General features: G+C 35.7%; 2 protein-coding genes and 1 long non-coding RNA gene across 4 annotated transcripts; 2 read left to right on the top strand and 1 right to left on the bottom strand.

Moving 5' to 3' along the window:
* The first annotated feature begins 17,991 nt into the window (after positions 1–17,991).
* Positions 17,992–24,756, top strand: LOC128987772 (uncharacterized). The gene is made up of 4 exons (XR_008490280.1): positions 17,992–18,514; positions 19,547–19,606; positions 20,321–20,479; positions 24,624–24,756. It is a non-coding gene; the product is annotated as an uncharacterized LOC128987772 (long non-coding RNA).
* Positions 24,757–37,935: 13,179 nt separating this feature from the next.
* On the top strand, positions 37,936–69,111 carry LOC128987771 (molybdopterin synthase catalytic subunit-like). The gene is made up of 8 exons (XM_054408791.1): positions 37,936–38,185; positions 45,339–45,439; positions 48,501–48,613; positions 54,413–54,510; positions 62,069–62,225; positions 64,002–64,075; positions 65,496–65,585; positions 68,978–69,111. The coding sequence occupies exons 1-8, from the start codon at positions 38,063–38,065 to the stop codon at positions 69,035–69,037; spliced, it is 816 nt and encodes a 271-aa protein (XP_054264766.1). The 5' UTR covers positions 37,936–38,062; the 3' UTR covers positions 69,038–69,111.
* Positions 69,112–72,817: 3,706 nt separating this feature from the next.
* Positions 72,818–139,659, bottom strand: LOC128985441 (AP-2 complex subunit alpha-like). Of its 2 annotated transcripts, none has more exons than XM_054404918.1 (20): positions 139,544–139,659; positions 137,429–137,504; positions 117,426–117,637; positions 116,293–116,381; positions 115,666–115,770; positions 115,232–115,463; positions 113,801–113,909; positions 113,403–113,553; positions 112,188–112,356; positions 111,640–111,777; positions 110,825–111,007; positions 109,939–110,070; positions 109,068–109,265; positions 83,075–83,239; positions 81,634–81,788; positions 80,225–80,354; positions 78,363–78,501; positions 77,749–77,893; positions 76,320–76,524; positions 72,818–73,306 (listed from the first exon to the last, which is right to left on the bottom strand). In XM_054404918.1, exons 2-20 carry the CDS (start codon positions 137,490–137,492, stop codon positions 73,229–73,231), a joined length of 2,799 nt encoding a protein of 932 aa, XP_054260893.1. In that variant the 5' UTR covers positions 137,493–137,504; positions 139,544–139,659; the 3' UTR covers positions 72,818–73,228. The 2 variants fall into 2 exon arrangements, with proteins under 2 accessions (XP_054260893.1, XP_054260894.1); XM_054404919.1 differs by having other exon boundaries at positions 137,429–137,500; positions 139,544–139,632.
* Positions 139,660–144,179: the final 4,520 nt, after the last annotated feature.

Genomic DNA, 144,179 nt, shown 5'->3' with positions numbered 1-144,179 from the left:
GCATTGAAATCAGCGTGGAAATCTAGTTCATAATGATGTGTCACACTATAATTACATTTAAAAATATTTATATCCAATATGGCAGATCCAATATGGCTGATCCAAGATGGTGGCCCAAAAAGCGTCCCCTATTGAAATTAAGTACGGACCATCCAAAAAAATATCGGTTGTGGTTCCAAGTCAATATCTCGAAAAATGTGCAAAAAACATGTGATATCTTTTTTTTGCAAAATTTGTCCAATATTGGGATAAGCCGCCATTTTTTCCTTAATATAGGGGTTTCCGGTGGACTGATTTTTTGCAACTTTTGGTATGTCACTCTGCACACCACAACAATAAAAATAAAACCATAAAATGTTTACTTGCAAATTTTTATACGATCCCTGTGTACGTTATTTTTAGTTTGCTTATGGACTATTACATTAATTTATAACAAATATTTTTATTTGAAATATTTTATTATTTCTACGGGGTTTATTTTTTGTTGTAGGTACATGTATTTGGTATCATTTTAAAGGTAATTTCAGGAGGAACATTTAATGTATTGACGACTTTTCACCAATATTGACTGGAAAGTCAGAATTTCAATAAAAAGCAAAAAACTACTGGATTTGGCCGCCATTTTGGAAAAATGGTGGTGTTCCACCAAAGATATTTTTGGAGACTTTTGATATGTTATTCACAATACTTTTCACTATCGAACAACAATGGTTTCATCTGTGTTCTAATTATTTCTAGGTTTTGCTATTTATTTTCTTATTTTAAGGCGCCTATAAGCTGGAAAACTTCAATTTACTGCAGACTTTTCAGAGAGGTTACTTTGATTTATTCATTCAACACAGAAACCTTGCCTAAAATGGTATACCTATCTTGAATTATTTGCAGTGGCCTATATTACGGACCGTGGCCCACTGGGTTGGTAACAAAATTGAAAATAACACGACATTTTGGCTGTAAACAATAGCATAAAGAGTAAGTACTATTTAAGCAGCTACTGTCGTGACGTAAAGGTCATATTCCTTTTAATTTAGATCACATCATCCTTTATAAGATACGTTGATTAACAATGCATGTAAACGTCGATATTAACGTAACAGCCAATTTACAGTACTTATTTTTATTTTTGGAAATGTTAAATTGCTATGTTATTTGCATTATTTCTTGCCAATGAAGCTGCGCAACCATTTAAACAAGGAGGTCCCTAAAAGTTCAAGAATAAATGCCATCTCCACTTCAAGTACATTCCACTACACCTAACATTCTGTAGAGAGATTATATTGACAACTTTATGAAAATGATAAGGCTGAGACAGCTAACTGCCATCCCCCATGTCACGCAATTCCAGCTTTAACAGTAACCCCACAACCAATTTTTCAAAACTATGCTGGAGGGTTATTTGTTGAACAGAAGTACGATAAGAACTGACGCGTTGTGACGAAGGAAAACTCCCTTTGAAGTTTCAGGCATTTGACATGTCTCACATATCTAAGTTTTCGACCAATCGTAAACTAACTTTTTTTACTTCATTAGTACTATCAATCCTTATTGCCTTTATTATTCACTTTATTCCAAAAACACAAATCGCAATAGCGGACACCAACTTACACGGTCAAACTCAAGTGGTAGACTGACTGACTAGTTTACCAAAGCGTCAAATTCGACTAAACAAATTTTATATTTTGGATAGGAAATAAGAATAATACTGTGACAGAAGTTAGTGCTCAAAAGTCTATAAATTTCCTGGGAAACGGAAGCTATATGCGTTCCCACGCATGATGCCTTTTAATGCTAGTGGGACGATTTTTGCAGATGACTCTTATATAATAATTATATTGAAACTGAATTTACACTACACATAGGTTGTAAACTTAAAGGAATTTTTCAAAATATGCTATTTTACTAACTTCAATGCATTTTTCAAAGCGGTTTTTTACAATTGTAACTATATATTTGCATAGATTTTAATTGTTGTTTCAAACTTCAAATTCTCTTGCAAATTGATTGGCCCTCAAGGTCCTGCGATCTTACACCGTTATATTTTTCTGTTTGGGGGATCATTAAAAATAAAGTTTTTGCCGAACAACCCCTAGATAATGTCGACATTAATTTTGCAAGAAGACTCAATATTTTAAACTAGTGTCCCTGTTGCTCGAATTCGAGCAAATGCTAAGTATTAAAGGCGTTATTTTAAAACGAATAACAGTCATAATTTCTGACGAATGTAAAAAAGATTCGACTCAAAGATTTTGGAAATACTCATGATGTAGCTACATAACATATCGATATAATCTCTGTAAATATCTTATCATTTGTCAAAAGCTAATCTTTTTTTAGTGTTTTCTACAAATAGCCTTACTCATAGCCTCATTAGATTGCCATAATGTATAAATTCTAAAAAAAATTCTATTTTTTCTCCTTGGTGGTGTTATAAATGACTTTCCTATATTTCCATAGTTTAAATCAGCTCTTTCAATGCTTACTAAGAAATGCAGCACAGTGTTAATTCAGTTTTCTTTTGAAGACATCAATTTATCCAGGCTCTCTCGCTTTTTTCTATTGTAATATTGACGCCAACCCAAATTCAAATAGTAAACATTTCATTTCAACCAAGTCAGTAAATGTTTGTAGCAAACTGTTAAATTAGCAAACTTATTGACTGTTTACAATTAACATTATGTTCTTCTTCTCACTTTTAATTTCTGACAACAGCACAGCTGGAGGCTCATAACAATTTTTGTTTCCCATGTTAATCTATGGAGAAATACGAAACTTTAAAGGGCCCCAGGGCCTCACTCTCTAATTAATTCCCTAAAATGAAAGTCTCCTGCACAACTTCACGTTACGCTCTTTCCAATGAGACCAAAAACATGTCAATCGGTTCAGTAGTTTCGGAGGAGTAATCGTCACAAAAGTCCTGCTTGCGTATTAAATAAGTACTAGTGTACATGTTGCTCGAATTCGAGCAATTGTAAAGTATTAATCAACATTTCAACAAAAACACACCTATCTTCCCTGTAGCAGCAAACCTAAGTACTCATATTAAAATTAACTTAATGTTATTTTAATAGGAAAAATGACCATTTTAAGGGAATATTTAATCTTTGTATTAATTAAGCCAGGTAAATGGAAATTCGCTTAGTCTGAAGGTTTGCTGCAGATAGATATGGATTTGCTTATGTTAAATTTATTATTTTAAAAGCAACCATCACTTAATTTGAAGACTATAATTAGATAATAAATAATAATTAGTTGATTTGGAATTAGGAATCACATCCCTATTTCACAGTAGATATTCTATAATGACCGAGTGGTTTTATTAAAGTAAGTATATTTAACTACTAGCTGGTGCCCGTTCTACGTACGGGAATCTTGTGAGTAAGTAGAAATTTCTTAAATTCAGAACAGGAGTTGGTTTCCATATTTAGTGTGCACTTTTCCAGATATACTGGAAAAACTATTACTGTATAGGAATACATAATAACCTTCGCAAATACAATATCTGACAGTTTCAAGCCAAAACGAATGCTTCGCAATTCGAATTCGGGCAAAACGAATGTTGCCCAATCTTGTTAGTCCATATTTTATATCTAATGAAGGAAGCAAAGGAATTGCTTTATAGATCTACTAGCAACAGTCTGTTCTCAATCCAATGTTGTGTGTTGTGTTTGTGATGTAGAAGTGATTATTAAGTTGTTTAAATATAGACCCTGTAGTTTTGTACAAGTTAATGACAGAACCCCAGTTATTTAAACAACACATACAATTTACAGTTGGAATTGGGTCAACCCTCTTAAAAATGTCATTACATAATATAATGATGTAATTTATATTACAAATAAAGAGTAAAGAACTCATTTATATACTAACTAGCAACAGTACCCGTTGTGGTTAAACACAACGGTCTCTAGTAAAATAATGGTTATGAAATCCATACACCACTTTACTCACTAATATTAATGGTACAGTTTAAGCACATAACATTAGAATCACATACTAAACCTAATGAACACACTTTAATTACAAATGCAAATTGTTAACAACAACATTTATAAAGAAAAATTAATTAGATAACAATAAGCTGTTGAATTATTAACACACTAGCAGAGTACCCGTCCTTCGTACGGGGTTGGAATACAAGTATAAAATGCTTATTGCAGTTATACTCAAGCTTTGCGTTTGCAATAAGGGAGGACACAGTTTGATAAAATTTGCTTTTTTAAATTTACAGTATTCTATAGTATTACACATCTACCATAGCCATAATGTTCTACCACTTCACCTAAACAATAGAGAAAAATAAATTATCAACAATTCGCAAAATATCACAAATTATTCATGAAATGAAAAACATAAACATAACTGTAAACGATCCTACTTTGACAGTTATCATTGCGAATCACAGTTTTTTTGCTGCTTAGTTAAAATTAGCTGTTTTCATAAATGCAAAGAAAAATATAGTGCTGCACCCTGTTGGTAAATCTTATAACTTTTTAATGCTTTTCCGTATCATAGAACCAACTTTTTTAATTGAAACAGCTGACTAAATTCTTTAATTCCCTTTAAATATGAACGAGGTGTTAGTCCGTCCTACGTACGGGAATTCAGTAGTCAGCTAAAACCGTGTACAATTCAGATCAGCTAGTTTACACATATAAAGACATGGTTTCTTGCAGTTTTAATGTGAAAAATCATATTGTAAACAAATGTTGTGTGACCAAATATGTTTTTATTCCATCATAGGCCTATACGATATGCATTTTAAATTCGATAATTTTACAATAAAACAGCAATTCTGTAATTTTTACGATGTGAAAAGCGTTGAAGTGAGATTTGCAGCTGATTCGCACAGACGCACACTGATTATAAGTAGCCTACAGTAGAGAGAGTAATAGTCAATTGAGAAGTGTATAGACCTAGTCAACGATACCACCTTCCATAGCATACCTGCCTCTTCCATAATTATTATCACCACAATACAACTACTATACACAATGTCCAGTAGGTCTGAATAGAAACGACCTAAAATAAAACGATAATATCCAATAAAATTCACAGTACACATAATTTAACTTTGGTGTCCTAACATCAAAACTAATCGTCACACCTATCCTTTATATCAATTTCACTGCATTAATTGCTAAATAAATAAGCGTAAACAAAGAAAAGTAAAAACAATAAAAGTTTGTTTTGAAACAGTTGTTTGGTTCAAATAACATTCATTTGAAAAAAAGAACTGGTCACATGTAGCAGGAATATAAAAAGTAAACACGCTAGTAAAGCTAATGACGTAATTGTCAATGTTTGTTATCCGTACTGTAATTGTACTGTTATCAGTTCTATCCTTGATAATTACCCACCCTCATTGAATAAATATACATTGTAATTTCCCATATTAGTTAATTTAAACTACAATATATTCATAATTGAAATAAAAGTGATATTTTCACGTTTGTACGTAACCACAACTGAACACGATTTCATAAAAGGATGGTTTGTCTAATTGCAGTATCCTAGGTCAATGTTGACGTTGTGTTCAATCTATGTCATCCATCTGTTTATCTTTGTATAAAACCCGGCTGAGGTTGTGGTGGTAATTTAAAATCGTGATTCCTGTTTCATCTTTTTATGACATCAATATTTCCGGGCATAATCCAAGCAAAGTTAAAGCAGACAAACATTAATTGTAAACAAAAAGCTACCACGAAGAATTAAAACATGTAAACATTGTTATTTTTCTAATCTTTCCTTGAAAAGTGTTGCAGTAAAATAATTTGCATTTATCCTTTTTTATTAAGACTCGTGTACAGAGTCTCGATTTGTACTGTGGTTTAATTAATTTAGGTTAAAACTGTGGTTTAAACTGTGGTCTAATTATCTTTACTAATCTTACTTCTTTCCTATAATCAATGACAAAATAAGAGTAAATAAAATAACCTCATAGTTCCATAGTTTATATATAACCAGCCGTTAGTTAAAACAAACTATATTGCTCTAAAACAAATCGAAGATTACAAAGATTGCTTTAAAAAATAATTTGAACATCCTAGTATTTTACTATGTATATTTAATTTATCTGTCATCCTCTTACAGAAGAATTGAACGTATCAATGATTAGCATTACACATAGTATAAATAAGTCAACCCTAAGTATGTCTTTACATTTTTATCCAAATGCTGAATTTGTGACACAAAAGCTGAATGTTTACAGCTGTTATGTTAAGCAAATTATTTTATGCCAAAAGCTAGTTTAGAATCTTAGCGTCGGCTGCTAGACTTTTTAATTTTTTTTTTTTTTTTTTTTTTTTATCAGAATTTATTTTACAATCTGTTCAAACTTCAAATATGAGAACAATAAGTAAAACACATATCGAACAATGTCAGGAAAAAATTTGATCAGTCATTTAAACATTTACAGAAATCTGTAGCTTAGGTCCAGCACATGCACAACACTTTTTAACCTGGTAATGCACTGACTATTGTCCAGCAGATTAACAGCAAGACTGTTCGGATGATATTCTAATTTTTCTTGATAATTTTTGCTAAGGTCTGTAATTTCTTCTTTCACTGATTTAATTTTGAAGTCATTCCTAATTGTAGTGTTGGATACGAACCAGGGTGCGCCAATAATTCTTCTCAGTGCCTTAGCCTGAAATCGTTCAAGAATTTCGATGTTGGATTTGCTCGAGGTCCCCCAAAGTTGAATTCCGTATGTCCAAATTGGTTTGATCATAACTTTATACAGTAAAATTTTGTTAGCCAATGATAATTTTGAATTCGTACCTAGTAGCCAATTGAGTTTACGAAGTTTTAATTCCATTTGCTGTCTCTTGCACCAGATATGAGATTTCCAATTTAATTTTTTGTCAAGAGTTAGACCTAAATACTTTACACTGTCTGCCTCCGTTAAGGCTACATTATTAATGGTTACAGGAGGATTGTACCCTGTTCTCAGAGTAAAAACAATATGTTTGGACTTGTTTTCGTTGACTTTTATCCTCCACTTTTTAAGCCAATACTGGAGTTCAGTCAAGGCAGCTTGTAGATTTATGTAAGCGACTTGAGGGTCTACATGACTCGACAACAGTGCGGTGTCATCAGCAAACGTAGCAACTGTGACGTTGGGGACCATAGGGATGTCTGCTGTATATATCAAATATAGCAAGGGACCAAGAACACTCCCCTGAGGTACTCCAGACTTTATCGGCTTCAGATCAGATAACGAATTTTCGAATTTTATTTGAAAAGATCGATTGGTCAGATATGATTTTAGAAGGTTGTACAAAGAGTGAGGGAGAGACGTTTTGAGTTTAAACAGACGTCCGACATGCCACACCTTGTCAAACGCCTGTTGGACATCCAAAAATGCAGCAGAACAGTACTGTTTTTTCTCAAATGTGTTTTTTATAATATCCACTAATCGGTGGGTTTGTTGAATGGTAGAATGTTGTTTGCGGAAGCCGAACTGATGATCTGGTATTAAGTTTAATTCATCAACAGTGGGAGTTAACCTTTTATGTATTACCTTTTCAAACAACTTTGATACTATAGGAAGCAAGCTTATGGGTCTGTAAGAAGATGCGTCATTAGGTGGTTTGCCTGGTTTTGGGATAACAACTATTTGTGCAATTTTCAGTTGAACAGAAAAATATTCCAATCGTAACATAGCATTAAATATAAATGTCAACAACATAATGGCTTTACGAGGTAGTTCTCTTAAAATTTTTCCAGTGATGAGATCGTACCCAGGACTTTTCACGGGGTTAATTTCCTTAAAAATTATTCTTGAAACCTCTGAAGGAGTGCAAGATTTTATAGGCAGTGACAACTGATTTGGTGCATCCAAAAATTCGTAAATTTCACTTTCGTCATTGGGGGGATTCGGAGTAATAGGCTTAAATACATCAGAAAAGTAATCTTCAAAAACCTTCGCTTTTTCTTCAGGGGTTTTAGCCCAGGACCCGTCAGGTTTCCGAATTGGAGGTACATGTTGAACTGGACGTTTAATATATTTAGTAGACTTCCAAAGAGAATACTCGGTTGCTTCAGTTGGGGTTAGATTTTTCGTAAAATCGTCAAACCATGTATTTTTCAGTTCCAGTAAACATCGTTTTAATTTCTGAGCTGCACGATTTAGACGAGTTTTATCAAGAGGGTCGCGTGAATTTTGCCAAATTCTCCGTAGTCTACGTTTTTCTGCTACTTTCTTCTTAATATAAATTGGGTAGTTATTTGATTTTGAGACACAGATTTTAGATTTTGGAAAATTAAAAATTAAAAATTAATTTCTAAAAAACTGAGACCCTAAACTAAAATTATGGCTTCGACATTCCCTAGTTCTCGAAATTATCTTTCTTTCAACACAAAAATCATGAAAATCCGTCGAGTGGTTGATTCAGAATCGTGAAATAAAAAAACACTGTTTCGTTTTAATATTATAGATACTCATAAGGTAAACATGGCAAATCACAGAGCCACTGGGGCGGAGCCCGAAAGAATTTTGAGATAAGAATATGCCTATATGTTAATCGGGAATGTAAGCTATCATCATGCCAAATTTCAGCCCAATCCGTCCAGTGGTTTAAGCGTGATCGAACTTCAAACAAACAAACAAACACACAAACTTTCACATTTATAATATTAGTAAGATGTTTCGTATGATTAGATTATACATACTGGTAAACCAATTATTACCATCTATAAAAATAGTTGGTTTTTCTTTTCCGAGTCGGGTTAGCTCTTCTACCCGACCGATTTTCATAATTTTGGCCAACTAAGGACGTACCGCAGATTTATTTGAGCTATTGTTTATTGAGATCGGACTACCTAAAGCACACTGCTGAATCACGAATCAACGATAATTACCTATCTGCAATCAATGATACGTAACTCTATATTTATTTAAGTTATTTTATATGTCTTGGTCTTAAAATACTTCAAAAGCTTTAACTTGAGATATTGATAGTTTTCATCAGTTAAGTTCAAGATACTGTATCGCTCAGTCATAAAGTATAAACTTGTATTATATCTTGGATATGGAATTTAGTTTTAAATATATTTACTTAATTCTAACTACGTTATTCTATTTGTTTTGACCTAAGAACCTTCATTGAAATACCACTCCCATTTCATTAAAGCACACAGCTAAATCACGACCAACACAAATTGTTCAAAAAATTGAGTTCTTTATCATCGATTTATATCCAAACGATCTTGCTTGCAACCTCAACAGTACTTTCATAATTATTTGCAAATACAGTATTCACAAATTATGCTATCCAATGACCTATTAATTAATAAAATCGGTTCAGTAGAACTGTAGATTTAATTGTACAAAGCTTTTAAACAACATCTTTAATTCAGTATTTTCTCACTACTATACATTTGGAGGTTGCTTAACGTTTTTGCAAATAACTTTGAAATGGCGAGGAAATCGACCAAAGTGGAGCGTGATATTCTGAAAGAGAATAAAATTTCCTACAAATTACCATTATGTATTGCTTGAAATTACAAGAAATACATACTGTTTCATTAAAAATTAGTGTAAAATTATACATATTGTAATATTTGATAGATATATTGGCATTAATTTGGCTAGTTACTGTTATAACGTAAGTTATATTTACCTGAAAATATGCAGAATTGTAAGGCCCTAATGTTGTTCAGATGGGTTTTGTTTCCCTTGAATGTGAATAATGCGAATCTTTCAATGCAAGTTTTGTTAAGGTTTCTTGGATGTAGTCATGTTATTTTAATATCACTTGACTTTTATGAAAACATATATAATGTCCTTGCCGTACCGGTTTAATTCGGCATTAGAGGGGTTTCCTTTGCAAATCATCCTAAAGTTAAGTCCGTTTTTCCTACAAAATAGTAGCACTTTCGATAACATCCTTGTTCATTGTTTGTGGGAATCTTCATATTGTAGGTGTTCTTCTTTTATATAGGATGATAACGATAATATTTTTAAAAAATCTCGATTTCTGCTACTTGGTGGCGTTCTATGACTTTCCTATGTTTCCTTGGAAAGCAATTACGACCTTTAAGGGCAGTTTATGAAATAATGGATAGTTTTGCGCTAGTTTTCTCGTCATGACGAACATTTTAAGTATATGGTTTATGGGGTTATGACTTGTAGTTTTCACAAAAGTTCATGTGTACTTTGGGCTTTATATTGATCAACTAGTGGCTTGTAGGGACATAAGTCCCTAAAAAGCTCAAATGTAAAACAAACTATTGTAATATTTAAACAAACTAAGAATAAAATTATCTATGTGTCAGAATCGATACAGTGCTACAATAATACATGTACTCATATTAGTACCCTGGCCAAGTTATTATTTCTAATATTATAGCTCTACTCCTTTTGTAAATACACAACTGAATTAGTGTAAAGGCTGCCCTAGTTTCGTTTCTGATCAACATAAAATATAAACTACTCTCTGTGTCAGCTTATGTGGTGGGATTCCTCCTAAAGCTGTGGTTGACTTTATACTCTCTTTAAAATTGGCCAATTTAAACGTTCAGTGGGTTCATAGTTTGTTAAGACCATAGTAAAGTATTTATTTGCTAATCCGTTATAATTTTTAAGTTAATAACATAGCGCTGTCTGCTGTTATGACGCAATGTACAGATAGCCGACAGCTAAGCCATATCAGCTATAGTCATGTTAATAGTATATTATTTTTCATTCAATGGATGTAAAATTTGTTTGAAAACATTTTACCGTTTATATTATTTATTTAGCCTACAGTTAAAAAAGCTAATCATCGACTGATTACTAACTCTTTTGCCATTGGTTAGGGTTCCATTATCATGTTAATGAAACCAATCAAGAAAACAAATTCATCAGCAATTAATATAGGTACATATTTTTGGTTAGTGAAACATGAAGAATCGAAAACTACCTCCAGGGTTTACTGTTATAGATTCTCTCTTCACTATCTATATAGATTGTATATATATATACAATGCATCTTGGGCTATATTATTTTAACCTTTTTTCCTTGGAGCAACAGACAGTAGATACCTGGTTAAAATCTACTCCAAACAATTTTATTTTTCCGCCCATTGGAATTTGTTATAGTAATTAATGAAAGGAATATATGTATTGCCTGTACAAACCTATTTCAAATTTTATTCCCAGGTTATTCTCTAGAGTAACTGTTAAGGTTATTCCACTCGATACAAAGTATAGATTAAACACTACAATTACGTGTCAAATTAAATGTTATGAAATTTAAAACAAAAGTTTTGAATAAATTTTCAATATATGTTTTGAAATAAAAACAAAACAGAAGTTTTCTAACTAATCTTGCATCGTTGATTATTTAGTCAATGGGGCTATTTCATGTTAAACATTCCTTCAGCACAACAATAACCTACTAATGTGAAGAAATGTAATTAAAGTAAAATAATTTTGTAAACTTCGTGAACATATGTTTAAAAAAAACCAAAGCTTAAATATTTCAGCCATTCTACTTCCATTTACTTTGATTTTAACCATCTCCCACGATTCTACTAAATTTCATGCGCTTGGCTAATTTACATACAAATACACAAATTTGCAAATTGCACAGTAAAATTAATTTCAACATTCTAAGACATAACGACAAAAGTCTCAATTGTATGTAACGTCATCCCTGGTTTTATATAGTACGAGAGGTCGTCCAGTGGTCGAAACTCGACCAAAAATATGTAATGTACTCACTTATCTATTTTCACCCCACACTGTAAATAAAACATGTGATTGGAGTTTCCTCCATTTGTTTTGATTTTCTGTTTATATTTCGTTGTTATTTCGTAACCAGCATAGCAACGCATAAGATCCATGTTAATTTTTTCAAATTTTTAAACTCATTTTTTGTGCTTATCTTTGAGCCTATTTAAATTTATAAAGGGATTCTGCACACCTACAGGAAAATAGCTTTCCAACGGTATGCGTAGATTTTCCCTACGATTCACACGAGCTGAGAAAAAAGGTTTTAAAGAAACATGCTTGCCTATTAATATATAGATGCTTGCCTATTAATATATAGACGAGAGGTCGTCCAGTGGTCGAAACTCGACCAAAAATATGTAATGTACTCACTTATCTATTTTCACCCCACACTGTAAATAAAACATGTGATTGGAGTTTCCTCCATTTGTTTTGATTTTCTGTTTATATTTCGTTGTTATTTCGTAACCAGCATAGCAACGCATAAGATCCATGTTAATTTTTTCAAATTTTTAAACTCATTTTTTGTGCTTATCTTTGAGCCTATTTAAATTTATAAAGGGATTCTGCACACCTACAGGAAAATAGCTTTCCAACGGTATGCGTAGATTTTCCCTACGATTCACACGAGCTGAGAAAAAAGGTTTTAAAGAAACATGCTTGCCTATTAATATATAGATAGATAGATAGATACAGTACATTGCAGAATTTACTGGCAAACTAGTTAAATCCAAATGTAATATTGCTTACTGGCTTAATGATAAATCACGATCAGCTGTATTGAGGTAAACAAAAATCAACAGACAAATGGCTTCTAATGCTATTCTTATGGAGAACATTTTACGTTATATCATTGACTAAGTCAAAGGTTATGTCTAATTTTGTGTTAAAATTTGGGGAATTTAACTATTTTTCCGGGATCGAGACCTTTAATTTGAACCCTCTCCCGTCGTTCTACGACTACCCAGTCGCCCACAATTTTGACGCAAAGAATCGGCTTTCGTAATTAATATATAGATAGATATTTAATTTCCACAAAATCAGTTAATGTAACCAATGCGTTTCGTTGAATTGAAAAACAAAGAACACAATGAAATTAAACAGCTGATGTAAACAATATTATGTTCTTCGTAAGGATAACATGGGAACTTAATAAAAAGCCACTGTGGCAGAGGCCAAGGGACTGTTTCAAAAATTTTAGGCCAGTTTGCAAATCTACGCAACACGCTCTTTCCAATGAGACGTCAGTGGATAAAATCGGTTTAGAAATGGTGGAGGATTCAACCGACAAACTTCGTGTTCGCGTATTAATTATATAGATTTCATATGTGCATGAAATGTTGGTGTGAAACCAACTTGTATAACTTTAAGCTAAATGGTTTAAGTTACCTGGCTTAGTCAAGTGATCCTTCTTCAGTATTACACTACTATAGTTTCGGACTTGAAAATAAGTCCATCTTCAGAAAACGTCAATAGGTCATCTAACCAAATTGGTTAGATGACCTATTGACATTTTTGTTAACCTGAAGATGGACTTCCAGAGGCTACCTCACCATGTATACCTTTGAAGTAGAGGCTATATTTATTCCCAAAAGGTATCAAACGCCAGCTCCTGATCAAATCTTTTCTATCCCTTTAAAGTTTGTTTCGTGTTTTTAGTCTTCACGTACAGAGACTTAAATCTTTGTATTAAATTGTTAGCAATCATAAATCGTGGACAGAATCTTCCACAAAAGATAAATACAATATAGTTTAACACCCTAGAACTCCTTAAAAAAATATATTTTGTTAAGGCTTCGTCATAATGTTAAAAATACTCAATACCACAACAAATTCATTAATTTTACATATGTAAACGTTGATAGTTGTATGCGTATTTTATTTTAATATATCTTCTGTATACATCTAGTCCTCTATATTTTCTGTGGACACAAATGCTTCTGTATACACTTTTTTGCAACTCACAGTAACTGAGAAATATTCTAAACTGGTGAACTGTTTTTATAAATTTTTGCCATTATTTCTCAACCCGTGCTTAAAAAATTAGTGACTCGTGGATGAATCCAGATACAAAATTTAATCTAAATCGGACCACAGGTTTTGTCTGTAGCTCTGTATCTGGATCATACAAGTGTGTATTATATAACATGATCAAATCACATAGTCAAAATATGTTTTATTCTATAACTTTTAATTTAATTAAACATAAAAGTCATGCTCCCTCCATTTTTAAAGTATTCAGTCCAAAAATTTAATAAATTTACTTGTGCATACATATTTATTTCGTTTTAATAAATAATTGAGGTGATGCAATACACTTATGTAGGCAGTCGCAGCAGTCGAAGCCGGGCATAGCGCCTAGAGTTTCACGAACGCAAACCGCGCAACGAGTAGCTAAATGAGCCGTAGAGTAAGTGAGCCATCTAATATTTTGAAGAGGGTTCACTTACTCTACGGATCATTGTGCCAATGATCTGTAGTGTAAGTGAGCCATCTAATATTTTTCTGCAGGCTCGTATAGTATACGAGCCTATTCCTATAATTTATATTATTCATTATTTTGGCTCGTATACTATACGAGCCGATTCCTGAATTATCAAATAATTCGTAAGCTTGGCTCATAGTCACTATGATCTGTAGAGTAAGCGAACCTTCCTACTGTATTTTTAAATATAATACACGAGGCTCATAGGCACAATGATTTGTAGAGTAAGTGAACCCTCTTCATTTACTTTTTATTTTCGATAGGCTCGTATAGTATACGAGCCTGTAGTGCAAGTGAACCTTCAATATTATTTAAAAAGCTCGTATAGTCTATGATCTGTAGAGTAAGTGAGCTGTCCCCTCATTAATCATACATTTAAATTTAAATAAATAATCCGTAAATTACTGAGCTGGTGTCACTTGCTTTCCATGTTATCTTATGGGACTTCCGGGGCTGGACAGCACCACTTGCAACGTTGCCAATTCTACAAGGCCGCGGCCTGGTAGAATTGGCAACATCGCAAGTGGTGTTGTTCACTGACAGACGTCCTATAAGATAACATGGCAAACAGGTGACATCGGCTCATTAATTCGCCCTTAATTGATTAAAATTTAAATTAATGAACATAAATTTATTAAAGTATTGAAAATAAAACATGCAGAATTGAAAACCGAAAAATTAAAATAAATTAAAATCTATATCTGTACATTTTAAAGCGGAGTCACTATTAATTGTCATAGTCCAGTAACCATATCTTTCGTAAATAAACAAATACCATAGCTTCTTCCAAACAAAACAGCTGTTACAACACCACTTGCGACGTTGCCAGTTCGTTCGAAGGCCAAGGCCTAAAGGTGGCCGTGCAGCGACCCGAAAATCAACACAGTCACTCTTAAGAAGAACCAGCTATTTTTTCATTTTTTTTGTTAATCGTCTTGATCTTTTTTTTATTTTGCAACTTGTCTGTTGCTGTTGTTTTCTGTTGTTTTGCTTAGGTTTGATTATTCTGTTCTGTTATTGTTGTTTCTATTCTATTGCCTTATGGAAAATAATTGTGAAGTCATAATGACGAAATTTGTATAAATCTAGTTTTATAATAGGTTGTGTTGTTAGGTTATCTACTTCTGAATTTGGTATTTAACCTAGTTAATCAAATGAACATTTTTATCATGTTAAAATTGCTAGAGGCCTAGTAGGCCTACTCAAACTTTTAATTAATTGTAGTCCTAGCGAACTCAGCCCCGTCTAGCTTCTAGGTTTTTATTGATAACAAATAATTTGCATGTTAGTCTAGCTTTTATCTGCAAGTTGACTGGTAGGCCTAGCTCTAAAACAATCTCAGTTAAAATATCTTAACAGCATTGTACTTCTGTTGAGAAAGAGTTAACAACTTATTAAAATCATAGGTTAGTGGTCAGTTTTGGTTAACTTCTTACTGTAAAGCCCTCATTTTATTAGTATAGGCTTCAAGAAACCCATTATTAACATTAAGTTACCAACATACTTTTCATTAAAGAACTGGACCTAGGTATTAGCCTAATTCCTTTGTAAATTTATATAAGTAAGGAATGTGAATTCCAAGTCTAAAAATAAAGTTTCAACTTAAATGTTAACCATCATAGGCTAGGCCTATCTTATACGGCAAAATTAAGTGTCATTCGTGTGGTAAAAATAGGCCTACCCTAGTTTAATAATCTGATCAAGGTAGGGTTATGTACCTATACTTAAATTTAATAGGGTTTTACATGAGCTTTTTTGGGAAGACAAATTTCAAACCCACTTAGGCTGTGATGCTGTTTTATGGGTTTTCTTAATAAAATAAGAAAGGGGTTTCCTGACTTGTTTGAACACCAATATTTTAAGTATCAATAGAAACTTTAAATGGCTACCATTTCACAACGGGTGAACCTTATGAGACATGGTTTCCGACATTGATCCCACTTAACCAGCCCTGTAAAATGATGTGCATATTTACCTTTGCTTAACTTACCCTACATTTAAGATTTTGTAGGCCTACTTAAGGACGTACTCCCCATGGGCCGTCCCCCCGTGGAGGTAAAAAAATGGTAATGCTAGTAAAAAGTAGTTTTTATACATAGGCCTAGGCCTATATGTAGTTAAATTGCAAAGTTTTAATTTTCCAACCAATTTGGTTAAAAAGATATTTAACTCAAGAGGTGTCCAGACCTTTTGAACATCCAGTATAAGAATTGATAGGCTAAGTTAATACAATGGTGTCGGATATGAAAGTTTTGCCAAATCTATCTTATACAAGTAAAACTTAAGTAAGTTAACTTATATTAGGCCTACTTAAAAAATAAATAAATTTAACAAAACTACAAATAAATAACCAACAAATAGGCTTTAACCAATGTAAGAACTAGATTCAGGTACACGTAAACGTTAGAAAAGTAGGTTAACTTAGTTATAGGCTTACCAGTCTATCCTGAAGTGTTGCTAGCCTACTTTTATGTGCTTATGGAAAGAAATAATTTGTTTTACTGTATTCTTTGATCTTGTATAATACATTATTAAGACATTAACAGATGCAGCTTTCTAGGTTAACTTATACGAGCCTTAATGTGTTGTTTGATGGTAGTTGCTGATTTTAAATTTTGCGGGATATTTTTATTACTTCTACCAAGTGTTTACTACTGTGTAACTCAAAATTACCAATCTGACGACTTCAAGCAAATGCTAAAACAATACCTTTCCTTAAAATTACTCTTGTTGTCGTTTGGTTTAAATCGACCTGATGATTTTAATACCTTTCTTTCAGATGAAACAAGAATGAAGAAACTGAGTCCAATCTCTACAGCATCACAAATATCATCAATGTTTATTTTGTTTGGAAATAGATAAATATATGTGACTTATATATGCCTCTGACGGACCAGTCTATTTGACCTGGTGGTTTTTGGTGGTATTTTGTGCTAATGTGTGGTTTCAACGCAAGTTGAAGCCTATATAAGTTACCCGTACTTTGTGATTGATTAGAGTGACTATCTTAAAGTTTTGAGATTTATGTTAGAATCTTAATAAGTACTGGGATTTAAAGAATTTGCACCTACAAAATTTAAAAAACAAATTATATAACCCTTACTTTTTTTGTTAGACCACATTTTGTATGTGCTCGATGGAATTGTGATCACAAGGTCTATATCTATATAATCCTTAGACCTAGCGCTGTCCAGTTGCTAAAATACTGATTAGATTCGGACTTCTAAAACTGTTCTTGCTGGCTTATTGAATAAAATGTCGCTTTTATTAAATTTACCTCTTGGCTCATTGGACCTTTCAATACTGGTTGTAGACCAAAGAACCAGTTTGTAATTGTGAGGCCAAACTACAAAAGACTTGTCACTCACACTCATTAAACACTTGTTTCACTTTTTATAGGTACCTTGTTAGAAATTTGCCCAAGATACATTACCAACTTATTTTCAAGAACTTTTAATTGGAGTTTTGTAAAACCTTGAATTTGTAGTAGCTACTAGAAGAAACTTGTTGTCATTAGCTTTTTAAACATATTTAATTAAGCTTTATTATGTTATTACTTTAACATAGGGATGGGATGTGTAGTTCTATTAATACTCGTTAAACTTAGCTTAACTGTAGACCTAAGTTAAAGTTATCCCTAGTTTTTAATCAAAATTACGTAGTTGAAGTGAGCCATTGACAGATCAAACCGATGTAAATTGCTGATTTATGTCGCAAATGCAGACTTTTTCCATCTCAAACTGATAGGATGCCTTATTGTCAGCTGTAGCATCTTAAATGTCACGTCAACTATCTCGGTAACTATTATAAGGTAGAAAAATAATTAAAATGTAAAGTATATTCTTCACCAGTCAACTCAACCTTTCTCGTTTACTTTGCACAAGATGTTCTTGTTGCAAAGTATGTTCTTGTTGTTGTTCTATGTTACTTATTTTACATAAAAAGGTTTAAAGAAAGTGTGTTGTTTTATTTACAAGTCCAATTTCATTTTCAGTTAACATTTTTTTAAACTGTTCACACTGGTTTCTTCATCACACAGGTAAGACAGTTATCATACTATACAATTACTTATAAAAAGAAACTTTATCTATAAAGCTCACTAATAATAACCAATGGTTACGGGATAGATTTCCTTCATCGCATATATATTAAGGCTTATATACTATCTGCTTTTGGTTAAAGTATATTTTAACGGTAGGCCTATTGTAATTGATGCTGGTGAGTGTATCTAATTAAACCTTTTTTAATTGTAGTGCGAGAATTTCAACCTCCAAACTGGACTGTGCAACATAAACTGAAAACCCCCTCAAAAGGTAATATTCTCTTATTTATTAAAAATAGGTTTTTACTTCCTTCCTTAAGAAATTTCTGAACCCCCCTCCTCTAACTTAATTAATAATATTTGATCCAACCAGTTACAACTGAACACCATCCTGAACAACTCTTTCTGTTGCATGTTGACAGATGTGAGACGTGAATATAAAATCAAATGTTAGGATGTAGATGTCTGCAAGGTGCGGAGGAAGCAGTCGTGAACATTTGCAGATTGTAAGCCAGCCGGCTCTAATTCACCAGTTTCATTTGAGGGAATGACTAAAGTGGGGGGAAGAATTTTACATGCGGAACATGTGACAATACAAGAGATTTTAGAATTGACCCAGAAGGCCCCTGTGAAACTATCGACAACTTCAAACTGTGCGTATTAACCATGCCGATCAGCAAGCAAAGTTTCATCAATTTTAATTTCTGCCTCAATGGAACTAATGTACACTTGCTGCTGGCATTGTTGAGCAAATATGTATCACCTAAAAACTCCCTTGCATTTTCAACCCCTAAGCATTTCTGCATAAAGATCCATCCACTGGCAATGCATTTCAGTAAGGGTCAACCCCATTCCATTGAAACTTAATCACAGATCATCTCACTCTATTCTACTCTAATCCTTCGGTTAGGTTAAAATACACCTTCACTTAATATTTTAACCATCATCATATATTTATGTTATCATCAACTGCGGGTTCCCATCTAAATTGATTATTATTGCGATTCACATTTGGCAAGATCAGTGATTTTCTCTTACATTGTTTTCGGCAACAAGACTAATCGTCGGCTCGTCGTCTATGGGTCGGCACTGATTATAATAGGGTCTAAGATTTGAATTAGCTTATCCTCAATTAATTGTCAGTCACTGTAGGCACTGTAGGCATTGCCTGTTGTAGATTCATGAGAAGTTTTCAAACTGTTAACATCCACCGGTACGAAAAGCCAATTAAACAGCTGTGGCACACAGGGGTTTCCTCTTTAAGCTACCATTCTGATGTTTTAGCTCAGATATTGTGTTTCAGATAAAGCTGTGGTCAATCCTCATTGGCTAGAAGGATCAAAAGAGCCTGTACAACAAGATGGTAAGTGGCCATAAACATTGATATTACTAAGTCAAATATCCATTTCAGTAGGTACTGTACTCTATTAGACAGATCATTTTTTGAATTTGTAACTTTCAATTTAGCTTAATATGTGTAGGCCAACTAAACTTGTATAATAAGTTTGATCCAGATCTTGGACATTTATTTAAAATTATTAATATTTTAGAGAATTAATAATCTTATTATAGCTTGTGACATGTAAGCTGGCTTTGGGCCCAGCGTGGGTAGTGTAGGTAGGGTAGGGAGGGTGGAGGAATGGAAAAGACCAGACTACAGACACATCCGCTGACTCATGGGGTTGACTCCCCATGTTTCATGTACTTGAGTGCCTTCATGTGGATCACAAGGACAGTAGACGCATCCCGCACGATGGCAAATAATGTTTTTGGAATAGATGCTAGTAGCAATCAGTCAAGTGCCAGCTTACTGTCACGAGCTATACATTTAATAATAACAAAAACAGTCTTTAAATAAACCCAGTAATTTTTGGCTGAAAGTAATACTTGCCCAGAGCTTTTAAAAAATTCAAACAATCCTGTTAGCTTTAAATCTTATTTTTTCATCACACACATTTATATTTTAATTCCAGTGGTATTTTGCAATTACAAAATAACAAATTACAAATATCCAATCACAGGCTTGAATTAGTTGGTGACATTTATATTTATTAATAAATATAATTTTGACCAGCAGCCCTTGCACTGGTGAAAAAGCCTTCACCAGCCACAGAGGAGAAGAAGCCACATATCAAGAGACCCATGAATGCATTCATAGTCTGGGCCAAGGGCGAGAGACAGAAGATTCTTAAGGCTAACCCCAACATGCACAACTCTGTCATATCCAAAATTCTTGGTGAGTTAAGTTTGACCACACTTATTCACAGTTTTATTGAACAGAAAAATATATATATATTTATAAACAGCAAACAGAAACAATCGAACAGAATCAGCAGCGTTATTGAAACTAGTGGCCCACTACCTTAATTTTGTTTTTCTCCCCCTGTAGCTTACAACAGTTGTATATAGAAATCATTTGTAACAGCCACTATCTTAGAGGTAGAGGTCCGTTAGTTACTACAAATGCCCAATGTAGCTAAACAAGCTAGCCGAAGATGATAATATCACAAGTTCATTATCAATGACACTAGGCTCAAACTGGACCACTTTTGGCCAAACTATGTAGCCTATTAGTTTGCTATAAAACTATGACAAGAAACTTGTTTGTCAAACATTTGCCCAGTATGAATTAGGCTGTTTACTATTCCATCTCTCGTAACATATTTTCACTGTAATTTAATGATCTTGAACTTAAACATAATTTGTACGCACCGCGATGTATGCAGACGTACTGAATGTAATGACTTATGTAATAAATGTTGTGTAATGAACTTGGTTGATGGAGCTGAAATATAAGACTGCGCATGGAGTAAAACACTGTTTATTGAAAAATTATGATAATGCTACTGTATAAATGATAATGAATAAATGAGAATATGTAACTTTTAACTTGATTGTTATATGTGACAAATAATTTATTTGAAATACATGAAAATGACAATCAACACAACCGAACGTTACTTACTGACCTGTGCCACTTGCATCCCCGAAGCTTGCTTGGCCCGAAGCACCATGTCAACTGGGTGCCATGAGGGCTGATGATTTTGTTTTAAGGCTGTTGACAGCGACATCTCTGAGTTATTTGAGGATGGTGTTGTACTGGTGCCTAGAGAATTAGTGAAATGTGTCTTAAGTTCTACAGTAGGCCATGCCATGCTAGATTGTGGCTCATATACATGCAGCAAAGTATTATGCTTATAATCACACTTCTTACACCCTGAAGATCTGCATTGTTCGATCTTATGTCCCTGGCTTGGACAGTTGTGACATAGTCTTGAATTTGAAAGTAGTTTAAGTTTGTCATCATGTGTAGAGTTTAGCAGTTTATTACAACGGTAAATTGCAAGATTACTGTTGCAAAGTTTGCAAGTTTGCGTCTGAAATTCGTGAGACTTGGGTTTGAAAGATTGGTTTTACCAGTTGGAGTGATTTGAATGTTTCTGTGTAATTTGTGTTTGTTGGAAGAAATGTTCTCAAGGATTTGACAGCTCTTCTCTAGAAAGTCTGCTCTCTGGGCTCAGTTGATAGCTCCCATTCGCGTTGTAATAAAGGGTGGAGTTTGGGAATGATTATGTGTATGAGCATATTTACAAGTGCTCGTTGGTTAATTTAGACATTTCAGTGCCCAAAGATGTGTGTGGAGACTATTGATAAGTTGCTTAAGTTTTTGAGGTTCGTGCTTGTGAATTTGTGGAAGGTTTAAAATTGATTTTACATGATTTTGTACGATGATTCTTTCGTTTTGGTACTGATGCTTCAGTAGCGATAATGCTGTTCCATAATTATGTGCAGTCAAATCCAAATTGTCTAATGTTTTGCATCACCTGTCAAGGAAGCCTTGAGGTATTGCAGGCGTTGTACATCGGTTAGGGCGTCATTGTTGACAATTAACGAAGAAAAAGTGTCATAGAAGGACGTCCATTCTTCATACTTTCCCGAAAATGTCGGGAGGTTTATTGTTGGGAGCTTGACTGGAATTTGATTGTTGATAGATGGTGAAATTGACTGTTGCGGAGTTGTGTTACTATTGTTCTGTTGTAGGTGTTGTTTTACCTTAGATATTACGTCAAAATACTGAATTTCAAACTCATCTCTTTCCGCTGAATGATCTGACGTGTCATCTATGATTTCTATTTGTTCTTGTACTGTTTCAAATTCACTAAGGATGTTGTTTAATTTATCATATCTTAATTCAATTTCTGTTAGGTTTTGTTTGTTTACTGGGTTTTGAAAGAATGTGATGAACCGTGTTAATTTTTCCTTTATCTGACCGCTATTGTTGGTTAAAACTTTAAGTTCTGTTTCCATGTTCTGAATATAGTAAATACTGAATATGGTTGAATGCGTGAGAGGCTTAAAGGTTAGGTTAAGAAAAATGTTGTTTTGGAAGTACATAAATAGTAGGAGTTGACAATACCATCCATGGATGTAGACTTTGAGAGGGAGGTTATGTTTTGACACCTCGGTCACTTACCCTTGTCAGCTGTTGTGTCGCGTCCTGTCGGCTGCGCTCGAGACGGCAGGAGTTGGTGAATGACGATTTTGCTCGAGTAGTGTCGGCTGCAGTCGCTATGGCTCGGCTCCGTCCAGGGTTGATGCAGGGCGAAGGGGTTGTCCTTGAGGGGGTTGATTGACAGGCAGTAAACTGGCAGCTTTCTCCTCGTCGAGGTGTCCAATTTCAGCTCAAAAATTGTCACTAAATCTTTGCTATAGATGAACTGTATTCCACTTAACGAGTAATCCGGCTCGAAGGACCAAAAACTGTACGCACTGCGATGTACGCAGACGCACTGAATGTAATGACTTATGTAAATGTCATGTAATGAACTTGGTTGATGGAGCTGAAATATAAAACTGCTCCTGAAGTAAAACACTGTTTATTGAAAAATGATGATAATGCTACAGTATTAATTGTAATGAATAAATGAGAATATGTAACTTGAAACTTGTAATTTATACTTGATTGTAATATGTGACAAATAATTAAATTTAAATAAATGAAAATGACAATGGACATGACCGAAGGTTGGTGGCTTACTGACCTGTGCCACTTGCACCCCCGAAGCCCAGGGGTGGGCACAACACTTGCCGTTTTGGTGCGAACATAATTCATGATAGTTTTCAAGTTCCTTCACTTCATAAAATTTATCCTAGAAACAATGTTACCATTGTCTGGATTGCAACTGTCTTAAAATGTATTAAATATACTCAGCAGCAACAAAACATAAAGCACAACCGCCTGTGTCGATGTTTTAGAAGAACTACCTCAGTCAGTGACAGAACGGTATATAAATCATTTGCCGAGCTTAGGAAGAAGTTTGATGATGTGATTACGCCAATTAAGACTAGTAAAGTTAACTTCGCCTTGGTTAGAAACTATGATGAACCATTTTATGAAGACTAGAGGTCGGCCAGTGGTCGAAAACTCGACCAAAAGTATTGAATGTACAGACTTCTCTATTTTCACCCCACGTTGTAAATAAAACATGAGGGTGATTGAAATTTCTTCTATTTGTTTTGACTTTTTGTTTATATTTCGTTGTTATTTCGTCACCAGCTTGGCAACCCATATGGTCTGTGTTAATTTTTTTAAATTTTTAATTCATTTTTGGGCTTATATTTGAGCCTATTTTAATTTATAAAGGGATTCTGCACACCTAATAGCTTTCCAACAGTAGGCGTAGATTTCCCCTAAGATGCACACAAACTGAGAAAAAATGTTTTAAAGAAACATGCTTGCCTATTAATATAAAGATTTTGTGAAAATTATAGTACGGTACAGTAAAACTCCAACAATCCATTCACCAACTATTTGACTATTCACCAACTATTCACAACTATTCACTATTCACAACAACAACTATTTCACAACTATTCACCAACTACCGCTCAATGTACTTACGCCACTGGTTGTGTGCGATTGTGGTGAATGCGTGTATTTTCTTAGCAAAATCTTTGTACATGTAACCTGCCATGGCGATACTAATATATTGGCTTAACTATACCTAATTTGTATAAACCTCGAATTTCAGTAAAACTCCAACTATTCAAATTTTCTATCATCTGAATGTGGTACGGTACGAATTATTTCAGATACTTGGAGTTATCCTTGTAGTACTCATTGTATTCCAAGTTGTTCTCCTACATATCCATGGATTGAGCATTCTATTTAATTTTCACAAATTTTGAATATTTGAAAATCTGTTTACAATTAGTTAATCTTAATTTTTTCTTCTAATATTTCTACTTAGTTAATTTATTTTAGTCTGGTCCTGAGAAGTGTTTACATCACTGTTGCTCCCCACTACTATGCTAAGCCAGCACCTTGCCAACTGTTATAAGTGTACCTGTGTACTGAATAACATATGTTATACCCCCAGGTGCTAGATGGAAAGAGATGTCTGACTATGAGAAGCAACCGTTTTATGAGGAACAGAAAAGATTGATGAGAGTTCACATGGAACAGCATCCGGACTACAGGTACAGACCTCGACACAAACGTTCTCACATCAGGACTCCTCACCCACCCACGAGTAGCATCACATAGAATCATTCATCACATGTAACTAGTGTTTGTAAAAAGTGAAATTGCAAGAGTTAATGAAAAGAATGCATTCCACAATGCCCATTCCTCAGTTCGTAAAAGAATAATATTTGCCTAGCAAACCTCAATTATTGAAAAAAACCGCCTTCAAAATTATTTCAGTTAGGCATGTCTAACATCAAATAAACCGTTGATTTTATTATTAACAATAAATCTGATTAAATATTTCAAACCAATACTAAGATAAAATAGGTAGATTAATTAGGTATGCAATCTATTTTATCATTGTTACATCAATCCTGGGGCAAATATGATTGAAACTAATTTAGGGCTTGAATTGTTATATCAGAATTTCCACAACAATTTATACTGACATTTACAGTACTTGCATTCAGATTTTTCAACACTATCATTATTTAATTTTCACATTTTCACCACTAGTTATTATGTGATTTTTTATATTTATATAAAAATAACTTAAGTTTTTAAGCTCTAAACACATAAAATGTGTCTGTCTGTATTTTTAGTTGTTATCAAGACGAGAAACGTCTTTTTTGTGTTGCTAAGATATTGAACAACATAATATTGAACTAAACTGTGCCATCACTTTTGGTATATATAAGACAAACTCGATGATGAACCTAAGATTAGGGATATCATACAAGATTCAACCAAAGTACCAACAGTAATTTTGTTATACCGGTAGTATGTATATGAGGGATCTAAACTAAACTTCAACTTTAAAACAGCAGTTTTTGTATGAAAAAAGAGTAAAGGCGATTGTTAAAATAAACATTTTTTGATGGAGCTTAATAACATTGACCCGTCCAAAAAGTCTTGTTAAAGTTGCAAAAGTTAGCCTTAAGCTACGGTTTCCAGGAACACGCTAGCGATCTGTTTGGCATGATGTATGTTGGCGCTAATTTTCGTCCGTGGGATGTCCGACGATATCCGGCAAGAGGGTGGTTTGCAAGAAAGCGGACATTCTCATGTTTTTTCACACGGTTATTTCTCTTGGGAAATGAACTATGAGCTAGTTGTCAGCAATGACAAAAAATTGCATATAAATGAGAAATTTACAAATAGACTAAATGTATCATATAATCAAAACTGTTAGAAATAACATCGGAGTTATTAAAACACCTTTAAAGTCCTTAAAATAAGTAAAATAAAAATAAAAACTACCAAACATAGCTCCATAATCCGGTTCTATAAACAAAGAGACACGTAAAAGTAGTTTTGGTAAATAAAAAACACACCATTGTTCAAAGAAGTTGGATTTTATTGCAATCACACTTAAATAATCTAAGTGTGATTTTTAAATTTTTACAAAAGTGTTCAACTCCTCGAGGGTTGGATCGAAAGCATCTTGAACGTCATTTGGTGAACTGTAATTATTGTAGGACGAAGAAGTAGCACTGCTGATGTTGTCACTAGGGGTATGCAGGGTATGCACTCGAATGTTTGGGGGGAAATGGTTGTACGCTGTAAGTAAATTGGGGAGGCCAGCTGTAGTAGCAGGGGAGGGGCAGTTTGCTGGATGGCACGATTCCAGGTCAGTTACCACTTGGCAAACCTTCATTCTAGCCTCCGCAATGAGGTGGGGAGGGAAAAACTTAACAACTTCTGCCATTTATGACAAAATTTATCCACAGCATGTTCTTTCACTGGATTTTTAAACAAAATTTAAAACAGTGTTAGTTGTCACAAAACAAAATAGAGTCCTACACCTGCCCGCTCGGCTTGCACGCCAAAGATGACCGTGGGTCATCTTCAGCTGCCACGCTGAGGACTCATGCCAGACAGATGGCGGAAAAACTCATGTCCAGCGTGATCGCTCGTGCTTGGAAACCGACCCATATGGGTCTGGCTTCAACTTGGGTTGGGCATGGCTTCAACTTAAACTTTATTACATAATCTTGCTTGTTCCACTCACACTGTCCGTACGGCGTGATCTTGGAAACCCTAGCTTTGAAAGGATGATGATATCGTTCATAACTATTGGGTACTTTTTTTATAAGTTTTATTTGTTTATTTACATTATTTGCTATATGCTCTCGAATCTGAATTACAAATTTTGTTGATCCAGCCTAGTTCAATTTCATAACAATAGAGTGTAATGTTTTCTTTTGTTTTATTTTTTAGTTACAGCGTAACACTTAGTTGAGATAATGCTCAAAATGTTAACCCATAACTTTAGAGGTACTGTAGAATACCCACCATTGTATTCAGGCATTCAAAGTATTCTTAACACTTTTGTTTATGGTAATTCCATAATTTCAATTTGCAAAAGTTAAATAATGAGATTTTTTGTGTTGGAGAGTAGTCTACCCCTAGAGTTTACATTTCAAGAAAGAAAAAAATGCATACCAACCCATAATTGAGTCCCATAAACTCAAGATATTGGTTTATAATTTGGATCCTTTTAAAGGAATAATCATTTAACTAAAATCATTAATTTGTGTAATTTCATTATCAGCTGTGTTTTTTTGTTTATTTTTACTTTTTTCTTCTTTAATGTAAAATGGCACTTTTAAATTATTACTAAAAATATTTAAAACTTTATAACTACTAATAGCAGTGTTAAAAATTTGTATGAGCCTAGGACTTGATTTTTAAATTCCTTAAAACCATTGCACTGTTAAAATACTAAACGTGTAATTAAAAAAACTTGAGTTCAATTATCAAGAAGGCCTACTGCATTTTATAACTGTATCATATGAGCATATGAACAAAAATAACACTAAACAATATTTTGCATCAAACAATTAAATATAAAATGATTTAAAATACCTGCACACTCCTTGGTTTGGGTTTATAGTAACTAATTACAGTAATTAGGGACCATCTTCATTCCATTACATATTTTACATTATTAAACTTAACAATTTTCTGCTCTAGTGTTTTTATTGGTTGAGAATACAGTATATGATTTAGTAGGTTTTTTTTATATTAATACCAATTGAAATAATTAAGTATCCTCTTTACCATGGCCGATTTTAATTAATTTTTTACTAAGGGTAATGACTGACCAAGTGTTATTCCGCTCTTGGCTTAGTCTAATAATAATTTATCATATTACAGGTTTACAAAAAACTAGCACAATTTTTGCTAGCCTATATTATTTAGATTAGTTATTTATTTTTGTAACGTGGTTTATAAAAAAAATTGGTAATGAAAGAGTGGGGTTTTCATACGAGTTCTGTAATACAATGTTTTTTCTTTGGTGATTGTTAAAGATATTATCAGTTTAACTCAATCATTTTACTTTTAATTACAAGGTAAAATGTTGAATATTTGGTGTTCTGATCATGTGTAATGTTTAATTATAATATATTTTGAATGTAGAAAAAAACCATGACATACTTATATCTCATGATAGGTATAGAAGAGATTCCAAGTCAATTTTTCCAGAAGCGGAATATTTTTATGTATTCATTCACTTATTCAACCGGAATTTCATATAGCTGTTGTTTGATTAAAATCAAAAAACTATGTATATTTTTCCATTTAATATTATTGTTAATTTTGTTTGATTTATCTTCTTGTTACCTTGTCTTATTACTCCTGAGCCAGTTTATTTTGATGATGGTGCTATCAAATATATTTTTTTTCAATACCGTTTGGTCAAAATAGGTAAAAGTTATCACTTTTCTTCAATAAGATTTATCAACCTATTTTTTAACATAGATATAAGAACAGTGCCATTTTTATGTAGATCTTTACTTAAATCAATTCTAAATTGTAGTCAAATCAGCCACGTATTATAATTTAAATGAGTTAAGGAATTTTACCATTTCCATTTCTGTGTATTTTTCACTCTGGGTCTAAATGTCTTAAAAGGGTTGTATAGCTCTTTTCCAACGGTTTAAAATAAATTTTACAATTTCTTTGTGTCTTTTACACACTCTTGATACTAACAATTTTTTATCCAATTACTAGGGATTAGCTGTATCAGACAGAAATAGAATTTATGTGTGTTATTTTAGCAACCTCTATAATACTCTATATGATTTTCTCTAACCCTAAATCTTCCAAATTACATTAACTGCATAGCACTAACCGATTGGAAAAATCGAAAATGTTCTATTCTTTTTATTTAAAAGATAAATATAGAATCACAAATCTGGTTGAGATAAAAAAATATAACACTCTGGTCATCTTGCATGGAAAAATACAGTATAATAATCCTTTTAGATACTTAACTCTGCAAAAACGAAAAAAACAAAAATAGCCACAATCGTCATTTAGTCATTCATTTGATTTTGAAAACTTTAATCTTAACAGGGTCGTTGCCATCTAAAATAATGTTTTAGTTCTAATATTATTAAATTAATAGGTATGGTATGTAACATTAATTAGTTGTCTTTCATGTCGTTTTATGTAATTGTGTAGTCTTTACAATCAAAATGTTGTAATGAGTTAAAATTTTGCAATTCTAAGAACTTGTTACTTACTCTATCTTGTATGAATTCATTAAAAATAATGATGCTTTACAAGATAACTATGTATGTATTGTACTAAATTATATACTGTTATGGTTACAAATAATGGTGCAAGTAAGAAACATAGGTGTGATTTTCTAGTCATAGGCTGACGTCACCCAGATTGCAAACAGAAAATTAGCTGGTTGTAACTACCATAAGTATATATTTGTTTTGATTTGATTATTATTGTTTTTATATTTTTTCTAAAGAGTGAAATGGCGTTTGTAATCTGGGTGGTGTCAGCCTATGACGGAAATATCACACCTATGTTTCTTCCTTTAACCATGGTTACAAATATGGTCAATGACTAAATATGATAAGAAAGAACAAATGCTTGAATACACTTTGTGGCAGTGTAGAGTAGAGAAAAACATCAGCTCCTCATCAACCGTGATACACCAGCTAAACCTCTGGTTTGAATAATTTATTTAGATAATTTGAATGTTGTAATCAGCTGTATTTGATCAAAATATTTTCAACTAATACTTAGAGGTCAGGAAACATTGTAGGCCTCATCCTTGTTCGCTTCGAGAAAGATAAAATTTAGTTTTAAATCCCTCAGTTCAAAAAATGTTCGCTTGGAATACTCCTGGTATAATCATAACAATTATTAATCAGTACACACTTTTATAGTATTTAAATATAACCAAACAAATTCAAAATCTGACAACCATTTTTCCCCAGCTGCAAATAAATGTGTTTTGGATAACTATGATGGCAATTTGTAACCTCATTTTATTTCTTTACATCAAAGTACTGATTAAATTCTAAACTTTTACAAAAAATTAACAAATTAGTATAACAATAAGGTGCTGTATTTTAATATTGTAATTTAAAAGTATTTTTCACTTTCTCTTATTTTGTTACTTATATGATTTTTATTTAGGTATAATAGTGTAAAATCTATATATTGTTGTTTTTATTGTTAACTTTTAAAGTGTGTGGTTAGGTAAATAAATGGTTTTTAATAACTCTGTAATGCTCATTTATTAACCCATTATAAATATCATCACTTAAATAACAGAAGCACTCTTAGCTATGGTAAAAAATAAAATGTACGTACATTTTGCATTACCAAAACCCAGAAATTGATATTGAATAAAATGAAAGGTGGTATAGAAACAAAGTAGTCCCACACTGTCAGAACCAATGCACACAATTCTTGAATTCAAAAATGAGTTGCGTTAACACTTTTTAATTTACATAGGTTCAGTGTAAAAGAAAATTTACATTTGGATACAAGTCCAATATAAACAGACTCAATGAGTTCTTAGGTTTGATGCTATGAGGAGAACACATATTTAGTTTATTTGGTTAGTTAATTATAATAAAAGCCTACCATGGATATACAAAATCTTGGCAAACATTATGAAGTTTTATCTGTGATCAAGCAATCTACATCTGTCAGTTGAGCGTAGCAAAATCATAAAACCTTATGCATCATCACTTGTTTAACTCTCTCCACGTAATCTCTTTCAAGAGGACTGGAGAGAGTATTAAGTACCAATATCTATACAATTTTACAAATCCCCTGAGAAATAGTACCATACGATCTCACAGTTGTAATCAAATTTCAAATTCTTATTGCAGAAATATTCAAAATTATAACACAAGTGAACTTGAGCGTTGCTAGTGTGAGTGAACGATTGACCACATCTTGATCTTAGTGTCTATATTTATAGATGATTTATTAAACATCAGTAAAGCCGGGTTTTCCTAGACGTAAAACGCAAAGTGAAGAGAAGCGATTAAAATGGTGGTTGGCTCTGCCTCTAGAAAAGCAGTACAGTTAAATTATCTAAGACAAGAGAAGAATGGACACTGCGATGCGCTTCCGTGCCAAGGGAAACCCAGCTTAACATTAATTTAAGCTAATGGAAACTAGGTAGGCCTATAGTACCATTAAAAGACAGAATTTACTCCCTCCACACTTCTTTAAACTGTCTCAAATTTTCTTAAAACTTTTTCTCCTTTCGCTGCCAGGATTTCTTCAATGTTCCTACCTTGCGGGTTTTTGAACCAATCTAAGTTGTCAGCTATCAAATGTAATTTCTTACATCCGTCACACCTTACAATAACTATTCCGTTTTCATAAGCGTGTTTTGATATTACCTTATCATTTCTAGTTTCACATTTTTTACAAGTGAACACTAGCCTCATTTTTGTATCTATCTTCCCTAGCGCTGATGGATCTGTTTCAACCACACCAGCAGCAAAACGCAGGGAAGAGTTGTGTTGGTCGGTGACTTTTTGAGACATCAAATTGGAATGTAAAGAAATATTTGGCTTTATAGACTCGACAGAACTCCAGCCAAATATAGTTAACAGACAGAGGATTCTTGGGGTAGCTGCAATTTAAAAGATTTCATCAAGAAATACAGCAGTAAGAAAGTGTTAAGAAAGTATGTATGAACATAAAAAAATAAATTATAATAATCCATTCTGGTTTAAATCAATGCTGTTGGATATAATAATGTGGAATAGTACTGTGTGTCTCAACAGTCCTAGAAAAACATCTTTCTACCCCCTTTTTATTTTATTTACAATAGAGATGAAATAATAATATTCAGGGAATGTGTATATGATAAAATACCCCCGCCGCAGCAAACCTGCTGTCTTAGCGAATTTCCATTTGGCTGAATTGATTTTCAATTGATCTATTTAAATAACATTAGGTTTAACGAGTACCTAGGTTTACTGCTACAAGGAAACTAATAAAGTGTGTGTTTTAAGTAAAATAATTATTGCTTAGTATAAAATGAATATATTTGCCAAGTTTGATCAAAAGATATCCATAAACAAGCAAACTACAACATTTTACAATATTCTCCATAAGAATAACATGGGAATTTTAAATTGACCATTTTTTTAGTTTTCTCCGTAACCAATAACCGTACAAAAACACTTTGATATACTGAATTGTTTGTTTTTTTAAGCTCTTTAAGAAGGTTTAGAGAAAAATTGGGAAATTTTGTGTTTTGAGGGTAAGAAGTGAGAAAAACCAATTTTTACCCCATAAAACCCCCCATAAAACCTTGTTCCCATGGTCCGATCATGCTGGATCGCGAACTCATTCAAGTTTATCCCGCCTTACACCTTTAAACCAAATTTCATCAAAATCGGATAAAAATTACTCAAGTTATCGTGTTCACGGACACATATATATATATATGTATATATATATATATATATATACATATATAAAAATTTGAACGAATGGTGTTTTTGGCCTCTGGGGACATCAAAATGAAAAAGTAAATCGGTCCCGGGCCTAAGTGTTACCATGAGACCTACGGTAATAGCTACTTCCCTATAGGGAAATTCGCTAAAAGGAAGTTTTTGGTGTGTGTCAATTTTCTACCCCCTCCCCCAAAAAGGAATAGTTTGGGGTGAGTAATTTTTTTCAAACGTAACCCTCGATATAAATGTATCTTTCAACACTCAAACACTTTTTTTTCCAAGATGGTGGTTTACTATGCGGAGACTCTTGTTTGGGCACTACAGTTTTGAGTGTTTCTTTTTAACTTACCTCGTTTTGCACTATCTCATTTCTACTCCGCTATTTTTCGCAAAAGCCTGTGAGTGAACTCCACTGTGTGTTTTCCAAAATCTACACTTTTTCAATAAACTATCCCTGTCTAATATCTGGCCATATCCCTTGTGACGTCACTAACATTTCTGTCTGATCTGAAAGGAAAAGTCGTTTCATCAGTCATCTCACGCCAATTTTTTTTCTCTGGCCACAGCCCTTTGAATATCAGGTTTGCTAAGCAACATAAATACTATATAAAAAGCACACTTCCAGTGGTGAACTGAGTAGCTACTGATTTATGAACTGTCTGCCTTCTCGCTGTTGCATTTCACAAAGCATATTTTTGAGATATAAAATTCAGTACATTCTATAATTATGTCTACTTCCTGTCCTGTTTGTGTAAAGCAAGTCTTAGATACAGAAGATGGCTTGTGCTGTGACGCCGAATGTGAGAGATGGTTTCACAGAGAATGTGTCAAAATGTCTAAATCTGAATACCAACGATCTAGCAACGATAACAGTATAAAATGGTATTGTCATAGAACTGACTGTAAAAAGACGCTGCCAAGCCCAATAGATGCCAAGCTGGATGCCATTCTCTCTAAATTGTCCTCCCTTGCCACTAAAACAGAACTCTCAGAAGGACTACAACTTATAAAACAAGACCTGGATTAGTGACCTCCAAATTACAGGAATTTGAGCCTCGTTTGGCCTATGTTGAATCGGAATTAAGCACTATCAAGGATAAACAGGTAGCGGGTAGTGATCAGCTTTTTGAAGATGTCTTATCCGAATGCAATGATCGTAATCGACGTGCAAAAAATGTTATTGTACATAACATCCCCGATTCCAACACAGTCTCAAAAACTGCGGATGCTGTTTTTGTCCAGGATTTTCTAGTTCATTTGAAGTCTAATGTTCAGTATTCAGATGTTCGTCATTTTAGATTGGGGAAAAAATGGACAAATCGTCCTCTTATGCTTTGTATGCCGTCTGAAGGCGCTGCTATTTATATTTTCAAAAACTTCAATGAAAATGATGTTCCTATTAGCATGCGGGGAATATCAATCTCTCATGACCGCACTCCTCGAGAGAAGAGACATCTGGAGACTCTTCGTGCCACCTTAAAGTCCAAACAAGATGCCGGTGATACTTCCCTAACGATTAGATACAAGAATGGAACGCCTTCTATTGTGCCAAAAAACGAATAAATTCCAACGGTAAGCAGCAGCATGTTTCTCTGGATGTTTACTGCCAAAATGTAAATGGTCTTCGTTCGAAGCTCATCGAGTTAAAAAATAATTTATCTGCATGCCTTGATGATGTTATTCTACTATGTGAAACAAATCTCTCTCCTGATATCCCCGACTCCGAAGTCGTTGGCGATACTGACTTCATTGTTCATAGATGTGATAGGTCTGCTGCTACAAGTCACAAAAGTTCTGGTGGAGGAACCCTACTTGCAGTTCGTAAGAAGCTTATGTCTAAGCGACTATACTCTGGATTCAACATTGAAAGTGTCTTTGCCCTAGTGAAATTGGGACCTGGTTTTGATCTTCTTCTGGCTTGTGTCTACATTCCTCCTTCAAGTCCTCTTTCTGTTTACCGTGAATTCTGTGATGCGGTTACTGAGACAGTCGAATTGGCAAATTTCCCAAAGAAGACACTCATTTTTGGAGACTTCAACTTGCCTCACTTCGATGTCAACTTACCTGTATCTGGCCTTCCTCAACATTGCTGCGAATACCTCCGTGACATGTCTTCTCTGCACTCTCTCTTCCAGATAAATCATGTTCAAAACCATAGAGGAGTAACATTGGACTTGGTCTTCCATTCTGATAGTGAAGTGCAAGTTATCAGGGCCAACGATTGGTTGATTAAACCTGAAATTCATCACCCTCCTCTGTCCCTTACTCTTGAGTGCTATATGCCTTCTACTTGTGACAACAGCTACAGCGGCTACAACTTGGGGAAATGTGACCTCCCCGCTGCTTTTATAGCCCTTCAGGAAGCAGATATGGGATTTATTCACCAGCCGATCTCAACTGATGAAAAGTTTGATCTTTTGGAAAGTTCCTTAGAGAAAATCGTCAAAAATGCAAGTCCGATGAAGAAATTTGGTATCTCACGCTTCCCTAGGTGGTTTAATGATGACCTAAAAAAATGCATTATTGAAAAGAAAGCTGCGCATGCACGTTTCAAGAGAAGTTTCAATCTTGTCCATTATTATGAATTCTCAAGGCTGAGAGATAATTGTAGGTCGCTGTCTCGTGAATGCCACATTCGATATTTATCCAATGTTCAATCAAACATATCTTCTAATCCACGAGCTTTCTGGGGACTAGTTAAGGCTCAAAGAAATACTCCTGACATGCCGTCTAGTCTGCATTTGGATGACGAAGTAGCCAGTGACACAACAAGCATATGTCAGCTGTTTTCCAGTTATTTCAACTCGGTCTACTCTCCATCGTCACGAGTTTCACCTAGCTTTAGCTATCCCGTCTTCGATTCTCTCTGTGTTATAACAACCTCAACTGAAGAAGTTCTCAGCAAGCTTAAGAATCTGGACACTACAAAGGGAGCTGGAATTGACAATATACCGCCATCTATGCTTCATCACTGCCGATCTCTCTTAGCTGAACCCCTCACAGTGTTGTTCAACGAATCACTTAACAAAGGAATCTTCCCTAGCTCTTTAAAGTCGGGCTTTATCATTCCTTTACATAAAGCAAATGATCCCAGCGACATACGGAACTACCGTCCAATCACTATTCTGCCGGCAATTGGCAAAGTCTTTGAAAGTATCGTGGTAGATAGACTGAATCCTTTTCTATCCAAAATAATACATCCTTCCCAACATGGCTTTATGAAAGGCAAGTCTACTGTCTCCAATCTCCTGCTCTTTCAAGAATATGTCTTGTCTGCCTTTCGCAAGAACTACCAAGTATATGGCAAAAGCCTTCGACAAGGTCGACCATACAATTCTTGTGTCTAAGTTGCTGGGCTACGGAGTGGCTGAACCTCTTTTGTCATGGATTTCTAGTTATCTTCAAAAACGTTCTCTTGTCGTGAGGATTGGTTCTACCACTTCCACTCAGTTCTCACCTTCTTCAGGAGTTCCACAAGGTTCTTTGCTGGGACCTTGCCTCTTCAATGTTTTTGTCAATGACCTACTAGACAATTTAACTGTAAAGGCCTTACAATTTGCTGACGACCTGAAGATTTTCACTACTGTGTCTACACCAGAAGACTCTCAAGAAATTCAAAATAGCCTTTCTGAAATTGAGGATTGGTGTGTCAGGAATAACATGTCTGTAAATCCCAGTAAGTGCTCTTGTATAACCTATCACCGCATCAAATCCCCAGTCATGTACGTATACTCCATTTCTGGTACATCCATTCCACGGTCCCAGTGTATAAAAGACCTAGGCGTTATTTTTTCCAGCGACATGGGATTTTCTGGGCATATAGATCACATCAGTAACAAAGCAAACAAGATGCTTGGTTTCATAGCAAGATTCTCCAGAGGCATCGACAACCCTTCTGCTCTTCGCTCTCTGTATTGTTCCCTTGTGAGACAGCTAGTGGAATATGCAAGTCCCGTGTGGTCGCCTTACACTGTTGGCAATAGGACGAGACTGGAGGCTCTACAAAGGCGTTTTCTTCGTTTGGTTGGTGTCCGGCTGGGTTTTGCCTATCTTGATGTGCCTGTGGAGGAACTGTCCAGCAATCTGAACTTGTCACCTCTTGCCCTGCGACGTGACGTGGCTGATGTTATTCTTCTCTGGAAGATAGTCAATGGTCACATGAACTGTCCAGATCTCCTAGCTGAAATCGACCTCAGAGTGCCTACAAACACAAGATCTCGAGATCTGCTGGGTCGAAGATACCACTCAACCAACTTCGACTTCAACAGTCCTTTCGCAAGGTTTACTCGCCTGGGAAATCGAGTTGCGTCTGGGTGTGACCTGTTTTTCGATGGACTTCAGCAGGTTCGTCGGCAGGCCTCCTCTCTTCTTCTTTCTGGGAAAGACTAGTAATTAATTTATTGCTGTTTGTTAATCTTTATTTTCTGTTGTTGCTATGTTAGAGTATTTATTGTTGTTTGTTAATCTTATTTTTTTTTTGTTGTTACGCTTTGGATATTTATAACCTGTTATATCTTTGTTAACTTATATTTATCATCAAATTTTGCTTACCTATTTTGTTGTATTCAACCATCATGTTTATCTTTGTAAATTGGCTGCTGCCGTTGGAAATAAAATAAAGTGTGATTTGTGGCATTGTATTCTACTAAAAAAGACCTTTAATTTGATGTGCATATTGACCTATGCTTCCTTTAAGATTTTCTTCTGACTCCTTGTGGGCCGTCCCCCTGAAGAGTTATTGGATCACTGAATATGTGTTATAATAGAGTTTTATGCCCTGTAACTTTGTACCAAGTATTGTACCTCTATCTGCATTATTTTTTTAAAATATTTAACTGTCCAGGAACTTTTTTACCACCCTGTATATATATATATATAATATATATATATAATATATATATATAATATATATATGAATTTGAACGGATGGTGTTTTTGACCTCTAGGGACCTCAAAACGAAAAAAAAATCGGTCCCGGGTCCAGGTCTTACCGTGAGTACTACGGTAATAGCTTATTCCCTATATGGAAAATTCGCTAAAATGAATGGCGCAAATTAGTCAATCCTATCAAAAGCTGTGGCAGTTCAAAGTTTGCAAATTTCAACTTTAGTTACCCAGTTTGAGGGGAAGGGGGTGAAAATTTGCATACACCAAAAACTTATTTTTTTATCATATAAACATTCCCTTAGTATTAACATTTCACCTTTATTAATAAAAAAATATCAGGGGTAGGGACTTTTGAGACACACGGTATTACCACAAGGCAGGGAAGTAGGTGTTAAAGGTATAGGTAGTTTTATCTATGGTATAAGCATGATAGTTCCTGTGGGAGGCTTTTGAATGAATGAATCAATATATTATAGTTTAAAATTGTACTGATGAAGTAGTGTCGCTTCATGGTTAGTTAAACCAAGCCAGCTTTTCATTCAACTAAAAAAGAAGAAGAAGAATAATTCTAGCAGAAGAACATTAAGAGCAGAAGCGCAGAAGGTACCTTTTGCTAATTTGCTTTTATTGTTATTTTTGTAGGCCTAGCCTATTTGTTGATTTTTTTTTAGGTTGAAGAGTTTGAACGTAATAATATTGCTACAAAATATTGGAAGTAAAAATGGATTTTATTAATCTCTCTGCATCGATGACGATGCTAGAGCTTGTCAGATTTCTGTTACAAGAAAGCAATGACTCTTTTTCCTTTTACAGTGGAAAACTCTGTGATGTTGAATTAATTAAGGTAAGGTTAGCGACTTGTGTGAACCTGGCATAGTTTAGCCTAGGCCTTGTTCTTTTTTTATCGCTATCACCCCTGTGATATACCTCTATATTTGTCTACTTTGTTTAAGATGAAGACTTCATCACCCCTGTAAACAAAAGGCAAAACACGCCTTTTTATCTAGGCCTAACTTTGATAGGCTACTATTTGTTGAGACTGAATTTGAAATAAGCCCTTTGCGGTTAGGTACACTTCCATATTTGTTGGCACAAACAACCGAATGAGTAATATAGATTATTCAATTGTTTAATTCGATATATCGTTTGGTTAGTTAGGTTAGGTTAATTTTCATTCGGTTGTTTGTGCCAACAGATATGGAAGTGGATCCCCCTTTACTTGTAGTCAAAGCATGCTTATAGTAGTTTGGGCAACGATTGTGTAAATATAGTGTTGACGACACGAGTACAGCAGAAAATCTAAGGTGAACAAGCCTTGGCGAGGGCCTTAAAAACTTCTACTAGTGTCGTTAACACTATCTACGCAATTTTTGCACACTACTTTACCTACGAGGCTGCGACAGTGTTTTAATTACAAAAAATCGCTACCGGTAGGCCTACTCATAACTTCTAATAGAGGTTATGTTTTAGTTTATAACCTCTAATAGCCACCGACAGTGATGCAATTAAACATTGTACCAAATACTAAGTAATAGGACCACTCAACAATTAAATTGGCCTGAACAGCATTGCATGAGTAGTGATGGGTAGTGAGTAGTAATGGCATTGAGTAACTGGCTTACCAACTCACCAAGGCTCATATTTTAATTTTTCTACTCGTGTCGTAAACATTATCTTTACGCAATCGTTGTGTAAACTACTATTAATGACCTCAAATATAAGTTATAAATATATTTTCTTATGAAGTGATGATTTTAGAGCCTAAATGAAAAAAATAACATTTTAACTAAGCTACAGCTTACAAACAATTTAAAGGAATACATTGTGGTGCAGCAACTCTTTTACTACGTTAACTAAATTATAATAAGTAAAACAATAAGATTTGGTCAATAACGTAAGAAAAAACAGCTACACTTAAATAGGCCTATTACACCATGTTTTGGCTTAAGCGTGTGGCTGATGTCTACTCGTAGCCATTGGCGAAATGTCCAGCTGCTGATTATTTCTTGTCATTGAAATGGGGCGTATGCAAAAACCCCAGCACTCAAGAAGCTTCTTCCTTTAGTCGTCGGTTGGCATGTGCAATGTGCATATGCATTAGCGTAGCAATGGTAGAGCAAGTGGAGCAGTTGCTTCATTGCTGATGGCTGGGGGGGGGGGAGTTACTTCTCAGAGCCCCAGTACAGTAACTTATCCATATTACTGGGGCCGAATCCCTGAAGTCCCCGGTGGCCGAATTAACTGCCTTCTGGGGCCATGAATCCTCCGAGAGGGGATGTAGGGGCTCTTACCATAGCTAAGAGAGCTGTCTGATACAGAGAGACAGTCTATGTCCAGAGAGATTTGGTAGATGGAGAGGTTGGAGAAGCTGCTGTTTAGGGGACACCCAAGAGCCGAGGGGGAAGGTATGGGGGTTTAGTGAGTGGGAGAAAATTTTGCGCCGTTCCGGCCAAACCTCGCATGCGGGGTTGGTTCGGCAGATTGGCCACAACCTAAACCCCAACTCTCACTTGTTAGTTAGCTGCGGACAGCTACCTTCTGCCACTGGGTGTTGGTCCATCTACAGAACCAAGTGAGGGGAGCCCTAGACTAAGGTGTAATGCGATCCGTGCCAAGAGTCTTGTGGCACTGGGGGCCTAATATTCAGTGTCTTAACGGAGCCTTCTGGGAACCAGGGGTAACCCAGTCGTACGCACACCTTACCTCTCTAATCGGGTCACTGGGGAGGTGGACTTAGATATCCGGTATTCAAGAGAACAATGTAGACAATCTGACCCAAATGGAGGAGGAAGGTCTACTGAAATCTGACAATGACGACAAGCTCGCAGAAACCGGAAAGGAAAAGGTGCTATCCAGAAGTGAGAGGAGGCTGGTGTGGGCTGCCAAGTACCCTAACTCTGCTTCCTGCAAAGCCAGTTCCTCCTGGAACTAGTATGCTGGGAAAAAGCAGGGCAAGGGCAAGATGCGTGGAGTAAAAGAGGTGGGCCAGACAGAGCGGACTGCGCGCGATGACGTCACTGCAGTCCCGGCGGCGGCCGGCTCACCGCTAGAAACATGTTAAAACGCGCAAACTTGATCTATTTTGACACAACCAACACTGATATGGAGGGGGTATTTCACGTTGTAACACGAATGTCTTGTGTCTACGAAAAATACGCAAAATAACCATTTGTAGTCAAGCATTCAGTGCATTAGCAAACATCGAACAGTACAGTAGTTTGTGCAAGTGATTCAAGAAATTGTATTTAAATTCAGTTGAACTAACGTTGGTTGAATTTCAATCGATTTTTAAGTAAAATTAGTCACGTCATATATATATGTATATATTTTTCATTTTAAAGTTTGTATTTTAGTGTTAAGAAGATTTTCATTTTATATAAGTGCGTGTTTGTTCCTTATTGTGTTTATAATAATTTACTGTCTGAAGACGGAGATGAAAAATGCCAGGTATGCGTTGTGCTGTAGCTATATGCAAAAACAGTTATTTTAAAACTAAGACTCGATCCGATATAGTGTCATATTTTAGATTTCCTAAGAATGATAATATACGCTCTGTCTGGGTTGAACGTTGTAAAAGAAAGGATTCTTGGAATCCTGATACTTCTTATATTTGTTCAGAACATTTTAAACATGAAGACTTTGAAAGGGATTTAAAATCAGAACTATTGGGTTTGGGTAATGTAAAAAAAATTCTCAAGTCTGGGGCTGTGCCCTCCATAAACCTCTTACCTTCTGAAAACAGTATCAAAAGTGAAACGGAATGTTCTAAAAAACGGAAATTAAGACAAGTATCGCGGGCAAACAAACAGTTTGTGCAAGCTGCGTTGTCAAAAGAAGATGATATAAATGTAAATGACAACCCTACAACTACAGATCCTAAGACTGCTTTGATACCATCGACTATTAATTACGAAGAAGAGTATAAGAAATTAAGTAATGAGTTGGAAAAGATGAAAGAAGAATATGAATCAACAATATCAGCTTTAAGGCATGAAAATGCTCGTCTGGTCGATGAAAAAAGTTCTAGCGTTAAAGAGGAAATTAAGAACATTCTTAAGGGAACCTTTTCTGATACCCAAATTAATATTTTATTTAATCGGAACAAAAAAGTTAAAGTGTGGTCTAATGAGGACATTACGAAAGCTTTTACCATTAGATACTATAGTAAGCAATGCTACATTTATATGAGAACTCAAATGAAAATTCCTCTCCCCTGTTTAAGCACATTAAAAAATTGGGCATCAAAATTGCATCTTAAACGGGGAATACTCCAAGGGGTTCTAAGCCTTATGAGAGTTGCTGCACAGCAAATGACAACTCTGGAGAAAATTGTAGTTCTACAGTATGACGAGATGAAAGTAAAATCACTGTATGAGTACGACCCGATTATTGATAGAGTTATAGGACCACATTCACAGATGCAAGTAGTAATGGCAAGAGGACTTTTTTCGTCGTGGAAACAGCCGATTTTCGTAGATTTTGATTTTTCAATGACAAAATCACTTATTGAAGAGATTATTACAAAGCTTTCTGAAATAGGATACACTGTAAGAGCAATCGTATCCGACTGCGGAGGTGGAAATGTTGGTATGTGGAGTGCATTTGAACTGACACTCAATAAAAGCTGGTTTTATTCTAACACTATAGGAAAAAAGGTATATTTCCTAGCAGACGTCCCCCACCTTTTAAAACTTGTTAGAAATTGGCTCATAGACGGTGGATTCACATTGCGAGATGGCTCCATTGTCTCACCAAGGCCTTTGAAGGAATTGATATCAAGAGTTAAAGACACCGAGATTTCGTCGTGCTACAAATTATCACCAAAACACGTGACATGCGAAAAATTTGAGAGGCAAAATGTACTATTGGCTGCTCAACTTATGTCTCATACAACAGCCTGTGCACTTCGACGATATGACGTAGGAGATGAGAATGAACGACAAGCAACTGCAGATTTCATACAGGAAACTAATGACTGGTTTGACGTAATGAATAGCAGGATTCCCTTGTCTAGTGTCAATCTTAAATGTGGTTATGGTATGAAATTAGAAGAACAAAGAACTGTATTGGAAAACTATATAGAAACCATAGAGAACATGAAGTGTATGAATAAAACGAAAATTCAATTGTTTCAAAAAGGTATACTCATGTCTACTAGGTCAGTAATTGAAATGTATGACGACTTGAAATGTAATGATAAAATAACGTATATTTTAACATCGAAGCTAAATCAAGATAGTTTGGAAAATCTTTTTTCCTTAATAAGAGGGGGTGGGGGAATGAATGATCACCCTACTCCTATAGAATGTTTGTATAGAATTCGCATGATTGTGTTAGGGAAGAACACGGGTACGGTTAGGAGCAATGTGAATACTGAGAACACGTCAGATGAATTCATAATTGGGAAAGTTTTAAGAGAAAGCTCTGTATCATGCAGCATTGACGAAGAGATAAAGGTGCCCTTTGACTCCGAAGAGAATGAAAAAAGTGATGTGGATGAGAAGGAATCAGTTGAGTTGTTAAATGATAGTTTGGAAGAGTGCGTATCGAAAGATGGACTTAACTATATTGCAGGATGGATAGCCAAAAAGTTCAGAAATAAGTATCCTAATCTTGGAAATTTTACCTACCAGTGCGAAAAAACGTCAACCTGGATTGGTGAGATATCCCTAGGGGGTTTAACAGAACCAACAGTGGATTTTATGGAGAAAGTTGAGGTTTTAGAAGAGGAATTCCAAAAAAGTTGTAAATTGAAGATTTTAAAAGGCCCTAATGTGAAGAAACGCCTCGTGAAGAAATTAAGTGACAAAGTTGACTGTTTCCCTCTAGATATTATCGAACTATTTGTACGAAGAAGAATAATAATGCGAATAAAGTTTTTAAACAGACAAAAAATAACGAATGACAAAGAAAAGAGAAAGAAAAAACTGAATAAGGTATGTCAGTAGAAAAATTGTAAATATCAGGAACTATAATATCGTCATGTATTTATGAATATGTACATGTCAAATGTTGAGTGATATATTACCTTGTAAATAAAGTGTATGTTTTATTAAACATGTTTTTATTTCCATTCACGAATTATAAAGTTCTATTCCAATGACATTAATTTAATGAATGTCATATTTAATAAATTACACGAATGGCACATGATTTAATGAATGTGCATTGCCAAAAGCTACTTGGATTTGATACATTTGTATAACAAAAAATGTTTGTTTGTTTTATAAGTTCAATGGTTTTAAATCTAAAGGGTATATAATTTATTTACTAATATAATAGTCTTAAAGAACTGTACTTAGGTCTCTTCAAAATATATACATTATAAAATTGTATGCTATTTACATAAATTGAGTAAATCTATTTGTTGTGTTAAAAGAAACACAAACAAATGCAGAAATAAACAATAATTTTAATCATAGATAATTATAATATTTTAGGAGTGATCAAATAAAAAAATAATGGTATCCAAGCTGACTCAATTTTAACAATAGCGTGGTACAAAGTGGCATAAACAATACATAAACAGCATCTAAAGTGGTATGTGCCGACTGTGAGTAGCGGCTCGAGGACTGCAGTGACGTCACTGCCTCGGGCCGATAGGCGAGGGGGGAAGTGGGGTGCGCTCTGTCTGGCCCACCTCTTTTACTCCACGCATCTTGGGGCAAGGGTGGTACCCCCAAAGCTGACTCCAATGAAGCCTCCAGGAAGAAAGGTGGAGGCTACAAAGGATTGGCTGGTCAAGCAAGTTCAGGAGCTGAGTCCTTTCAGGGAAATCTCGCTACTGCTTGCCCCGGCCAGAGACCTTGTGAAAACTGTGAAGGTATATTTATGTGCCCAGCCCTACAAGGTCTGCGTATGAGATCCCTTGGCCTATTGATGGGAGATCAAAGGGAAGAACAGGTTACCATAGTCAAAAGGCTCTCACGGTTCACCAAGGACCTGGGATGTGACGGAGAATGAGGACCTGTGAACAAGAGTGCACAATAAGCTGTTCTAGCTGCGATGCAATCCCATGGTAACTTGTAAGCCTGGCCCTCTATAAAAAAAAAAAAAAAAAAAAAAGAGCCGAGGGGAGCTTTGGACAGGAGCAGTGGAGGACTATGAGAGCCGAGTGTTTAGGAAATTTTCAACGTGGGGCGTGTGAATACTTTTAGCGCCTAGGCACATCAAAACACTAATCAAGTCACTCAATTTTAATGACTTGGTCAATTGTCAACGACCGAACGGCTTAGTAAATCTTGAACAGGACACAGGGATCTAGAGTCAAGCTGGTCCTGGTCTGCTACGAAAAGGATAACCTAAGCAACTGTACTGGCTTTGAGGAACTTTGAGTTGTGTTGAGTTTTAAATGGAATTGTTAATATTGTAGATAGACTTCAGAGTAATAAATTTATGAATCATATTTTAGTCAGTCAATGAGAGAGTACTGAAAAACCACAGAAAATTTGTAGCATATGCAGAAAATAAGGCAAAATACATAGTAAATACCTTAGAATGGGATGCAAACAAATATATATACTCTCTAATCACTCAATAGTGCCATTAAAGTTACAGTTAAAACTCTCATAAATACTTTTTTGAACATTATTATTCAACATGCATCTATCCTAACTCTAAATAAATACCAAGCAGGTTGAGAATTAGTGTATTATCAAACATTAACAAACATTGGTCTACTTGTGAATTTTCATGTAGACCAATAAAATAACAAAATTATTTCACAATTAATTTGGAATTTCACATAAATGGCTCAAACTATTTTGATTAAAATTTAGTATGTTTTAGGTCTTATAACTCTTAACAAAATTGCGCAACCTCCATTGCTGTACAAATGACCATTGCTGTTCAAAAGTTATTGCAAATTTTGTGATTTTCCCCATAAAATATTATAGTACTCCCGACGCTTAGGCCTACTCATGCATGATAAGGATTGTTGAATGGAAGAAAATAGATTTCAGACTGCTGATATTGTTGTTTGTTTTAATATGTTTCAGGAAAACTCGGAAAAAAGCAACAGTATTAGTACAGTGTGTCAGTATGTTTGTAAAAAGGTTCGTGAAGTATGGAATGTCCGCAATCTTGGCATAATTGCTGTGTAAGTGATCATTAGTTAAGTAGAATATTTACTAAAGTGAACTGAATTTCAAGCTTAAAATCATAAACGCTCCCAGTATGATAAAAATTATAGTAATATACCGTAATAATAGTACTTAATATATTATTAGATAATTATAAAATAAGGTTAACAATTAATGATTTGAGAAAATATACGATATCGACAGGTTGATATTTACCTGTTTCAAAACCAAACGCTTAAACCAAAAGCCAAATCAACCTTTAGACAGTTTGATTAAATCACCATTATAGGCTAGCTAATGAATCTTCTTTAGTGAGAAAAATATTGGCTCACCCCCTACTTTCCCGGATAGGTTCCACACACAAGCCCCAGGTGTGGGCAGTGAAATGCAATCTTGAAAGGGGGAATATAAACTGTAACCCTTCAAGTGGCAGTGCATCTATAATAGTCACGGTAGTTCGTGTCTGTAGTGGCAGCAACTATAATAGTCACAGTAGTTTGTGTCTGTAGTGGCAGCAACTATAATAGTCACAGTAGTTCGTGTCTGTAGTGGCAGCATCTATAATAGTCACAGTAGTTCGTGTCTGTAGTGGCAGCATCTATAATAGTCACAGTAGTTCGTGTCTGTAGTGGCAGCATCTATAATTGTCACAGTAGTTCGTGTCTGTAGTGACAGCAACTATAATAGTCACAGTGGTTCGTGTCTGTAGTGGCAGCAACTATAATAGTCACAGTAGTTCGTGTCTGTAGTGGCAGCAACTATAATAGTCACAGTAGTTCATGTCTGTAGTGGCAGCAACTATAATAGTCACGGTAGTTCGTGTCTGTAGTTGCAGCAACTATAATAGTCGCGTTTTGTATGGATTTTTAAAACTCCCAATAAATGGTTGAAAACGATTGTAAAATTCAATTTGTACAACAATTGAAAGATAAGATTCCAAACTTTCATTTTATTATAACTTTAAACTGCCAAACATAGTGTGTTAAAAAAAATTACAACAAGGGATATTTTCTTTCTTCTTGGTACCACTGCAACGAGAAATAAATTACATTTTTTATGGTGTAATGGTAATAATTTTGAAAAAAAAACTTACATATAATATAACATAAACAGTTACAATTCAGTCACTGTTTATGTGTTTGTGAAGTGGTAGAGCGACTATAATATCTAGGCACTGTAAAAAAATTATGTTATTATAGTTTTGTCTTTGCTGCACTTGAAAAACTTTCTACACTCGTCTTCTACGGCTCGTGCGTAAATATATCTCTCGTGTGCAGCAAAGTACCACTTCGCGCACTAGTTACACAAATAACTATTGTTTAAGGAGTGTACACATGCAATAGAAATCAGTAATTTAAATCTTAGCAATCTGTTGGTAGCTCTCTTCAACTATGTCATTTGGATTTTAAAATCTGGTCACAATTTTAAAATGAAGATGAAAAATGTTTAGTTCTAGTAATAGTCATAGGTTAGAGTTTGGTTTAGTGTTCTAGTTAATATTAAAGTACCCAAATGATATATTAAATTGTGAATTAATTATTCCAACTATTTTGATGTATGTTGTGAAAATTATATGCAATAAACTTACCTCCATTGTTAAGTCTTCTATGAATAATCATATTTTATTTAGTGGCTTATCAAATGATGGTCTGATAGCAATTCAATTAAAAATAATGAGTAATGCATTTGCATGGTTTGTAAGAATTGTATGTAGGCTACTTCATCATTATATATTAGAAACAAGATTTATAAATATTTTATACAATTTTTATATTTTTATTTATTGTAGTTTAATAAATGCAGCCTTAGTAAATATTTATTAATATTACTAACTAAATCTATATAATTAATACGCTACATGAATCTTTGTCGGTTGAACTCCTCCGCCATTTCTTAGCCGATTTTATCCATTGGCGTCTCATTGGAAAGAGAGGGTAGCGTAGATTTGCAAACTGACCTTACTTTTTTTAAGTCCCTTGGGCTCTGCCCCAGTGGCTGTTATAGTTCCCATGTTATCCTTATGAAGAACATAATTGTTTACATTTTGATCAGCTTATATAATTACTGTTACAGGTATTTAGTTTTCAATTCAATGAAACACATTGTGTACATTTCTTGATTTTGTTGAAATGAAATATTTACTATTTTAATTTACATTTGTACATATTACAATGTAAAATACCCCCACCACAGCAAACCTGCAGACTAAGCAAATTTCCATTTACCTGGCGGGATTTCTACTAAAATATTCCCTAAAAATTGTCAGATTTATTTCCTACTTAAATAACATTAATTTTAGTGAGTTTGCTGCTACAGGGAAGATATCGAGGCGTGTTTTATATTGCAATGTCAATAGCTTAGTATGAAATAAACACATTTTCCAAATTTGGCTCAAATATATCTAAAAACAAGCAAAATGAAACAGTTTATTTATTCTCCATAAGAATAACATGGGAATAATAAATTTAGAATTTTTTAAATTATCTCCATAACCGTTGGGCATACAACACCGCTTCAATATACAAAATTATTTATTTTTTTAAGCTCTACAAAATGGTTTGGAGAGAAATTAAGAATTTTTGTGTTTTTAGGGTAAAAAATGGGAAAATGCTACTTTACTTATTTGCAATTGCTCGATTTCGAGCAGCATGTACACTAGTATAAATAAATAGGCCTATTAGACTAAACATTATTTAATAATATAATGTTAGTCATTAATATGGTTTCACACACTTTAAACCATATTATTGACTAAATAACTATGGACATGTTTTTCACTATTACTTACAAAGTTTTGAGAGTCATTTCACAAAAACGTGAATCTCATTGCAATATATAAAGTCCAGGAAACAATTGTCAATTGTTTCAAGAATTAGATTTTAGGCTGTGTTGTGAATTTTGAGATGATAGTAGCTTATTAAAAAAAAAACTTGACAGATAAATGTTGTAGATCTCTTCAAAACAACATAGCTTTTAAATTCCAATCATTGATCAACTGGAAAATAGGCTATCAGAAAGGATGTGGCAAACCCTACTCTGGGGGACTAGCGTGAAATCTAACAGTGATTTTCTTTACAGAAACCACGGAGAACTGATGATTTGTGTAACCAGTCCAGACCCCAGTGTTCCTGCGGAAACTGTCAGCTTCATGGTTGAAGCAATGGCTGTGTGCTTGACCTCCTCAGTTCCAGGTACAATACATTTGTTGTACAATTTTTCTAACAGTTGGGATTCATTTAACGTATTTATTGTAATTTTTAGATTTCCTAAATATTGTCAATAACTGAGATGTTACAGGGCTGTATGTCTGAATCAGAAAAAAATGTTACCCAGTACCAGTAATAATTGGTGGCAATTTCAAATTTCACAGATCATGGGTGAAAAACACACATTTCAATTGACTATTATACCTATTTTTCCAACTTTCCTCCTAAGGGCAAAGTTGCATTTCACTCAAAATGTTTACGATGTTTGGTTTTCCTGATGTCGACTGTTAGTGAACGTTCTTCAGACTTTGGCAAGCTATCAACGATGAAGTTTTTTGTTCAAACAACCAGCAGTAGTTTTTGTTCAAAAAACAAACAGTTTGTGAAGGTACAAACAGTGCCTAGGACTCTGGTTATTATTAAAAAATCTTACATAATATCCATGCACCGGTGCTATAATTGAAAACGTATATTTTTTACATCTTTGCCAACAAGACTGATTTTTGTATATATAAGTACCTTAGTCCGTTTTCAGTCTAAAGTTAGTCTAGGGATGACTAATTTCGGGTCAAAGAACCATTATCAAATCCTTGTAAACATCAATTGAAGCTGGTCATAAAAACGACAGAAGTCTTCATCAACACATAAATACAATTTGACACATAAAGTTCACAATTATAAAAAACATAAATTAAAAACATTTAAAAGACAATAGGCCGACCACATGCCGGTTCATTCCGTGTATCAATGTTGCTTCTGAATTTTGAATTGAATGAATTGAAAAATTCTTTATTGTTCATTTCAAATACAACAGGTAAAATACAATACATATTTATACACTTAAGTTGTACATAAGTATTGTATTAGTATTACATGTTTATTGTATTTATTCGAATATAAACTAAAAACACAATACTCTTCACAACATAAATCTAACTAATTATTTTATTAAATAACGAACAATAAAGCCCTGAGGTTACAGAACCTGTGCGGGAAACAAACATTTTTGGTAGTTGGAGTAACTCGTGGTTGGAAAGTCCAGCCCGTCACCATTACCACACTATTTTTATTACAAAATTAAAACAATATATAAAACTAGGCTTCAAACAATAGCTTTAACACAGCAACCTATCACAACAAAACCTTGTCTACCTATCTATTTGAAAACTGACCCTATACTGTCAATCTTCGTGATTACAGTACTATTTTGGAGTGTCCTGAACTTACAGCTTATTTGGACATATCGAGCATCCCTGACTTAATAAGTGCAAGATTATTAAAAATAACTATGATGTATTGTTAGACCAATGAGGTAAAAAATGTGTTTATACTATCTATTTCGAGCAAGTAGTTTCGTGTTAATTTGCTGAATACATTGACGTTTTCACTTGCTTTGATGGGCTCGGGAAGAAGGTTATAAAATGTGGGAGCCAAATATAAGAAGAATTTTTTAAATATTGTTAGTCTAGGTTTGGGTACATAGACGTTGTTTTTACTTCTTAGTCTAGTATGTCTTGGATTTGTTCTATCAGTGCCACATCTATTGAAATATATTTTCAGAACTTTGTAAACATATAGATTCCTGATAGGTGATATTTCAATAATTTTGAAAAGTGGGAATGAAGGTTCAGTTTTGGTTTTATTTAGCATTATCCTGATGAAAGATTTTTGTAAAGTAATGATTGGTTTTAGGCTGGTAAAATATGTTCCACCCCATATTTCTATTCCATAATCTATTTTAGAGTTTATAAATGCGAAATAAATTGTTCTCATCAATTGAGTATAGCAAACGGACCTAAGCATATAAAATATTCGTATGTACTTGACTAATTTTGTTTTTAAGTAATTTATGTGCTCTTTCCAGCTAAGTTTGCTGTCAAGCCATATCCCTAGATATTTTATACTATCCACTTGCTCTAGATTTGGACATGTGCAAAGATTTTGGGCAAGGGAGCAAGTTACTTCATGATATTTTAGGCCGGTACAAAAGGACAATTGTTTAGTCATATTAAAAATAATATACTTTGTTTTCGGGCTCATAACCATAAGGTTACTTGAAAACCAATATCTAAGCATATTAATGTCATGTTGCATTTGATCCTTGAGGTCTTGAATGGAATTCGCCTCATAGGATAATGCAGTATCATCAGCAAAAGCCACCAACTTGCCTTTAAAATTGCCATTACACAAGTCATTGACATATATTAGGAAAAGTGGACCAGACAACACTGACCCTTGGGGTATACCAAACTCAATTTTACCCTCTTCACTCACTGTATTGTTTACTTTTGTGACTTGCCTTCTACCCTCTAAATATGATCGAAACCACGCCAGTGGAACTCCACGAATTCCTGCATTGTACATCCTACACAATAATATGCCGTGGTCTACTGTGTCAAATGCTTTCATTACGTCTACAAAAATACCGGCACAAAGTTTACCATCATTAATGGTTGTGTATACTTCAGACATAAAGTTTATTAGAGCAGAGCTTGTATTTAATTTACTTTGAAAGCCAAATTGATTTTTGCTAAAAAATCTATGCTTATTTAGAAAGTTAACCAATCGCACCTTAACAATCTTTTCTAGAATTTTTGAAAAAATAGATAAAAGAGCTATTGGTCTATAATTGTTTGGGTCATGTTTGTCATTTTTCTTGAATAATGGTATTATTACAGCTTGTTTCAATTTTGATGGGAATTCACCACTTGATAAACTTAAATTAAAAATATATACTAGTATGTTTACAATGGAGTTAGATATTTCTTTTATTACAATGGGTGTTACGTTGTCATATCCTGGGGATTTGTTATTTTTCAGATTCTTTATTATCGTTAGTATTTCTTCCTCGTATGTTGGGTAAAAGAAAATTGAGTCATTGCATGCGAAACTTTGGAATTTATCTTTGAGCACATTAAATTCATTATGAAAACAATCTTTATCACTATCAATTTCTTCTCTTAAATTCTTGGCCACTGAACAGAAGAAATCATTAAGCATGTTTGATACATTGGCTGGAGAGCTAATCATTTTATCATTATTATCTTTCAAGACTATGTTAGATTTATTAATTTCTCTATTTCCTGTTAATTCTTTTATAAATTTCCATTGTGTTTTACTATTGTTTTTGTTGGTTTCAAATAGGTTTGAGTAGTAGCGTTGTTTTACGTATCTAATATGATTTATCAAGGCATTCTTTTGACTTTTGTACATATGTTCTTTTATAGTGTCATTAGGATTTTTTATATGTTCCCTATAACTTTTGTTTTTTTGGTCAATACTATTTTTTATTGTAACGTTCATCCACGGGGATTTAAACTTACACTTAACTTTGACAATTTTATATGATTTATTAATGCAGGAGTGTAGTTTGTCAATGAAATGATCAAAAGCAATTGAGGCTGAGCATGTAGTAAACACTTTACTCCAGTCCATTTCGTTTACAAACACTTTAAGAGAGTTTAAGTCAAGTTTCCTCAATTGATTCTCATTGCTTTCGTTCCTTTGTGTAAACACTTTATCAGGACTCCATTCAACATGACTTAAGGTTGTCCAGTGATCAGTAATGCAAGTTTTAATAACTTCAGCTGTACACTTAAACTTACAGTTTAACTTAATTCTACAAAAAACATGATCTATACAAGTCTGTGAAAATTTGGTGACTCTAGTGGGCTGATTTATCAGTGATTTTAGTCCATGACTTGCCATTTTTATAAGATATTTATCAATTGCACTAGATTTTTCAAGAATATTAATATTTATATCACCATTAATCATTAGATTCGGTGTTTTTATTCGTGACAGTACTATTTCCAGTTCGTCTACAAAATTATTTATTGAGAATTCGTGAAGTCTATATATTGCTAAAAGATCAAGATTATTATTATTTGCTAAAGTTATTTTGAGGTGGATATAATCAGCAGTTATCATGTTTGGAATGTTTATCTGATAAGAACTCATTTTGTCAGACACAAAAACGATTACTCCACCTGCTCTATAGTTAGAATTACATTTTACAAAAATACAATAATTAGGCAATGAATAAGAATTTACTTCACTTTGTTCAATCCAAATCTCGGTTAATATTATTATATCAGGGGTCCTACCCAAAGAATACAACTCAGTTACAAATGAATCAAAGTTTTGTCTAAGGCTACGGATATTTTGTTGTATTATTACTAAATTATTAATTTTATCTTTCAACAAATTGTGATTCATTTACAATTATTAATTATCAATGCAAACATTAGTATTTTACAGTAAGTACTTAAAGAACTTAAAAACTGAAAAACAAAAAGCAAACTCTTCTATGAAATAGATATGAACTAGTCTAACCATTTTGTGCAGTGTCCATTTTCTCAGGCTGTGCAGAGTCTGTAGTCTGTGCAGGGTCCGTAGTCTGAGTAGAGTCTGTGGTCTGTGCAGGGTCTGTAGTTTGTATAGAGACTGTGGTCTGTGCAGGGTCCGAAGACTGTGCAGCGGTCTGTGAAGGCTCCGTCTCCGTCACCTGTGCAGGGTCTGTTTCCGTTGTTGTTGGAGGAGTTACTGGAAGTTCTCTCAGCTTTTCCAGGTCTTCTGTGGTGGTTATTGGTATTACTTTCCCTTTTTCTGTTGGCCGAACCAGGATCTTTCCGTTTCTCACCCACAAGTAACTAAAGTTCCTCTCCTTTTTGAGGTCCCGGACTTCCTTGTACAGTTCCCTTCTTTTCTTGGTCAAGACTTCGTTGATATACACAATCTCGGCTAATTGATTTCTAAATCCAATGTCTTTAGTGTTCAGGTTGCGTTTAATTCTTCTTTTTTTCAGTATTTCTTCTTTAATGAATCTTCGGGTGAATTTGACTATAATGCTTCGGGGTCTAGATTCGTTAGTTCGCTTGGTTCCCAGCCTATGACACGCGTCAATGGACTCTTCAGACAATGTCATGCCTAAGCTGATACCAACACTTTTTACTAATTGTATCACATCTTCTGTCTCCCTCTCAGGAATCCCGTTGATCTCCACACAGTTTATACGTGAATACAGGTCTGCCTCATCTTGCCAAATTTCCAATTCCCTTAATCTCAAATGCAATTCCTTGTTTTCTTTTAGTAGTACATCACACAGCATCTCATACTTTTTCAAAGATTCTGATTGTGCCAAAACAGTAACTTTAAGTTCCTCAACTGTTTGGTGACAATGTTCCACCGAGGTCCCAAGATCTGTTTCAAGTTTTTTAATCTGATCTTTATTTTCTTGCCTCATTTCATTCAACAGGTTTATTACATCGCTTATATTAGGTTGTTCTTTACCTAGCTGGGATTGGACTTGCATACTCTTCCTTCTCTCCTTGCTACATCTCTCACACCTCCACACTTGTCCTTCGTTTTCCATATATTCAGCATCTTCCTTAGTTACTTTCACACAGGTACCATGAAAAAACGACGAGCAGTCTGTACACTGAATCTTTACTTGGCGATTAGTTATAGACTTTTGACAAGATTTGCACCTTTCACTCATTGTAAAAAAATATTTATATAGCACTATTTATTAAATTGAAAATGTCTAAAAACAGATTATTTGTTAATATAAAGAAGCCACTACATACCAGTTTGAACATACAATCAGTGCTTATCAGTTTGTTATCTCTGGCATGGGACGGACTGGCAGGACTACCTTCCTCTTCGAGTGCTGGCTCATTACTCGAACTCTGTAACTACTACTGTGAATACTACTTTATAATAGCTTGCTAAAAAGAACAAAAGTATAGATTAATATGGTATAAAGTATAACTTTTTTTGCAGAAAATTCAAAAGTGACTCAGGATAACCTAAAAAATGATGGGACAATGGATATGGATGTATCACCAGATTTGATACAAGTAAATGCTTCAATTAAAGAGGTAAAATACAATAGTGGTTTAATACCTTTTACTGCCCTGATTCTTGTAGTCTGTAAAGGCTACCGAATTCAACTGTGAATGGTAGTCTTCATCAGGACACAATTTGTCAAGTTTTGTTCATTTAAAACACATCAGTTTGTCAATGGTATCACGTGTATGTTGGTTTTATAGGTTTATTTATGAATGAACTGGGATTTGTTGGAGCAATACGTTACATTATACCTGTAACATCTGGCTGGTATGTTTGCTGAGGTGACAAGAGTGTTTTGATAACTTTTGAAATTGTTTTGTGTTGGTTTTATTCCTGTATGTTTGTATATCAAGCTTATTAATGTAGAGCTAACCCGATGGTGTTCACCTTATCTGGCTTGGGTGGGAGCTGATGGTATCTGTTTATGGCTAACATTGAAATCACAACAGATACACAGGTCACATGTTGAGGAGTTGTGTGTGTGTGTGTGGAAGTGGCAATTGGAGTGTGGTCTTAGATTGAGACTGAAGGGTAGAACGGAAGGGGAATGGAGATACACAGAGGAATGGAAACATAGTACATACAATCATACAATACTGTATCAACAGTATCAGGGAATTAAACAAAAACTATGTTCGAGGGTTGTCTAAAAAGTAAGTTACACCTATTTCCAAAATAAATAAAAAAGCCAAATTTGATTGAAAAGGGTATATTTTAAAAGATACATACATAGACTATTTTTCTACGTAGTCACCATTTTTTTCAAGGTATTTTTGATAATGTGGCAACAGTTTTTTTAGTCCAACATCGTACCACTATGCCACCATTTTGGTTAGCCATTGTTCCACCTCCCGTTTCAGTATGTCTTCGTTTTCGAAGCGCTTCCCGCCTAAATGCCGCTTCAACTCCGGGAAGAGATGAAAATCACTCGGCGCCAAGTCAGGAGAGTAAGGTGGATGGCTGAAAACATCCCATCTGAAGGATTCCAGAAGGTCTTGTGTTTTACGGGCAGTGTGTGGGCGAGCATTGTAGTGAAACAAAAACACTGTTTTGGTCAACTTTCCCCTCCTTTTGTTCTGTATCGCCCTTCCCAGCTTACGTAGCACTTCACAATAACGTTCAGCTGTAATTGTTTCCCCCCTTGGCAGGTTATCAATCAACAATACTCCCTTAGAGTCCCAAAAGATCGTTGCCATGACATTGCCAGCTGATTTGACGACTTTTGCCTTTTTTGGAGTAGGCTCGTCCTTTCCCTTCCACACCATGCTCTGCCGCTTGCTTTCGGGCGTCCAAATGTGCACCCAAGTCTTGTCCCCGGTTACTATCCTGTTGAATAGGCCATCTACCTCATCATCAAAAAATTGTTGGAACTGGAGAGCAGCATCAACCCTCTGCTCCTTATGCCTTTCTGAAAGAAGGCGTGGCACCCGTCTTGCACAGACTTTTGACAAACTGAGATCGTCCGAAATGATTCTGTGAAGCGATGCACGACTAATTTCAACATTTGGAGGAAGCTGTGTAATGATTTCATCCAATGTCAAGCGCCGGTCGGTGTCAATGACCTTGCGGACATCTTCAACAACAGTCAAAGCGCGTGTAGTGGACGGGCGGCCACTTCGTTGTTCATCGTGTAACGATTTTCGTCCATCAATAAACGATTGACGCCAGTGGGAAACCATTAGCTTAGACATCACATTTTCACCATAAACACTGCACAATTCTCGATGAATTTCGCTTACATTTTTATTCTTTGCAGTCAAAAATCTAATTACTGCACGGATTTCACAATCGGCGGTGGGAACAAGTGGTGTCTCCATGATGGCCAGAGCGATACTGGAGGGGCGAGTGCCGTAGGCGGGCGTGACGTTTACAGTGTTGCCACTACATCCAGACGAAAATTCCCCACGACTCCCAGCTTTCTATCGCTCGACGCTGTGATTTAAAACAAATGTGTAACTTACTTTTGAGACGACCCTCGTATATTGTAAGGATGTACTGTTTTATCCTCTTTGGATTGTGTCTCAATGTAAAACAAACCTGATGCCTAACAATCCTGCATTTTCCTAACATGATAAGCTCAAAAGGTCGTTTGTATACAAGAGCTAACACCTAGGGACGATGATATGTAAAATTATCAGTACTTGATTGATGTATGTTTACTGTATGCAGTTTATATTCAAACATAGGGACTATATGTAACACCTAACACCTAGGGACAATATGTAAAATTACCAGAACTTGATTGATGTATATTTACTGTATGCAGTTTATATTCAAACAAGTTACTACAAAAACGGTAAGAAAACTGTTGGTTTTGCATGATACCAATCACGATACATATATTTCTTCGTCATATTGCAGCAAAAACAGTCAATTTGAAGGATTATGTGTTTTCTAAGCTGCTCACTGTTTTTATATTTGGTAAGCTCCCATGTTCGTGGTCACATTGGCCTAACGCAAACCATCACCATCACCTACAATAACAGCAAAATCTTTTACGTCTTACTCCGCCATGAAGACATCATTGTTTACCACAATAGCGGTAAAATCATGGACATCTCCTGGGATTGCGGGGACGTCACTCGCTGTTGTAGCGAAATCGCTAGCATTTAAAACAAGTCCAACTTTGAGAAAATCCTGAAAAAAATTTCTCTGAATTTGGGGACCCGTCCACCCATACTTAATTGTGTACTCCCCAATTCAAGATATCATCGTAATATACCCCCACAAACATGATGTAATCATACTTTAATACTACAATCATGCCTTCTTCATGCTTTACTCCCCCAGTCATGATATAATTGTGCTTTATTTTCACATTAAATCATGATATCACTCCTTTGTGGAGTTTTAACATGAATTGTTGACTACTGTGCAAAAATCTTCTGCATTTACAATAAAGGATTTTTAATGGATTTCTGTAAAAAAAAAACTAGAACAAAAATTTTTGTATACTTTCTCAGTTTTCTGGGTTTCAAGTTCATTGAATAAAGTAAACATTAAGGTTTCATTGTATTGTTGTAGACTTTGATACAAATTTGTTTGATCTGATTGCAGGAACTCGCTGAATCGGCTATTAAAGACTTTGATCATACGCTAGTTGGTAGCAGGCCTGCAAAAATGTTCCATTACATTATATGATGACAACAGTCTATCATTCGAAAAACATATAACACTAGGACAAAAGAGCATCAAAAAGCAAAACCTACTACTGTCACTGTATTTGGTAAGCTCATTGATTTTTTTATCAGAATACCTTTTGACAGCAAACTGTTCTAATATAGGACACAAGGGTTTGAGTGTTAAAGATTTTTGTTAGGATAGCAGACTTGCCTGAATTGATGGTAAGTCTGCACCTAGTTCAAGAAACACACAACTTGAAAGAATATATACCAAAATTAGAATATGTGACTTGGGTACGGTATTTGATTATTCAATGTAAAATATTGTAATGAATGTTCTAGGCCTGGATCCAAAGTATAAAGACAAAGGAGCAGTTGTGTCCAAGGTTTCTGCTTATGCTCATGTAAAAGATGTAGTGATCAAAGATACCTACTCAACTTTTACTGTTTTCCTATTCACAGCTTGTTGATTTGATTGCTTGTTTCATAAGTGGTAAAATAACCATTGATATTTTAATTGTATAGCAAGTTAGAATTTGAAAAGTTAAAGGTACCATGACGATAATAGTCTAAAGGTAGATGATTTGTTGATGAAACATAATAAAATAATACAAATGCAAATGTGGGAAAAATACAAATAAAAACAAAATTACTCTTAACTACAATAAATTAAACAATAGGTACTAGAATACATTTCATCAATAATCTATAAGTTTTTTATATCTTAATCCATTGAACGTTTAATTTTCCCTTGATAAAAATGTGTATTAAGTTAGCAGTCAGATTCCAGTCAATCAAATAAAAAGTATCTACCTATAACTATATAAATAAGTGTTATACATATTAAATTCAACTTACGGTAAAGTGAAATTCAACTTGAACAGTAAAAGTTGAGTAGGTATCTTTGATCACTACATCTTTTACATGAGCTTAAGCAGAAACCTTGGACACAACTGCTCCTTTGTCTTTATACTTTGGATCCAGGCCTAGAACATTCATTACAATATTTTACATTGAATAATCAAATACCGTACCCAAGTCACATATTCTAATTTTGGTATATATTCTTTCAAGTTGTGTGTTTCTTGAACTAGGTGCAGACTTACCATCAATTCAGGCAAGTCTGCTATCCTAACAAAAATCTTTAACACTCAAACCCTTGTGTCCTATATTAGAACAGTTTGCTGTCAAAAGGTATTCTGATAAAAAAATCAATGAGCTTACCAAATACCATTTTTACAGGCCTGCTACCAACTAGCGTATGGTCAAAGTCTCCCGATTCAGCGAGTTCCTGCAATCAGATCAAACAAATTTGTATCAAAGTCTACAACAATACAATGAAACCTTAATGTTTACTTTATTCAATGAACTTGAAACCCAGACAACTGAGAAAGTATACAAAAAAAATTTGTTCTAGTTTTTTTTTAGACAGAAATCCATTAAAAATCCTTTATTGTAATGCGGAAGATTTTTACGCAGTACCGGTAGTCAACAATTCATGTTAAAACTTCACAAAGGAGTGATATCATGATTTAATGTGAAAATAAAGCACAATTATATCATGACATGAGTAAAGCACGAAGAAGGTATGATTGTAGTATTAAAGTATGATTACATCATGTTTGTGGGGGTGTATTAGGATGATATCTTGAATTGGGGAGTACACAATTAAGAATGGGTGGACGGGTCCCCAAATTCAGAGAAATTTTTTCAGGATTTTCTCAAAGTTGGACTTGTTTTAAATGCTAGCGATTTCGCCACGATAGCGAGTGACGTAAACCCGCAATCCCAGGAGATGTCCATGATTTTACCGCTATTGTGGTAAACAATGATGTCTTCATTGGTGATATCCTCTGATTGTAGGAGATGATAATAATCAAGAATTATCATAATAACATAGTTATAAATACACATTACTAAATGTATGATTACTAAAAATAATACTACTTCACGTGATAAAGTAGACCACTATGATTTCATATTGTAGGTGGATGCAGGCTGAAAAGATAATTGTGGGTGAAAATCACGACGATATTGGACGCATAGAATTCTGTAGATCATTGTCCTAAAGACACAATATTATGGTTCGTACAACAGGAGGCAGTCAAACAGTACAGTAATATATAGAATCAGTAATTGTTAGGAAATACAGTAGACCCCCTCTTAACCGACCTCGTATTAACCGATAATCGGATTATCCGCCTTTGACCGTAAAATAATACAGTTTGTTTTAACCAACCTTGCTTTGAGAGCAGTTCGGTTTAACTGCCGCTTTCTAGGAATCTTGGCATTTTCGCTCCCACGCTGCGCGATGAGAACTGAACCATACGCTTATCTCCACAGGATATGACTAAGAATAAGCTATTTTGTATTGATAAAATAATATAGCATATTGTCAGTTTGTCATAATGGTTTGTAGTGCGAGCACATCTGATCTGATTTGTTATCTGTGCGGCAAATTTATAACATCGTAAAGTGCCTTAGAACGGCTGGCGGGAAAGCATACATATACAGGTGATTTACCTGTCACGTCATTTCTGCCCGATCCGGGCGAACCCTACTTTCATTGTGTCAATGGTTAATAAATAATACATATACTTCACAAGACACGACACAAAAAAATTAAACCATGTTGAAAACTGACAACCAACCCCGTTTTTAGCCGTGCACAAGCTGTTTTTATGTCATGTCTTGTGGTGTATATGTATTATTTATTAACCATTGACACAATGAAAATGAAGAAATCTAATAAAAAATTAGGGGTGGTCAAATCTCGAAATTTCGGGAAATTTTCAGGGCTGTGCGAATCCAGAAATTTTGGTTCGAATCCGAATCCGAATCATAGCTGTACTGATTTTATCGAATCCGGATCGAATCCGAATATTTTAATTAATCCCGAGTCGAATCTGGGTCGAATCCGAATCTCAAATTTACAGCCATTATCGAACCTGGATCGAATCCGAATCTGAAATTTAAAGCTGTTATCGAATCCGAATATTTAAACCTGTTCAGAGTCGAATCCAAATCCGAGGAAAGTCAGCAGTACCAATTTTCACATATTTAGACCACATTTTCTGGGGCTAAAATAACTTAGGGAATTGCTTAAAAAATTTTTGAAATGGGCCAAATAAAAAAGTTATAAAATTTAGGCCTACCTATTTGAAGTTTTGAAACTAAAAAATTGGGCATAAGTTAGGCATACCGCCTAGGCCTCAGTTACTCGCTAAAAGTGATGGACTACTAATTTGTGTAGTCTAAAACATAGGCCCAGCCTATTATACACCTTGGTGTTAATCCTCCACACAAGCCTATGTCTGCATTACTATTACAAGTAACAACTAACACTATGAGGTTAAGTTTACTGATAGCCAAGATAGGGTTCAAATGCGACCTACACTAATGTGCCTAAAATCTAACACCAAGTTGGTCAGGTTCCTAACATGAATCAGTCAACAGCAAATCGGAGTGCACAAGTAGTTTTTTAGTGTCTAAAAAATTATATTGAAAATTATATTCAATCAGAATCTAGTAAATTTGAATATCGAATCCCAACTCGGATCTATTTCCAAGAAATTCGAATATCGAATCCGAACCCGGATCTCTTACCAGTAAATTCTAATATCGATTCCGAATCCGAAACCAGTTAGAAACAGTAGATTCGTTCTCGAATCCGAATCGAATCTCTAAAAAGATTCGGATTCGATTCGTTTTTCAAACTATTCGCACAGCCCTGGAAATTTTAAATCTCGTTACACGAGACAAGATTTCTTTTTGGCCGAGATTTTTATCGAGATGAGAATAAAAAAAAAAATAAAAAAAATAAAAAACGCCTGCAGAAAGTCAATGCAATACCCGCAATACAGGAGCGTGTTGTAGTTGCGTTTCCTTTGCGAAGGCGTTCTTATTTAATTAATTCTTATTAATTTAATTATTAATATTGCTTTTATTTTATGATTTATTTTATTTTAGGATAAGTTGAACTCTATCCTAACTGATATCACTATGTTTCCTAATTGAGGCATTTTTAATAAGTTAGGCGTGATTAATAAAAAAATGTTATGCTGATGTTTTTTAATAAAAGATTGTAAATATTCTTGCCTATTATCATTATTTTTGTATTTAAACAGTCATCTAACAATGTTACAAGATCTGGTAAAAATTTTGAACGTGCATTTCCCGTTGTGTATGAGAAGGGAAATCCCGTCTCGATCTCGTCTCGAAATTTTATGAGAAATAAAAAATCTCGTCTCGTCTCGTCTTGAACTAAAAATCCAATCTCGTCCATCCCTATAAAAAATATAACATTAATTTAGTTTAGTGTATGACTAAGCAACCGAGAATGGAGAAATCTCCAAAATTATAGCTGTAGTAGGCCTACTATACATACAATCTGTCACACTAAAAAATTCTACTCAAGATCCGTTCTGATTGTTTTATTCTGTTATGTTTGTTGACTGTTTTCCAGATCAATGATAGGATAGACAAATTTATACGCTACAAGAGGGATCAAGCCAACATTAACAATGTGCTGGACTTTTGCGGTGCATCTAGTGATCGTCAGTTCTGTGCTCGGGTGGATGCTGTGCTTGTAAGGAAAAAAGACTCTACCAGTCACATGGCAGGTGTGTTGCATGTGATATCGTCAGCATCAAGTGTATGTTTACTATTAATAATAATCAAAAAAGTGTTTAATTATGATGGACATATATACTAGATATTAGAGAGTTTTTGTATCTTCGTGAAAATCCTGTTAAACACAAACGCTCAATGTTAAAACGTAAGAGCGCTGAATTTAGAGTTTTTGCATCTCTGTAAAAATTACGGTATCACTAAAATTTTAAATGGAGCTGATGTGTTGTATTTGCCAATGCTTAGAGGTTAGGATCGTTTAATATACTTGTTTGTGATTGCTTTTGTAGTTATAGAGGACATTTTAACTTATCAGCTATAGGAACTGTAACTGATCATGGTTTTATGGGTTACACATAGAACTTCTTTTAATAACATTAAATCATAATTTAGGGTGAATTTCAAAAGTTTTTTATCCAAGCAAAATATCTAATTACACCTTTAAAATAAACTCAGTATTCACTTCCAACTTAAGTTACTGATGTTAATTGTTTACACTTAACTGCTGGCTTAAACGGTAAGATAAAACACTACGATAAATCCCATGAAATAGCGGGCCCGGTATAAGTTTTTGAGCCCGGTAAAACGCTAGTCACTAAAAATTAACGCTTAATGTTTAGCCTATTTAGTTATAATTCTACAAAAAAATTAAGTTAAGTTCTTAATTAAAGTGGTTTAAATACCTGTAATGTCGACAATCCAAGTGGTTGTGTAACAACTAGTTTCGGTTCACAATGGAGCCATCTTCAGGTTTTTCAAGAACATTATCACTTCTTCTGAGGTCGTCAAAGTTCACAAATAATTGACATACATAAAAACATTTAAAAACACGTAACACGTATGCCTAGCCCTAGCTTTAACGACGTGACCAGCGTGAAGTTTGGACGTATACTCCTGCCAGACACGTCGTTAAAGCTAGGCCTAGGCATGCGTGTTACGTGTTTTTAAATGTTTTTATGAATGTAAATTATTGGTGAACTTTTGACGACCTTCGGAAGAAGTGATAATGTCCTTGAAAAACCTGAAGATGGCTCCATTGTGAGCCGAAACTAGTTGTTACACAACCACTTGGATTGTCGACATTACAGGTATTTAAACCACTTTAATTTATTGTATCTCGATAATCCGGAGGCTACCCATAAAAAAAAGTTCTTACCTATAAGGTAAGAAAAAAATATCAGCACACAGGCACTTGATATTGAAATTTTAGTACTAAAATTTTACACCCTAATTGCTTTCTGATAAATCAAACTAATTCATACACAAGTTATTAGATATGTTTGATTGGAAAGGGCTAATTGCCTGAAATTTAAGGTGAAAAAGGACAGGCTAGCAAAGGCTAAAGACAGGTAAGTAGGCTTACCTTAAAAATTGTAGGCATCCCACTTCAACCAAAAAGAAATAACAAAGGAAAGCCACTTGCCCCTTTTTTAACATTGAGAGTCACTAGATTCTGGAAGTCATGCACTGGTAAAGGAAGATTATCCACGAAGGACTTAGTGACTCTCAATGTTGAACAAGGTGCCAGTGGCCACGAAATATTCAGTTTTTCATTTGTGATTTCTTTTGTGCTATTGTGGAGTGGGATGCCTACAATTTTCAAGGTAAGCCTCTTTATCCAGTCTGTTTTAGTTGTAGATTTTAACTTTTTTAACAATTTGTCGCATAACTCGTATAAGTTATGTACAAAGGTGAATGAGTAGTACAGTAGAACTTGAGTACAGTACAACTTTTACATGTGTAAGTCAACAGTAAATTCATTGTTTCAGTACGAAATGTCCTTGACAGATACACTGCAAAACACAACAGGGAAAAAGAAGACAGATCTGGAAACCTTGCAAACGTGAGTATTTCATTTCATTTAACTTATTTGTGGATTGATTCACCATTTTCACATAAATCACAGGAGAAATTACAATACTTGTTTGTTGAATATGCAAAAGACATCAATAAGCACATGCACAAAAAAAAGAATATGGAATGATGAATAGATAATACAATGACAATTATACTTTTACCATAAATTTAACTTGGGAAATTGTTTTAAAATATCTAAATTTCAACCACAAGAAGGCTTCATACGTTTTTCTTGAGTTGTAATCATGTATAGCGTCACATTATCTTTCACAATAGCAAAACTTAAGGGTGGTATGGATGAATTTTAAGACTGTAGCACCTATGTGAGTACTGTTTTACCGTCTATAGTACTAACCTTCCTCCGTATGCAGGAGCTCTGGACGTCATGCTACTGGCAATGGCTTTGGACAAGGTGCTACTGCTATGTTTTTAAGAGCATAAAGTGCGCTGTTGAACGACGATCAATCCCGGGACGTCCAGACTGTTTTTTGCAGTTATTGTACTTTTGGACATGATGAGATTTGGAGGTCATGAGACAGCTCAACATTTAATTTTGGACTTTTTGATACTGACGTATATCATTGGATGTTGTGCAACAACTCCTATATATAGATGGGATGTATAATTCCACTACAGGTCATGTGGGACATAAATTGTCTTCTACTTCCATTATACATAGCAAGAAACGTAACATACTTTCAGTATGTCTTCTATCGTTTGTATTGGAATAATCTGAAGAATATCGTCATCTTCACTAAATTGTTTTCCCAAACTTCTAGAAGATTTGGAAGAATGGAAACGGTTATGAATTTGATTTTTTTGTCATACTGCATCTGCTTTTTGTCTTTTACTCACTAGGGAGTAAAAAACCTTTTTAGTCCCTAGGGAATAGAAGACAGCTGTTATAAACCGGTTGTAAACTTTGATTTTAGGCTATCACATGTTTCAAAATTATCTATCGATTGATTAAATTGGTTGTAGCTTATCGTTGCATCCTTGTCAATAGTTTGACATATCAATATTATTATAATATACACTATAACAATCGTAATAGACTCTAATTGAAACACTCATTCACGAAACAGCTGCTTGTTTGCAATAGCAAAATTGAAAACGAGTTGGAAGTCGTGTTGAGAGGTTATCTTTACATAAAAAGTATTTTTTTCTAACTTAGTTTCTTAATTAATCTTGCAATATGACAAAAATATACATAACACAGGAAATAAGTCTTTTAAACCCTCGCTCAAGTTTCAAGATGGAGGCGAAGACGAGGTCGGAAAATGAACCACGGTTGAAAAGACACTTAACACCCTAGTGAAGAAAACTATTTTAAAAACTAAATACCATCATGAAATCTTATTGATCTAAAAAAAATCTAATGTATTACAAATTGCCCTTTTGATCAGGTTACGAAAACCAATCAAGATTCCTTGGTAGAAGGTCAAATCCAGTCATCTACACAACACGACTCGTCTGTTCTGAGAGGAGAAAAAAGGGTAAATATCTCTACTAGGCTAATTGATTTATTTTTTACAAATTAACATAGAATTGAATAGGTATAAAGAATTTTTACTAGAAACGTACATAAATTGTAAAAGCTTTAATTGAAATGATTACATACCATTGTGTACCTAATTAATTGTTTTGAGAGGATTTAATTTTTAAAGTTTGAATCAATCATGCATGTCACTTTACTATAAAAATACTCAATTCAAAGCTTGCGAGGTTCTTTGTAAACTCAACTCGACCCATAAATTTACTACTCGTATACACCTAATTAAAACCATAAAAAAAGTTGAAGTTGGTAGTAAAACGGCAAGGTGCAGTTGAGGTTAATTAGGAGACATGATAATATAAAAAGTTCATAGCAGACTTTAATGCAATTTTGGACGGCAAGTTGTTAGATTTAGCAACATTATACACACATTAGATTATTATAACGCATCAATAGATTATTATAGATTAGATTATTATAACTACTAATCTGTCTCTGCGCTTCCTACCCCCTCCACCAAGTTCTCCAGTTATCAGCTGATTTACGTCTGATGCGTTGCCGCTGTGACGCAAGCGTCACAACCACACAACACTCAATTAATTGTGACTTTACTTAGCATTTCAATCAGGTGGGAAGAAACTACAATAGTGGTGGGGAGTAAGAACAGAACATTGTGCTGGTGTCAGACTTGGAATAGTTCGCTTTGTATTGATGGGAGACCTTGATTTACAAACAACCTCTATATAGATACACATACGTATCCTCTCCCGTTCCAGTTATCAAGAAATTTAACAAAATTGCCATCCTAGATTAGATCTAAAACGGTATCAGGGGATGAGTTTTCTGCATTGGCTGTTTAGACCTTCGACAGGGTGTCTACCAGTCGGGAATTCCGGGAAATTCGGGAAAAAGTCGGGGATTTTGAAAGATCGGGAAAAGTCGTGAAAAAGTCATGAATTTCGGCCGAAAGTCGGGAATAATCTAACCTTTCAAAATTAGGGATGAACGGGTCCCAAAACTTTAAAAAAATGTTCTGGATCTTATATTTCTGATCATTGGGACGGGATTACATTTGAGGGGTGGGGGATGAAACGAAAATGCATCGGAATTCCAATTCGATTCAGTGATGATCAAAATAACGATTTGAATCATGGGCATTCAGGGTCCATAATATACGTTTTTGAATCAGCATCCATACGTTATGGAATCAGTATCTATATACGGTATTGAATCATTATCCAAATAACTTTTTGAATCAGTGTCTATACGTCATTGAATCAGTATCCATATACGTAGTTGACTGTTACATTGATACTGTTACTTTGACTATCAGTATCCATATAACTTATTGACATTATTCAAATGATTGACATTAATTATATAAGCTATTCATTGAGATGAGACATTGCTTAGCCATACAAGTTATTACCATCCAAGTACATGGCACACACTGAGACATTGCTTAGCCATACAGGTTATTGCCATCCAAGTACATGGCATACACTGAGTACTGAGACATTGCTTAGCCATACAGGTTATTGCCATCCAAGTACATGGCATACACTGAGACATTGCTTGACCATACAGGTTATTGCCATCCAAGTACATGGCATACACTGAGACATTGCTTGACCATACAGGTTATTGCCATCCAAGTACATGGCATACACTGAGACATTGCTTAGCCATACAGGTTATTGCCATCCAAGTATATGGCATACACTGAGACATTGCTTAGCCATACAGGTTATTGCCATCCAAGTACATGGCATACACTGAGACATTGCTTAGCCATACAGGTTATTGCCATCCAAGTACATGATATACACTTAGACATTGCTTAGCCATACAGGTTATTGCCATCCAAGTACATGGCATACACTGAGACATTGCTTAGCCATACAGGTTATTGCCATCCAAGTACATGGCATACACTGAGACATTGCTTGACCATACAGGTTATTGCCATCCAAGTACATGGCATACACTGAGACATTGCTTGACCATACAGGTTATTGCCATCCAAGTACATGGCATACACTGAGACATTGCTTAGCCATACAGGTTATTGCCATCCAAGTACATGGCATACACTGAGACATTGCTTCGCCATACAAGAAGTTATGTATACCTTGTAGTTCTGATTCTATCCTCTTATTTTATCAATGTAAACCAATTGAAAGATTCAGTATTTAAATCTTACAAAGGTTTTTATTTGTTTACACCCAAACATATCTTTATTTATAAAATGAATAAAATAAAATAGGTAACATACTTAACAACATGATGCTGCAAGTAAAAATTATGAAATAGGCAAGAAGCTCACTGATATTTCTAGAAATACTGGTTCTTCTAATGTATGATTGAAAACAGATATTTCACTCCACTGAGAAGTATGAATAGAAAAATCCATGTTGCTTCGAACCGAGTTACATCAACATTTTTTTAAATCGAATCGTTGCTTTGAGTTGAAATGTTTTGCTGCTTCACACACCCCTACATTTAATACGGGATTTTCTTGGCATGTGATACGTTTCGATCTTCAGTGATTTCGCTGGGTCGTAAGTGACAACATATGTTGACGAAGGTACCGTGACCGCGAGACGGAAAAAGGTGTAGTAACATGGAGAATGGACCGAGTGTTTGGTCGGGATTTATATAAAAATGGTAATGAAAAGTCGGGAAAAAGTCGGGAATTCCATTTGAGATATCTGGTAGACACCCTGTTCGACATACTGCCCGTTTTGACCCTCAGCAATAAGTACAAAATGCACAATGTATGCCGAAGGTCTAATTAGACCATCTGGGATTTAGACCTTCAGCAACTAATCCTTCCGTTAATGTGAGGCTCACTCATTTTCCATTCTTCTCAAGTAGCCAAACCATCTCTTTCTCAATTTCTCTACTCGTTCTCTCAAACTTTCTCCAACTCTTCGTTTCTAATTCTATCCAATCCTGTTTTCCATTTAATACCTCTTACAAACTTCATTTCCCCTGCCTGAACCCAACTCCATTCTCTCTCTGTTAATATTCCAAACTTCTGCACCATAGGTTATCGGTATATAAGTTTTATGTAAGGTAATTTTTGCAGTCTTTGGTATATCGTTATCCCAGACACACTTGAGAATCTGTACCTTTCCCCAGTCTAGCCGTTACCTCTTGTGCCATCCTCCCATAGTTTGATAACACCGTGCCTAAATATGTAAATTTTTTGACTAACTTAAGCGGCTTTCCCTCTATTTTTCAAACTACTTTATAGTATAATACTTTCAATTAGAAGTAATGAACGTAAAATTACTATCCTAACCTAACCTAGCGCAACTTGCATTCTAAAGGGTTGGGGCAGAGCTAACGAATTTTGACCATTTAAGTATAATCATAATTTTTTTTCAGGTTCTTGATCTAGCGTACATTGAATCAATCAACAATGTGAAGAAGCAGCAGAAGATGTGATATTCTGAGATAAGATTAACTGAGTCTCAAAAAATACTAAAATTAAATAAAAAATAACTCATATCATCATTGTATTACATTGTACATAAATCAACTTCTAATATTGTGTAAATAAAAGTTGTTTACTTCCATTTAAGAAAACTGTACTATTTTCCCTTGAAAATCATGTACTAGTGCATAGGTTTATAAGTATAGTATACTAGCTTACCCCGTTGTGGCTTTGCTCACGAAAATTCACTTCTTCTTTTACAAAGCTTCTTATTGCACACCTAGACCTAATTCTCCATGCCAATTCCTGAGTTCTTATGGTTAGTAGTTTTTGAGTTTCAGTGATCAGAGAGTGGTATTTGACTTGTGTAAGTATATATTTCACTAGGGCGTAAAGTGACTCTTTTCATTAAGAGCTCAAGTTTCACGGGTGAGGGTTGAACAGTTACTATTTGTCCGTGTGATTTATGATCTTTATCTGAAAAGTGGTAAGGAATGAAAAGAACAAAGAATCTAAAAGCACTTTATATTACAGCTGTATTTTGGACATGAATTTTAACAACACAAGAGTATAGTATACAATTTACAATATTGTGCTATATAAAATATAAAGAACTACAACAAATAATAAGCTTTGTCTAATTCATAGAAGTAGTAAAAGACAAAGCTCAACTTTTTCATATTTACAAATACACAATCTTGCTTTACAAAAACCAAACGTAGAGAGAGGGCAGTAAGAAAAAATATACACAAAAATTATTGAAACAATTGTTTGTGCCAAGTTTAGTGTTTTTAGTTCATACTATGGCTTTATTTTAAATAAAGTTAGTAAAGTTTTCACCTGCAACAAAAAAGTAATTTTGACTAAAACATTTTTGAACAGTGAAAAAATGACAAAACTGTGTTACAAATTTTATTGGACATGCGTTAATAATTAAAATAATCACTATAACAAAAGTAAGCATTTAATGATGAAATCAATTGATTTTACAATCATAGCTGTCATACAAAATATTAAAGCTATTTGTATTCAGTATTAAAACTCACCCATTACAAACTATTACAATAAAGCACGGTAACTGATGCAATTTATTCAGATCATCTTCCAAAATATAAAAACTTTAAATAAAAAACATCACCGCATTACCTAATCTAATAATTTGGTCTACACGCTTATTTAGAGCTAAACATTTACAATTTCATACAGTTCAGGACACTAAGGTAAATACCAATATCATTACTACAGGAGGTTACATTTCATGGCAATAGCCCGAGCATTCGTTTAATTTTGGGCATAAAAGCCACACTTATGACATAATATTATGTTACAAGTACAAACAGGTTTGAGTAAATCTGTGCAAACAACTATTTAGCAAACTTGTTTTTATACCGTTATTGCAAAACGTTTAGTTTATTGTTCAAAATGTTCCGGACTCAACTTTTTTTTTGATAGTTTTCATTTCTTCCTATATTCAGTTAAATATTAGGATTCAGGTTGATATAATTTTTTTTCCTACAGTTACCTAACAATGCTCATGTTATCTCACTGATTTGAGAAAGCAAAGTGGCCAATTCGCTCATCAGTGAGACAATGTTAACACTGTCTCACTCTAATTACTTTGTCTCACTCCAGATTTGCAATGTGAACAGTAAGCGCGTAACATGCAGACAAGGTTGTATGTGCGCGAAATATGTTGACAGCACTGGCTGTAAATCAGCTGGTCAGCTGTTGTACTGTTGTATTTGTCACTTCACATTAAATGTTATATTAAAAGTCACTTCTGTGTAAAAATATGTTACGTTTCTTCACCAATTTATTTGTTATATGGTAACTGTAGGAAAAATATAATGTGCAACTCGAGTGCAAAGTACAATTGCCTCACTCGAGAAACCATTCCTCACTCGCCTACGGCTCGTGAGTAAGGATTTCTCTCGAGTGAGTCAATTGCTCACTTTGCTCACTAGTTGCACAAATAACTATAGTTGAAATTACAGAAAGTTTTAAAAGTTCTAAAAAAAATCAGAAAAATTATTTAACATACAAAAATAATTCTATCCTGTCACATTTTTATTGTGAACACAATTTAGTTAGTTTTTTTGATGGTATATAATCCAATTTTTTTTTGCAAAAGAGCACATTTGGAACAGTTTATTTGTAAGCATTTTACCATAGAAAAGAGAAAAGATTACACGGAGAAAATCAATATAACCGATTTGGACTATTTGCAATAGTGCCTAACAGTGTGCTTACCCAGTTTCAAAAAATATTCAATTCACACGTGTAAAAATTCTGATGAAATGTAACCATCCAACCTCTGCACACAGCCGTCTTGGAAAATACACCTAAAGGGTAAATAAAGCAAGCTCATTGGACAGTGAAATCAACACACGTGCTTAAACTCCGCCTATAATTACTGATATATTATTGATTTTTATACAAATGGAATATATTACATAACAGAGTATGTTCCACTACACACAAGCAGAACAGCAACAGAGAATCTGCATTCCAATACTAATGATAATACGTATTGTCTATAGCACGTTGACAATCAAGTGAACTGCAGCTGTAGTAATCTCTAACTACATTACTGACTTGAACAAATTAATTGTACAATCCCACTTACGAGAGAAATAGCGACATTTACACCCACAGTAAAACATAACTATAACACTATCAATTAAAATGTCATATCAGTCATTTTCTCAATATTTTTACTACATGGTTATCTATATCTCAATAAAAATAAAGACTCAAAAACTTAGCTACAAGAATGAAGATTGAGATGCAAAGTAAGTAACATAGTATAAAAAAGGTATCTGTACAGAAACCATCCTCTTGATGTTATTTTCTATGTTTGAAAATAGTACAAAATAATTTGTATTTAACATTTGCCATTAACATAGAATGGATTTCAAAATCAGCTTCGAGAATAAATTCTCTTAACAAAACTATAAAACCGCTTGCCAGTGAGAAAACCTAGTTTGTAATAGGATTTTAAAGGTATGGCAAACTTATATTAGATTAAGGATGGAGAGGGAATGCTTTGCCAAAAGTACATAGGGGATTGGTTAACATAGGATAACAAAATATCTAAAGACCCTTAATTATTTATGAAAAAAAAAAACATAGAACCACTTCAGTTAGCTAATACAGAGTAACATTAAGCAACCATTTGTAAAGTTGTGACTTGTGTAGCTATGTTTCTTTGACATATACCAGAACAAAGACAAACATAAAAATACAACAAGATGTTATCTATAAAATATGCATTATCTCTGTCTTAAAGAAACACCTTAAACACTGTGGTTACTACAACTACGCTTACTCTGGGATCGTATTTGTAAAACCTGCTGACTGAATGGTAAATTTAGGATTTACAAATTTGATATCAAAGAAATAATAGCAAAATGCTGTAACGCAGCAATCGTTAATTTATTGCACGATTATTGTACATCTTGTAGCCCTAGACATTCCTTAGACTAGAGCTGGTTTCATCACTCAAAAGAAGACACATAGATAAGATTTTTTGCATAATTTCGGAAAACAAGTGTATATTTTCAATGATGATGAGAAATTTTTAGCTCAAGCAGTACACAAATTTTGTAACCACCAATTAATTATCAGATCTTCATGTCAAAATGTAAGCTTAATGTTTTTAAAATAAATACATAACTATTTTGACAATTGAAATAAAAATAAATTCTTTCATAAAAATTAATCAAAAGAAATTTTGAGAAAAATTTCTCACAATTTGTCGATGATTATAACAAAATCATTGATTTTTTAACAACAATAAGGATAGTGTTTTATGCTGCCTCTTTGAAAATATATAAATTTTGAGCAGTGAACACTGAATAACTATTCGAAAAATATAATAACTACATTCGGTTCTACGACAAGAGAGAAAATGTTAAACTTTACAAGTGAGAGGGAAAACATGAAGAATAACACAGACTATCATTAGATTTCTTACGATATATATATTACAAGTTAACAATGTCCTAATGATATACATCATTGTAAATATAATTTAAATAACAAAAATAATAAAAAATAACACTGGTTAACAACTAATAGGCATATGTATATGAGACTAAACGGCTCTTTAAAAGAGAATAGAATAAATTAAATAGTTACAATAACCTAAGTCCGGAAACGATAGAAGTCACAGATCTTGGGCAACCCCAAGGCACAGCAGATTAAAACTGGTCAGCCAGCAGTTCACATATCTCTATTGACACTGGCTCTTTACTGGACCTGACAGTCAGCCTGTACATCTGCAACACGGCATACAACTCTTCTGTCACTATTTTAAGTTATAGGCTACAGGATGCGAATGGTAAAATATTTTGAAAAATAATAAAGATACAGCTACAAAACATGGAACTAAATTACTGGGCATAAAATATTGCTATTCAGTGATACACTACCTCTTCGGGGGACAGCCAACTAGTTGTCAGAAGGGTAAATATTTCCGACGCCCAACTTACCTAAAACGTACTACAAGACGTTTTTAATCTGTTCTTAGGCACCAACACTACGACTTTCTTAGATGACTTTTTTATCGCCGGGGCTTCCTTTGACCCCTACATTCGGATATATATTCAGCAATAACTCCTACCATCTAGGGGACTGGTGGGAATTTGGGGTTTTGGGTGGAGAAAAAACGTGCTTAAACAACGTGGCAGGGCAGTTCCTTTACTAGGCACCACACCTAGATTACTAGACACCTTGTGTAGCTTAACCTAACCTAACCGTAATCTGGGCATGGTGTTTAGTAATCTGAGTGTGGTGTCTACAGGAAACCTTGGCAACAAAATATTAATCTGAGAAAGTTATAGTGTTGATGTCTAGGAACAGTTTAAAAACATCTTATATAACGTTTTAGGCGAGTTGGGCGCAGGAAATAATAACAGTCAGACGAAAATCTTAAAGTAGGCATATGATGATATGCACATTAGCACATTGCACATCAAGTTTAAGGTCTTTGATAGATTTGGCCAGGTAAGAGGCAACCTCAGGGTTTGCTGAAGAATTGCTATATCGCTTTTGAGAATCCACAATACTGGGTGTTTATAAAAGAATGCCGGGATTTTAAATGGTAATTGCTTGGATACTATTCTAGGAAAATAAATGTTTTAAACGTCAAATTGAAGCTAAAATAACTAAGTTATGCTTCCAGTGTAGGAAGGGAGGAAACTTTGACCTTGGCATGCGCAAAACAGGTAGGCCGCTCTTGCGACTCACACACCTGAGTTTGTCACTAATGCTGAGGTATGTGTTGCAACAGCTCAGAGTGTAATCTGTGGTTCACAGAGTTTATATCGATTGCTAAATTAAACTAAATTTAAATCTACTTATCGATAAAGAAATTTGATGAGTTTTGTGGTACCGTAGTGTTTTGAAAAGAAATTCACCTGAAAGGCCCAAAACAAACGATGACTTAAGCCCTGTTCCCACAGAGCGAGTTTACAAGCTACACGCCGGCTTTTTTACACGCAGCTAGTACAATAGATCAGTGTGAACGATGTACTTGTTGAGCAAGTACATCGTGCTAAAAAAAAGCTGCTTGTAAAAAAGCTCTGGAAAAAGTTGACGCTGCCGCTACTTTACACGCCAACTCGCCAGCTTTTGAGCAAGTAGGCGTGTAAAGTAGCCCAGTGTGAACACAGTTGCTTGTGATTGTGCACATGTTATTCAAAGATGTCGGAGGATTTGGTTCAAGCCAGCTACTGAGCGAGTAGAAAAAAAGCATCGTGTGAACAACTACAAGCACACCCACTGACTCGCCAGCATCTTTCTACACACGTCGGCGAGTGGACAAGCTCCAGGTGAATGAATACAAGCGCACTTGCCAACTCGCCTGCTTCTTACACGCTGGTGAGTAGCTTGTAAACTTGCCCCGTGTGAACGAGGCTATAGTCGAAGAAATCCGACAATTCTGCATCAGAAGCCCCAAAACATCAATTGCCCGATGATGTCTTCAGTTGAACATACCAGTACCTAGATCAAAACTTCATGATTTTATCTATAAAAGATAGGCTTTGTGCCTAAAAATATTTGGTTAAGACATCAGATAAACCCGCCGATCATCCTAAGCGTACAGACTTAGCCAGTTTTACGCTCATATGAGATTGACGAAAATCTGAATTTTATTCCGAATTGTATCAAAGTATGAGAAAAAACTTTGTTCTTTTCCTTTCAATTCGACTAAATCATTTAATTATCTTGAATAGCCCCCGAGCAAAAACCGTTTAAAATCCTAGCGTTCTTTTAAAAACATCCTGTATATACACAGCATGCTGGAAATGTGAATAGTCTGAGGAGACTGCACAGTTCTGAATAAAGTAAGGGAAATCACTTTTGGAACTACGATATGGGCGGACACCCTCCTTAAGAATGGGTCATGAACAGGATTGAGGGTTTGCAGAATTTTTTAGACAGAGAATTTGGTGGGAACCAGAAATAATTTCAAGTCAAGCCGAGTTTGTTTCTCGCAATATCACCGAGATATTGAGATTGTTTGAAAGACTCTGAGACATCAAACGGGGAATACAAAAAGCCCATATAGGCTGAACATTTAGGCATAACTGGTTTAGTATTACGAGGAGACTTAAGCAAAAAATTTACACTTTAATAAGGTCCGATTCCGATGCAAACGAATATTGCAATACCCTTTTACTTTTCAAACATTTGATTTAATTAAACAAAATGCAAATCACTCTTTGTGTTGTAGATCTAATAGCAAATAATTAATTAATTGTTAATTGGTAGTTTTATTCACCTGTTAGTTTGACAACAAACGATCTCAGTTAGGTGAATAAAACTACCAATTTACAATTAATAAATTTATTTGCTATTAGATCTACAACACAAAGAGTGATTTACCTAACTCAATCAGGTTACAGTTATTAAAAGTAGCCTATTTTAAATAAATTTCATCAACAGTTTTGTCTCCTGTTTACAATCTGACTGCAGTGAAAAAGTCAACAGAAAGATCAGCTGTTCATGTTTTAAATTCAGATTTTAAACCGTTATAAAGAAAGTTGGTCAGCATCACTGAATCTTTGAAGCAAAATCAACACAACATCAAACGCTAGGGGAGCAAAGCACTAAAGAAAAGTACCTTTCTAATTACCATTTGAAGTTGTGTAGATCAAAATTCCACCTTACTCGTAAAAATCAGTTGAGTAGAACGGTCTAAAAAGGGGTTTACGGGAAACTTAAGGGGGGGGGGGTGTACTTATTGTATTAACTATACAGATAATAATAATTTGATATTGTTGTTACCTGGGCTTGCTTGTTGGGTTCCAGACGCAGAAGACAACCGATCTGCTGTGTGCGTGTGTGTATGATGCCAGCACACACAAAGTTGTCCGGGTTGGGGTCTATACCATCCAGGAGCTGCATGCCAAAGCCCAACACCTTGGTGCGAGCTGCTGTCAAGTCCATTGACTGTGAAGCGCGAAATATCTTCTGAGATTTCTGTGGGTTACTGCAAAAAATCATGCCACCATGTATTATATGCAGACAAAACAGATATAAAAAATATGTCTTAGAATACCAAGGTTTAATTCCATATGAGGTTAGAGGTTATCTTTGCTCTTCTCAAGTCAGGCCTTTGTCTTAAGATCTAATTAGGGGGGTACAGGGGTTTTTAAAAGACTCAACCTGGTGTTTTCGCAAGCTCAAAGAATATGTATTGTAGGTACTTTAAAGTAAACTAGTTGCTTTGCCCGTGCTTCGCTACGGGATGAGAATGAAGAAAAGAATGATTCGGTTTTACTATAAGATACTATAAGAAACAGTTACAACACACTTACCAGGAAACATATATAGGCAAAGGCTCAATCGTGCTTATTGATTATTTAAATGAAGATCTTTTAATATTTTACAATCATTTTATATAGTGTATTGCATTTATAATATATGAAAAAGTACAATTCATTGACCACATGACACCAAGAAAAATTATTCTTGTAAACAAATTAAACTAAATAGCAGAACAGCATTTCTGACAACAGCTGGAGTTTCATAACAATGTTTGTTTCCCATGTTAATCTTATGGAGAAATACGAATCTTTAAAGGGACCCGGGGCCTCACTCTCTAATTATTTCCCTAAAAAGAAAGTTTCCTGCACAACTTCACATTACGCTCTTTCCAATGACACCAAAAACATGTCAATTGGTTCAGTAGTTTCGGAGGAGTAATTGTCACAAAAAACCTGCTTGCGTATTAAATAAGTAAAATAGATAATTGGTTTTATCGCAAGAAAAGTTTGAAATAAAGTTTCTAGGTGTGATTTCAGTTCCTAAAAATCAACTATTAGAGAATTGTCAAAATTGAAGGAAGCCGGATCTGTAAAAAACAAAACCTATGGACTTTTCACACTCGTTGGCAAAAAAACCATGTTGAGTCTAAATTTTTTGTCTCAAGGTTTTGTATAAGGGCCAATTTTATTCCTAGTTAATGTAAATGATCTGTTATATTGCACAAATTCCTCAAAGGCCATCATATTAGCTACGGGCCGATGACAATTTGAATGTGTACACTTTTTTTATATACCTTTTTCAATAGCTACACTTTTGTGTAATATTTTTTATGCTGAGTATAAGACTAGCCTTTTTGGTACTAACGCTTAAAACCGACTGAAAATGGAAAACTAATTAACTAAGGGATTTTCTAATGAAGCTTTTTCTGGCTTCTTTGGATGCTTACCCTCCAAGATTTTTCCACCTTGCAAAGAAGGACTCTCCATTCATTTCAGTTGGTTCAAAGAACTTGTTAAGTGTTAGTGGCAACTTCATAATGACTTTCTGTGGTACGTTGTTGTACATAAATGCCACAATCATGGATGGTGAATCTGAAAGAATTAAAATATCACAGATTGTCATAAATGGGTAATTACTTACACTCATACACTATTGTGATATTCTGTCTGCACTTAACTAAGGAAAGACTCACTAAGAAAGTACCTAATCTTGATCCAACCCCATCTAAATTTGGGTCAAGTTAAAAGAATTAACATAAACAACAAAAGACTAACTTAGTTTAAGCTGCCAGCTAAACTCTGGCAATCATTCACAATGTAACTAGACAATCAAGTGACATCATTATTTTGGCGTAATTGCACAGGAGATTACATGGAAATTTCTGGTTTCTAACATCACTAATTCATAAAAAATGTCAATCCCAAATGGCAAAGGCAATGTAATGTGTGGCTATTGCAACTACAGAGTTCGCCACTTAGCCTTGAGAACCTTATGTAAAAATTATGTTTGTGTTCTCCGACAATATGCGGCCAGATGGGTTATCAGATGTCAATAACTGACCTGTGTAGTCCTCTATACACTCGGCATTGACCATCTGTTGTATCTGTGCACCAGCCTCCAGCACAGGTTCAACGGCCCTCACTTGAATATTCAGCTTGTTGACCCACTCCCCTGGGTTCTGCAATGTCGCTGAGAAACTCTAAAAACATACAAAACAAATCATACAAATTTTTTAGGATTTTTTGAGAGGATAGCAGGCTTACCTGAATGGGAAAGAGTCCAAACTGGCACAGGAAACACAAAACATAACTTTACACTATGGACACTACTTTAAACTATAGTGTAAAGTTATGTTTTGTGTTTCCTGTGCCAGTTTGGACTCTTTCCCATTCAGGTAAGCCTGCTATCCTCTCAAAAAATCCTAAAAAATCTAGGCCCTTGTGCTCTATGCTACACCCTTAAATCATACAAATTGCAGTTTTTAAATATTACTCTGAATAAATAATCACAAAATTAAAAACTAATTCTTAATCCGCAAATAATTAATAACTTCTTAAAATAGTGATGTGTCGATAAAAAAATCTATTGATTCTCCATACAGATACCTAAAAAATAGATTCTCTATACCGATAATTTTATTTTTATCAAATTTTCTGTAAGGATTACTACACCAATCAATGTCTTTATGTACTTTCATAAAGTATATAATTTTGGAGTTATGGGTTTTTTTTCAAGTGATGTTATCATCGTCCTCCGCGATCGTGTAACATCGTCATTGTCTCACAAATCACGGCAAAACCATGAACATATACTGCGACTGTGTGGACATCATCATCGTCTCCCGCGGTCAATTTAACGTTATCATTGTCATGCACAATAGCGGTAGATTTAAAATCCCCAGTAAAAATACAAAATTCACTCATAATTTTGCTAAAACCGGTAAAACCGACAACCGACTTTAACAACCGGGAAAAAACCAAGAATCTAGGGTTGGGTCATCCCTAAATCCCTGGGTTTTCCCCGGTAAAAAAACCACACATAATTCCAGGTTTTCCAGATCGGCGGGTATCCTTATTAAATTATTTAATTAGGTAAGGAATAAGGTAAGGTTACTCTAGGAATTATAATTTTACAAATATTATGTTGTGTAAATAACATTACTGCAGGTAGATGACCATAAATTTGAAAAAGTAGAACATTTTAAGTACTTAAGGGTTATCTTATCCAGGGAAAACAAAGAAGAAATAGAAATTCAAAATAGACTAAATCTGGCAAACAGATGTTTCTAAGCTTGCAACAGTCTGATGTCCTCTAAGTTACTGTCAAAAAACACCAAAGTTAGAATTTATAAGACAATAATAAGCCCAGTATTATTATACGGAGCTGAAACATGGAAACCAAATAAAAAAGAAGAAAAGAAGTTAATAACATTCGAAAATAAGATTTTAAGAAAAATCTATGGACCAATTTATGAAGGTGATGAATGGAGGAAGAGACACAACAGAGAACTGAGAGAACTCTACAGAGATCCAGATGTGGTGTGTGAATTTAAGTGTAGAAGAGTTAGATGGGCTGGACATGTTTTACGAAGAGAGGAGCAAAATAAGTTAAAATTAGTTTTACTAAGAAATCCCGAAGGAAGACGACCGAGAGGAAGGCCAAAACAAAAATGGTGGAGCCAAGTAAAGAAAGACATGGAGCAACTAGGAGCAACTGAGGAGGATGCAGAGGATAGAGCAAGATGGAGAGGCTTTGTTGGTGCGGCCAAATATCTTCTTAGATATGCATGGCCCTGAGAGTAAGTAAGAGTAAATAACATTACACAATAACACAATAAAGTAAACTGAAAGGTACAATTAAGTAAGAAGAATGTCAGTCCTAGAAGAAAGATAACCATACATTATCCTCATTAAAAACCTCACCTGAAGAGGAAATGATGTCTTGTTGCCGTAGAAAAGGCCAAGCCTACCAAGGTTTTGCCGAAACTCACACTTGACACCGATTTGAATAAGGTCATTTTCAAATAGCACTCCATTATTTTTGCACACAAACCTGAAAAAACATTATGTCAATAGTATTACTTAATTTAGGCACCTCAGTCAGATGTAAAATGCCAGGAATTATGTTTGAGCTAATTTTCTGCATGCTCTTTAATCTAGCCAGATACAACTGGAGGTGAAACTCCTTAGGCATTTATCTTAGTAAAGTCAAAGTAGAAAGATATCACAACCTTCAGCCACAATCAGGTCACACACATTCAAAAAGTCTACTCAAAATAAATATATCTACTTTTAAAAGACAATCAAGAAATTATGGATTTTTAAATATAAAAAGTTTGGCATTATTATTTACTGGAAACGTTCCACGCATGGTCAGTTAGTCTATGACATAGACTAACTGACCATGCGTGGAACGTTTCCAGCAAAGCAAGTCTATGTGAACGGGCAAATGCAAGTCTAAAAGAGGAATAATAATGCCAAACTTTTTATATTTAAAAATCCATAATTTCTTTATTTTAAAATACATTACATAGGCTACCAAAATATTGATAGTTGAAAAGAGATATTTTGAATCTCAAAACTACAAAAATCTTGATAAATAAATACAGTACTTGTTAAAGTGCCTAGTTAAGGTTATAAAAAATATTATAGGGAAAAGTTTAGTATGCAATATGCAATTGCAATTGAAGAAAATCAGACTCCTTAATCTGATTTCAAAATGATAAATGAGACTAATACTTAGGCTACTTCAAACCTAAAATAGGATAACTTTTCTTAATAGCCTGTGGAAATATTATTATTGGCGGTAACCTCGAGCAACGAGAAATTAAAAACCCACTACCCTAACGTGCACACTAAGGCACAATATGCGTTTCCTTCTCAATAGCTAGACGAAATATAATCGCAACATGAGAACACAAAACGACATGACCAGAAAACTACGATTGTATGCTATTATTTTGAAGATACGCCAGATTCTGTGAGTCCAGTCATGGTCATAGACTAACTGACCATGCGTGGAACGTATCCAGCAAAGCAAGGACTGAGCTGATACAGTACGGAGGTGAACTGTACTGATAAAATGTTCGTGGCATACCAGGATCCGAACCTACTACATTGCTGCCTTGGCCCCGAAGTCCGCGACGCTACCGACTGAACCACCGACTCACCGTAAGTTCTCCTATACTATTATATATAGGCCTATATATCAAATGATTGAAAAAAGTTAAGGTACCTCAAAACTAAAACATTACTACTTAAATGGTGAAACGATACTCAGGATGGTGAACAGTTTCAAAGAATGTAAATAGACAATAGATTGTGATAGTTACTTCTTGGGGTTGTAGGTGTTCTGTGTGGGGGGAGCTGGACTGCTGTTGTATATATCACCCAGAACATCCACCAACACTCCGGTGTTGGAACTGGGTACAGAGGGAGTCGACAGTCCCAACAGGTCAGTGGCCACGTTGTTGTTGGTGTGAGAAGTCTGCAACAAACAATATCAACAGCTGTAACAAAGAGCACAAGGTCTAGAATGACAGGCTTAGATAAATGGTCCACTCCAGCACGGGAAATGTAAACATTCAGCTTCATACAAATTAAACATAATAGCTATGTGTAAGTATAAAGAAGTGCTTGGATAGAAAGTGATTATGAGCACTTCATTTGTAATATGTTTACTTAAAATTGGTAAAATAGGCCAACTTAAAATATCATTCCTCGAAATAATATTTTTATTCCAATCAAGTAAAATTATTCCTCCTAGGCTAGAATAAAAAAATATGTATACATAATGTCCCATAAGTAAACACCTGAACTCCGAAAAATCATTCTATGGGTCAAAATAAAGAGAATATCAAGAATAACATATTTTCCAAAATCGCTTTGTTATCTGCCACCAGATATCCGCCATTTTGTTTATTCACAGAAACATTTTTATCTTAGAATTTTTTCAACCGATCATTATGAAACTTGGTATATATGTTGAAATAAAACAGACCCACGTAAAAAAAAATTCATCTTAATCCAATCCAAAACCACAGCTGTTAAATTTTTTAAAATTGAAATAGCAAAAAATGACTAATTTTATGAAAAAAATGTCTAGGAACACTTTGATTTGACATTTAAAATTTCCTACCAAACTACACAAAGTTCAAAAAGATTGAATACAAAATTAGGGAAATATCATAATTTATAGCTGTAAATGAGGAAAACCAGACTAGCTTAGCCTTGTTTAACCTCTTTTTGCACCTAAAAATTTTGGTGATTCAGTTATTTTTTGTAGATCTTATTAAACTTTATGTCGTATGATAGGAGTTTTTAAATGCAAAATTTAAGTGTTCTAGACATTTCTTTTGTAAAAATAGCGATTTGATAGTAGTTTTAAAATTAAAAATTAAAATGGTCGCAGCTTTTTGATTTTAGATTAAGATATTTAAAAAAATACAAAACCAACCCACCCTTTGCTCTATCCCCCCCCCCTGGAAATTTACCCTTACAATCAAACTTTCCCCACCCCACCCAAAATCATGTCCTGGATCCTCCACTGTCCCACTATAATGTGGATTGAGTATTAAATGTAATTTTCTTACGAGAAATTTTTGTTGATTGCCCTTGCCAGAAAACAAGACATCAATGGTAGAACCATTCTCTAATGCAATGCAGATATCAAGCCAGCTTTTTACGACCCAACAACTGAACCAACGATCACACATTTTCAAGAATATTGCAGAATGTTAATACTATGTTCACTTTGTAGACACTAAGACTCACATGCGTTGCCGTCGTGGTGGTAGTAGAGTCAGCTTGATGGTTATGAGAGTTGTGTGCAGGTCTGATCTCGTTTTCAGGCACTCGTCCCGGCTTCTTCTTCTTCAGCACTGCAAGGATTGATGATTCCCGTTCTGGGAAGGATGGCATCTCTTCTAGCACCGTTGCCTGAAATTGATTTTATTCATGTGAAACAGTTCAAAGGTTTTGAGTAACAATAAAGAGTAATTAGGTGCACAGTTTTCTGTGTTAATTCTTAATAACAACCATAAATAAATTCGTAACATCAAAAAATTACCATATATGAAAAGAAAGAAGAAATACACAATCAACCGACTTAAAACAGGTATGACTGTAATAGCAATCAACAAAATTACTAACAAACGTTGTATGATACTTTGAGGTTTGACGATTGTCAAATACTTTAGTCCTGGTAATAGATTAAATCTGCCTGAATAGTTTGGCAATCAAACGAGGCTATTCAAGCTTCGGTCGCAATTGACAACAGCATCTTACAAAAACATCTAACACGATTGGAACTGCTGACAGGTATCTTAAATCTACAACAGTTGATACAGTAGAGTCCCGCATACTCGGCACTCGATAACCCGGCAGTCCGGATAACTCGGCCATCTCCTGGCTCGGAAAATTATAGATTTTTTAGTCCGAGTTAAACATGGACTCAAGCCAGCTCAAATCAAGTCGTTCGCAACACGAGTACAGTACAATATTTTGGATTAATGTTGGCTGGAATGGAGCGAGTAAGGCACGAATTTGAATGCGAACAAATGCCGTACTCACGCCCCCTATAAAAAAAGTAATTTCTGGCCATATATGGCCATATCAAAATTCCATGTATGTTTTTATAAAGCCATATATGGTTTTTTATAGCCATATATGGAAGCAGATATGGCCAGATGTGGTTGTATCCATATATGGGGGTGTCCATATATGGTCATATATGTAGTCTATATATGGAATTATTGGCCATATATGGCCATACATGTTTTCTATATATGAAATGATTGTCCATATATGACCATACATGTTTTCTATATATGAAATGATTGTCCATATATGGCCATAAATATCCTCCAATATGGAATTATTGTCTATATATGGCCATATATGACTCCCAGGTATGGAATTAAATTACTCATATATGGAATAATAATTTTCCATTTATGCTCATGTATAAATGAGTTTTTGACAATAACTGGAATTATTATAAGGAATTGTTGCCACATTTGGGTTTTGTAACTGGAATCCCAAACACTTCTTATAATATATATAATATTTTTGTTGCTCTCGCAAGCACAATTTACTGAACTGATTGAGTTGAAATGTGGTACAGTAAGGGGGCAGATAATATAGGCATTTCTCCTTTAAAGTAATTAGTAGTAAAGTAATAAAGTGTCCAGATTTGAACCCAGATGACAAAATCCTGTACATACATCTATTGTACAATTTTATTATAACACAACAAAATCTTTAAACTGACGTATAATTTTAAAATTGTAAGTGTAGTGGCCTATAAATAAGGAGAATATTATATTAATAATTAATTAATTGTACCTTTGCTATTAAACAGCCGAAAATATCAATGTCACGCAGTTAGGCTATTTTAATGATAACAAATTACATAAAATGTCTTAAGAAAATCTTGTTTTACGAGACCAAATACAGCTACTTTTATTCGTAATGGGTTTTGTTGACTGTACTGATATGAAGCGGTTGTGGTGTAGTGGCTAAAGGGGCCGACTCCCACGCTGGAGTCCCGGGTTCGAATCCTAGATGGCTGTTAGAAAATTTTGTTTTGAAATTTTCGTATAAAAAATTTTTATCAAGGTTTTAATGCATAGTTTATACCATTTATACCATTTATTATACCATATATTATACCATTTATACCAGCGAGCCAAAGGCGAGTCTAACTAACTATACAGCCCGATGTGTAACTGACTCACTCACTCACTGGGGATACTAATTCTAGACAACTAACTATACAGCCCGATGTGTAACCGACTCACTCACTCACTGGGGATACTAATTCTAGACCACTTCTAGATGAGCTAGAGACTTGAGATTTTCGGTGGTTGTAGGTCTAGTGCCCAAACCCCCGGGAAAATTCTAAAAAGTGACATTTTTTTATTTTAACCCCCCCGTAATCTCGAATTTCCCCCCCATGTTATTCTTATGGGAAATAGCATAGAAAATTGCCGACTTTGGTAAGCTCATCTGAACAACTTAGAAACGTGCTAGAGACTTCAAATTTGCGTAGTATTGTAGTGAGAGATCTTACGTTGGCGGTGGAATGTGCAAAAGTCCCATTTTCAAATTTTAACCCATCCAAAAATCCAAAATGGCGGACCTCTGAAAATGAAAAAAACACTTTCTTTCAACCGGATGTAGCTCGAAAACGGTAAGAGATAGAAAAGATTTGAAAGTATATCCAGGAACAGGAATAAAATTTTCTACAAAACCCTCTTCAGCGTTTTCCAAAAATCGGACTCCTTCAGCTTAAAAAAACGGCCTACTTTCAAAATTTGGTAAATTTTTATTAAATTTTTACCGGTTTTCGCCATTTTTTCATACTTAAACAATTTATTTTTCAAAAATTATTATTGCTTTGTATTCTCCTTACTTTACTTTAAATTTTACTCATTACATGTTTTTTCGTAACTTCACTCCTTGACCCCCAAAACTTAATTTTAATCTCAAAATTTGAAGGTTTTTTGCCACTTTTACGAGCCCCATGTTATTCTTATGGAGAATAAGATTGAAATTTAATGACTTTGGTATGGTCATACGAATCGTTTAGAAACGTGCTAGAGACTTGGAATTTGGTAGTATTGTAGCAAGGGATCATAAGCTAATGGTGAAATTTTCAAAAGTCCCATTTTCAAATGTTAACCACCCTAAAAATCCAAAATGGCGGACCTCTGAAAACGACAAACACGTTTTTTTCAACCGGATGTAGCTCGAAAACCGTAAGAAAAGATTTGAAAGGATCTTAGCGAAAGGAAATTAAATTTTCTACTAAACCCTATCAAGCGTTTTCCGAAAATCGAACTCTTTAAGCTTCAAAAAACGCTCTACTTAAAAAATTTGGCAAAGTTTTATTAAATTTTTACCGGTTTTCGCCATTTTTTCATACTTAAATAATTTTTTTTTCCAAAAATTATTATTGCTTTGTATTCTCCTTACTTTACTTAAAATTTTACTCATTACATGTTTTTTCGTAACTTTACTCTTTGACCCCCAAAACTTAGGTTTAATGTCAAAAATTACTGTTACGAATCGGTGAATTGGTTCTCGCTCTTATTTCTGCGTACTCATTTGACTACCCTAGTTGGATTTGAGTTGCATACTTTAACTCTAATTTTTCGAAGTTCTTCGTGTTATTTGAGTATTTATTGCTTATTATGGATTTTACGTGCGTTGCTGTTGGATCCTTTCACCAAGGAGATCCAAGATTCATTGACAGTAACAACTCTCAGTGTGTGGCCAATGCGGCCTGTGCTCTAGCTTGGCAAGTGTTCCACGGTGGTTTCAACACTAATGCTATCGATGAAATACTCACGGCCGGTGATCGCTTGTATAGAGAATCTCGCCGTGAGTATAACGTTGGTAGCCGGTACTTGTTCCCCGAGGAGCTTGCCAGGCGTTTTGAAATTGCAGATAGGGACGTCACCGTCGAGGAAATGTCGTTCGTCTGCAACGGATTGTACCCGGCTAATGTAGACAGCCTTGATGAGGCAGTGACATCACTGTCAACTGTCTTGGAAAGTTCAATGCCCGTTGATTCTCTCGACGGCGGGTTTCTGTTCACGGGGCAATTAGTGACTGTGGCCTTTTGGCGTCACCGAGAACACTCATATCTCTTTGATTCCCACGCTGTGAATAATATCCGCCGTAGAGATGTTGTCCCCGATAACAACAAAGCGAGGCTATTTCAATGTGGTAGTTTCACTGCATTGGCCTCACTTTTATTGACAAATTCCGCGTTCGTCGGTGGAGAGTACAGCATCATGAGACTCAAGTTTTCGATTGACTGTACAAACCAACCGATCGAACATGCGGTTATTGATCCAAATCCTATTCCCCCCTCCCCGACGGTTTCAGATCCCGTATTGGATGTCAAAAAAGGTCCTGGCAGACCTAAAAAGGTAAAACGCGGGCGTCCGAAAGTTTTGGACACTACGCATGACGAGCAAGTGCAAGCGGCAAAGAAGAAGTACAGAGAGACGCACTCTGATGACATCAGAGAAAAAAATAGTCAGTACTCCCAGAACCATCCTGAGGTGAACAGGGAGGCTGTAGGCCGTTACAGCCAAACCCACCCTGAGGTCAACAGAGCTGCTGTTGGCCGTTACAGCCAAACCCATCCTGAGGTCAACAGAGCTGCTGTTGGCCGTTACAGTCAAAATAACCCTGACATACACCGGAAGGCTGTTCGAGAGTACGACTTGCGTCATCCCGGAGCTTCTTCTGGAAGAGTGCAGATTTTCCGTCTGAAAAATCCTCTATTTACCGATCTTCGTCACTTGCCAGCTTCACTTGCTCGAAGCATTTCTGATCACGGTCCAATGGGGTCTTGGAAGGGGGAGCTGTTGAATGATATTCCAGCTTTTAGTCTTAAAAAAGTTAGTCTTTGGGACAATGATATTTTTAAATGTATGCACTGTGGCGCTCCACTTTTTGAGGAGGAAGGTAGGAAGAAGTGGTGTTGCGGACAAGGGGCATACAACGTCCTTGATCTAAGTCCTCTTGATGAATCCTTCTATTCGGATCGGCGTTTTCTCGATAGGGCTCGTGCCTACAACAACCTGTTTGCGTTCTGTGCTTTAGAGGTATCTGGTGGGTACAGGCACCCCAGTGGTCTCTCTTTCTTTAAAATCGAAGGGAGAATGTACCACCAGGTCTACAATCTGTCCGACCCTGGTCAAAAGTTTACCACTAAGGCTGGGGACGTACAGTTTGTGAACCGGTCCCGTCTTTACATCGACGACGGTGAAGAACGGCGGAACATTGCCTTGGGTAGATCACTTGACGGTGACGTTGTTGACTCTATCAATCGATACCTGTCACAGCAGAATCCATACGTCACTCACTATCGGCGTTTGGGTAGTGAGCCAGCTGTGAACGCTCACTTGGATTTCCAAGTGACAAGTAGATCTACCCATGGTCCCGTTCTAGGTGACAGGCAAACAGGCGTTGAGGTGCACGCTGTCATAAGCACCGACAAGACAGTTTACGAGCCCCGCAAGCTATCCGTATGGAAAGTTGGATCCGGAAGACCCACTTCTATCAACCTTTTCAGTCCCCTCATGGAACCCTTCCAGTACCCTCTGCTCTATCCTCAAGGCACTTTGGGCTGGCATATTGGTCGCCGCGACAATTTTAACAACAAATTGTCCCAGTATGATTATTCCCGTTGCCTTCTGCTGTCTGAGCCTCGTTTCTCACACCTCGGCCGACTGTCTCAAGCTTGGCAGGTCGAAATGTATGCCAGATACGAGGACGAGAAGCTCAACTACATCAAGTTCACGCAGACGAAGGCAGCTGAAAATGCCATGAGGATAGGGCCGTTGGATGAGATTGAAGCGGCGAATCGTGGTGGACGGCAAGTGCTCAACGACATTAACAATGACGAGACAGTTCAGGGGGAGGGTGGGGTACAGGCTGGCAAAGTTTACCTCCCAAGTTCGTTTACCGGGGGGCCGAGATATATGAAACTTCGATATGAGAATGCTATGGCATTGGTCTCACGTCTCGGCTTCCCCACATTTTTTCTCACATTCACTTATAGTGCGACTTGGGAGGAGAACAAAAAAGCCTGTCCTCGAAATAGCGGTCGCAGTGATCCCAGCACGGCCTGCAGAGTTTTCTATATCAAACTGCTGGAACTCCTCCGTGATTTGCGCAGCGGAGCTATGTTCGGTCGGTCTATCTACATAGTCCACGTCATCGAGATGCAGATGCGGGGTCTTCCACATGCCCACATCGTGTTCAAAATCGATGGCGATGGACCAGTGCAGGCTTCGGACATAGACTCCCTCATCCGCGCTGACATTCCATCTCCGGAGGAGGCAGGAGGCCGATTAAGGGCGTTGGTTCTGCGGCACATGATCCACGGCCGTTGTGGTACGGATCACAGGACCGACTTCCCTTGCTGGGACACTGCCAAAGGCAGCTGTTCAAAATTTTTCCCCAAACCTCCCTGTGAATCAACCCATGTAGACGAGAGGGGCTTTGTAAAATATCGACGTGATTATGGTAACGAGGGGAGTATAACTTCAAGAAACAAATCGATTCCTGTACATGACGGCTGGGTCGTGCCGTACAACTCGGCATTACTACTTAAATACGAGGCACACATCAACTTGGAGGTAGCTTCCACTCGTCGTGTGATCAAGTATCTGTTTAAATACCTCATGAAGGGTGGCTCGCTTCAGAACGTCAAAGTTACTCCTCTTAGTAAACAAGACGATGAAGTTGAGCACTACGTCACGAAGCGTATGGTGGGAGCCAGCGATGCATGCTGGCGTCTCTTGGACTTTCCCATCTCAAAGTCTGAGCCCACAGTCGATTGTCTCCCTGTCCACCTAGAGGGAAAACAGACTGTGTGCTTCCGCCCTAACAACTTGACACACGCCACTTCGGGAGCTACCTCTGACCTGCTCTTGTATTTCAATAGGCCTCTTGACTCGGTATTCGACGATTTAACCTACCAGTCTTTTTTCGAGCAGTACGTTATTCATAACAAACGCCCTAGTAATGCTGAGGTGTACGACCATCCAGACGGCAAGCATTTCCTTACCTCAAGAAAGCGTGGTCAAAAGATCTGTCGTCTCTTCTGGGTCTCACCAAACAGAAGCGAGCAGTACTTTCTTAGGCTCCTTTTGATGGTCATTCCGTGCCGGGGATACGCCGACCTGCTTGCTCGTGGTGGTGATGGTTGCACGACATATCAACAGGTTGCGCGCACCCTCGGTTTGGTTGAGGACGAGGACGAGTACCACCAAGCCCTCAAGGAAGCAGCTCGTTTCATGGTCGGCCCGAGGCTCCGCTCTTTCTTTGTCCTTCTGTGCAACATGGGAGCTCCTGCGGCCCTCTTGTGGGATGCTTTCCGTGACGCATTGTGCGAAGACCATTTGGAGCGGAATCCTCTTGATCACGAGGTTGCGTACAAGCTGGCTCTGATTGAGATCGATCGAAGCCTTCGACGTCAGGGATCCTGCTTGGCCGATCACGGTCTCCCTACTGTAGACGACGACACGACCGAACTGGGGAGGGAACTTCTCATCTACGGTGAAAATCGTCAGAGATCACTTGTAGATGAGTGGGAACCTAAACTTTCCCGCGACCAGAGGGCGGTCTTCGATTATGTTCGGTCTCTACTGCAGGGCCAAGTCTACAGCCGGTCTAAAAAACTGATCTTTCTTGACGGACCCGGAGGCTACGGCAAGACCTGTCTAATACATGTTATTCTTGCATACGTCCGTAGTCGTAACCAGGTCGCTATTGCTGTCGCTAGCTCCGGCATTGCCGCTGGTAATCTGCCAGGTGGCACGACAGCACACAGCATGTTTCGGCTACCACTTGATCTCGGCGATGGCACTGGATATTGGAACTTGACGAACGGGTCTCAGCGAGCAGAACTCATCAGAGCAGCACAGCTCATTGTTTTTGACAAGGCCCCGATGGCTCACCGGTACATTTTTGAAATCATCGACAGATCTCTGCGTGACCTCATGAATTCACCTGAGCCATTCGGGAATAAGATCTTTATCTGCTGCGGGGATTTCCGTCAGATCGCACCAGTTGTTGCAAAGGCTCGTACTCCGGCCGACATTGCCTGTGTATCACTGCGTGCGTCATCTCTTTGGTCAAGTTTCCAAATCTTTTCTCTGTCCACCCCTCACCGGACTTCTGGGTCCACTGCCTACTCTGACTTCCTCCTTCAAGTAGGCAATGGAACAATTTCATCTGTTCCATTTGGGGAAGGCCGTGACTCTGTTGGCCTGATCCCACTGTCCGGTCTGAAATACGTGACATCCCTTCCCGACTTGATCGATTTTGTGTTTCCTGCTTGTGACCTACACCACACTGACAGAATTGCTGGCAGGTCCATTCTTTCAACCATGAACGCCAATGTCCAGCAGATCAACAACACCGTTCTCAACCTGATGGACGGCGTCGTTCATGAGTTGAGGAGTGCGGATTCCGTCGACAAGGAGAACGACGATGGTATGGATGTAGACGTTCACTTGTTGAACCAAGCTACTGGCAAGGGTGTACCAGACCATGTCCTGCGACTCAAGATTGGCTCCGTGTGTCTCGTCATGAGGAACTTGAACATTGACAGCGGACTCGTAAACGGCACTAAAGTGATCGTGACTGCAATAAGACCTCGTCTGATCACAGTGCGACTCCCTGGACAACATGATCCGATTTGTATTCCCCGGATTCAATTCGTTTTCCCGTTCGTCGAGGGGTCACCGCTTCGTGTCCGCCGTCTTCAGTTTCCTCTCATGCTGGCATATTCCATGACTGGCCACAAAAGCCAGGGCCAGACGATTGATCGCGTCGGAGTCGATCTTCGCAGTGACTGTTTCACTCATGGTCAGTTGTACGTCCTGCTCAGTAGAGTCAGGCATCCAGACCATATAGTCGTCCTTGTCCGTCCCGACCGTGTCCAAGGTGGAATCGCATACGCGAAGAATATCGTGTATGACGATCTCCTCCTCTAACCCTGACTTGACTTTCCCAGACTTGACTTTAGCTGTAGGTTGTTGTATATATTTTCTTTTGGTTTTTTCTTTAGAAATAAGTCGTTTTTCGTGTGTTTTTAGTATTTTAGTTTGGCAGTACGATAGGGGGCCTGCCTTATCAAAAGTCCCTGTTGTTGTATATATTTTTCTTCTTCTTTTTATTAGTTAGTTAAGTTTTTGTTTATATTTCTTTAGGTACCTAGTTAGTAATGTTTACTAACTTGTACATTTGTAAATAATTGTAAATATGGTTCCGACGTTTCCTGGCCTCCTCGTGGCGGAACTGGATATGCCATAAAGTTTATGGCTAACCGACAGGGAAACAAACATTACTTGATCTATTTTCATAAATATATATACATGAATATCTACTATAATCTTTTTCGTTAATATAACACTTTACTATTATCTTTGCTATTATCAACTTATTCACTTATCAATCTACTTATCTTATACAAAATTTTACTAACTTGTACATTTGTAAATAATTGTAAATATGGTTCCGCCGTTTCCTGGCCTCCTCGTGGCGGAACTGGATATGCCATAAAGTTTATGGCTAACCGACAGGGAAACAAACATTACTTGATCTATTTTCATAAATATATACATGAATATCTACTATAATCTATGTTATTAATATAACACTTTACTATTATCAACTTATTCACTTATCAATCTACTTATCTTATACAAAATTTTACTGACTTGTACATGTGTTAATAATTGTAAATATGGTTCCGACGTTTCCTGGCCTCCTCGTGGCGGAACTGGATATGCCTTGCAGTTTATGGCTAACCGACAGGGAAACAAACATTACTTGATCTATTTTCATTAATAAATTTATAAATATTTACTAACATCTCTTTACTTGAAATACTATAACTGTTAATATAAATAATTGTAAATTAATATGGTTCCTAAGTTTCCTGGCCTCCCCGTGGCGGAACTGGATATGCCATACAGTTTGTGGCTAACTGACAGGGAAACAAAAAATAACTTCATCTATTTTCATAAACATATACATGAATATTTACGATGAACTATTTACTTAATATAATACTTTACTATTCTCTACTTATCAATCTACTCGAATATTTTGTGAAATGGTTATTACTTCAATATCGATTTTCGCTATTACAACCCCACAAAGAATTTAGAGATGCGGAGAGTGCTTTCTAGACCACTTCTAGGTGTGCTACGGGCTTGAAATTTCCCCGGCTTCTTGGTGATGGCCTCTCACCCCTTCCTAATCTACTAATGACGACTAACAGCTAGGGGGCCTGGGGGCGGAGCCCCCAGCGAGCCAAAGGCGAGTCTGGTTATATTTGGTCCAAAACCAAATATAACCAGATACAAAAAATTTTATATGGCCATATATAAACTTTTTCATAAGGGGCAAACTCATTCTTGACACATCACTAAGGAGAATCCCCGCGCAAGCAGACCGGCTAAAGGTCCCTGTCCCTGTTGGGCGGGGGCGTTCCTATGTCTCGCGTCACACTCCCACTCCACTACGTTATTGGTTGTCTAATCCCCCACTCCGCATCCCCCACACCTGCCACCTGATGTGTGCGGTCCGCGGCCATTCCGTGTTCAGTCGATCAGTAACAGTGGTGGCGAGGCGACGTGTGTTTTGTTCGGTAGAGTACAAGATTATTAACACAGGTTATTGCACATGTTTTAGTTTTTCATTTTAAAATGGCGACTTCAGTGAAAAGAAAACAAGTTAATGTATCTATGGAATAGGGGTGTGCGATGCATTGAAAATGCATCGAAATTTCGATTCGATTCGATTTGATGCATCGAATCGCGATTCGATTCAGCATGCATCGAAATCACGATGCATCGATTTGGCCTCGATGCATCGAAAAAGATGACCGATGCAGCGGTTAACTCCCGATGCAACGATTACGTCCCGATGCATATTTAAAACTAATTTAGGACTCCAAAATGAGTTTTAGATAGGGAAGTGTCAATTATCGCTACCACCGATACTCGGACATTGCCGATACTAGGAATATCAGTATCAAGAATCGATTGCCAAACATCGATTTCGCCGATACCGACAGCCGACAGGGATGGATAGATATTTTATTTAACATTTATTTATTTGATATCTATTGGTTTAGTAATCACGCTAACAACTTTAGTAACCAACTTAGTACACTATTTAGTTCAAAACAGCTAAAGGTTATTTTCAGCTGTTCTCTCTGCAGGCAGATGATATTGCACAACACAATACAATCTACATTTCAAGATGTCAGACAGTCAGAATTCAGTCTCAGACAACCGGCGTGCGAGTGTCCTCAACACGAAATTATACTAAAAAATGTCTGTATCAATAAGTCAGACCTTTAAATGTATTATTTTTATTTTTAGAACAAAATAAATAACCTAAACTTGTCTAAATGTTCAGTTTCATCCCTGCATTACGCATCATTAGAAAAATTCGATTCAATTACAACATCGAAGTCAGAGGGTTATTCGTATCGTAATCTACAACGCAGTGCGCGTGCGTGATTGGCTAAGTCGCTATGACGACACACGGTTGCCGTGGCAACCTACAGTGCGCACTGAGCTCTGCGCCTTGTGTGTGAGGGAAGATTATACCAACAAACTATTTCAGGAATTCCATTTTGGGACGGATGAAAGATAAGGAAGAAACAAAAAGTGGTCACGTGTGCAAATGTAGTGGTCGAGACAATAAGGCTATAAACGAGTATTGTCGTGTCGTTGTTCCTTGTTTGTTTACTTTTTCATATTCCCTATCAAACGCCCTTATCTGCTATCTCTCTCTCCCCCTCTCTCTCTCTAGCGATGTACTGATTAAACAGATTGTGGTTGACGACTTTTCTAATTAAGATTCCCTGTGGTTATTTTAGTTCAATCAATCCCATAACCTTTCTATCGTTTATTAAAATAATTAATTAATCTGTTTTGTATTTTATTTCCTTTAAACCAACCCCTATTTACCATCTGTATTTTATAGAATATTTTTAAAATGTTTGTTTATAAAGTTTGACTGGCCACACAATTTTGTACCTATTTTATTTTGTATAAAGTAACAGATACTTTGATGATTATATATATATATATATATATCAATAAGTGCTGCGTGCTGTAATGAATGCTTTTTATTATCAAAATCTTTTTCCCATTTTTGACCCAAAAAACACAAAATTTCACAATTTATTTTTAAACCATTTTGTAGAGCTTAAAAAAACAAATAATTTAGTATATTGAAGCGTAATTATGCGCCTAATTGTTACGGAGAAAATTAAAAAAATTGTAATTTTAAAATTCCCATGTTATTCTTATGGAGAATAAGTCAACTGTTGTAGTTTGCTTGTTTATGAACATATTTTGATCGATTTTGGAAAATACTTTTATTTTTTACTAAACTATTATCATTTTATTAAAAAAATCTTGTTTACCCTCCCTGTTGCAGCAAACCTAAGTACTCGTTAAACTTATTCTATTTAAATAGGAAATGAATGTGCTATTTTTAGTGTAAATCTAATCAGGTTAATGGAAATTCGCTTAGTCTGCAGGTTTGCTGCGGCGGGGGTATTTGATAATACATGGGTAATTGAATACCATAATGTCATGTAGTTTCCTATTTTGTAACTTGCAAATAATAATAATTGATAGTTAATTCTGGAAAATGAAAAATAGTGAACGCATTCATAAACCTGTTGTCAAAACAGCAACGCAGGTGTAAGGGTTTATTGTTTCAGAGGCTAGGGTGTGTCACACCCGCCCCTCCTTGCATTATATTAATATTCCATCAGCAAATTTGAGGGATAGTTTGGAATATGTATTTATTATAAGGTTATTGACAACCAATAATCACAAGTTTTTTTGGCGGCTGTGACTAATTAAAAATAAGCCAAACAATACTCCATAACATCAGGAAGCATCGCCAGCCCTTCGTTGATTTCTTCCGAGCCCCAAAGACCGAAATCAAATTATTCTATTATAATTGTGAGCAAAGTTATGAAGCTGGAATAGTGCGATCTAGCCTCGGACAATGTACGTCTTGCCGACATCAGCACGGTCAACGGCACTAGCCTCGACCAAATCCGACGCTCTGATTGGCTGAGACACCTCAGGCCTTCAGCATTGCGTCGGTTTTTGAGTAGTTGCGCGTGAGATGTAGAAGTGTTAATTACGCAGTAGCTCGTCCGTCCGCTCGCCCATTTTTAAATAATGTAAATTTTGTATTAACATAACCAGATCGTAAATCTAAATTAGTAATCGTAACTAAATTGTAACCCTTGTGATATGTCGTGAACCCCAATTGTCAAATATTTATTAAATTGATGTTTCTGTCGTGTGTGATCTAATATAAAAATAAATTAAGTCAAGCTCCCAACCAGCAGTTATTAATTTTTCCTTTACACCACTCGGGCCGGACGTTACAGTGGTGTCGTACGTGTGGGGTGGGTGCGCAAAAACCACCCGAAGATTGAAGAACAGGACCCACGGCGGCAGAAGATGAATTTGGGTGAGTAGATATTTTGTAATTTGTAATTTAAAATTTAAATATTTGCATGGGGTTCACCTCTAGTAAGATAGGGAATTTTAATTAATGAATTTTGGCGAAACTCCCATCTTAAAATGATGAATTTTTGATTTTATACAGAATTTTGAAGTAAATTAAATAATTAGAGTAAATACTAATCGCCATTTTCTAACTCGTGTGACCATCACGAGGTAAGGCGTTACTTTTCCCCCCCCACCATTGACAGCTCTTCTTCACTTGTAAAGAAGACTGACAAAAACAATATGGCGTACTGACGCTTGACAAAAGACGACATTAACAAAGGCGGACGGACTAATCGTGTCAAGCAGAATATTTTTGGGGTGGATACTGATTATTAAATAGATATTTCAACTAACACACTTCTCTGGATTCGATTACAACTTGTTTGATAATTCGTTGATTGGCGAGGAACTTAGAAAATTGTTGCGAAACTTTGAAATGGAAGCGGGGATTCCAGTCGGGGAGCATTTCCCTGTGCAGGGTAATTGAGGGAAATTATTAGGGAAATTATTTGTGCATGATGAACAATGCAGTTCCTTGACTCGAATCACTGACCGACTCAGTATTGAATTCATAGAGGAGAGCTGTTCTTAGGTGGACTGAGTTGGTAGTCGGGACTTGTGATCTGAACAGTCGGAGGTGATTGTCATCGCTTACTTGTTTAATCTGTCAATAATAAAGAGTAATGATTGGAAGAAAAATTATAATGTTCTATTGAATCTATGTAAGCTGCGGTGTCGAGAATCATTATTATTGTTGGGTGTCTAACTACATTAACCTACAATTATATTGCATGACATTAACCTTGTGGACTTGTTGTGATTCCTGGGTACCGGTAATTGAAAGGGCTATATCCATGATGTTTAAGAGGAAACAGTAATTGTAATTACTTAAAACTAATTGGTAAAAATATATATATATATATTCATTTATATTAAACTAAAAAAAAATAAATAAATAATAAAAGAAATAAATAAATAATTTGTAATTTTTTTTTTATTATCTCTTTTGAGTCAGTGTTTCCTCTGTACCGTGGCTATATGCACAAATCAAGTGGGAATCGCACGAGTACACTATAACTAACCTAGTGATAGATTATTTCTGAGTCGTACTGCTGTTTCCCTGTATGCAAATTTCTGTTCCATTGTACAACCTAGTTTCGTTTCTCAACATGAATTCATACTATTTGAAAAAGTCGGAGAACCAATACGAACTGAAAATCCGAGGTCAGAGCACTGACGGTACTGCTGACGAATTGCGACGGCGCTTAAGTAAATGCTTCAAATCAAACACACCGGTAGACGACACCGTGGTTGCCACGCTAGTAGTTGAAGAGGAGTTGACAGAGTGTGAGACAAAATTTCGAGATTTGTTTAAATTAACGCGGGACTACGATGGAGATTATACAGACCCCGAAGCGCAGAGAATTCAAGCTCGAGTGTTCCATTATTATACAAGGGTTGAGCGGATCCCGGTTAGTGAAGACAAGGAGGACGACGTGCCGCGCAGGGAAAAATTGCTTGGAGATTTAAAAGCTCTGTTAGATCGTTTTGATTCCGCGAAGAGAACGGATCAGGCAGGAGGCAGGAACGCTCCTCCGGGACCACCTGCCATCCCCACTACCACCGCTGTCGACCCACGCGCCACGATCACACCGACGACACAAGTGGCATCACCAGATGTGGTGGTCGGCCCTGTTGCGCCGATCGCTCCGGTAGCTGCCCCTCAAGTGACCCAACCGAGTTGGAACTCCTCTCTGACAAACGAGCAGAGCAGTTGTACGAGAGCCGTTCCGGTATATAAATGGGGACTCACTTTCGACGGCCAGACGCAAAGTGTAGGCGCGTTCCTTCAGCGAGTCGAGGAGCTCCGTCGGGCCAGGGGCGTGACCCCTGCCGAGCTCTTCAACTCCGCCGTTGATCTCTTCACCGGACCAGCCCTAGTGTGGTATCGGTCCACACATTAGGCCGGATCCGAACGTGGGATCAGCTATGTAAAGATCTCGAAGTAGTTTTTAAACCACCGGACCACGATATCCTGTTGACGAGGGAAATTTTCAACCGGGTCCAAGGACCCACTGAGCCTATTGATCTCTACATCGCCGCGATGGAGGGCCTTTACGGCCGACTGGCATCAAATGTCCCCGAGGAGACTAGGCTGAAGCAGATATATCATAATTTGAGTCCCCAACTACAAGACCGTTTAGCCCTATTTGACGTAGAGTCGATCGAACAGCTGCGACAGCTGGGTCGAAAGGCCGAAGCAGGTCGTTACCGGTCCGATGCAACGCGGGGCACTCGTAGGGAACATGACGTGATGGAGCCTGATTTGGCGTATACCCCTGTGCACCTCAGACAAGGGAGCGGCGCTCGCGACCCCCCAGCGAGAAAGGTGTTCCAAACCGTGAGAGACTCCGAAATCACCTGTTACAGATGTCATTCGAAGGGACATCTCTCTAGGGAGTGTACAACGCCAGGCCCCAGCCCAGCGACTAACATAGTCTGCTGGCGGTGCAACAAAACTGGCCATATACAGCGCTTTTGACGCGTGCGGCCAAACAACCTTGGAAGGACGTCGGGAAACGGGGAAGGGCCCAGTGGAGTCGCCGCCGCTGGACCCCGCCAATAAGAGCACCCATAAAAATTAGGGTATTACCGGCGACCAGTAGACAGTGTCGTAGGGTAGAGAAGAGCGTTAGAATAGTCCCCGAGGTCAGAAACTTGACGCAGGAACTTGTCGCCATTGGGCGCATTGAATCCGCTGAGGGCAAGGTATTGGTAGACACAGGCGCTCAGGTGTCACTGATTAAAAGAAATGCGTCGTCTGCTCCCCTGGCCAAGCCGGATGTCATTTTACGTGGCATGTCAGGCCGGGAATTGAAGGTTTACGGTAAACAACGGGTGGCGCTAGAACTAAAACCGGGAGTCAGTGTGCCCGGAGAGTATATCGTAGGTAACTTGCCACGAGGCTACTTAGCCGTCATAGGCTGTGACATCTTCTGCAGCAGGGAGCAGGCTACATCGATATAAAAAGGGGCGTGCTCAGAATTTTCGGCAAAGAAATTTGGCTGAATCGTCTTCTGAAGGGCGAAAGTGTACCTGACCCGAGCCGCGAGGCGACGGAGCCCGGTCCTGAATTAGAACCGGCCCCGAAGTCTCCCTCGAGCGACCGAGAAACCGTTAAGAACCGTGCCACCCCCAGAGAACCCTTCGTATACAATTATACCAAGGTCGTTCTACCACCACGATGTGAAAAAAATATCGAAGTAAGATTGAATAAGTTCCTAGCACCTATGGGTTCGCTGGAGGGCATGGACGTCGTAGCTGAGCCCGCAGAAATACCGCAGAAGGGCGTTTTCCTGGCTCGCACCTTAACCAAAGTACGCAGTCAGCGCTGCTGGGTTAGAGTTGCCAATGTCAGTGGAGAAGAAGTGACCCTCGAGAAAAATATAAAGGTAGGGGTGCTAGATACCGAACCTTACTGTGAACCAGACGAGGAGCGAGGTAGACGGAAGATTGTCATCCTAGCAGACAGCCATGGGCGTGGCCTGCAGGAAATAATATCCGAACGGTTGCCGCGGGATATAGACGTGTCAGTGGTATTCCTACCGAACGGAAAAATGAAGAATATGGCCGCCCTAGGGCGTACCACGATACCGACACTGACGAGTAGGGACACTGTGGTCTTGATCGGTGGGACGAATGACGTCACAGACAGGTCCGCGCCCTACCCGTTAACTTTGCAGCAGGCTTTCCATGCCTGGCCGGAGACCTGGTCAACACTAAATATTCCCTGTAAAAAAAAAAAACGATGACGTGGCGCGCGCCCACTCCGATTTTCCCCACAATTTGATTTCGGTCTAATAAGGCTCGCACTGGCTCCACAGTTGAGCCGACGATACTACGGAACAACGTGCTGAAGGAGATAAGAACGTCATACTCCCATGCTGGGGGCAGCATTGGCTTAAGGTGGGGGGTGTGTCACACCCGCCCCTCCTTGCATTATATTAATATTCCATCAGCAAATTTGAGGGATAGTTTGGAATATGTATTTATTATAAGGTTATTGACAACCAATAATCACAAGTTTTTTTGGCGGCTGTGACTAATTAAAAATAAGCCAAACAATACTCCATAACATCAGGAAGCATCGCCAGCCCTTCGTTGATTTCTTCCGAGCCCCAAAGACCGAAATCAAATTATTCTATTATAATTGTGAGCAAAGTTATGAAGCTGGAATAGTGCGATCTAGCCTCGGACAATGTACGTCTTGCCGACATCAGCACGGTCAACGGCACTAGCCTCGACCAAATCCGACGCTCTGATTGGCTGAGACACCTCAGGCCTTCAGCATTGCGTCGGTTTTTGAGTAGTTGCGCGTGAGATGTAGAAGTGTTAATTACGCAGTAGCTCGTCCGTCCGCTCGCCCATTTTTAAATAATGTAAATTTTGTATTAACATAACCAGATCGTAAATCTAAATTAGTAATCGTAACTAAATTGTAACCCTTGTGATATGTTGTGAACCCCAATTGTCAAATATTTATTAAATTGATGTTTCTGTCGTGTGTGATCTAATATAAAAATAAATTAAGTCAAGCTCCCAACCAGCAGTTATTAATTTTTCCTTTACACCACTCGGGCCGGACGTTACAGGTGTTTCAAGGACAAAGTGCTGGGCCTCCCGGCTCAGGGGGGGAGGGGTGGTGGTGAGATTGAGAGAGAAGAGGGGGAGGAAACTGGTTTTGGCTATTTATTGATTAGTTCACCGACCCTTCTAGACAACAAAATTGAGTGACAGTGACAGTGTTAAATCACCATGTTCTGTATTTAATTTCTTGTTTACTTTGTGTGTTATTCTATTAATTTAAGTGTTTTGTTCTATTTCCTCCTGGTCCCTTGCAAATTGTATTATCAATGCTAAATAATTGTGGTCAATTCAAATTATATTTTTGATTATTCAAATCTCCTACACAAAAAGACAAAAGTCAAACCAGGCAAGGAAAAAACCTGCTATTGTAATCCCCATACCCAGCCATTTGGGAAGTGGTAAAAGTCTAGTCTAAATATAGCTCAAAGGTCTCACCCTTCCCTTCCCCCCCTTCCAACCCCCTACTCAATGTTACTATTCCGCTCATTTCGAGGTCATTGCACAACGCCTGCCTCCCTTCTATTGTTTTGCCTTTATAGTGTTTCTATTCTGACTTTTATAAACATAAATTTATTGCTTACGTAACAGTTCAGTAGTGAAATTTTCTATTGTGAAACACTAGGCCTACTTTAAAACAAAATCACTACCGATCATGTCATTCTATTCTGTGTCAAGTCAGTATACCATTGCCAGTCAGTCGCCGGCGACTGCTTTGAGTTGACCTATTCTGTCGTGCCAGCTATAAAAATAGGTTAGGACAACTACCTCTTGCTTATTTCTATATTTGTATGACTGTAGAATCTACAGTAATACAAATTATCCATCATTTTATGTAAACACAAGTTACATTTCAACAAATATTGATCTTACAATTAAAGAAACCAATTCAAACTAACACAACACTAGCTGGTTTGGATTTAAGTACTGTACCAAACTAGCGAGTTCAACGATAAGCTCGAGTTTCAAGGCCGTACTCTACTCGAACTCAAAATCTCAAATACTCGCCCATTTAGTGTTAATAGTATAAATTAGGGATGGTCAAGTTTGAAATTTCGGGAAATTTTAAATCTCGTTACACAAGATGAGATTTCTTTTTGGCCGAGATTTTTATCAAGACGAGAATAAAAAATAAAAAAAAATAAAAACGCCTACAGAAAGTCAATGCAATACCCGCAATACAGGAGCGTGTTGTAGTTGTGTTTCCTTTGCGAAGGCGTTCTTATTGAATTAATTCTTTAAATGTAAATATTGCTTTAATTATTTTAATAATATTACTTTAATAACATTTGAGAAGTTTTGTTAAGTGTAAGCAGTGTGAGGAATGTTTTATTACTATAAAAAGTCAAAACAAGTACCAACTATTTTATAAAAATTAATATTGCTTTTATTTTATGATTTATTTTATTTTAGGATAAGTTTAACTCTATCCTAACTGATATCACTATGTTTCCTAATCGTAGGCATTTTTAATAACTTAGGCGTGATTAATAAAAAAATGTTATGTTTTTTAATAAAAGATTGTAAATATTGCCTATTATCATGATTTTTTTATTTAAACAGTCATCTAACAATGTTACAAAATCAGGTAAAAATTTTGAGCGTGCATTTCCCGTTGTGTATGAGAAGGGAAATCCCGTCTCAAAATTTTATGAGAAATAAAAAATCTCGTCTCGTCTCGTCTCGAACTAAAAATCCAATCTCGTCCATCCCTAGTATAAATAAAATCGGATCCATTAAAACCGGATCCAGCCTAAGATCTGATTGTAGTAGTAAAGACTGATTATCAACTTTTTTGGTTCATGCTGATTTAAGAATGAACCAAAAGTATTGAAAGCCAACAAATATAAATGTGAAAACTAAGTAACAATACTACCTGTACATCATAAAATAAACTCTATTTTATTTAATACAGGTCAATAATAATAAACTTAACGATTGCGAGGGTGAATTTCCTTAGGCAAACCATAAAATTAGCAGTGTCCATTAATGAGGTTAGGTCAGCAACTATCCTCTTGTTCATAATTTTATTTAGTACATTTTTTACTTTAACTTTTTTAAGGTAAAGGATCCATTACAGAAACACATGTTGTATTTAATTTTTGAAGAAAATTATGCCGTGCTGCATCGAATCGAATCGCATAGATTCGAATCGAAATTCTTTGAATCGCATCGATGCATCGAATCGAAAAAAATATGCTGCATCGCACACCCCTACTATGGAACAAAAGTTAAGTGCTTGCAAAGGAGAAAGTGTAAATGAAATTGCATTGAATCTTGGAGTTGGAAGAAGTACGATTGGTGATTGGAAAAAGAAAAGAGCTGAAATTGAGTCTTGGTGTTAAAAGAGAATGTGTACTGAGTCGTTGAAAGACAGGAAAAACATGAAGGAAAGCGAATTTCATGAGGTTAGTGAAGCTCTATATTTATGGTATCGACAGCAAAGAGAAAAAGGGACACCTATATCAGGACCCATACTGCAGGAAAAAGCTATTCAATTGTATGAAAAAATAAAGAAAGAAGGAGAGGCAACATTCGTGGCTAGCATCGGTTGGCTAGACCGATGGAAAAAACGGTATGGAGCAAGGCAACTAGCAATATGTGGCGAAAAACTTTCTGGTAACAATGAAAGTGTTCTGAAATTTAAGGAAAACTTTCAAAAGCTTATTGAAAGTGAAGGGCTGTCTGGTGAGCAAATTTATAACTGTGACGAGACTGGACTGAATTTTTGTATGTTACCTGAGAAGAGCTTAGCTTCAAAACAAGAGAAATCTGCTCCAGGGTACAAAAGAAGCAAAGAAAGAGTTACGATCATGGCCTGCAGCAACGCAACTGGTGAGCATAAGTTAAAGCTTTGTTTTATTGGAAAAGCTAAAAAGCCTCGTGCTTTCAAGAATATACAAAACTTAAATGAACTTCCAGTTTGGTACACAAACCAATCTAATGCCTGGATGGATGGAACAATTTTCAAAAATTGGTTTTACAATCAGTTTGTTCCGTCTGTAGAAACGTTTTTAAAATCAAAGAATCTTGAAAGGAAAGCCATTTTGAATCTGGACAACGCTTCCTCACACCCTGATGCTGAAGAGTTAGTTGATGGCAACATAAAAACGATGTTTTTATCGCCAAATGTGACTGCACTATGTCAGCCTATGGACCAAGGTGTTCTAGCCGCAATGAAAAAAAGATATTTGTGCAAACTTCTATCAACTCTAGTGACGGCGATTGACGAAGGCCAAGAACTAGTGAATAGGCTTAAAAAGGTTGATTTGCTGGATGTTATTGGATGGGTTGCTGAGTCTTGGGATGAGTTAGAGCAAATAACATTAGTGCGATCCTGGAAAAAACTTCTGGATCATTCAGGAAATTCGTTTACTGATGTCCTAAAGGAGGAAGATTCTGCTTTAGTTGATCTATTAAAGAAGATTCCCGGCTGTGAAAACTTCAGTGATGGGGATGTACAGGAATGAATGGACCAAGATGCCACGGGGAATGCTCTTTCCGATGACGAAATTGTCACCATGGTGAAAGAAAAGGAACAGCCTGAAGAAAGCGAATCAGAAGACAAAGACGCATGTGACACTCAAGAAGTACAAAAAATGAGCCACAGTGAAGGATTAAAAGCTGTTGATGGGGCCTTACGATATTTTGAGGAGCAAGGAGCTTCGCCAATGGACATAATGTGTCTTCGCCGCCTTCGAGATGTAGCAGCAAAGCGCAGTGTTCAGTGTGAGAAACAAATGAGCATTAAAAACTTTTTCTGCAAAAAATGAATTAGGTTTTTATTTGAACTGTACTGAGTTTTCCTGGTGTGTACTGTACTTATTTATCTTTTCTATAAAAGTACGTAATACATACTGTACAATATGTATAGGCCTACAGAATACATTTTTTTATTTCTTATGACTTAATACTGTAATATAAATACTGTAAAAATAAAAAACGGCGGTTAAAACGCTTAAAAATTGTATTGTTCTTATTTTTAACCCTAGTTCCCGATAACCCGGCATTTCGCAAACTCGGCACCCTTCCAGTCCACATTACGCCGGGTTTGCGGGACTCTACTGTATTGCAGTTCTAGAGCTATTGCAATGCATTTGAAAACAATTTACATAACGGGGCAAAATGTTGTGTCCATCAAATTAATTGTGGTCTGATTTTAAGGATTTCTGGTAAAGAGATTAAAAAGCAGGCTTACCTTACGAGTTATCCGAGTTACGAGTTGTCGAGTTATCCAGAACATTGAAATTTTAAATTGGTTATAATAAATTAATAAAATAACAGACTAATTTTTACAAATAAATTTATTACTTGCACGAGTATTTTTACATATTGATTAATCTTCAAAGAAACGTTGAATATTCAACAATTAAAACAAAACTAAACATTTTGAAAAAATACTTGTTTTGCATGCATCCTGTCAGCTGTCGACTGTCAAGTTACCGGGTGTTGAGTTAGTGAGGTTTCTCAATTAAAAAGATTTGGTGTTTATCAGTGTTTTTGTGCATTTCCATTTATTTTTGTCAGTATGGTAAGCTTGCTGTATAACTGGACTCCACAAAATCCTTTAAAATCCTGGTCTAAGGCCATCTTTATTGAAAATGTCATAATTGTTCAGTTAACTTAGTGTGCTAACTAGGGGTGTGCGATGCAGCATATTTTTTTCGATTCGATGCATCGATGCGATTCAAAGAATTTCGATTTGAATCGATGCGATTCGATTCGATGCAGCACGGCATGATTTTCTTCAAAAATTAAATACAACATGTGTTTCTGTAATGGATCCTTTACCTTAAAAAAAGTTAAAGTAAAAAATGTACTAAATAAAATTATGAACAAGAGGATAGTTGCTGACCTAACCTCATTAATGGACACTGCTAATTTTATGGTTGGCCTAAGGAAATTCACCCTTCACTAACAATTAGAATAAGCCTATATATCAATAAAGCAATCGTTAAGTTTATTATTATTGACCTGTATTAAATAAAATAGAGTTTATTTTATGACGTACGGTAGTATTGTTACTTAGTTTTCACATTTATATTTGTTGGCTTTCAATACTTCTGGTTCATTCTTAAATCAGCACGAACCAAAAAAGTTGATTATCAGTGTTTACTGTCTAATAGTGATGGTCGGATCCGGATATCGGACTACCGGATCCGCCGGATCTGAGCTAGACCGACGCCCGATCGTATCCACAAAAAATCGGATCTTGGGCTGGATCCGGTTTTAATGGATCCAATTTTATTTATACTATTAACACAAAATGGACGAATATTCGAGATTTTGAGTTTGAGTAAAGTACAATATAGAAATAAGCAAAGGTAGTTGTCCTAACCTATTTTTATAGCTGTCACGACAGAATAGGTCAACTCAAAGCAGTCGCCGGCGACTGACTGGCAATGGCAATGGTATACTGACTTGACACAGAATAGAATGACATGACCGGTAGTGATTTTGTTTTAAAGTAGGCCTACTGTTTCACAATAGAAAATTTCACTACTGAACTACGTAAGCAATAAATTTATGTTTATAAAAGTCAGAATAGAAACACTATAAAGGCAAAACAATAGACGGGAGGCAGGCGTTGTGCAATGACCTTAAAATGAGCGGAATAGTAACATTGAGTAGGGGAAGGGAAGGGTGAGACCTTTGAGCTATATTTAGACTAGACTTTCACCACTTCCCAAATGGCTGGGTACGGGGATTACAATAGCAGGTTTTTTCCTTGCCTGGTTTGACTTTTGTCTTTTTGTGTAGGAGATTTGAATAATCAAAAATATAATTTGAATTGACCACAATTATTTAGCATTGATAATACAATTTGCAAGGGACCAGGAGGAAATAGAACAAAACACTAAAATTAATAGAATAACAAACAAAGTAAACAACAAATTAAATACAGAACACGGTGATTTAACACTGTCACTGTCACTCAATTTTGTTGTCTAGAAGGGTCGGTGAACTAATCAATAAATAGCCAAAACCAGTTTCCTCCCCCTCTAACCACCACCCCTCCCCCCTAAGCCGGGAGGCCCAACACTTTGTCCTTGAAACACCCTAGCCTCTGAAACAATAAACCCTTACACCTGCGTTGCTGTTTTGACAACAGGTTTATGAATGCGTTCACTATTTTTCATTTTCCAGAATTAACTATCAATTATTATTATTTGCAAGTTACAAATAGGAAACTACATGACATTAAGGTACCTATTCAATGACCCATGTATTATCAAAAATTTATAATTGATTACTTATTTTGATAATAAAAAGCATTCATTACAGCACGCAGCACTTATTGATATATATATATATATATATACTGTATATATAATCATCAAAGTATCTGTTACTTTATACAAAATAAAATAGGTACAAAATTGTGTGGCCAGTCAAAATTTATAAACAAACATTTTATTCTATAAAATACAGATGGTAAATAGGGGTTGGTTTAAAGGAAATAAAATACAAAACAGATTAATTAATTATTTTGATAAACGATAGAAAGGTTATGGGATTGATTGAACTAAAATAACCACAGGGAATCTTAAGTAGAAAAGTCGTCAACCACAATCTGTTTAATCAGTACATCGTTAGAGAGAGAGGGGGGGGGGGGGAGAGAGAGATAGCAGATAGGGGCGTTTGATAGGGAATCTGAAAAAGTAAACAAACAAGGAACAACGACGCGACAATACTCGTTTATAACCTTATTGTCAAATCTAGGTCTTTGTAAGACAAAAGAAAATCACACCGTTTTAAACTTTAACCTAATTTTATACTCTTTACAAACAAACACGTCCTACATAACGGTTCTTGATATTTATCAATGTATCTTAGCAATCGTCACTTGCTCCATTGAAACACGAACGTCGATTGGCTGACATGACAGTGCAGCGTGGCCTCTCGACCAATGAGAACTCTTGTTACATACTTTGATTTATCTTAGATGGTCAACCCCTACCATTCATTACAATATTACAAAATCGACATGGACTATGCGTATGGTGTTTTTCAATCAAAACTTATGTTATAGTAGCACTTAAAACTTCACTTAAACTCTTAAACTAGGTAGATAGTACAGATATAATATGGATCTACTTTTTGTTGCAATAGGCAAGTGCAAGCCTAACCCTCTGACTTCGATGTTGTAATTGAATCGAATTTTTCTAATGATGCGTAATGCAGGGATGAAACTGAACATTTAGACAAGTTTAGGTTATTTATTTTGTTCTAAAAATAAAAATAATACATTTAAAGATCTGACTTATTGATACAGACATTTTTTAGTATAATTTCGTGTTGAGGACACTCGCGCGCCGGTTGTCTGAGACTGAATTCTGACTGTCTGACATCTTGAAATGTAGATTGTATTGTGTTGTGCAATATCATCTGCCTGCAGAGAGAACAGCTGAAAATAAACTTTAGCTGTTTTGAACTAAATAGTGTGCTAAGTTGGTTACTAAAGTTGTTAGCGTGATTACAAACTAATAGATATCAAATAAATAAATGTTAAAATAAAATATCTATCCATCCCTGTCGGCTGTCGGTATCGGCGGAATCGGGCGAAATCGATGTTTGGCAATCGATTCTTGATACCGATATTCCTAGTATCGGCAATGTCCGAGTATCGGTGGTAGCGATAATTGACACTTCCCTATCTAAAACTCATTTTGGAGTCCTGAATTAGTTTTAAATATGCATCGGGACGTAATCGTTGCATCGGGAGCTAACCGATGCATCGGTCTTTTTCGATGCATCGAGGCCAAATCGATGCATCGTGATTTCGATGCATGCTGAATTGAATCGCGATTCGATGCATCGAATCGAATCAAATCGAAATTTCAATCGCACACCCCTAGTGCTAACAACTAAAAATTTATTTGGAATTCTAAAGCTGTTTATAATTCCTGATATTGGAGGAGAAATCTGGATGGCAGAGGATAGAGAAGAATGCAGCAGGTCAATCTACGAGGCAAAAAATCAATTGAGGTTTGTGAAGCCCCAGCAGTAAAGTAAGGCTCAGTTACCAGCACATCTGTGGATGCGATGATGCTGAGCTGTAGGTATTCTGACGCCCGTTGTTGCAGTTCTGCGTCGGCACTGCGCAGGTTACTGTGCTGCTTGAACACGTCTTGCACTACAGACTTGACCTCGGGGAAGAGGTTGACAAACTTGATGTAGGTGGAAAGCAGCAACGCCCGTGTCATCGGCGAACACAGGTGGTACTGTAAACAACATCTGCTGTCTAATAACCTCACAATCAGGTGTTCAACTATAATCTACTATTACTGTAACATGGTTCTTATATTTTCCAAACAATTAATTAAAGTCAACAATTAATTAATTAAGGTCTATTTAACAAGAAAATTTATGAAGGCTAAAATAAAAACTCAGTCTACTAAAATGCAGTTGTCAGAGGGTCAGTTTTATGAGCAAGTAGAATTATTATAATTGACATAAAACATGCATAGGGTTTTATTTCATAATATTTAAGACTGTAATGTACAAGAGTTTTTCATGATGTCGAAGTTCTATGATGTCTAAAGAACAGGCACCACTGATGCATTAGATCTCTGTTCTAAGTATCACAAGGTTATTTCAAGACGTGTACAGATTTATCAGATGTTATAATACTTTTCTAAAACGTTGGTTCTTGTTATTATGGGACTAGGTGATGGTCTTAAACATTATTAAACAATTAAATTCAATTTTTAAATATTTTGAAAGTTTTTTTAATATTTGCTTTTTGGACATTATGGAACCCTGGTTAATAGTCTTTGATATAATGACCTTCCCCCATGTATACAATCAAGACAGACCAAACTACAAAACTATTTTCGTTAGTTATGTCGTTATGTGACATGTCACACACTACCCTGGAAAAGTTCAAACACTAACCTTGGAATGTAGAAGTTGAAACTGTACAATAGGTGCGCTCCGTTGATCACCTGCTATCAAATTACCAAATTCGCCTAAAATATAACCTCCAACTTTAACCATGTTTTCATGACATGCTGGAGCTTGTAATGCCTGAAAAAAAATTTCTCTTTTCAATATATTATCTCGGAAATAAACGTGTAATGCTAAATAATCAAACACCCTTACTTTAATTTGCTTCAGACCTAGAAAATATGCTGAAACTGTGCATTTATTACTAAAATATTTACAGGGCTCAGTAAAAGAAAAATGTGTTGCTGTCACTTTACCAATATATTTTTTGGCAAAGATGGTTCTAGGCCAGGTTTTTAAGGATTTTTTGTGGATTGATTTAACAGCAGACTTTCATCGATATTGAGCCTTTTTTATTAAATGTGACTCTCCCCATGGATTGAACTATTGAACTAAGAGTGAAACTAATTTTAGTATTTGCACATTTCTATAAATCATAAAATATTATTGTCTAAAGGTTTTTAAACATTTGGAAAAAGATATCAAGTTTTTAGAGTCAGCCAGCGGAAAATAATCGGTACGTTAGAAAAGGCAAGACTTTAAACACCCACAGGAAACTTTGGGATGGATGCAGAAGAAGGAATTCGTGACGGCAATCTTATCAAACGACCCTACCTTAAAAAACTACCCTTGTATTTGACAATAGAATCTCTAAATTCCAAGATTGTCAATGGTTGGTGTAAATTGTAACACATTTGAGGTTTAGTTTGACTCGTGTGTTAACCATTATTTTGAATTAGTAGCCACTCCCTAATGTCACAAATACTATTGATATCAGTCTCCCATCACAGAGTCTCGTCTGTGTTTGTTGATACAAACTGGTGATACACGGTACCTCAAAGACAGTTTTAGCAGCGTAGCCCTGAACATCGTCTCTGTTGATGACTATCTGTATAACTCGGTACCACACTTCCTCCGACACATAATCTCCAGCTATCCGGATCAGGTTGAGTATGACATCCACATACCAGGTGTAGTCTGTCGCATACTTCTCTGCTAGGATGGCCACCTTCAGTACCTGTCAATCAACACATCACATTACAAAAACTGTTTATATTCTACAGGGTCTCTAGTGGAAAAAGGTATGTTGGTAAAAAAATCAAGAATATAATTTTTCCAAAAAGGTCTAGTTAACAGGATGCAAACCATTTTGTTTTTTGTGGTTAAAATTAATATATTACAACCATAGAATATCTTTGTGGAATTCGGTATGTACAAAAAAAGAAAAAATAAATAACTTAAAAAAATCAATAAAAATATTTTTTTGGATTCAAAATGGCGGTCATTTTAATTGTTAACCTAATTTTTTATGTCCCACCTTCACATCCTAAGACGCTAGTTCTACCCCGGAACTGTTTTACACATTAGCTAAGGCTTTTCCTAGAGGTTTGCAGCATTATCACATGGATAAAATCCATTGGTGATTGGTGGGATTTGAACCCAGGACCTCGGGCACCGAAGCCACCGCTCTCCCACTAGACCAGCTCGCTCCCCATAATCAAAATTACTAAAACACGGCTGATATTTGGGATTGGCAAATCTGACTTTGCCTAACCATAATAGTTCCTTTCCCTTTCCCATTTTATTCGTAGCCACCAGGATAAATGGTTATAACAGCCTGGACATGACATTCTGGCCTCTGTCACTCACCATTTCCTCTCTGATGGAGTAGTCGGCTGTCTCCAAGTAGTTGAGCATCTCTTGTACTATCTCTTCGGCATTACTCTTGTCACACATGGCATACAGCAAGTCCACAGCCTGTTGTCTCACTGACACGTCCTTCTCCATCTACACAATAATGGACATTAGGAATTGTTAGCCAAGTCCTAGGAGTAAGGCCAACTCCATACACCCTGTCATCTCTACAGCTATCACTAAAACATAGTGATAATTTCTTTTTTTATAATCTTAAAACACACGACGACTTTGGAATAAAATTAACAGACCTTCGTTAATAAAGGACTATCAGCCAACAGGCTATTGGCGATTACTGCAAATATACTTTGGCCTCATATAAAATTCACTGATGTTTTCACCGTCATTGAAAGTTACTTTGGTTATATATTTATTTATTACTTACAAATCCCATCTTCCCAGTTCCAGTTGACTGTGTAAAACTCTCTGTTATAAAGATATTTGTTCAGTACCATAAAAAATACAGCCTACAGATCTGAAATATGATAACCCCACTGACGTACCTTCATGGAGAGGATGACTACTTCCTGATGTTTTTTGACAGCATCATGAGAGAATTCCGAGTTGGCCAATAAACACATTGACTCCAAGGCTAAATAGCGAAGGTTAGTCTCTCTGTTGGACAAGAACTGGCCCAACTGGTTACATGCCCTCACAAGCAGATTGGGCTCACTGCAAACATACAAAGTAATGTTTTCTGGTCTTCCAGTGTAAAGCTATTTATCTTATCTTACTAATATTATAAATTTGAAAGTTTGTTAGTTTGTGTGTTGCTCAATCACGCAATAACTACAGGACGGATTGGGCTGAAATTTGGCATAATGATAGCTAACATTCCCGATTTACATAAAGGCATATTCTTATCTCAAAATTACTTTCGGACTCCGCCCTAGCGGCTCTAAAGTTTCCTATGTTAACCTTATGAGTATTCATATTTAAAAGGAATTAAATAATTTTGCCAGCTGTTTCAACTACACAATTTGTTTCTATGATATTCAATGGCATTAAAAGGTTATACGGTTTACCAACAGGGTGCAGCACCATTAGTTCTTTATACATTTATGACAACAGCTAATTTGAACCAAGCAGCAACAAAAACCTGAGTGTGAGAACTTTACTTCTTTCTATTGTTTAGGTGAAGTGGTAGAACATTATGGCTATGTTACATGTTCTATATACTATAGTATACCGTAGATTATAGTAAACCAAATTTTCTCAAAACAATTCCTCTCTCATTGCAAATGGCAAGCACGAGTATTTAACTACAATAAGCATTCATTGTATACCAACCCCGTACGAAGGACGGGTACTCAGCTAGTAGTAATATAAAGTGAAGCATCATAAGTGTATTCAAGAGACAGAACTGAATCCAGAATCAATTTGTTTAGGTATATTGTGCTGCAGTTAACTTTTAATATTTAAGCATCTATAACCATCCTGAGCTTCAGGGAGAAAATTAGATTGTTAAAGCTAAACACTTGTATATACTGCTAACTTGTCTAGAGCTGATATAAAATTTGACGGAAAAAAAGCAATGATTGGAAACATCTTGTTTCCACTTCATTAGCTTTTTAACAGTGCTGCAAAATGTCTTGACGTTAAATGTGTAAATGTTTATTGTTTGGTTACCATTGTTGAAACAATTCATGTATGAAATAAATAAAAGTATGTTTACGACTTTATTGGTAATACTTGCAATGTATATCATTGGGACTTACCTATCATTGTGAATGATAAGACTGATGGCCTCAAACAGAACTGCGTTCTTAGCATTGGAATGTTGTACTTTCTTTGACTTTGGTGGCTCTTGAGCCTTGTTTAATATTGTTTCTAGACATTCATTTAGGCGCCCTCTCACACCAGGATCATCTGAACAATTTACAATTTCATAAATATCGATGGGTGAGAAACTAATAACCTTTTGTTAATGTAATGGACATTGAATAAAATTCTTCCTAAGTAGAATATCTAACAATCAATGATATTATGGTACAATGTGTTATTGTAAACTTATGCCTGAAGGGCTAAAGAATAACCAATATCAATCGTAAGGTAAAACTCCACTGAAGGAATAAGCTTAAAATATAATTAAAAGCAGTAGGCCTTTATAGATTACCTGGAGGAGTATAATTCTGCAGAAGCCTGAGCAGTTTAACTGAAAGCCATGGAGCAGGGACAAAGTAATAAGTGTAGTCTTGGAGATCCGTATAGCTGGCCGTTACAATCTACACATACAATACCAACAAGTTAACATCTCTGTTGTCACAGACTAAGTAGCCTAACTGCTAGTTTTTTTTTTTTTTTTTTTTTGTCCTAGGACGCTAGGCACGAGCCTGGGATTGTTTTTCACATTACTTTAGGCTAGACCTAGGGGTTGCGGCTTTATCACTTAAAAAATCACCTCATCGTCATGGATAAAATCCATTGGTGACTTGGCGGGGATCGAACCCGGGACCTCAGAGACTGAAGTCCCGCGCTCTAACCACTACGCCAGCTCGCTCCCCCGAGCCTAACTGCTAGTAGAAGGAACAGTCAATGCTCTAGTGGATGGGTGTGCAAAATTAGTTAAATTTTGTTTCATCTGATGGTAGATTCCCAGTATATCAAGTAATGTGCCCCAGTGGTTGTGAGCATTGTACAAGCAACCAACAGATAGCAGCTAAACAATAACTAACAGGCCCTCAGTACGGCCAAATGCAGAGAAAAAAATGATGCACCAACAAATACTGCAAAACCATAAATGAAGCACAACGTACACTAGTTCTATGATAGCCTAAAAAAATGAGCAAAACTTTTTCCCTGCTACGGTGGTGTTTCCCCAAATAGCGCCAAACCATCACTCTACCGCCCACTGTGTTTGTTCTAGTCATGATTAAATCAATTATTTAACCATAAAAAACAAAATTTGAAAGAAACCCTAGGTTACTCTTAAATGGAATTATAGTTCCATATTCATAACTAAATGGTTCATTCAACCTTCCATAGTTTGAAAATAGTACATCTGTCTCAGTCGCACTCACTACAATATTGGGCCAGTATAGCATGCTCTAACATCGTGAGTAAGTGATTAGTAAGTGATTCAATCGTTTTGTCTATTACGATTGTGTTAGTGTACATTATACTAGCAATATGCCAAACTATTTACAATAAGGCAACAAATAACTACAATCGATTAAACAATAGACACATACAATCGTTTACAATCGAAATTTACAACTGTTGAGAAAACTGATTTTTACTCCCTAGAGAGTAAAAATGCTTTCATGATGGGTTAGCCTCTGGATCAAGACAATGCAAATATAAAATGTTTAATTTACCTGTTGCATCGATTGATCCTTCAGTTTTAAAATAACTACGGCCGTTTGGTGCTCGCTTAGCAGCACAAAACGGCCGTAGTTATTTTATAATTTAAGGATCAATCGACACAACAGGTAAATTAAACCTTTATTATTTTTAAAAATACTACTTTAGATCTGCAACGCATGCATTAAAAACGGAAAGGTTTGCTTTCAGTATGACGAAAAGTTGTTTTTATTGATAACGTTACCCTGGACAGACGAGAGACGGCCAGACTGATGCAGCCTTTGTACTCATCTGGGTTGCGCTTGACCAGGGCATCAATGAGAGACGCAGCTGCAGTGACCACGCCCAGGTGTTGGTCGTTCAGCAGATGTACGATACGAGAGGTCCACTCTCCGCCGGGGATAATCTCTTGTGATGTGCGGAACAGCCTCAGCAGACAAAGAGCCGCAGACTGCTTCACCACGTCCATAGTGTCTCTGTACCAACACGAGTGAGTGCATTGCTTCATACCATATACAACAAACATCAAACACATCAACTCATCTATAAAAGTCAGCAATATTTTCAAACAACAAAGCAAAACAAATGGATTAACAGCATTAATTACAGCTGTAAGACACAAAATATAAACTACTTAAATGTATGTTTTTTATTGAAATGTTTAGTTTACAAACTCACCCTGAAACCAAAAGTTTTGGAATTTCGTATCCAAAAGCTTCTGCCATCTCTTTGCTCCCGATGTTTGCTATGCACTGCATCGCCAAGTTAACATGGATTGGATTTCTAAAAATAATACAACAAGTTAGAATTAGCTGAGCAGTTTTCTACAGGTTAAATGAATTATTAAAGTAAGAGTTTTTAAAAGTACAGTATCATAACTTATTAAAATATTCAATGATATTTTTATATTCTAGGCCGGCATTCCAAGCATGTATGCCTAGCAAATCTCAAACAAATTGCATTCCCCCCCCCCCTACGAAACTCAAAGGGTTAAATTAGAATTGGTACACAACAGTTGAAGAAGCCACCAAAAGAAGTTTTTTATTTACAAGGCTCCAGCCCGAGATTATTTTTTACAATTGTACAGAGTAGGCCTAGAGGTAGCAGTATTATTACTTCAAGATTAAATTTTAAATTTCAGTGTTAGGCAGGATTTGAACCCGGGACCTTGTGGACCTAAGTCATGCGCTCTACCACTAGACTACCTCACTCTCAAGGAACATACATTTATCTTCATAATTCACACAGAAATACACATACTTTTAGCTTTAAAAATATACAACGAATAAATAAAACATGGCTTGCCTTGATGTGAGATCGTTTTTGATGCTCTGGATTATCAACTTGATGAGATCACTGTTGGTGTTGACCAAAACAGAAATGAAAAGGTATCCCTGCAAACAAAGCATTGCACTCACTCTCATGGAACAAGAAATAATGTAGGGTACCTACTACTATATTAGTACCAGAAAAAGGAAATCATATCGGTGTAATTATAGTTTTTTATACAAATATAAACGTATACAATGGAACCTGCCTTTACCCACCCTCGAGTTAAAGAGGTGGTTGTTGCTCGAATTAACAACCACCACTCTGGCAAAAATAAAGATACATTTTTCCGCCCTAAACTTTAAAATTGGCTTGTTTAACCGACCTTTTCTAGAAATCTATAGCCTTCCGTTTCCATCCATACCTTAATATTAAAACGTTTAGGTTAGATCTTGTTTTGAACCTGATTTTTACAAATAAATTTGCAAACATGATTATATATAATTAATATTATAAATGAAGTATTAATAATCATCGTCATTAAATGTAACTTTGTGTGTGTTAATTATAACATTGTGTCTCTCCAGTAGAGTTAATTGAAACAATTACGTCACAAAACCAATCACTTTCCATGCCTTCATTGTTACTTGGATAGGCCTAAAATATATTAGAGAATCGTTAACTAAGCGTTTGCAGCGGAGTGTTTCGCTTACATAATTTTAACATTAGGCCTAGATTTATTTCTGCAGTAGGCTATTTAATATAGTTTTGTGATGATGTGGAGTAGTATGAGTGTAAATGAAGATACCTGGGCCATATATACCTTTCTCTCACCACTACCAAATCACGCACATTTCCTGTCGTTGTTCAACTCTACTGCATAGAACTAACTACCTTGTCAAAGTGCACAATATTACCTTAGCTGCATATCACAGCCAGCTTTTATGTTATTAAATATATCTAATTATAATATAGTGAACAGAGAAATAAATATATATATATGGACTTATTCTGATTCGTGAAAAGTAACTAGATTTAGCAAATGTGAATTCTAAATTTGGGATATTGATTACCAGGCCACGACCTAGACCCGGTGCTGTAAGGGTTGGTTTTTAAGAGAGAATAGGCTATACCTAGATTGTATTTATTTTATATAAAAGTTAACTTACAATCTGTTTCTCAGAGTACTTGTTGGAGGACAACAAGTTGACAGCTTCCATGTGGCCAAAGTCAATATCATGGCCAAGGAGGAAGATGAACAACAGTTTGCAGACATATTTCTTCTTCTGGTAACCATCAAGAGTTTTATCCCCCTTAAATTTGCTCCGAATATTGGCTAATTCTTTATTGATCCTCTTTATTTCCGCTTCTTTGCTTTTACCTGAAAAAACAAGTCAAATTTATTGGACGGTTATTTTTTATTATGGACACATATGGTATGCTCATAATCGCAAATTGCGTAAACAAGTTGTGGTTATTTTTAGTCACAGTTGTGCTGGAGTTGTTTAACTTTTTTTGGAATAAGGGGGCCAGAGGCAAACTGCTCAAAATTTCTGGCCTCAGAATAGATAACGACGCTTAAATCATCTTAATTTAACCAAACATACAAATTACAAAACAATTGTGGATCATCTTTCTTCTATTTGATAGAATTTTCCAAACCATTTAAATATTTACCAACCAAAGATGTTAAGTTTTCAAACAACTAGATGAACATATTTTTAAAATATTTATTTGCCTGAACAGATATTTTTTTCAGTTTCTATAGGAATCACTATCCACCAATCATCTAAAATGGACGTTATTGAACGGAAAGTGTGTATTGCCCTACCTGTAATATAACAAAATATTTTGGTTTCATTTTTAATAACTGACAATATACAAATCACAACTCTTATAACTACACAATAAATTACTAAAAACTGATTTACTTTGAATAATTCAAAAACACTTTAAACATTAATATCAATTAATTTAGATCTATCGACAGATAGTTACCAGACTATTATAAATATTATTCTTCATTGCAGTGAAAATAAAAATGGTGCCACAGAATGTGAACAACCGGAATCAGAATCCTAAGTAGGTAAGAATCAGAGCAGAGTTCAGTTGTGATTTATACAATTAGAGTTGTTAAGGCACATTAGAGGGGCACATCCTGTTAGCTCTTTATTGCCTGCTTGTCCTTACACCGTGGGTCAGATAAGATGTACCAATTACTTAGAAATAAAAATCCTATTATTGCCTACAGTATCCGTCATCCCCCTACAGTAACTACTTATTAGATTATTTTTAATTGTGATTTTATTTTACTGTACGAACATTAAACAAGTACAACATAAAAATAACAGTTCTATATTACTATTGTGTGTAATTAATTTAAATATAAATATGTACGCTTGTACAGGGTTTAATTTCTTTAAAACCCTTTTAAATCCACTTAATAGAGGTTCTACTGTAATTAACTTGATTTACTATTGTTCAAAAACACTGATATGCATCCTCTATTTTTAAAATTCAAGCAGTAAATAATTAACAAAGATTGTTAGTCTAGAGTTGTTGCCTTTACATTAATGACTTTTTTAGTTTGAGGCACTTCTAAGCAACGGTAACGCAAGCTTGTCTTCTCCATTATCTCGATATGCAGTAGTACGGTACAACATTACTAGTGTTAAATAACGTGTGCCAACTAATTTGCACAACTAGAATTACTGTCAATCATAGTTTTAATAACTCTCTCGCTGTATTCCGCAACTATAAAGAGATTACGTACAGCACAATTATATTGTTCAAAATTTTAACTAGGTTTAGTTTTTTTTTTATTTTTCCCCCTATATACTGTATACGGTGGAAATATTGTTTATATAAAAATGTTCAAGTTTGAGTTTTGAGTTATTGATACATCCGTTTTGGGTCTCCCTGAACCCAAAAAAGATGTTTTCGAAGTGATGTCTGTGTGTGTGATGTGTAATTTCAGAGAGCTGCAAGCCACACCTGTGTCCCAATTTTGATTTAATTTGGTACAAGGGTACTAATTTATAGTACCTCCAAGATTTTTTAATTTTTGTTAATTTTCATATTTTTATTCTGATTTTTCCATACATAAGAACCCATGAAATAATGGAAAAATCTAATTTTCTCAAAAATGGCCTTCAAAACTTAATGGAATTCAAAACTTAATTGGATCTTTTATGATTTTCCACATAAAATATCATAGTTACTCCCACCTCTTATCCATGATTAAGGTTGTTTACAAGTTAATGGAGAGAAAACAGCCAGATTGGTGATATCATTTATTTTAAATAACGTGTTTTGGAACTACAGATGAAAAAACTGTTAGATTAATGTATTCAATCCTTAGACTGATGCTGTACAAATTCTTCGACTAACTTTGTAATGATTTGATCTGGAGCGACAGTGAAGGGAAAGAGGTAATCTAGAGAAGATAACACATGGTCGGTGGGCGTCACCGAGCAGATAACATATTGAGACTGACCTTTGTGCATAGCCATAAACAAACTTACTTCTACTTATGACCTATGACAGATAGCACAAAAAAACAAGTTTAGGAAAACCATATTACAAGTTTCATTGGGACAACATATGTAGATGTTGTAATTTAATAACAACTAATTTTAGCAAAAACAAATGATATTTTTGGATTTTTCAAACCTAAGCCACTGTCAATAAATGTTTATAATTAATTTTTAACTAAATAAGTCTCCAATGTAAATAAAATCTCTAAATAAATATCGGATGTTGAAAATACATTGTGAAGATTGATAAATATGCAGTAAAGTGTAAGTTATACTAAAACTAAGCAAGGAAGGATTTAGTGTGGGCTAATTATACTAACAGTTAGAGTTAATTAATTAAACACTTCATTTTTATTGAGACTAAGAGAACAATTCAGACATTTTTTTTACAAATTATTTGTGAAAAATCTAGATAGGAAAATGAGGTTTGCACAAAACAAGAAAATACATGGATTGGAATGACTAGGTAAAACAGGACTCTGAATGTAGGAGCAAATTTGATCTGAGAGTCATAAAACAGACAGATAATTGATGGCTGCACTTCAAATCTGGACTCTGAATTTATCTGAACAAAATTAGGCTAAAAGCCATCGACCAAGCAAAATGATTCTGTTTGGTTGTTGAATAAACTAAACCTGTACCGAAGTGTTTGTTTTGTAATTTAGTTCATGCATTAACACTACACAAATAAGTTTGCCTACTTTACCTAAAATAGTCTGATTTATTATTTTTTTATCTTGGGCAATTGTACATTAAAATATGTTTACTGCTAATAAGTTATGTGATTGTATGATTGACTTTGACTGTAATGAATTGTTCAGTAATACTTGGTTGACAATTTTAGCCACTGTTGTTGTTAGTTGGCAATGATTTGAAAAGGTCAATTGAGGCATTGCTTGGCCATCAGTCAATGATCTCAAATCGACAACATTCACTTTCACAGCAGACAAATGTTAGAAAATTTATAGTTTAATATAACTCTCTTGACATTTACAGCCTAACAAGCCATGTATTCCTCCTACTGTGATCATTAAATAGAACAGGGATAAGGGGAAATAGGATGAATAAATGTTCCTTGAGAACCTTGAATTGCGTAAGGGTAAATCTCACTGAATGATAAAATTTAAGTCCTTCTTGCCAAAATAAAAAAAATAAAAATAATTTTTAACTATAGTGTAGGCTATTGTTTTATTTCTAACCCCACATGCCTTTGAATTAAACATAGTTTAAGAAAGACGACAATAATTATTTATTTTTATGTAAAATGCCTTATTCAACAGTAAAACACCAGTCGTTCCTTGTCATTTACTGCTCCTCACTATGTTAAAGTATAAACAAACAATTCAACACTGCTCCAGTTGAACAAATTAAACAGTTGTAGAAGACAATACGATCTGCTGTTCTAGATAATTGACAGTTCAAAGAGATCAAACAACAAAATATCATATTTTTGTTGTAATTGAGACAGTCCTTGGAGGACGGTATACCAAAAACGACTAAAATGGGAACGGTTATAAAAAAAAAGCGCGGGAGAATTTCCTGCGTCTGAGGTTGGCGACAGTCGTACTGAGTTGTAAGTTGATTTTGAGAGTGATTTGAAGTACAAGTGAGCAACGGTTTCCAGCAAATTAATTAATAAACAGGTAAGAATCATACAGTACCTTAATTAAGCATCCAGTCGTTCCTTCACATTATTATAAACTTCGATGCTAGGAATAAAGAAGAACTCTGTTGCGTAACAGCAAATGCCAGTCCAAGACATAACCTCAAATTCTTATGCTCCCTACTTGAAGTGTTTGGCGGCAAGACAAGGTTATGTACGAAAACCGCCAGTCGTTCCCGCACCAGTCGTTCCTGATTGAACGACCGGCTATAAGGGACGACTGGACCTGGTGCGGGAACGACTGGACTGGGAACTATTATCGTATTTGATCCCATTAAATTTCATATTTCCTTTGCTTGAATAAATGCATTAGTCAATACTTGATGAACCTCTATACAATAGATTACATTGTTCAACATAAAAATATACTTTGATAGTATTTTTTTAAAATTTTGGACGCAAAATTATTATTATTATTTTAACGAACAGAATTGCTTATTTCTCCTTATAATAAGGAAAATAAAACTTTTCAGGACAAAAACTGTAATTTTTTTTAACAACTCTAGTAAACTTAATGTTATGTAGTAATTTTAGGCTTTTTATACTAATAAGCTAATACTTATACGCTTTTTAGGCGGTCACTTCAAAAGTTATTTTTTCAGGGGGACTTGAATGGAAAATGGCCAGAACTTCAAAGGAAAGCTCTGAGAGGCAGAGGGAGCAGAAAGAGAAAAAAACCGAAGAGCAGAAAGAAGCTAAAAGAAAATATGACCGCGAGAGGATGGCGGGATTGAGGGAGGAAAAGAAAGTCAAACGAATAGGGGACATGAACCCTAGGGAGCAGCAGCAAATGAGGAAGTACTGGCGGAAGAAGCGACAAGAGCAAAAGAAGAAGAGATAAAATGAAGAAATGCTTCAAGATACCCCAACAAATAGTGTTGAAGAGGAGTCAGCGCAGAAGAAAAGGGGACGCAAAAAAGTCAGAAGTCTACCGCGTCGTAAAAAAACAAACAGAAAAAATTAAAGAATTGGAGCGTAAAGTCGTGAAGTATAAAAAATGATTGCATAGAGAGAAAAAGAAATCTTCTGTGGCGACGGGCTCTCCCTCGTCGAGAAAAGAGCTGAAAGAGATAGTAGGGAGGGAAAAGTATCCCCTCACATCAAAAACCAATTATTTTTAGGTCTTGCTCTTAAAAAACAGATAGAAACACAAGTGAAACAAGTAGCAAAAACAAAAAATAAAAACCAGATTTTACACTAAGTGATTGGTAACAAGGTGTTTAAAAAATACCGCGTTCAGAAGCATTTTAAGAATTTGGTACCCTACGCAGAAAACAAAAGACTTTCAGATCATCTCCCAAGTACCTCATTTGAAAACACAAGACCCCCCCCTAGAAAGATCCGTTACAAACTGTCTGACAAGACAGCAAACTTTTTTTAAGATGAGAGACACTCTATGATGTGCCCTGGAAAAAAATATAGGGTGAAGAAAGGACATATTGTAAAACAGCGACGAGTTCTTCTTGAGAGCGTCGAAACATTACACAAAAAATTCATGAAGGAAACCAACATACACGTTTCCCGCACAACCTTTCATCGCTCATGACATTTTTTGGGAAACTTTCCTAAAATGGCTGATAGGGACACGTGCGCTTGTATAAAGCATTCTAATATGGATTTACTGGTCAGTGCCCTGAAAAATGTCAAAGCCGTTAAAATACGGACAACTAAAGAGTTGTTAGCATCTTTGGTATGTTCTGTGGATAACGAAAGCTGCATGCTTGGCCAATGTGAAAAATGTAAAAAAAAATGAAGTAGAATTTGATTATGAAGAAGATTTTACCGTAAAATACGCTAAATGGTTAAATATCCATGAGGAAAAAATCATAAAGCTGAAATAGAAAACTAAAAAAAAACTGTAAAATCTATTCAGAGAAAAAAAAATTCCGAGATGAAGGCTTTATTAACAATGGAACTTGACACTTTCAAAAAACATGTGTACTATCACCATCACCAAGCAGCTGTTGTTAAAAGCAAAACGACGACCCTAAAATCGGGAGAGAAGATTTTTAGAATCGACTTCTCTGAAAATTATGTGTGTAAATACGACAAAGAAGTCCAATCTGTTCACTTCGGCGCGTCAAAAACACAGTTGAGCTTGAACACTGGTGTTATGTACGCCTCAGTAGACGGGAAAATTAAAACCGATTGCTTCGCTACTGTGTCTGATAATGTAGATCATCAGGCACATGCAGTTTGGGCTCACATGAAGCCTGTACTAGAAAAAGCTTCCAGCGAGTTCCCTAACGTTGACACTGTCCACTTCTTTTCTGACAGCCCAACAAGCCAGTACAGAAATAGATTTAACCTCTTCCTGTTTAAGACCATGATGCCCCAGTACTTCCCAAATCTTAAAAACCTAACTTGGAACTTTACTGAAGCGGGCCATGGGAAGGGTCCAATGGATGGCGTGGGGGGGGGGAGCTTAAAGAGAGGAGCAGACCAAAATGTTCTGCACGGAGTGGACATAACGTGTGCGCAGGATTTTGTTAAAGCTCTTAAAAAAAACACACACAAACGTCACTCTTTTTGAGGTACCTTCTGCAGATGTAGAAAGGCTAAAATCTGTGGTAGCAGACTTGAAACCACCAGAAATAAAAGGTGTTATGAGAGTTCACCAAGTGACTTTGACAAAGGGAAGTCCCATGTTCACTCGTACTTTATCTTGTTTCGAATGTCCTCTTGATGCTGCTTGTAGTCTCTACCACTTCAGCAAAATTACTTTCGATATTGACACGAGCAATAATCAAAGACCGGTTATTGCTGAGAAGAGAAGAAAATTACTTGTTGAGGAGGTTTTCACTTCATCAGACGATGATGACGACCAACAGCCAACTACAGCTCATCATGATGTGAAGGACTTGAAGTCAATTTATGCAGGCATGGCTACCAAACCAGTCGTTGAAAGTGAACTTACATCGGGTGTTCATGTAGTTGTTGAATATATGATTGAAAAAGGTAAAAAATGTTCTGATACCAAACTGTATATTGGCGTGTGCCAGAGTAAATCACGTAACCAAGAAATTGACGTTTTGTTTATGAAACAAGTTTGTGATGGCCGTGATTTGTTTGTGATAAACGAAACAGATCGTTTCCCAGTGCATTTAACTCAGATTAAGGGCATATTACCTCCACCAAACATTATAATGAAGGGAAACCGCGTATTTTATGAATTCTAGTGCAGCAAACCATTTGTGACACATTCCTGTTTGTTCTGTTTTAAAAATGAAAAACATGTGTCAAGAACTTGTTAAGTATTTAACTTTGCTGCTTTTGCTTCTATTTTCATTTATTTTTAACCTTAAGTACCGTTAAAAACATCAATGTTTGTGATGTGCCCAGCTCTAGTTTATTCTATTAAAAGTTTTGTACCGAGTACCTCATGTATATATTTAATCGTTATTTGTTTTGTTTTTCTATGTAGTAACACATAGGTGCAATAATTACCAAAGAAACCAAACACTGAAAACAAAAGCTTGTGTAATTATTTATATACAAGGACTATTTCTAAAGGTATCCAGTTCCTGAAGACTAATTTATCACGCTACACTATATAAAATTGTATTGCATATTTACCAAAATACAATAATTTGTTTTATTCATAATATGTTATGTTAATATTAGATGTCCAATGACTATTGTATAACAAATTGAATAGTTATTTGTATTCTTAATTTTCAAAATGAGTAGTTATCACGCTAGTGAAAGAAATCCAATGTTTTGTAATGCAAAATGTCAATAACACATTCTATAGCCAATACAATGTTTTCGTATTCTCAGAATTTGTTATTATTATTCTCTACCCATAGAATAAATTTAGTTGCAGGTGTATAACAGAGTCTGCGTTATTCGTTCACAGTCTAGCGCCAGTCGTTCCTCGTCTCGGCCAATCGTTCCTTGCAAGTTCCAGTCGTTCCCGCTCACAAGATCAGAGATAAATTGCTATTTTTTCATCATAAATTATTCTTTATGGAATTTTATTGTTCCCAATATTTCAGAGTTTGCTCCTTGATATAAGTTTCATATAACTTCGAACCGCTTAAAATTTAATATTAAAGTTATGTTTGTCAAACCAACAATTTTAGGTTAGGTTGAGTTTAACTGTTAATACATTACTTTAAATGTATTAAATATATATTTTTTTACTTTAGTTAAACTGTCTATTACATTTAGATTTGGATTTAAGATCCCACTAAGTCTAATTTATTGTGTATTACTTTATATTTAAACATTTTGTTACGGGAACAACTGGACTTTATTAAGCGTCTCTTCACCTAAAAACACATAAAAAATCTAGAAATAAGTGAAATTCAGCTCTGCTGCTTTTAAACATTGTTCCAGATGAAATAACGATTGGTGCAGGTAAGTAATAAAGTGGAAAAACAAAAATTATTTAAAAAATTTTATTTTGTTGATATTGTATTATTTAGTGAGATTCACCCGTAACCCTCCGACTCCTGTAGGTTATCAATAGATATTTTGGAAAAATACTCGAACTTGAAAATATTTGCCCGAATATGAGTTTTGAATAGGCAGCATCAACCCTTCCAGTGCCTAACGTCAATTTATTGACGGTCACATATCGTCTTTCAGCTTAGTCAATTTTGCGCGGATTTGGACTGGATTTACACCACAGTAAACCACAGAAAACTGGCCTCTATTTTATTCCTAGTTTGTCTGTCTCCAGATGTTTTAAAGAATAAGTCAATGATTATTAGTAATTGCGGCAAAATCAATAACACATCCCGCGGCCATTTAGACATCATCATCGTATCAAGCAGTCACGGAAACGTCATCGTCGTCTGTGGCGGTCACGGAAATGTCATCGTTGGCTCCCGTGGTCACGGAAACGCCATCATCGTCCAAGATGTATGGAGTAAAAGAGGTGGGCCAGACAGAGCGAACTGCGATTACGTCACTGCAGTCCTGGCGGCGGCCACCTCGCCACTAGAAACATGTTAAAACAAGCAAACTTGACCTATTTCGACACGACTTATGCTGATGGAGGTGGTATTTTCATTGTAACACGAATGTCTTGTGTCTACAAAATAAACATTTGTAGTAAAGCATTCAGTGCATTAGCAGACATCGGACAGTACAGTAGTTTGTGAAAGTGATTCAAGAAAATTGCATTTAAATTTAGTTAAACTAACGTTGGTTGAATTTCGATTGATTTTTAAGTAAAATTAGTCACATCTTGTATATTATACAATTATATATTTTTTTCATTTTAAAGTTTATATTTTAGTGTTTAGAAGATTTTCATTTAATATGAGTGGGTGTTTGTTCGTTGTGTGTATAATCATTTACTGTCTGAAAACGGAGATGAAAAATGCCAGGTATGCGTTGTGCTGTAGCTATATGTAATAACAGTTATTTTAAAACTAAAACTCGATGCCTTCCATAAACCTCTTACTTTTGGAAAACAGTATCAAAAGTGATACGGAATGTTCTAAAAAACGGAAATTAAGACAAGTATCGCGGGAAAACAAACCGTTTGTGCAAGCTGCGTTGTCAAAAAAGATGATATAAATGTAAATGATAACCCTACAGCTAAAGACCCTAAGACTGCTTTGATACACCGACTATTATTTATGAAAAAGAGTATAAGAAATTAAGTAATGAATTGGAAAAGATGAAAGAAGAATACTGAATGAACAATATCAGCTTTACGGCATGAAAATGTTCGACTGGTCGAAGAAAAAAGTTCTAGCGTTAAAGAAGAAATTAAGAACATTCCTAAAGGAACTTTTTCTGATACCCAAATTAATATTTAATTTAATCGGAACAAAAAAGTTTAAGTGTGGTCTAATGAGGACATTACGAAAGCTTTTACCATACTATAGAAAGCAATGCTACATTTATATGAGAACGAGAACTAAAATGAAAATTCCTCTCCCCTGTTTAAGCACATTAAAATTTGGGCATCGAAATTGCATCTTAAATGGGGAATACTCCAAAGGGTTCCAAGCCTTATGAGGGTTGCTGCACAGCAAATGACAACTCTGGAGAAAATTGTAGTTCTACAGTATGACGAGATGAAAGTAAAATCACTGTATGAGTACGACCCGATTATTGATAAGAGTTATAGGGCCACATTCACAGATGAAAGTAATAATGACAAGAGGACTTTTTTCGTCGTGGAAACAGCAGATTTTCGTATTTTTGTTTTTTCTATGACAAAATCACTTATTGAAGAGATTATTACAAAGGTTTTTGAAATAGGATGCACTGTAAGAGCAATCGTATCCACCTGCGGAGATGGAAATGTTGGTATGTGGAGTGCTTTTGAATTGACACTCAATAGAAGCTGGTTTGTTTTCAAAATAATATAAAAGAAGGTATATTTCCTAGCCGACGTTCCCCACCTTTAAAAACTTGTTAGAAATTGGCTCATAGACGGTAGATTCACATTGCGTGATGGCTATTGTCTCACCAAGGGCTTTGAAGGCCTTATATAAAGACACCGAGATTTCGTCCTGCTACAAATTATTACCAAAACAAGCGACGTGCGAAAAATTTGAGAGGCAAAATGTACCATTGCCTGCTCAACTAATGTCTCATACAACAGCCTGTGCACTTCGACGATATTACGTAGGAGATGAGAATGAATGACAAGCAACTGCAGATTTCATACAGGAAACTAATGACTGGTTTGACATAGTGAATAGCAGGATTCTCTTGTCTAGTGTCAATCTTAAATGTGGTTATGGTATGAAATTAGAAAAACAAGGAACTGTATTGGAAAAGTATATAGAAATTATAGAGAACATGAGGCTGATTCTCAAATTATGGGACAATTTATGTCTCCATTAAATAAAAGAGTAGGGTAATAAAGAAAAATGTTGTGTATTTTTTTATATTATATATCTCATCCAACCCTCAACTGTTTAGATTTAACATTATTTATTGACAAAAAGGGTAAATTTATTTATATTTTTATACTGTAAAACGTCATTTCGGTCACTGTCGGTGTTGCAACTTTCACTTTATAACTCACCATAAAATGTTATTAATGATTGTTAATTTTGTTTTAGCCAATATAGTTTTTGTCTAACACTCAAATATCAGTGTTTCACAGCGTATTATTACATTTTTCAAAGTTATTTCGTAAGATATAAAAAAAAATACAGATGTCGGCCAACTATCAAGGTCACGGCAAATGAGTTTTTTTCCCGCCGTGCGCCGCAATATCGGAACTAAACAGAATCGGACTGCTCCAGTGATGAATCAAATCTTAAGTATGAAAGAAATAAAAAAATGACTAAGGCAAAAACATCTTGTTCAATAATGGCCTTTTACGATGACAATACTGTGTCAAAAATGTGCCCCGGGAAAAAAGATTTTGTGAGGAGGGGTAAGTTGAAGGTTCAGCGAAGAATTTTATTAGATTCCCTGAAGAACCTCCACAACAGGTTTGTTGAAGAAAGTGGCCATAACATTCCATATAGCACTTTTGTACGTGCCAGACCCTTCTGGGTAACGCACCCAAAATCCAAACATAGGGATACTTGTGCTTGCATTCTACACAGTAACATGGACCTTGTTGTATCCGGATTTAACAATATAAAAGCCTTAAAAGCTAAAACAGGAAAAGATGCCCTAGAATATATCGTGTGTTCAATTAAAAACAGAAACTGTTTAATGGGTAAACTATGTAAAAACAAAACTATACCGTTTAGTGAAGAAGTTGACGACAACATAATGTCAAAGTTTATCAATGGAAAATGATCAATGAAGAAAGAGTTATTAAAGGAGTAAAAAAATGTGTATACAAACGATAAAGGAGAAGGAAGTTATTAAACTAGGGACTGTAAAGCAAAAAGTTTCAAGCATGTTGGTCCGGTTCAGGTTACATATATTTAATTTGATGCATCAAGCCACTCATAAAAAAAAAATACACAACATAACTTATCAGGCAGAGAATTGATGATAATGCTTGATTTTTCAGAAAACTATGTGGCTAAGTATCAATGTGAGGTACAATCGACACATTTTGGTGCATCAAAAAGACAAATTAGCTTACATACAGTTGTATCCTATTATAATAATGGTGAAGAAATTGTTCCGAAGTCATACTGTACTGTCTCCGATAATCTGGCCCATCAGGCTTTTGCAGTGTGGGCTCATCTGGACCCCATTTTGGATTCCCTTTCGAAGGATTTCCCTCAAACATCAACAATTCATTTCTTTTCAGACTCTCCGTCGTCTCAATACAGAAACCGAACATGTATTTATTAAAGAAGCTGGTTGTAAATTATTTTCCGCTACTAAAGGGTGTCACATAGAACTATTCAGAACCGGGCTATGGGAAGGGGCTTATGGATGGGATTGGGGCCACCCTAAAGAGAAGAGCCGACCAACTTGTACACTATGGAAGTGGCATAGTCAACGCTTCGGACTTCAAAAGCGCCTTTCAAGACAGTAAAATAGAGGTTATAGAAATAAATGAAGAGAAGTTAGCATCAGTCAAGAAGTCCTTGCCATCACACATTGCTCCACTAAGTTTTGAATTTACTCTGCCTCTGTTGGCTATCAAAATAGCTGTTGTTTAAAAAGCCATTAAGAGTGGTAGATTTTAAAAATAAATTCCTTTTAGTTATTGAACTAGTTATACCGGAAAACCTATTACTTTAACTTTTTAATTAGCTGATTTGGAAATTCAATTTAAGTTCCTTTAATGAGTCTAGATTTTAATGATTTTGTTTTTTCCAGGTTCCTCAAATAACAAAAATGAAACAGGTCACATATTGTGTCGAGAGCAATAAGATGTTTGGGAGAAAACTGTCATGTTCTACATGTTTTTACAGTAAAATGTGTTCTCATTTTAATTTAAGAGAAATATTTGCCCAATCTAATACAATGGAAAAAAAGGTAAACCTAAGAATAGCTACACGTATCGGACGTTTGGTCTTCTGGTGAAGAGGATGACGTGGCTTCCCCCCAAAGTGTTCCAGGAACCTCAACACATCATACTGAATCTACTTGTACCTCAAATAGCTTAGTAACTGATGTATCTAATATTAAAATAGGGAATCACCTGTTAATAAGATTCACTGCCAAGCCCAATAACATTCGGGCAGTATGTTGGTGTGTGCCAAGAGGTTGACTCTGACTCTGAAGATATTAAAGTTATGTTTGTAAAGTCTGTCAATAAGGACAATCACTTGTTTTTAGTAGATGAGAATGACGTAGCGTATGTGTCTGCTAATCAGGTGTGGTCAGGTGGCAGTATTGCCACCACCAACCTTAGTTCTTAAAGGAAATCACGTTTATTATAAGTTTGACCATAATGCATCTGTTTTTAGCGAATTTCCCATATATGGAATAAGCTATTACCGTAGTACTCATGGTAAGACCTGGACCCGAGACCGATCTAATTTTTCATTTTAAGGTCCCTAGAGGCCAAAAACACCATCCGTTCAAATTCATATATATATTTATATATGTGTCTGTTAGCGCGATAACTCGAGCAAAAATGATCCGATTTTGATGAAATTTGGTACAAACGTGTAAACCTACGTTTATTCGAACGAGTTCGCGATCCAGCATAATCGGACCATGGGAACGGGGGATTATGGGGGGTTTTATGGGGTAAAAATGGGTTTTTCCCATTTTTGAACGTAAAAACAAAAAATTTTGCGATTTCTTTCTAAAACGTTTTGTAGAGCTTAAAAAAATCAATCGTTTAGTAGGATTGAAGCGCTGTTGTATGCCTAACAGTCATGGAAAAAATTCAAAAATAGTGTAATTAAAAATTCCCATGTTATTCTCTTGGAGAAAATGAAAATTGATGTACCGGTAGTTTACTTGTTTATGGGTATATATTGATAAAATTAGGCAAATTTATTTATTTCATCCTATACTAATGATGTATGGTCAAAAAAAACTTTTTACCTTCCCCTTAGCAGCAAACCTAAGCACTTGTTAAATCTAATGTTATTTAAATAGGGAATAATATGTATTATTTATGGAAATATTTTAGTAAAAATGTAATCAGACAAGTTGAAATTCGCTTAGTCTGCAGGTTTGCTGCGGCGGGGGTATTTAACTCTCTTACTAAATGACTTAGGGTTTAATATGCTTCTGGTTAAGCCTCGTTCTTTTGGTACTTTGGTATTATACGGAGGCCACATTTATACAGCGCACTGCAGCAGTTGACTTTTCTCAGAATGTGCCAATACTATGAAAAACGTTACGCTGTACCCGTGTTGGTTGTTTTTGGCTCATGCAACATTATTAGTTTGCCTTTTTTTATTAAATGCTAATTTTCTATTGCCTTTTGTGCATTGAAAAAATGTAAATATACTATGATAAGGTACTTAGTTTGTCATGTTTAAGTTAAAGGCCATCTGGGAATTAATTTTGATCATTTCGGTAATGGTACAATCATTTCTGTCACTGTATATCATTCAGGTAATGTACAAATTTTATTTTATTTCTGCCAAATCTCTACAGGTTTAGAGTTTTTTAATATTTGTAAATTTCATTAACATACTAACAAATGTATCCACACACAAATAACAATTGTTTGAGCTCTAATAATGTAGTAAAATGTTTATTGTGACACGGTACCAGCCTCTTTTTTTTAAGTATTTCAGGAATACTGTATTTCAGTAGTCCATCTTATTTATATCACAAATTAAAAAAAAATAGGGCATTTTACTTTTTAATGTAGTTGGAAATACATTACAGAAATGACACAATTACGTGAACCTATTGAAGTAAAAAATCAATTAAAAATATAAAAAATAATTTTTTGGCTTAGCCCTTATGGTATGATGTTCCTGGAGTATTTTATTAACTTGTAAGGTTAACAATAAAAACAGTTTGAATAGTTAAACTTTGTATTTTATCCTCCTTGAAATTTTCCTATAATTTGAGAAGCACACATTAAGTGTATGAATAAAACAAAAATTTAATTGCATCAAAAAGGTATGTACTCATGTCTACTATTCCAGTAATTGAAATGTATGACGACTTGAAATGTAATGATAAAATAACGTATATTTTAACATCCAAGCTAAATCAAGATAGTTTGGAAAATCTTGTTTCCTTAATAAGAGAGGGTGGGGGAAGAAATACACCATGGAATGATTGTATAGAATGTGCATGATTGTTTTGAGAAGAACACGGGTACGGTTAGGAGTAACGTGAATACTGAGAACACGTCAGATGAATTCATAATTGGGAAAGTTTTAAGAGAAAGCTCTGTATCATGCAGTATTGACCAAGAGATAAAGGCGCCCTTCGACTACGAAGAGAATGAAAAAAGTTATGTGGATGAGAAGGAATCAGTTGAGTTGTTAAAGGATACAGTAGTTTGGAAGATTGTGTATCGAAAGATGGACTAACTATATTGTAGAATGTATACTATAGCCAAAAAGTTCAGAAATAAGTAGGGCCTATCCTAATCTTGGAAATTTTACCTACCAACGCGAAAAAAACATCAACCTGGATGGGTGAGATATTCCTAAGGGGGTTTAACAGAAACAACAGTGGATTTCATGGAAAAAGTTGAGATTTTAGAAAAGGAATTCTAACAAATTTAAATTTAAGATTTTTAAGGCCCTAATGTGAAGAAACGCCTTGTGGAGAAATTAAATGATCAAGTTGACTGTTTCCCTCTAGACATTATCGAGCTATTTGTACAAAGAAGAATAATAATGAGGATAAAGTTTTTAAACAGACAAAAAATTACGAATGACAAAGAAAAAACTGAAAAAGGTATGTCAGTAGAAAAATTGTGAATATCAGGAACTCTAATATCGTAATGTATTTTTGAATAAGTACATGTCAAATGGTGAGTGATATAATACCTTGTAAATAAAGTGTATGTTTTATTAAACATGTTTTTATTTCCTTAATGAATTATAAAGTTCCATTCCAATGACACTAATTTAATGAATGTCACATTTAATGAATTACATGAATGACACATGATTTAACGAATGTGCATTGCCAAAAGCTACCGGTACTTGGATTTGATATATTTGTATAACAATAACTGTTTGTTTGTTTTAATAATTTTAATAGTTTTAAATCTAAAGGGTATATCATTTATTTACGGTACTAAAATAATATTCTTCAATAACTGTACTTAGGTCTCTTAAAAATATAGGCCCTATACATTATAAAATTGTAGCTAGCCTAATTACAGAAACGGTGGAAATTTATTTGTGGTGTTATAGAAACATAAAACGAATGTAGAAATAAACAATCATTTTAATCATAGACAAGAGGTTCTACCCACGAATTCATGGGTAAACAGAAGTCTAAATTAATTTAATCAACTTTGAATTTCCCCATTTCATTTAAAGGGCCCAAGTTCGAGAAATTGTCATCTGAAAGGATGTTAAAGGCAGTGGAACCTTCATACCTTACGTCTAAGGTGGCCGAGGTGGGTACGGTTGTATCTGACCTCGCCGCTCTCTTTCACAACGTCTTTAATACTTTACTTAAATATTTTTCAATTAATTGGTGACCTGATGTTAAAGATCGGTGATAACCTCTTGGAACGAACAACATATATGGTTTGTTAATCTCATATTCATCGTGTTTCGAACACCTTAATCACTTACTTGTAACTAACAGCTAGAAAAAGCTTCACTGTCCATTCACCGCACCTCGTTTAAGAACATAAACAGGGTTGCCACCAAAGTGAGATAAAAAAATTCATGCATAATTCAAGGTTTTCATTGGTAGTTTTGAAAAATTCATGGGGTATATGCTCGCACAATTTCACCATAAAAGAGTGTTGCCTAGTTCAGAATTGTACATTAATTTATCGACAATATATAGTTTTGTGTGCTACTATCAAATAAAACACATTTCATGTGTTTATTTTAGAGTTAAAAATAAGAATTTAAAATAATTTATCCAGTCTAAAAAAGTAAAATCACAGATGAAAAAGGATTAATAAAAATCTTGTGTGTGATAATAAGATGTAATTATTAAAAAAAAATTGAAACATCTGATTTAACAACATCATAGGCCTAATGATAAATTCAAACGTTAGAAGAAATAATAAATAAAAAAATAAGTCGGATTGGTAGTTAGGTCTAGGCCTAACCTAAAAAACATTGCATCCAAACATAAAAGGTTTAACTTAGTTAATCCAGCAATGGCCTAGAACTTTACTGTCTAAACATCAAATTAAGATAATAGGCTACTATAAAAACAAATGTTAAGAACATGATCAAGAAACGGTTAACTTGGTAATGAATGGGCCATATCTAGGCCTACTAAAACGCACATGCAATTTATTACTTTATACTGTAACACAGTAGGCTAGCCTACATTGTAATCCAAAACTGAATCTTGGCTAAGTTAGGCCTGAACCAACTTTTATTTATTGAGAAGATTTAAGGTTACCGACTGACTGATAAAAACACTCTAAAAAGGTAAGATTATGTAAATAAATATTTAGTTAAAGCTAAGAACGAAACAAAAGTAATGGAATGTATGTAAGTTTAGACATAGGCTAACTTACATTAAGTAATAAAAAAATAATTAATTACATTACAGAAAAGGTTAAAATAAACTTAGTTAGGAGGATGTTTCTTCAGATTGGATCAGTTTATATATTATTATTTGCCTACACAGGTTTAAATCACAGTTAAAACAATTATTTAATTAAATTTAAGTTACATCTCATTAAAAACTTAGTTAGATTCGTATTGACTGAAAACACCTAGTTATATGCTTCAACAAAACATTTACATTTACCTTCCTCAGAACGAAATCACCATTTTTCAGCACAACATTGACTTCTTGCAACTTAGGCCTAAATAAATAACTCACGTTGTAACACATTTACTCAACACTGACAGTAGTTTGAAATGACGACATATTTGACCAAAACAAACACAGAAGACGATTAAGTTCCAGCCAGCGCAAGCCATTTTGACCTTTATGGCAAGGCAAGGTACTTCTTATTTTAACGTTGTAAAGTATCGGAAGTATAATATATCAGTAATAAAAAATATTTAATCTGAACACTTGTTCCACTGAGTGTTGGGTAATCAATTATAAGAAGCACAAAACTGAATCACGAGCAACAAGTGATCTTACTGTCCAGTGTCCACCACTACTTCAAACTTCAAACGTTTGACTCGTTTCTAAGTTTCAGATCAGTTAAAACTTTTAGGTTATGGTTACTCTGTATTTCCTTCCACATGAACACTAGAGTAGAGAGTAGAGAATGAGAGCGAGCATCAATTCCGATTGTCGATGTTTTCAAAACATCGATGTCTTTTCTATCGATGTTCGAAGTTATTTGTTTACATCGATGGTAGATTACCGAACCGATGATTTGGTTTGTTACATCGGTCTTTTAGGCCAACAAAAGTAATGAAATATGAAATATTGATGTTTTCCGTAACTGAATTGTATTGGTTTTAGGTTAATTGGCTGTTACAGTGCAGAGAACAGACAACAGACGAGAAACTCGGAACAAACATCGATGTGATCGATGTTTTAGCTCCGAAAGCATCGATTTTATCGGTAGATCGGTACTCGCACAGACAATAACTCGGTGGTAGAGATGGGCGTTATAACATAACAGGAATAACAGGATGAATAACAGTGTTGCGGCCACGGCAACGTTATCGCGGCAACACGTTGCAGAGAACTCCCTGTTATTATAATAACGTATCTATCTACACAATGTTGCAGGAAAGCCGCGCGACAACGAAAACGAAAACATGCATTGCCATTAGTGCCGTTGCCGCAACGCTACCAGAGCAACGATAACTTCTGAAACGAACTAGAATAACGCATCCTGTCTGGACAACGCCCGACTCCCGAGTCCCGACTACAACTGAAAACTGAACTGATCAACCGACAATGATAACTGAACGCCGCAACAGCAACACCGACCGGCGGACAACGGTTTATAGCGGCAACGAGTTGGCAATCGTTATTGAAATAACAGGTTGCCGCAATACGTTATTGGGCAGCTGCGTTATCGTTTTAACCGTTGCCGGAAAACAACGATAATTCCCATCTCTAGACTACTCGGCTGACGTCGGTTGCGATCGGATTTGACCTTGAATAAACTACGCAATCGTTTCTGTTCGTGCCATGGCAACAAAACTTTTTATCTCGACACTCCCACTTTGACGTTTTATCTCGGTGTTCATTTCGAGAATGGTTTTAATACGGAGTATTTGATTCAGCACATTTAGGGGTTTTGGCTGAATTGTTAATAATGATTTTGAGAATTCATGGTCCAATGACGAAATTCACGCATAATTCACACACTTTTTCATGGTCACCTAAATTCACGCATAATTCACGCTTTTCAAGGTTTTCATGGCTGAGGTGGCAACCCTGATAAAAGTAAATAAAAAATAAGTAAACAAAAATGTAAACAAACAAACTATATTGTAAATTGCATTGGCCAGCTGTTGTTCACTAAATTAATCGAATAATGTTAACTTCCAAAACATGCAAGGTGTAGCCCTTTGGAATTCAGCCAGTGGGGGACAGCCCTTAGGGAATTCGTCCATATCAATACTTTTCGGCAAATCTACACACTCTAAGCTTCATTTTGATATGCTATATGCCTATGTTTTTATATGGTAAATGGCCTTAAGCGTTTACATAAAATTTGATTGTATCACTTTAATAATATAATAGATTAATATAATATTTTAGGAGTGATCAAATACAAATTAACGGAATCCAAGCAAACTGATTTCAACATCAGATTTTTCATGAGCTAAGTAAACTTTTGTTAAAGTCAACCTTTTGCAGAAAAAATGAAATTTAACTGTCCAATCTTTTCAATCAAATCTCATATCAAATTTTATTATGAAAATTTGATAAATTTCAAATTTTAGATTCAATTTTGATATCATATTACATAGGTAAATAATATGCTGCCATACTAAGTTACATTTAGGAGATTAGAGTTTTATAGACCTAGGTATAATGATTCCAAAAAGTTTTGTAGATAAGGCCTACTCACAATTTCTGATGTCTGATATGAAAACTGCCAAACCACGCATGCCATCTCCACGCACTGCTGGCATTTTGCTGACTATCTGAAATAGTTAGGGTAACTTATTTATAACATATTCAAGTTATAAATATAAATAAATACAGGTTTTATAAAAGGGCTTTTTTCATATTATACTAATATCCCAAAAAGCACTGGACATATTACTATCGGTCATATTGTCTACATTCAACACTAAGTTCTTGAAAAACGCCCTTTCTAGAAAAACATAAAATCCATATTTATATCGTATGTAGCCTAAACTATATCGGATATGATATTTAAATATTGAACAAATAAGTTATCCGATAATGTATCGTAATCTCTTTAGAACCATCAAACTTTGCAGGGCGCTATCACTCTAATTCCGTCCTGTGCCAGTTGAATCTTTAGGGGTACAGTTCTGAAAAGAACCAAGTGTAGCTTCTCAGCCCTAGATAAAAATTTATATCATATTGGATAGCCTATAGTTTTTATTCAATAAAGTTATAAATCCTACAAAAGTTTGTAGGCTATTTTAATAAATTTCTTCTTTAAAGAGATAAATTACAAAAACATCAATTTGTATTCATATCATCAGTTTCATAAACTAAACTAACAGTGATTATATCGATCACAGATGTCACGTTATAGTATTTTCTACACTACCTATATAAAAATTCTAAATACGTCATGAATTCAAAAATGATTGTTGTTTTCTCCAGAAAACTCAAATCACACATACAGAAAATCAGAAAAACAACAAAAAAGTTAGGCTAATTATTTCTTTCCTATGCAATGAAAATTATATGCGCTCTCATAAAAAAAAGTGGGTAAAGTGTTACCGTAGATTAGATAGGGTAAAGCATGTTTTGCCCTAATTTAGTTTAACCATGTATCTTCTAAGTACGGTAAGCCTAGCCTACTTGTATAGGTACCGTACCAAGAGCAAGAATAATATCTAGGCCTATTGATTATGAAATTAACCTGTTCTAAAATAACCTAACCTAGCCAAACTTGCGGAATCATTTCAAAATTCGGTGTGATGACAGAAAGACAGTCCGGGTTTTTATGTGGTTTCTAGGGTGCAAGTCCTTTGAAGTTTGGATCAGGTAAGTTTAAGTGTAGATTGTAAGTAAGTAAACCGAATTGTTTATTCATGTGACATCCAGAATGTTGTTTTTTAAACAACAAAATAGGCCTACAAATTTAAAAAAATGAATTTTTTAAATAGTTTTGTTGCTTGAAGCCAAGTTAATTCAATGGCACAAATAGTTCTGGCACATCCTAGGCTAAACAGCTCGTTTCACTAAGTTACAACCTACACTTTACCTTCCTTACCTTACTTTAAAACACTTAATGCAAATAGGCGATTCGGCGTAACCCGCAAACTTAAGACCCATATCTATCCTCCCTATTTTTCCTAAGTCCTTGAATGGATCACATGTATAAGAGGAGACAACTCGTCTCACCATGAATAATGACGATTTTGACGACCATGAATGCAGTTAAGTTTTGAAGCTTGCGATTGACCAACTTACAATATGGATATTTACTTATCAAAGTAAACAAATAAGTTACCAACCATTTAGCTAGCTCAAAATTAAATTAGGCTAATTACAATTCATTACTTATTCTTAGTCCTAGGTATGTACGAAGATGAAATTGATACAATTTACAGATATAGGCCTATTCATGTAGCATCTAACAACTTAACCAGTAAACTAATTTACAAACCCTTAACTCTCAGCATAATAGACTATCAAGTATCTTATGCCTAAATGATAACTTAGGCTACCTTTAATCTCCCCCTCTTATCAATAGGTAGGCTACGGTAAGTTTGACATTTAAAAGTTTGCATTACCGGTATACTAGGGATCTGATTACAAAACAAAATAGCAGACATTACAAACATTATATTTGTGATATATTAAACAAATCTAATATCAATAATCAACCACAAGTCATAGAGAAGATATAGCTACTGGTGAGCACAAATTCTTTCAAAAGAAAAGTTAGCCCATCCCTCTTATTGACTTTGTTAGAAAGATTAATATAAATAACGTAGAAAACAACACTGTAAAATAAATAAAATATGATACTTACACGTTAAACTCGATTAAATGTTACAAGAAACACTACAAATTTGCCTTAAACAACTTCTTCGGTGTTTTTTACCAAAAGTTCCGACTCCTCACACACTTGGCAGACGCCATTTGCAAGTGGTTGAAGTTAGTTAGTTGAAGAAGTTGAAGGAGGCGGTGGAAGTCTGAGTTACGTGCAAGGAGTATCATTATGTGATGTGACAAAATGTTATACATATAATAACAGTGTTTTATAAAAATGAATGAGTGATTTACTATTTATGGATTACGTCTTTTAATTGTTGTTTTTGAATTTGAATGGTACAAAAAGACTTCTCACTATAGGAATAATTTGGTACATTATCGCAAGATAACAGGTTAATCATACCAAGAAAATTTATGATTCCCGGCACATCCATAAAACGTTAATGGTTTGGACCACTTTTCCATTAAAAGCGTTTCTATTTTGTATTGAAGGAATCCCACTATTCACGGGAATGAAATAGCCATCTGACTCAGTCAATCCCACAAGCTGGGTCAAAGACGAAGACATCAAGTATCAAGTATTGACTTCGTTAAAAATGCTACTGCTGTACAATAAAAAATATATGTACCCTGTGTTTACCCAGTTACCACCACCACCTTACAATGAATTTATTTGGCCAATCAACAACAACATTGTTACATGCTATGTCAGTGTACAAGCGTAATGTACAAGCATAAAATAAAATAAATATCAAGAGTTAAAAATCAAACCAACCAAAAATCGATCAAAACCAACCATGTGAAAAAAATATGTTCAAGACCATGCACAAAAGATACAAAGCAAACAAATGCAGTTCATGCAAAATGCATGCACTATGCAAAAACAGCAAACAGGCTGTTCAGAGGAAAACTTACTTTACTAACTACAGTTTCAAAAAACTCTTTAAATTTGAAAAAAGGATTTTCAATCAGCCAGTCTAATATTGCGGTTTGGAAGTTCTTTCTTTCCTGATTTCTCACATGACCAGGAAGAGGAAGGTGATTGAACAGTTTTATTCCTGAAACAGGGTATGACCTAGCTCTTTTATCAGTCCTGGACCGAGGAATGACAAGCTTAGAACTATACCTAGTGTCATGATTGTGCACTGAACTGGTTACATGTAAATCATTCATGCTGTTCTGTACTAACAAGGCATTGGAATATGTACATATTTACAACTGCCAGAATTCTTTGTCTCTTAAACAAGGGCTTACTGTGTTCTTTATAGTGAGCATGACAGAGAATTCTTACTGCCTTCTTTTGCAGTCGCAGGATGTTTTCAACATTGGGTGAGTCTATAATTTTGACAGGCTCTTGGAAAGGAACAATCTGGGAATCACATAGGCTAAATGTTATGTACTGTGTTTTCTCATTATTGAGCACTAATTTATTGTCAACAAACCAATTTGAGGCTGACTCAAAAATCTTCTTAACAGACAGCTCTGCTTGTTCACGGGTCGCTTTACATGATAAGGGAAGTATCATCTGCATACAACATGCAATTACCTTCAAGTCTGGTATAGAGGTCATTGATTGTTACTAAAAATAACAGAGGTCCCATAATGGAACCTTACACGGAACCCCGTGTCTTACAGCTAACGATTTAGATGTAATACCATTCCAACTTACAACCTGTTGGCGATCACTGAGGTAGGATTTGACCAATCTCAGAGCACTGCCTTCTAGGCATATTTTCCCAATTTCAGGGGCAAAGTTTCATGTGACACGCAGTCAAAAGCGCGAGAGAGGTCACAAAGTATTACGGAGGTAGATTTCTTAGACTCAAAAGCATCAACAATTAATTGTACAATAGAATCAACAGCCAATATAGTGGATTTGGCTTTCCTGAAGCCAAATTGACCAGGCACCAGAAGGCTGTGTGCTTCAAGGTGGTCGTACAATTGAGCAAACATAATAGCTTCAAACAGTTTAGAAAATACAGGAATCAGCGATATTGGTCGATAACTTGCAACATTGTCACGGGACCCTTTTTTATAGACAGGCACAGTTCTAGAGACTTTGAATAGAGCAGGAAAAATACCTACTAAAAAGCATAGATTAACCAAATGGGCTAGTATAGGTGCCAGTGCCCACACAATGTGTTTCAAAAGATTAGGTGTGTCATGCCATACACATCTTTACTGTTAGAGAGTTTAAAGCCCAAAACAGCATTAATAATGTCTTGGACCGATACATGTTTCCATTCAAAAGTAGGTGCACCATTAGGTATGCTTGACAGGATCACAGGAGAGGATTGTGTTATATTTGGAATGGTTGACAAGATGGACTCAACAGACTCAACAAAGTACGAATTGAATACATCAGCAGATGCAAAAGACGGACCAAGAATATCAGACTTTGTTTGAGGTCTATTTTGATTTATTAAATTCCAGGCCGCCTTACAGGGATTGGAAGCCCCTGTTATGTATGCGGCATTTGAGTTGATCTTTGCATCCCTCACATTCTTACGGTATTGTGTTCTAAGCAGCTTAAGCAAGTTAGACAGATCAGGTCTTACACTAACTAAATCATTAACTAAAGTTATCATGTTCTTTAGCCTAGAGAGTTCAGGGGTATACCAGTCCTTAACAACAGGCAAACCATTATTTTTAGAAACCCCTGACTTGCCAACATGCACCTTTTTACATTTTATTGGGAAAAAATGATCAAAGGCCATGTTGAAGTTGGCATGAAAAAACATGAAAGCATCATTTGCTGTCAATGCTTTGATTTCATCAAACCAGAAATGTGCATTCAGTTCTAGGTATTCTTTAAGTTTAAATTCTGCCTCCTCACTGTAGACTCTGAAGGATACCACTTTTGAGGACGCCTGGTGATGTTGATCCACATTCGGAGTAGTCACCGACAGCAGAACATGCTTGTGATCTGCAATACTGTCCACACTTACCGCAGCCACATAGTCCCATCTGTCCAAGTTGGTTAGAAAAGTGTCCAAAGATGCAGGACCCCTAGTTGGTTCGACGATTGAAGGGAATATATTAAAAGTTTGCATCAAATTTACAAAATCAGACGCGTGGTTGTCAGAGCTAAGCAAATTGATATTATGATCGGTTCCAATCACCACAAAGAGGCCTAAGGTTGTAAGGTAACTTAGACAAAGTTCAAGCAATTCAAAAAATCGATATACATTACCACTAGGAGAGCGATACATGCTTATTACCGCCATTGAAAAATTAGGCAGCACTACACCTGCAAATTCAACCTGGAGATCCTCAGAGAACCACTTAAGTCCAAAGGTTTATAATTACCTGCAAGTTTGTTACTGATGAGATACACAGCCACCCCACCAGTAGCTGACTGCCTGCAACGGTATGCTGCTAGTTTTAAATTACTAACTGTATTGTAAAACTGAATTTCATCACTTAAGAGCCAATGCTCGCAAATACACAAAATATCAATGTTCTTCTCAAGGCTTAAAATTTCGATTTCATTAGTTTTATTTCACATAGTTTTATTTCGCATGCACTGAATGTTTATTGTGCAAAGATTTATCATAGGCCTAGCAGCAGTACTCTTTTGAGCTATGAATGATTTTTCCCTAAAAAAGTTCGAGAAGGGAAAAACCCAGTCCTAGGAGTATTTTGCCTTTCAATGAACTCCCTTACAAGAATGTCTTTAGGCCAAAAAGTATGTGACAACACCTTAGATGTTAGTTCAGAAGTGACACAGATTTTAAAGGACTTATACCTGCCGAACCGAGATTTCAACTCAACACACTCAGCATTTACAACCCCAGAGGTCTTCAAATAATCACAAATGTCATCTTTGGAACAGTTAGGACTAACTTTGGACACAAATATCCATTCCAGTTTACTTACTGCCCTAACCTTACATGTAATGTCATCTACCTTTGACCCAATTATTGGTTGTTTCCGGGTTTTATGTTTAAATCTCTTACCATGCCACTGATTCCATGTAGGTTGGTCGTTATTTTTCTGTCCCTCAGAAGGACCTGATCCGAGAAAAGGTGGAAACGCGGTCTCATAATTTTTGCTATTGCTGCAATGAATAACACTATTGACACTGACAGCTTCAATTTCAGGTTTGTTTACATCAGAATCAGATACCTTTAGCTCCAGGCCGCGGCCTGGTAGAATTGGCAACGTCGCAAGTGGTGTTGTTTAGTGACAGACGTCCCATAAGATAACATTGCAAACAGGTGACATCAGCTCATTAATTCGAAATTTTATTAATTTAAATTTATGAACATAAATTTATTAAAACATTAAATTTAAAACATACAAAACTGAAAACCGAAACAATATAAATTAAAAATGTATATCTGTACATTTTAATTGGAGTTAGTCATAGTCCAGTAACCAATCTTTCGTAAATACAAAAATACCATTAGCTGCTTCCAAACAAAACAGCTGTTACAACACACCACTTGCAACGTTGCCACTTCGAAGGCCGCGGCCTGGAGTTAAAGGCGACCAGGCCGCGACCTCATAAGTCATAAGTCTTTATTGCCATTAAATACAATAAGTACAATGGGCTCGTCCACCAATTGCTTTTGTCGCAGTTGAAAAATTCGGAAATATGGTAGAAAGGATTTAGAGTGAGCCAATTTTTTACAAAAGTGGAGAATTTTTCTGTGTGTAATTTTCTTGTA

This window comes from Macrosteles quadrilineatus, unplaced genomic scaffold (genome assembly GCF_028750875.1).
Source record: "Macrosteles quadrilineatus isolate MER2022 unplaced genomic scaffold, UCM_ALF_1.0 Scaffold_2__2_contigs__length_208266976, whole genome shotgun sequence".
Taxonomy (NCBI): domain Eukaryota; kingdom Metazoa; phylum Arthropoda; class Insecta; order Hemiptera; family Cicadellidae; genus Macrosteles; species Macrosteles quadrilineatus.
Note: the sequence above shows the minus strand (reverse complement) of the source record. Positions and strands in the feature narration are given on the sequence as shown.

What these genes read in the sequence shown, in the direction of transcription:
- LOC128987771 (XM_054408791.1), top strand. Translation starts at nt 38,063, where the DNA reads ATGGATTTTATTAATCTCTCTGCATCGATGACGATGCTAGAGCTTGTC. An exon ending in AATCTTGGCATAATTGCTGT is followed by an intron (nt 45,440 to 48,500) that starts GTAAGTGATCAT and finishes TTTTCTTTACAG; the next exon opens with AAACCACGGAGAACTGATGA. An exon ending in CTTGACCTCCTCAGTTCCAG is followed by an intron (nt 48,614 to 54,412) that starts GTACAATACATT and finishes CTTTTTTTGCAG; the next exon opens with AAAATTCAAAAGTGACTCAG.
- LOC128985441 (XM_054404918.1), bottom strand. Translation starts at nt 137,492, where the DNA reads ATGCCAGCAGTGCGTGGAGATGGCATGCGTGGTTTGGCAGTTTTCATA. An exon ending in GCAGAATTATACTCCTCCAG is followed by an intron (nt 113,554 to 113,800) that starts GTAATCTATAAA and finishes TAAATTGTTCAG; the next exon opens with ATGATCCTGGTGTGAGAGGG. An exon ending in AACCCAACAAGCAAGCCCAG is followed by an intron (nt 73,307 to 76,319) that starts GTAACAACAATA and finishes GCCGTGTTGCAG; the next exon opens with ATGTACAGGCTGACTGTCAG.